The sequence below is a fragment of the Nyctibius grandis genome, chromosome 2 (assembly GCF_013368605.1).
Source record: "Nyctibius grandis isolate bNycGra1 chromosome 2, bNycGra1.pri, whole genome shotgun sequence".
NCBI lineage: Eukaryota > Metazoa > Chordata > Aves > Nyctibiiformes > Nyctibiidae > Nyctibius > Nyctibius grandis.
In genome coordinates this window covers 38,876,916-39,021,094 of record NC_090659.1, presented here as the reverse complement: position 1 = coordinate 39,021,094, position 144,179 = coordinate 38,876,916, and the positions used below count along the sequence as shown (strand labels likewise).

The following is a 144,179-nucleotide window of genomic DNA, read 5'->3' as shown; positions in this document are numbered from 1 at the left end:
TCATTTTATATTAGAAGATCCTGTTCTGTTCAAGTCCTTCTGGATCCCCAGAATCCTCTACTGTAAATAATACTGTGTTTAACTGGGAATATTTATATAAAAGGAATTGTGCTGGTTTGAAGGGGAACTGTAGCAAAACTACTACATTCTTAGAAACTCCATTAATGGAGAGACATAGAAAACCAACCCAGCTATATTGCTGTTAGTGCAGTAATATTTAAGGAAAACTACATGACTATGCAGCCTCCAACAATATTATTGAAAACCACAGGTGCTGATGAGTGTGGGCAACTCTGCTGTTGGAAAGGCACTGTGCTCCCAGCAGGCCACACCATCCACCTTGCAGCAGGGTGGGCAGAAGCCTGGCCACGCCGTGGCTCCCTGCGGCCACAGCTGCCTTGGTTAAACTGCTGATGATGGGGAAATTGCACTACGCTGCCAAAGCTGCTGTGCGCTGAAAGGCAGGGAGCTGAACCTTTAGCTATCACTGTTGATGGGAGGGGGATAATAAGCTTTAATTCCTTAACTTGCTTCAGTTAGATTTGGAAGCCTATTTGTAAGCACCCTGATGATTCAATCATCGGGACGTCTCCCAGTGGTCTTGATCACAGTATCAAAAATATTACTCACTTTTTGCGATCTTTCTGCCCAGTGATGATCAAGACAATAACTCCAATGACAACCAGGCTAATGACCACCCCAAATATAATTAACCAGATGGTGACTGGTGGTTCGTAAGGTGTGGCCAGGGTTGGAAGTATGCCCACAAACTCCAGCGTGTTATCATCCAGTCTGAAAGCTTCATTGATTCGTCCCCGAGACAACCTGCCATCAAGAGCAAATTCAAAGAGTTTCACATGTTTATTGGAAGGAAATAAACAGGTTTTTTCTCCCGTGTGCCAAGCTTCACCTGAACTGCTCAGCTGAAAAGGCTGCACAGGAAGTACTGCTAAACCCATATTCCTTCTGGCATGGGGGGGGTGAGTGACAACCACAGTAACTTAAGCCCTTAACCTAAGCCTTTAACCTCTTGCAGCTTAACTGATATGTTCAGACACTATATGAACTCTTAAACTCCATCTTAATGTTTATCAAAATGAGGCAAACAGCATTCTGATCTCCCTCTCCATTTGCATTTTGCCCCTTATTATTTTTACCCTAAGTTTCTTGGCTATCCATAAGTTTCTTGGCTATGTGACAGAAAACCACAGCATTGACATCTTACCTAATTCCCTTCTACAGTCTTCCATAGTTTTGATTCTTGTGCTTTTCACTGCCCTGAAAACCCTTTCCCTGGTGTATTTTCTGTGCCTCATTTTTCCCTGAACTTCTGCTTCTGCTGTTGAATGCTAACCAGACAATGACTTTCATAGCCATATTCTTCTCCCTTGGTTCACTAACTTATCTCACTGCTTTTTCAACTCCATTTCATGTTGCTGCTGCTTATAGATTTGTGCCCTCTTCATTTCCCACTATACATTACCCATGACCATCTGCAGGGTTGCAGTTTTACTTATCATTTTTACAGCAATGACTTACATTGGTGTCATCCTGTGCTATAAAAGAGCTCTTCATTGACCCGTAAGTGGGAACTAGCTCCTGCTCTGACCTCTTATTTTCTGTATAATCAAATACATCTGGCTGTCTTTCTAATACATCATTATTCTGGAGTCCTTGCTAACAATAACTCTTGCACTGAATTTTCATTAATGAGAGGAAGAAAACACGTGGGCATGCACACACCATTACCGTGCTCTGTATTTCAGAATATAAGATAGTTCCCATTAAAGTTTGAGCAATGATATTTTCTGGCAAGGTATGATGCAATTAGGTGTGTTATGGCAGTTTTGCAAGCCCCCTGAAGCATTTTACATTGGCTGTTGTCCAAGACACCATCAGATAGATGGACTGTTTTCTTTCTGTCATAACAGTTTCTGTCATCCCACTATTTCCATGCTAACTTCAGAACTGACTTTCTTATCACCCCTTCTGCCTCAGCTGACTTAAGCACTGCTTTCCCTTCCCCCCTTTCACCTGGTTTGTTGGGTTTTTTTTTCCCAGAGAGCAAAATCTCACCTGATGGCATCTTCCACCTCTGCTTTGGGCACAATATCACTGATATTACCTGGCATGCTGACAGTAAGGTAGAAGGAGATCCTTTGTGTTTGTTCCCCAACATGAATGTCTGTAATCCTGAATGAGAAACAGAAGAGAAAGGGGTTTTTAATTGTTGAGATGACATTAGCTTTAAATTCAGGCAAGTGAACAGTTGTGTTTGATCGGCAATGCCAGGGGGTTAGTTTATGCTGGGTGAATGCTTCCTAGTGACCTCAACTAGGAAGTGAAATCAATTTTCCTGACAGAATTTTTTTTTCTATGTGCTAATTCTTAACTTTAGATGGAGACAGTCTACCCCGACCCTAGGCCAATCCTTGGCGTAATTTTCCAAAGCACATAATCAGCTGCAGAACAGTGTTTGGGGCAGGTCTCATGAACGAGGTGATGCATGAAGTACCAAGTGAAAAAAAAAATAATCCTCTTCCTTATATTCTGCTGGGAGTAGATCCTAGGTGTTACATGACTGATGTTCTATAAAGTAATATCAAATAGCTTAAGTAGATAGCTTCTGAAAATTTTTGAAAATAAAAAAGGTTGTTTTTCTACCAAAATCAGTTTCAGATGATTGATAGATTTTATGTTTGTAAGTGAACCTAGATAAGATTAGTAAGTCTGCACAGAATTCTAGTGCTTTATAATCAACAAGTTTATCTTTCCTTGGCCCAAAACCTGGTGGATATTCAGTATCACACACATACTTTGTTAGAAATTTTTACTTCTAATCAATGTATCTTCCCTGATATTCCTATATAGGCATCGGGCACAAATTCTCAAGGCTCACTTCCACCACTGATAAGCTGTGGGAGACAAAGCCTTTTGCATCCACTGAAGTTACCTAACTTTAGCACGTTACTGCTAAACTTCAGACTCCTGCGTGAAAAGACAGCATGTAACCAAGCTGGCATCTTGCCTTTTACAAACAGCTGATGTTTGACATGGTTTGCTATCACCTTACATTTGACAGAAGGCACAATTAATTCCACCAATTCATGCCACTAGCGAACCAGAAGCAATATAACCATAGCTGGCACAATTAAGCAAGCCACTCACTGGAAGTTAACTTCCTGGTGCTTCACCTCTGCAAAGTATTTTCTCATGGCATAGGCGACAGATGACTTGAACAAGAAGAGCTCACTTTCATCCCATTCATACTGCAGAAACAGCACACGAGAAATTAATCAGAGATGGGAAGTTATCTGACACTAAGAAATCATTCTAAAAAGAAATAGCAATTGTAATGCTCGGCATGCACTTCAGTATTATTTATTTGTGCCATGATAGCACTTCAGGAACCTACTCAAACCTTTTAGCTCTGTTAATCTCGGCACTCTGCAGGAGAATAATCAAGCAGGCATCCCCGCTGCCAGACACTGCATCATGCTGTCCCTCTGCAATTTCTGGTACCTTTACATGGGGCTGTTGAAGATGCTGCAGTCCCAGCCCATCTCCCTGCCTTATGGGGAGCAAAGGCAGCAAGAGCAACATTATTCCTACTAAATATTGTGCATTCTGCCCGAAGTCTAAAGATTTCATAATTTAGGTCTTGTTTTAATCACATAATTTTATTTGCAGACCTGTTATTTTAAGGAGGAGAAACTTTGGGGTGGGATTGTTGTGTGAAGGTGGCTCATTCATTTGCTTGATGAGCTGGGATTTTTGTTTGGGGTTTCTTTTGTTTCAGTAAAAACTCTTTGCATCAGTATGTCTGCAGCAGGCATATATTTGTTGTTTTTCCCTGAGGAACAGATAGATGATATAAAAAGCGCACTTCCTGTGTGCAGGCTCCTCCTGGCCTGCCTTATGAGTCCAAAGTTATTTGCAGTGGAAGTCAAAACCAGCTTCTCTGGGGCAGGAACTGAGAGCTGTACAGGGGGCAAAAACTACCGCAGGAGCTGATAATGCAGCCTGGTCTGTTGTGCAACACAGGGAAAATTCCCGTTTGAACTCTGTGGCAATGGTTTTTTATGCCCCGGAGGCCTAGATTTGATGGCATTTATGGGACCTGAGCAGGAACGCCTATAAATGCTGTCAGTGATAGTTTTACACAGCTCCTGACTTTCTCGAGTATCATTCGGGAAGGTGTGGTAGAAGATGGCTCTGTTGTAACAGGCTTTATAAAACCCAGCTACGTTTTTCAACCCTGTCCTCCTCTTGACGTTGATGTAAAAGGAAGAGAGAGAAATACACGGGAGGAAAGAGCAGAAACTGGTGTCAGTCCGTGCAGGATTAGAGCCCAGGACAGGTGCAGGTGACCCAAAGCCCTGCTAGTGGAGCAGCCCCCAGCACAATGCCGGCGGCGTGCGGAGGGCAGGGGCTGTGTCAGCTCTGGCTGTTCCCGTTGGCGAGGGTTGAAGCTATGAGCCACCTTTGCCTTGGCAAATGCCCCCCGCTTTCTCCTGCTTGCTGGGCGGCAGGCAAAGCCCCACACTGAAACACTCTCACTGTCGCCACTGCTGTCTCCAGCAGCTGGCAGTGTTCACCGTCACAGCCTATGATGCTCTTGTGGGGGGGTTCTCAATTTTTCATTTATCCCCAACATCCTTAGGCTCTGCAGTGCTGCTTTTTTTTTTTTTTTTCCCCAACCAGGAGCTAATTGAGCTTGATTCCTCTACTGCTGTTTTCTGTACCTAGCATCTTGACTTTTTAATCATTTATTTGTTTCCACGGTGTCTATTTTGTCTTTTTAAGTCTAATGTATTTTAATTGCCACAGTGCCTCTAAGTGCCTTTATAAATACCATTATACCATCCACTGTGTGGATCAGAAGCACCTGGCTGGCTTCTGATCTGTTTTTGAGTAATGACTACCCACACGCCTTCCCTAGGCATCTTAGAAACCTACCTCAGTGCTTGCTGTTCATTACAGAGGCTGCTTTGCTTTCAGAGCGAAATGAACTTTGCCTAGCGCCTCTGCTCTATTATAGCGTGTTCCCTCCAAGATCCCATGTGTGACTTGAAAGACAGTATAAGTCTGGCCTCTGATTCAAAAAAAAGATTTTCCACTGTAAAATACATCACAATGCCTGCAGGCTGGCAGCTCTCCATTTCCTAACACGGTCTTGTGTGCCAGCCTTTTACAATGTAATCACACATATGACATCGACCCAGTGGGGAATTTTGAATTAATGTTTGAAGAGGGGCCCCATTTTCAAGTGGTGGTCAAGGGATTGACATTCCTGGAACCCTTTATTTTAAATAAGACAGACCCCGAGTGATTTGGCAGGGGATTTGTAGCAGTTTCCCTTGGGAAAAACTTTCATAAAGCCCCAGCTGAAGCAAAGCTGTGGGTGTTTCAGCCTCATCAGCTACACTGGTGATCCTGGAGAAGAGGAGGCTCAGAGGTGACCTTATTGCAGTCTACAACTACCTGAAGGGAGGTTGTAGTGGAGTGGGAGTCGGCCTCTTCTCCCAGGCAACTAGTGATAGGACAAGAGGACACAGCCTCAAGCTTCGCCAGGGGAGGTTCAGGTTGGACATTAGGAAGAATTTCTTTTCAGAAAGGGTTATTAGACATTGGAATGGGCTGCCCAGGGAGGTGGTGGAGTCACAGTCTCTGGATGTGTTTAAGAAAAGACTGGACATGGCACTTAGTGCCATGGTCTAGTTGACATGGTCGTGTCAGGGCAACGGTTGGACTCGATGATCCCAGAGGTCTCTTCCAACCTGGTTGATTCTGTTCTGATCCAGGGATGCTATGGCTACAGCTTTAATCTCGTCAGCCTGAAAACAATTAGCAGGGTAATTGCAGCACACACTCTGGCACAGCTGGCATAAGCCTATCGGTGAGTCTGGGTGCTTAATTTGCCAGAGCTTTGGGCTACTGAAACTTCCCTGCTGGTAACAGGGTATGTAGCTGAGAGGGGCAGGGCTGCCTGTGTGTGCTGCAGCTGCCCCCCAGCCCTGGCCCAGGGAAGCTCTCCCTCTCTTTCTCTTTCTGGTCTATCCAATGCTGAGGAGCAGAAATAAAAAAAAAAAAAATTGCTGGCACACTGAGAATGCTTTCTGCTGTCCTAATGGTGCAAAGCAGCTCAAAATACATCTTAAACAAACAGTTGCACTGGGTTCCCTGCTTCTGTCCGCTGTGAGACGCATAAAGCAGCCCAAACATATTGCTCTGTGTCACTGGGATGAGATTCTTGCCTGAGGTTTCCCCTGCCTTTTCTCTATGCCTGTTCATGCATGTACCGTTACCTGCTGATGGCATACCAGCATTCAGAGTCACATCCCCGGGAGCTCAGTGTGGGGAAGTGGAAAGCTACTGAATGGAAAAGGTTTCTTGCAAGTTGGTGATGTGGACTAGTTTTGAGAGGAAAATGCATGGCTTGCTCGTCAGAGCTTAGGAACCTACCGTCCATACAATAATTCAAATTAAGTAATCTGTATGAGATTGTTTTACAGCTGCTCAATTGCACAACAAAAGACCTTGATGGCAAAAGGCAGGCATAAAAATGGTATTAAGCTAAACATTAACCATAATGACTAATAAATGTGTTGTAATATGGAACCTTTACATGCTGTTGATATCAGTTTTGAATTGTATCTAACTCAACTCAGCGGTCTAGGAAGCAATAAAACTTCAGTGGGGCTTGCATGTGAGAGAGCGACAGAAGCAAGAGCATCAATTCATATGAAAAATGAGCCCACACTATTGTGTCCTTGCTAGTCCTCCTCCGAGGAGCAGGACTAAATGACCTGCCTGATGACATGCTCATTCTTGGAAAATTGCTAATGTTCTGCAAGGTGAAAATTGCTATTAACAGGAATGAAGTGTCTGCACTTAAGCCTTCTACACTGCCTCTGTGAGATTAGCATAAAGAGGCACAGCTAGGACAAGGAGCAAATTTTCAGCCAGGTGTCTGGGTTACACAGATGGGCTAAGCCAATGCTCTGTTTAAAATCTTAAAGGCCGTCTTCAGCTTTGATGAGTTTTTTCGGTTGCAGTAATACATTTTATTGGACCAGCTGGTATAATTGGGGAAAGTAGACAAGCTCTTGGGAATGAAAGCCCTTCTCATCTGAAACAGAAGCAGCTGCACGGCCCCCCACAATCTTAACAACAAAGCTGTCTCTGCATAAGGGTTGGAGGGCAGGGAAGCAGCTGAATATATCAGAGCCTGGAAAGATTACAGCAAGCAAGCAAACAAAAATCTAGAAAGGAATGCTGTCAGCAGCGTTTCGTGTGAAACAAAGAGAATTTGAGAAGGTGGGATTCAACCCCTCTGCTTTAGCCCCACATTTAAATGTGAAGTAGCTACTCTAATAACAACTTCTGAAGGCAACCACCATAGCCATGATGATGGAAATTAGGAGAAATGTGTGGGTAGAGGCTTTATTTAGACACAACAGCATAGCTGGGAAAAATATAGCCGTTTTCAGGTACACAGGTGCCCCTATGCTAGCCCTCCAGGCCTGTCCTGTAGCAGGTAAAACAAGATCAGTAGCTCCACAGAATAACTCAACTCAGCTAGCTGAGATGTCTGTCTTAAAACGAGTGGGATCACTTCCTGGAGAGATCCCTCCTGTAATTGTAGAGGGAGTCTTGAACACAAACTCAGATGAGATGCCTTTTATGTGATAACCCTTCACCTGAGCTGATGGCACTCTTCAGACACAAAAATCAGCTACACCCTGCCTTACTTTCTGAGAGCCATTAGCACAACATCTCTGTTGCCCGGACAATACAAAGAGTGTCACAGCGCAAACATACTTACTGCCTGGTCCCCCAGGGCTGATTTCAGGCTGATGCGCACTTTGATGGCGTTGTCAGAATCTGGTTTAAAAAGAAACAAGGGTCATGTCAGAGCTGCAGTGACAGAAAGTTAGTCCCTGGGAAATGCTGGGGTGGCTAGATTTTCCTTACAGGTTCCCCTGCTCTCCCTGGCCAGCTTGGTGGGATTGATCTTGTTTCCCTTCAGCCACCTCTACTGCAAACATCTGCACCTGAGCTGTCAGTCACCCACATCTGGCTTTGTAGTAGGTAGAAAGAGAGAGCACATCTATAGTCCTCTGGTCTTCTTTAGACATCTCTCAAAGGAAATGCCTCTTTTCCTCCATGGAGAATGAGCAGCTCAGACGCAGATGTTGGTGTCTGGCTAGTTGAATCCCATCATTAGAGACTGGCACAGCACTATAAGAGTTACAGTGCTTTCCAGTACTGAGAGTGATTTCCATTTCTGAAAACTGAGTGAGGCTGTGACAAACCCCACGTGTGCTGACTTCTCCTGCTTTGGTCATGAGGAAGCCAGTCTGCCTTCCTATGAGTAAAACTTAGTGCTTGGTGTATATTTCCTATAACCCCACTTCTATAGGGAGAAGAGCCTTCACCAGCTACAAGAGAGAGGGACTTTGCTAGTCAAGGGTTATGAGGACTGATGAGTGTCCTTAATTCACCCACAAGCCATACGTACATGGAGCCCAGTCTGTTTTCCAACCAATGTATCTGCCAGAATTGTTTTTCTGCAGCCACTTATATAGAGGTTCGAAGTAGTGGAGCAAGGGTGCTGCATTCATGTATTTCTCCCCTGTTATGCTTTCCAGTGCTTGGGTCCAGGGCTTGGATCTGCCTAATTCAAGCAGTTGTCTGTGTACATGGAAGGAGAGGTAATATATGTTATTGCCATGTTCCATCTAGACATCTAGCAAAACAATCTGCGATCAGTATAAAAGTTTTCTTTTCTGCTTCTGAATTCCCTCCTTCCTCTCATCACTCCTATTAATAAAAAGAAATTATTTTCTCATGAACAGTCAATTAAACCTTTGATGTTTAGATCCTCAGCTGATATAAATTTAGTCAGCTTGTCAAAATACACTGAGTAGACATATGCTAAATTTTCAGGCTAAGTTCATTCTTGGTGCAATGTCATTGACTCCAGAAGCTCTCAAGGATGAATTACGCTTTGTTATTTATTACTTGTGAGATATTTGCTTTATTACCTCAAATTCTGACCAGCTGCTCTGGAGTTGGTAATGTCACACGTGTGAAGAGGGCCGGTATGGTTAGCTGCCTTGCAAAGTGCCTCCTGAAACTGGAACTGATAGATGGTCCGAGTATAATACCTGAAGGAAGAGCAAGAAGGAAGGCACAGGTTTTGTTAGTGGTCTGGCAAGGAAACCCCTGAGCCCTTGGCCTTTGGAAATCTCTGCCCTGTCAGCCGGTGCTCCTGCTTGGGAGGCTGCATGGCAGGGAGGGAGGCTACCTGATATTTATAGGCTGCACTAATGCAGATTTACAAAATGCCAAGATCAAATGCAGCAGAAGACCCCCAAGACTGTTTGCTGGCACATAAACCAGGAGTGAGCAAGGTTTTTAACGTCCAACTCTCCACTCTAGCTGAGCTCTCTAATATGAGGCAGCTGGGACATGGAGTAACGTCCAACGTTAGTTGCTTCAGGTTGCATGTGCATAGCCCAAGTGACAGCGCTGCAGGGCACGCTGTCTCCCCAAGAGACAAGAACCTCATACTGATGTACTCTCGCTGGTTTGATGGCAGCACAAAGCTGTTCTGGTCAGCAAGGAGCTCAGCAGCCTCCTGGCTGCTCAGAGATTGCTACAGAGCAGCCCCTGATGTCCACAGAAAAACTTCCACTGAAATCAGCAGCCTTCAGTCAGAACTTCAAACAAAGTAAGACTGTGTCCTGAGACTCTCTGGCAGACGTTTTAGGCAGTTGGGGCTTGCTCTGTACCCAAAATGTAAGTCATGAATTAAACACTGAGCAAGGATGGAGCTACCTTATGAAGGAGTAATCATTGGCCACATGAAACAGTGCTGCAGGGTCACAATAGGTTTCATCATGAGGGATGGGTTCGACAACGCCAACTATTTCTCTCCTGCGGATGAAGGAAAAACACAGGATTTCCATTAACAGATAACAAGGAAAAATAATCTGACCCTGCTCTTCCTCTGTATTGTCTGATACGTATGGGCACCTCTCTCACTTCCAAACACAAGAGGTATATACAGCTCCCAGTAACCCCAAATGACTACCGCTCCACAGCTGGAGACCACAGAGAAGAAGCTGCTTTGAAACTGATGGTGCAAGGAAGGGATTTGTGTGATAGCAGGGTGTGCAGGGAGTAATCAGTGGTATGAAATAATCTACCAGACATGAGCTTCACACACACCTCATACCCTGGCCCATCCCTGGGTAAGGGCATGAAGAGATTGGGTGACCCAAAAGGTGTATGGCCTGCTGTGCCACTGGGCTGAAGATGAGGTTTCTCTTTATTTTCCTCTCCTGAGAGCATGTTTCCTGAGCAGTACTCAGGTAACATGGAAACAAACCCATGCCCTAATTTCTGAAAAATGTAATTTACATGGAAATATTTTCCATAAACCTGTATTTCAAGGTCTTGTTCCAGCAGAGAGCTTTGCAGTGCCACTACAACAGATGTGATAAGCTTCCCTGAACAATTTGTCATTCTCCATTTCTCCGACATCTCTCTTACTTTGGAATAAATCGAAGCTGACTGATTTTTACAGTGGGTCAGGAGGCTTGCTTATATCAATTTTTATTATAGATTTTGTTTGCTGATGGAGGCTCACTGTTTGTGTTTGTGTTAGAGTGCAGACTCCATTTTCAGTGTGGGGCTTGTTTGGTTTCTTTGTATTTTTCTGCCCCCATGTCAACCACCCCAGGAAATGACAGACTCCAGTCTGAACCAAACCACTTTTAATCTTGAGCTCCAGGGAGCTTAAAATAGATTGGCTGGTGGGGGTAATCTGAAAAGGCACCTCTGAATGTTACTTGCCAAGGGAACTGTATTTTCTTGACTGAGAAATGTGGTATCTTACTTAATACATAAGAGAAGGAAGACTCAGTCTGGAGTCTTTCAGACAGTTTGCCTCCAAAACCACTCTAGAATGGGGAGGAAACGCAAAGCAGAGAAGTGTGCATGGTTATTTGGTAGTGTCCAGGTTTGGCCTAAACCGTGACAGGTAGACTGAGATCTGTATGCTTCTCAGGCTGGCACATATGATGAAGTTCGCTTTCCACTTGTCCTAAAGGAGGTAAGGAGCAATCCAGAGCATATGCCTGATGAGACCTAGGGAAGGGCTGTACTTAAGCTATGAAGATGTCTTGGGGCATGTGTTGGGGGACAACAGTGTTGATCCTGGGATCTGGAACATCTTGTGCAAAGGCCATGGGCTGTCTTTATCAGAGAAGCTGACATTAGAAATCAGGAGATTTACCAAGAGGCAGGGTAAACTACCCAGGGCTGAACACAGTGCTAATGGGGATACATGGCTTGCGAGATCTTGTCTGCACCACGTTGGGTGTTTCTACCTGGCACTCTACTGGTCTTTGTAGAGAGACCGATCCTGCACTATGGGGGGGCACAGACACCTCAGTACGTTAACTAGGAAGGGATGGTTTTGCAGGATCATTTGCAAAAAATCCTCCTTGTTTCTCAAACTTACTTCATCTCCCACCACCGCTTCATCCATTCCTTCTTTGTAATCTCACCCCTAAACACCATCCACCTCCACTTCTCCAGCATGTAAGTAAAAGGCATTGTTCCAACAATCGTTAGCGCTTGTTTGAGCAGAAAGTTGATTTCAGTTTCTGAAGAGAGAAGTAGTTAAGGCAATGGTTATGGTAGCAATTAGTATGTGATTAGACAGCTAAAGTTGCTTCCCTTTACAGCTAATGCTTACAACTGGCTTGAATTACAGATTTTCATAAGGAAAAAGTGGAAGGAAGAATACTACTTAAAAAAACATGAGAAAAGATCACTTAAGTATTGTATACAGTTTGATCTATCTTTCTTTTCCCTCGACTGCTTAAATACGTGTCATTTACATGTCATGATCCTCCACTGAAAACCTTCCCAGGCTCTGGGGAATTTTGAACTGAGGACTTTGGTACATCTCCATCCTTATACGGTAATACTCAGAGAAGCCAGACAAACCACATTATAATGAGGGCCTGTGTACGAAGTCCACTTAATATTCACTTAAATGAGAGATGCAAATCTCAAGGCTTCAGTTTCATTTGAACTGCTGAATACATAACTTGGTAGAGATATGTACAGATTCATGCAACAGAAATTGAAAAGACTATTAGAGGCTTATCCAAATGAACTATGAAGATTTTGGGATGAGTTGTTCAGTGCTGAAGGTAATGAGGTGCTAGCTATTTGTTTCTAAATTGTGTAGCAACATTATGAAGTAGTGTTCCTTGCTTCGTGATGTGATTTGGGAAAAAAATAGTATTTCTGGTAAGTTCGTGGGGCAGGATTTTCAGAAGTCTCTCAGTTGCTCACTTGGCTTGCAGACACAATCTTCTGCCACAAAGTAAGGCCTGCAAGTGTTTTCACTTAAATATATAATATTTATGCATTTATTTACCTTCATCCTCTTGGAAAGCTGGCTCAAGGAGGTCAAGAGATTTCAAGTGCTGAGGAGTGGCTGCAGAAAGTGACATAATTTCACCTACTGCTTCATGGAAGCCCTCATTGGCGCCGCCTCTTAGCAGGTAGGGCTGCACAGAGTACGCCATGTCATACTCGATGTGGCCCATCTCGTGGTGCGCGGTCAGGAAGTCGTCCATGGTCACTTTGGTGCACATCTTGATCCTGCGCGCCAGAGCAAAGTGTTTGTGGTTAGAGAGATGGTGGCCCAGCCAGCTGCTGCCCAAGCCCTGCCTGCTGCAACCACAGGGCAAAGCAGCCTCCAGAGCTTGCGAATGCCCCTCGCAAAACCCATGCAGCCACATCCTAGCATGGGCACATGCCACATCCATAGCAGTTCCTCCTGCAAGAGCAAGGCCTGGAGGAGAACTTGGCAAAACACTTTCAGCCACCTTGAAATCGTGCTGGGAGTAAGAGAAAATTGCTGTTTGTGAGAAGCAGCTGCTCTCTGAAACTTGGCAATAAACTCACTGTGTATGTTGGAATGGGTACACACCATCAAACTCAGGCAGATAGTAGTGTAAAAAAAAACCTGTGTGTCAGTGAATCCTGCTACTTCATCCTCATGTAGGTACTACTTAATAAAGAAATTTCTTCCAAATAATAGGGTTTCCTTTCACCTTCCCCAGACTGCTGAGGTGTGAGGCTGGCAGCTTTCACTAAGGCTCTGCTGGGGACTAGCCTCTTTCCCTGGGTAACTGTAGGGACAGCAAGAGGGGACAGAATTTGTCCCAGGAGACGTCATTGTGTGAGAACTTGCTGTTCCTCTCCTTTCCCAAATATGGAAGAGATTGATGGATTTTTGTGAAATTTTGGAATCCTGCCTACCAAATCTGATATATCCACTAAAGATAGCCAATGGGTTCTCGGGAGGTTTTCACTTGCTACCCAGGGACCTGTGCCATTGCTACAGAATGTGCAGGTGTCCACAAATCCCACTGGTATCCACAAGCACCCACATTTGTGCTTATTCCTTAAGCCCTAGAACATAGTCATTATTTCTCTAATTCATATAAATAACATTTACTTCTCTGCTTAAATTTGAGAGTAGTCCTTAGGTCTTCACAGAAAAAGTTGCAAAGGAATGTTTACAGTCCCACAGGATCCCTGCTCTCTTGTCTTCCTGTCACTTCTTATCAGCCAGAAAAAAATAATAACAAATAAGGAAAAATTATAACTTAGACCAGCAGGGTGCACCTTTGGTGAAAATATGAATGTTCTAGGAGATGGTATAAAAAGGGGTCATAGTAATTGCAGTACCTGTAGTCATTTTTCCCCAGATCCCACGCTGTAGGATGGCAGACAACCTTCCTGTTGTCAGTCGGCTCTGTGAGCATGGAGTTATTCCAGAAGCCCTCAGTCATTTCGTTGAGGCCAATGGAGGTAAAGAAGGCCTCAGCGGCTTTGAATATTTTTATTGCATCCCATTTCTGAAAGAGGCAACGGCACCATTAACCGCTGGTTCTGCACGGAGCCTGTTCCCGACGGCCAGCTTAACACAGGACAGCTGACTTCCTATTTATCTCCCAGTGACTCAGATCAGCGCCTGACTTACTGAGAGTAAGACGGTAGTGTCTGCTTTCAGCACTTCTGTAAATTCTGCTGGGAACTAGAATTAAGTGTTTTCCCCACAAACAAAATAGGTTTCTGCACTCAGAGGTTCAGCAGATAGCACCTGACCCGGAGCAGAGAAGCCCTCAATAAAAGATAAGGTGGAGAAGATAAAGAAGGTGTTCCTGTCAGTAGCACGTCAGATCTGGGATCAGACCCTTCAGCCATTTCAGTCGGGGACAACTTGTTTGAGGGAGTGGAGCTGCACTTCTAGCATATAAACACAAGGGGAGACCTCAGCCAGAACCATAAAACCTGGCAAATGTATCTAGAGGAGTTGCTTATGAGATTGTAACTGCATGTTAACGTCCAGCATATTTTCAAATGTCATTCAGAAGTTTTATTATTCTACATAGAAGGAGCTCTGCATTTAGTTGTCCGAGTTTTCCGAGGGATTTAGCTGGCAGACAGCTCAGTTGGATGGGAATCCTAAATTGGGCACGTCCACCAACAAGGATGAGTCCAGCCTTTGCCCCGAGGCTCTGTAAGTAATGATTCCCTCCTCACGGCGGTGCTTCAATATACGCAAACTTGTCTACAAGGGGGTCAGTACTGTAAAATAGGGGTGAGATTAATGCAGGCTTGTGCAAACTGCTTTATGAATCAAATTTAGCTATTCATTCTCTTGCCAACATAACACTTGCATGGAGTGCTCCCTATGAGAGAAGGGCAGATTTCAGGTGAATAATCACATTTCAAAAACCAAATTCCACTGATCACCTTTTATTTTATAAAAGGAGTGAAGTTCAGGCAAGAGTACAGAGAGTTATCTTCACCCATGTTCTCGGTCTGGTAAAGCTGCTGTCACGGCTCTTAGCACTACAGATCTCAAACACAGACCTTATGGTGCTATGCACTTATCAAAAGATAACAGGCAGCATTGCAGTTTCTAGCTGTATCCAAATAAACAAGACTGGCAAAAAAAACCCTGCGATATACAAACTATTTGATTATGGTAATTGCTGGCAAAGGTCATATTTGATACCAGCCGACTTCCATGAGTACAGAAATATTTATATGCAGAAAATATATCTCTTAATGGATAGGTGTCTCTGAGGAAAATAGACTTGGAGCCAAGAGTAAGCCAGTCAAAGAGGGTGGAGAAGAAAGAGAGGAGAACAGCTAAGGGAAGCCAGTGCTTTCCTGGCAGTGTGACTGACTTAGGGCATCTGCAGTTTTCTGGAGAGCAGCTGACATGTGGTGTGTATTTTTTATACCATCTAGATTTGTAACATAATGCATATTGCATAAAGGCATGTCTTACTTTTTGAACCATTGTAGAAGTTACATCAATGTTTGGTTTGGCTGGATAGGGAACAGTCATGGTGTACAGATTTGTCCAAAATCTACCCCACATATCACCTTCAAAAAAGAGAGAAACACAGAAATATTTTAAATGATTGACTATGTATTGTTCCAAATTGCCAGACAATTTTATAAATTGTGCAGTGTCATAAATAGGCACCTCTATATGCCCAAACAAGTCTGATCCAGATGTGAAGTGGAGGGGAGCAGTTCTGGGAAGTCATGCATAGGACAAACTCAGATCAAAGATCCTTTTATTTCCCCAAGATCAGCTATTCTTGTACAATACAATTTCAGGACTGATCGCCTTCCTAAAGGTCTACTCAAAACTGGACGTCCATGTTGTTAGTCCACACGATTGCCGCTGCCATGTTCATATACTTTACTGTTCTGGCAGATCGATGTTGAAAGCAAAGTCATGAAATGCAGGAGCTTAGGACAAGGTTTAAAAGGCAGGAAAAAAAAGTCTCTCTGAAACTCTCATTTCTAAGGAAGACTATTGCCGCAGTGTGCAGGGCAACGTCCCAGCCCAGTGCTGGAGTTTTGAGCTGGATGCCACCAGCTCCAGTGAGGATGAGGACACCTGCCTTCCCCACCTGCCTCTGCTGCTAAGCACCTGCGTAATCTCTGCCAGGGACTTTTCTCCATTTGTCCTCTCCCCTTCTCTTATCTGTAACTTCTTTGTTAATATCCTGATTAAACAGGCAGATTACTCTGTTCCCATGTGCCTTGAAGGCAACTGTCCTGTGTACCAAGTCAGGCTTGCGTGACACGGCTGTGTTGACATACCCAGCAAGTGAGCAGGGAGGCATCCTGTGGAGCTGATGAGTTCAGGGCCGTAGACCTGCTCCAGCCGGTGCCTCACGTAGGCATGCAGCTGCTGGTACAGAGGTTTTATCTGTAAACAGAGGAGAAGAAGGAAACAAATTATTTTCTCTTTACCCCACTTGTCCCTCCTAAACTGAGAGTCTTGAAGGTGCCTCTGATGAAATTCTCCCAGCAGGTAAGTGCACCCCAAACCCGCAGCTGAGCTTTGCCCCTCACCTCCAAGCTCAAATGCCAAGTACAGATCCTAACCCAGAAGTCCTGCTCAGGTACAAGGGAGGGAGTATTGCTAACTTGAGATGTGGAGTATCAAGGATGCCATCTACCCCACAGGAAACACACCTCCCCCCATGGGCCCTACCTGGAGGAGAGACATGGATCTGCAGAGCTCCCTCTTTCCCAGCATTTAGCATGGTGCACCCTGAGGGGACCAAGCTGGTCCTTGAATGGCTGCAGAGGTAAAAATGTCATATATGTCATCCAGTGTCTGTTAACCCCACATAGACTGAGATTAGCCAGTTTAGAGCAGGTCTTGTCTTCCTTCAGAACATCGACACCTGAGTCCACCATCACAAAGCACAACTCTGTGGCCCAGGTGAGAGCTTTTTCCTGCCTCTACCTGCTCAAATGTCTCCTCCACATCTTCAACCAGCTGATCACGGCTGTATTTGTATTCTTCTGGCTCATATGCTTGATAATTTGCTCTCCAGTAATCTCCGTAGTCAGAATAACCTGTAAGCACAGACACATTACATCAGGACACCGCACATAGCACTGCTCAGGACTGCAGGAGCAGTGCAGCTCCCTGTTGCCCCCATTCAGACCCACAGCCTTTCCCCCAAAGCAAAGCGGTGAAGTGTGAGATGCTCTGGGTCTAGGGGGGAGGACAGCGCTCCCTCCAGGCTCTGTCCCACAGACGTGCAGGTACGGGAGATTTCCAATGAATGTGGAAATTGCAGTCACGGTTATCTGCTAATTAGGGTCATTACAGCTGCAGATGGAGGTCAAAGGAAAACATCACTCCTGACTGGAGCTCCTGTGGGTGTGAGGGAGGGCAGCCTGGGCTCCGGCTGGATGCTAAGGGGTTCTCACAGAAGCTATGCGCTGGTGGACATTGAATATGGGCCCCCTCCTCCAGCTACCAAACCACCAGGGCAGGTGTAGATACCAAGACTGAAATTCAGCTCCCACTTCCACTGTCTTCCAGTCCAGTGAGCTCCATCAAGCCTGGGTAGAAATGGCTCATAGCTGAGGTCTCTTCCTTATTGGTATGGAGGAAGGTCATAATGACCATTTCTAAATGTTTGGGTTTTTCCTGTCTAACTATTTGGACTATAATTTCTTATTCTTGGTGTCTAGCTCCAGCTTGACAATTTTGACAAAACAAGGAGTATAGGAAAGCAGGTGATACAGCTGCAGTTTCACCAAGAGACAGATGATGTGGCTACTTCAGAAGCTATTTTAGAAGACCCCCCAAAAAAATTAGAAGCCACCTGCCGTTGTCCCTTGAAAAGACAGTTCCCTATGATTTGTGTGGAGATCTCTGACTGGAAGCACACTTGCCTTAGTGCAACATCCTTTTCAAGCACCTGGCTGCATCTGCTGGCCCAGGCCTACCAAATCTAATCATTCTGGTTAGGGCATAATGCTTATAAATGTACCACTCTTTGTGGCTGGTGCAAGAAGGTCAAGGCTGACAGAAAAGAGGAGACATCACCAAGACCCAGCAGCACTCAGAAGTTATTTAAATTGAGCGTGCTTGCCCATAAGTCACAAGCAGTGCAGTTCTGGGTAAGGCAGTATGTAATGAAGGGCACTCATATATTATGGCGTTTGGGAAAGGTGCCAACAAAGACATCCTCCTTTTGTTCCAGGATGGTGATGTACCTCTCATCTGGTCAATGGCATCTGTCTGCACTGCCTCTCACTTTGCAACATGCACACCAAGAGTAAATTATGTGCAAAGCGCTGCTCATCAATGAGTAAAAAAGGTTCTGAACTCCTGTGCAAATTGTGCAAGACTGCGGTATGTTTGTTAATTTCTGGAAGCCAGAAAAAAGGAAAAAAATGTGACTTACTATTAATCTTTGCAACCTCATTTTTAAGTTCAACATACTCTTCATATAATGGTCTCATCATCCTGCCAACATCAGCTCTCCAGCCTTCCCAGGCCCACAGTCTCTCATGATAATCAGTGCTGTCAGCCATAATAGCATCCAGACCTGTCAGAACAAAAAAAAATAAGTACTAGGCCTTGAAAAAGCAGAATCTCTTTGTTTTTCTTTCACAGCAGGCAAATGAGCCAAAGCAAAAGAAATTTCATAAACTAAGAAGAAAACACTTTGTGTTTGATATACTGAAATATCCCATTATTTTATTGCATCCTTTTCTGATTTAAGGTTTTCCCTTTTCTCTCTTTAAGAGACATGGAACAGATGCTGGGTCCCTTAAACGCTTTCTCTGCATTAGCTTCCCTTAAGTTGGTAGTATTCTTGGGACTGACCTCAACGTAACATTGAGTCCAACGAGACTTTGATGACAGGGGAAAAAATTAGACTTTCTGTGAATTAGGCAAACCCCAGGTGACAGAAAGGCTGTCGCACAAGCTGAGCAGCCCTCTCCAAATTTTATCTACTACAAGTAGAAGACAGTATGTCTCATGGGCAGCAGGCCCGCTGGAGGTCCGTGAACTGCAAGGTGCAATTAAATTATGACTAAGCTTTAGATAGCAGGATATATCTATTGAAACTACAGCCTGTTCTCTTGCAGTCAGGAGCCACCCTTGGGCTTTTTCTTTTCAAACTCTCCGTAGAAAGGACACAGTAGGGGCAGTGGTCAGTACCATACCTGGCTCGAGCACCAAACACTCAGATGGTTTGCCGATTTTACAGACGGTCCCGGTGCTGTAGATGGTACTCATTGTATTTAACACAGTGCTCAGCTGCAAGTTAGATGTGAGATAGCCCATTAGAAACCCACTCTGTGCAAAATAACAGCCAGTTATGCTAATTCCTTAAGAGCTCGATTCAACACTTCACCCATCAGCTTAACATTCAAGCATATGTTTAAGCTCAGTAGAGATTAATGAAAGAATTTGCCTAAATGCATTACTAAACCAGGACCTAGCTGGAAAAGACAGATAATCTCTCAAATATATGACGTAATCCACAGATCCTTAATATCCAGTCAGACAGAGCTCTGGATCTAATGAGCACAGACTGTCACGAGAGAGCTATGAATATACAGCAGCAGTAAAACAATAAAGTTTAGCAATGCGCTTTAGCATGGACCCACCTAAACTTTCCAAGTAGGTCGTGGTTTTGAATGGCAGCAAAAAGAGCCCCTTCTGCAGATGCTGCCAGGCTGACTGTTGCGTTTGGTTTTTAACATCACTTCACACTGATTGCATAGATCTTCTTATACACCATTACAGAGACCTCACGGCTCATGTCTGGGGTCAGCTGAAGGCCAAATGCATCTGAAATCGTACAGCTCTATCTCAGAAGCTATGCTACATAGCTCTGTTTTTATTTTTTTTATCTTTTCAGTTTTTCATACCTCAAGAAAAACATGCCCCACTTTTACCTTTTCCTTTAGGACTATGTTATTTTTCCTTCAAAGCTTTAAATCAGAACTATGTAGAGCTATCAGTGGGAGGGGTAGTTAATGAATATCTCTAACTTTATCTCTGTCAGCATTAAAATAAATGGGCACCCAGGGAAATTTTTGTATCAGTGAAGAATATTTAAATATTCCTGTGGAATCCCATCAGACTGTACAAGAAGTCACTTTTCAAGCACGAACCAACAATTTCAGCCCCAAAGGCCATATATCTAGGAAACTGCAAGTGTCTAAACAGGGAGGATACTGAAGAAAATACCTCCTCAACAGAGACAGCATTACCATCAGTGCACTGCTGTGCTCCAAAATAAATATAAGTTTATGTGAACTGTCAGCATTCCCGCCGAGGTGATCTGTCTTTCCAGAAACACATCTCATTTGGATCAGACAGGAGGTCCAGCCAGTTCACTGCTTTTGTTGCATGGTGGTTAACACTGGTGATCTGAGCAGAAAAATCTCAGGATCCTTCTATAATCAGGACTGTAGGATCCTCTAACTCAATGCTATATTTCAATTTGATCTCCAGCAAAAGGAAACTAATTTAACCCTCCAGGTGTCTGGTTTTGAATCTGCATAGCTGCTTACTCCAATTCCACATATAGTCGTTATCCATATACATGCCTTTTACGTGAACTTGTCAGTGGAAATGTCAAATCTTGCTATGAATCTTGCTAAATCTTGCTGGCCTTCAGCAGCTTTCTGTGGAAGGGTGCCTGCTGCATAGAAACAACCCCTATTTTCCACAGTTTGATAATGCAACATGTGCAGAGAAAGAAAGACTTCCTCCACCTCCACCTTTTTGACTCATTGAATGTCATTTCATCCATCTCTTTCTGCTCATTGCCCTAGCTCTGGACTTAGCCAAGCACTTACCACAGGTCCTCTTTTCCTCTTATGACTAATCCAGCCATTAGTGCAAGGACAACTCTGAGGCGTGTGTGTGTTTGAAATCGATTGCATGGATTACCTGGCAAAACTGCTGACTTGAATGGGAACCAGCTTCCTAAGCCAGACACCCCCTCCAGTCCCGAACTGCTGTGATCACCTTGTACAGGTACCTTCTCCATACTGATGCTGCGAGACAGCATCACTCCGAGACAAGCAGGGTGGTGACAGCACCCTGCCCTTGCTCAGGGGTGTTGTGGGAGGCAGCTCAACTCACCCAACAAAAATGAGCTACATTCAGCAACTTACTCTGCTATATTTTTCCGGTGACAGCACAGATGATCCTCTGTCCTGGAGCGCCTGGATCTGGAGCCTGGTGAGAGCATCCTGGATGCTGCCTAACGGGAAGCTGCTGGCGTTCCCGCAGGCCCGGTCATAAAACGCGGACCATCTGGCGTCCAACTGGTTCTGAAAGGGGTTCACACAAACCCTGAATTACTCCGCCAAAAGAGTGCAGCAACCTGATGTACTCAGTGGGCAAAAATATTTCTTCTGGGGAGAACTTCATTTGTGAAGAGCACCTGTGGATTGTGGGTTGAGCACTTGCACTGCGCAGTGAAACTGCTGGAGAACTTTTTGGCTTTGTTTTATTCACACATCCAGATAACCATTTTTCTTTGGAAATAGCAAAAAGCAGGGCTGTCTCCTCACACTATGCTTGCTATAATTGATCCAGCACTGCCTAGCTGTGTTCCCTGCTAGTCTAAATCACCACGTATTCTTCCCTTAGTGATTTCCTTCATCCACCTGTGCCTAACAAACAGAAACCAGATACAAGCCAAGGCACAAGAGGTCTGTGACCCAGGTGTCATTCCCCATTTCTACTTCAGTAGCAGTGACAGACAGCATCCAGTATATTGATATTGAGTCTTTTCATTATGCAAATATCACTTTCTCCTGAAGTTTTGGTAGATAAAAGATTATGCTTGGGCATAGCAGGCTCTAAATAGGTGCCTAAATTGGGCATGCAAAACCTGAATGTTTTGTATGAGATTGCATTTACCCCTGCTGCAATTACATACCATGACAGGTGAAACTCCCAAATTTCAGTGCACAAAGTGGCACCATAAGAACGTTATTTGGATTTGGGACTGTCTTATTATTATTCACCTTTTTTAATGTGTTTATACATAGTTTAGCACATCAGCACTTGTGCAAAATGGCAACAAGAACCGTACTAGTTAACCTGGGTCCTTGGGATAGTTTAATTAATTGTGTTCATGCCAGAGCTTCCTGGGTTGTGGAGAAGGCGCTTGTAACACCCGTCCCTCCCTGCTGAGGCATCAGGAAACAAAAATATCATATTGTGCCTGAAGAGCTATTTCAGGCACTCTTCACCCCTGTGCAAACACATAGCGAAGCCAACGCTTTTGCCAGGGACACACCATACCTGTTTTAGGCAGTGGCAGATGTAAGCCCTTGGCAGTCCCATCCCCGTGTCTCCCCCTGCCCGTGCAGCCCCCCTGCGGGAGAGCAGCCGTCCCCCGGAGACTTTCCAAACTCTCCCCCTTCACAGGAACAGAGCAAACAGTCCTGCCGCTGCTCAGCAGCTTGCAAAGCTCCGTGGGCTCAATAAGCACCCAGAGGAAGAGCATCACTGTGTAAATCGGTTTCTGAACTCCTTGTCCTGAGCAGGGACAGAGAGGTGTCCTAGGAGAGACGGAGCAGAAGAGGGGGCTCTTTGGCTACAAAAGCCAGGGGAAAGAAGTTATCTTGCTGTCTGATTTTTTCCCCAATTAGAGGAACTGGTTGATGAGTCAAAGGAATAGTTATGGGGTTTGTGGCCCAATTTAGAAGGAAAATGGATGGGAAGGAGCCAGAAGGGACAGTATTCATTAAATGTGCTCCTCCAGCAGAAAGGGAGGAAGGGAACAGTGGGTTTATTACCAGCGCTACTGAAGAGATCAAGCGAGAGAAAATATCCTCTCTGAGAACTGGACTAATTGGTTCTTATTGCTGGTATCTCCTCAGGTATTTTATTATCATCTCATTAATGCTGAAAGTGCTATATGGGGCTTTCATTTTACGTGTTCGGAAACGTTAGTTTAAGTACCTGGTGCCTTGGAAAACATTCCAGATTGACAAAGATTAGTCATTAGGATTTCTTCCAGCAACTGGTCTCCTTGCTTTAATTAAGAAATACAATAATTAAACCATGTTTTAATTAAGCTATAAGACCACAAAGTGGAAGACTTAACCATTACGCAAAAGTAGATGTAGTATATTCAGCTTCATTTTATGCTCTGAATTGTTTTTCTCTAGAACTTGAGTTAACCTTAAAATACACACAGATACAAAATCCCAGGTGTTTTTGTTCATTTTGAAAGGCTCCAAGGTTATAAGATGCTAGGCTGAGGCATGGCAGTATCGGTAACCAGCCAGATCATGGCTCACTGCTCGTGATAAACACGGTACTTGCCTAGAGACCTTGATGGCTGGGACAGCCAGAGGTTGGTGTTGAGAAGCAGGGAGACCTGTGTTGCAAGACAGCATAAGTACAAATGCTGTGGTTCTTCCTGCAGGTAGAAATTGACTTTCAAACCAATGTACTAGACCACTGTACTACAAACTCCACTGCTGGCATTTGGAAGTCCATGATCTCACTTCATTTTTTGCAGTTTAATACCTCCAGGCAGTCTACCAACAGCCCTGACTATGAGAAGAGTGATGGGGGGGGTGGGAGGGAAGGTTCCCCACTGGGTAAAGGGTGTGGACCACTATATAAAACCATCAGAAAACATTTAATAGAATGCCTACATTCAGAAAATGTTTTCATATTCAGTGAGAAGTAAAACAATTTCAGCAACAGAGAAGAGAGAGCATTGTCCATGTCTGTAAAAAGCCCAATGTTAGTTCAGTCTTACGAAAAGTGGGAGACCTGAGCTCACGCGGGCGCAAGATTTGAATCCTATTCCCTTGCGCCACAGGGCAGCACCTAACCCAGGCCCTGGGAGAAGACCAACCCCTTCGGGCTATGCCTTCTCCAAGAGGAAAGGGCCTCACACAGAAATACCACGTCTGGAGGCACTGGTGGAGGTGGACGCCAAGCGGAGGAAGGTGTCTCTCTCCATCCAGCTCAGATTTTGGGGCCAAACATGCAGTCACCAGGGTGACTCAAGGTGATGGCTAGGGACAAGCCCAGCCTCCGGCTGTCCCCATGCAGTGCAAGGGCATCCCAGGCACCAACCCTAGGCTGTAGAGAGTGGTAGTGGCCCAGGCACCTCCAATGAGGCATTGCTATGCTAAAGCAAGCCCCTCTACCCTCCTGAAATGAAACCATAGCTACCAAAGAAGTAGCACCCAAATTTCAGCCAACCTCAGTGGAACCAAAATAAACTACAAAGTAGATGTCGCATTCCTAAAACAACAGCAAAACCCGCAGGACGGAGTACTCACCATTTTGCTGGCATTCTCCTCGGTGATGTTGGTGTTGTAGTTCCATGAGGCAAGGGCACTCTCATAGCTGATATCTTCTGCCCTCTTGTTAAACTCTTCCAGAAACCTTTGGGCTTGTAGTGTGACATCCTGAGGGGTCACGACAACGCTCAGACCACAGAGAAGCCAGAGGTGGACCAACATATTTGTGTCCAGGCTGAGAACCTCCCAACAAAGTAGGTTTCCTCAGGTAAGCTTCTCTGTCAGGCTCTATCTCATCAGCCTTCAAGCGTGGCTAGCGTGAAGAAAAAAGGCTGAATCCAATTTGCTGGGCCTTTTATAGGTTTTATCCATTGTAGGAGAGAAAGGAAAAAGTTTCTTATAAAAAGTCAAATAAACAAAAGTCAATGATTAACTTTGGAAAAACATAATTACTCCTGCCATTTTATGGCCTTCTTATAAAAAGCTTTTACTTTTGGTTAATGTTTCCCGAATGTGCTGTCAATGATACAGCTGCTCACTTTATCTATGGCCTGCCCATATCTTTGGTAGCTCAGAATCTGTGAATCCTTTAACAGGTTAGTGATAAGCTGTAAAAATATTTAGAAACTTCACTGAGACACCAAGCCGTGAACCACCTTAACTCCCAGGCAGAAAGAAACCCCATTTAGCCTGACATAGGGTACCTGGTTGAGCGTTTAGGCCCATGTTTTAAAAGGCTTTGCAAAGCCCGAGTGATTTGGAGAATATACCTCACTTTCAAAGCAACTGGGGGCATACAAAACCAGATTTTTAAAGGTGTTCACTGAACTATAAAAAAGTAACAAGAGACTTCGTGGGATCACAGCACCTCGTGTAGGGACCTAATCTTAACTATAAATCAACTAGATTTAAGTACTAAGATGACTAAGATTACTAAGATGACTCCAGTTTTATATCTAAATACCTTTGCTAATCTAGTTAGGAACCTAGCACTTACTGCAAATCAATAGGAAAATCAATGCATGAATTATTTCTGGAAATGCAGCTTGGGTTGAGTGTTATCGATCAGACAATACCTTAGTCCTTTTTAAATTAGCCTATTTCTGCTCAGGATCACTTGGTTGGTTTTGTTTTGGGTTTGTTTCTTTCTTTCTTGTGGGGGGGCTTTCTGAGATGCAACTCTGCAGCCACATCCATGGGGTTGGTTTCCAGTTCCCGACAGATCTTCAAAACCACTATGAGTCTGTCTATATGGGAGCAGTAGCAATCAGCCCCTTCATTGCCAAACCCCAAGAAAGGGGTCTGTCTGCAACGGGCTGAACACAGCATAGCCTCAGCAGGGCCACCAGTGACAGGCATCCCCAGTAGAGACAGAAACCAGGGACCCTGAGGAAGCACCTTGCTTCAAAATCTTCTGATAGCCATGTCCTGTGGACCAGGAAGCAGTATCTGCCATCCATAAGCAATCCTCTAAAAATCTTTTTTTTTCAAGGGAAAGCCAATAACATTCACTCAACCCTTCCCCAGAGGTCACGTTCCCTAAATTGCATGTTACTTTTCTTGGTGCCATCCAGACTCTCCACAATTTGTGCTTCCTCAGTGATGGCGTCCATATCTGATCATAACTGAAACCTTATCAATGATCAGTCGCACAACCACCGTCTGCATCTTACACGCTGCACCTTACTGATATCCACCTTCTTTCTGGTGAACACTGGTGAACATTTAGCCAACATTGACTCATATTCCAGTCATGACCCACTGTGGTCCTTTCTCGTAGCACTGCTACCTGCTCAGCCGTCCACTTTTTTGTCTCTATACATCTGGTTCTAGGGTGGTACTTATTAGTGCATTTTGAATTTGTCTGGGCTGAAGTCCATTGCACTGATTTCAGACCATTTTTCCATTTTTTTTAATGATCCTTTGGAATTGTAATCCTTCAGAGGACTTCCAGCTGGCAATGCCCACAAACCTGTTAATAGGTTTTATCTTCCCACATCCAGATCATAAGGGATACAGAAAGGCCCAGGAGAGCTATCACTTAAAATGTCCCCTCTCTTTGACTGAGAACCTTGCAGCATGATTTTTAAGTAATTATGTGCCTTTTGTGATTCTTGTCTAGCTCATTGTTCTTTAATTTGCCAGTGAGACTGTCACGTGGTGAAATGTTGAAATGTTTTTGTGTTGTTTCATCTGTTGTCTGTCAGAGCAGAGAATTGTGTCTATTATTACCTTGATATGATTTCTTCTCCTCCAGCAGAGAACGGGCACTATGTTGACTATTTGCTTTAACTCTCATTTTCTCTTCTATGTTGATAAGTTAACTGCACAATCACTGGACCTAGTACTTTTTAGGGTACTAGAACAGCACTGGCTGATCCCAAATTCCCTTTTTTACATGCAGGGGTTATTTTTTCCCCCTTTACAGTGCTCTGGTCCCTTCTTCAGAGGCAGCCCTCTTCGCTCTTGCCTCCTTGCCGTGATGCGGGAGTCACCTGTGCTCCTCGCTCCAGCCTGTGGCTGCCACGTGCCCAGGCACAGCACTTCAACCCCGAGGGGTGCCTGCACACCCCAGGGGCCCCCAAGCAGTGGGATACTTGGGGGATACCTGGAGGGGAGAGAAGGGCATCACGTCATTTTGTATAGGGAGTGCATCTGCACCTGCATTCAAGCGTGCGCGCAGGCATTTTGACGAGATGAAAATGCAGCAGGGAGTCACACTGAATTATGCTGCAAATTTTCAGCCTTATTTCTCTTTCCTATTGCATACGTAAATGCGATACTTGGTGTCATATCTGAGGAATGATACAAGAATTACACTGCTTCTTTCTTGCCCTTGCCTTAACACAAGAGAAAAAACTTTAAGCTGTGAGATGAATTAGCACAAACTTATGTTTTGAAAACCAGCGTTACAACAGTGGGGAGCCACTGGGCTCCATGCACATCATACTTTCATGGATGGATTTGCCCCCATGGAAGACCACTGGATACAGACTTGTTTGCATCAGCCTTACTACCATAGCAGGCTTTCTGCAGGATGGCCGGGCTCCAAGCTGAGAGTTGTTTGTGTAGCCTGAGACAGTGATGGCAGGTCTGTGGGGAGAGGATGCCATCTGTTCTCGGATGAGCTGGGAGCATTTCTTGGGGTGAACCTTCAGGCTGGTTTGGAAAGCTGGTGAGAGCATGGAGACAGTTTGTGCCACAGCAAAAAGGAAACAGCAAACAACGGAGAAAGGGAAGTACCTCGAACCTCTTCAAGAAATCCAGACCTCCAGCAAGAGCATCGAGGCAGCAGCCGTTAGGTTTGGGTGATAGGAGAAGACCAACTGGGAGTTAAAATCTGGTCTTGATCAAATATGTTGTTGTACGTGATGGCGGCCAGCCTGCTTGGCTTGGAGCAAGGACGACTATGCCAGTTTGCCACTGTTACAGTGCAAAGGCTGTGGGTACCCTGACATGATCGCACAGGCTCACTGTCCTCCAGTGTGCCAGTCTCCCCTCCACCCCTCGGGTCTGCAGCATGAGCTGTGGCTCCCAGCTCCTACCTGATACTCCCAGTACGGTAGTCCACGGGGTCCGAGTTGTCTGACATCTGCTTAAACAGCTGCCCACCAATGTTCAGCTGTACCCTGGCTCTGTTACAGCAGTTTTCTGCCTCATCACATCTGAGCTGTGCTATGAAACTAGGACTGCAATAACAGAGAATTGCATTTAGGGCATGCCTCAATAAGAAACTGCTATGTTGCGTATTGGGCAGCACACACCCTCAAAATCACTTAAAATACCATTATCAGGCCATTTTTCCAGGCAGGAGCACTGCTTAAGCTCTCTGCTATGCTTTTTCATTCTGCCTAGTGCATAAAAGACGAACATAAGCATTATTTGGTGACCAATTTGCAGAGAGGGGCTCTGAAGGGCTGTGGCCGCACAGCGCTGGGGCTGCCTGGCCTGGAGCATCCCCAGGGAGGACGAGGTGCCACGGGACAGCTGCCCCTCCACCTGCGCAGGGCTGCAGCCACAGCTCTTCTGCCATTAAAAGCAGCTCACAACAGTTAAATACCTGGCAAATCCTGTCTCTGAGGACTCCCTGTAAAGTGGCTTTGTGGAGGCAGCGGATGGCCCGGGGGTGGCTTCAGCCCCTCCGCACATCACCGTGAAACAGCAGTAGTTCTTGGAGACGGGCCATGCTGCTGCAGTTGCACCGGGGCATTGCTGGGGGGCAATCCCAGATCCTCTCCCTCTTCCTCGTGCTTCAAACTGGGGGCTGGGCAAATAGTCCTTTTAATCCCCTGAGCAGCCTTTTTGCCATGTGACTAACTCTTCTGCATGCGTGACATCTGCCTTTTCTTGGACAAAAGCCCTCCCGCCAGCGCTGGGACCAGGGTGCTGGCTCCCTGGCTTACCAGCTGCCCTCAGCCTGTGTGACAGGGGCTTTCCCCACGTTGGGAGCCCTCCTACAAGACATGGTTTTCCTGAGATCCTTGTGTCCACTCTCTAGGTGGGGAGCAGAGCTGTGTGGCAGTGAGGAGGATGGACATCTCTGCTCCTCTGCAGGCAGGCACAGCCCATCCTGCTTGACCTCTGAGCCACCAGGGACCAGCTCCTGTGCAAAAGGCACGTACCAGCAGCCAGCTTCAGCTCAAGCATCAGCAGTTTGGGCTTAGCTGGCTCTTCCTCTGCAGGAACAAGACAGGGTAGATCAGCAGCTGATCAGATTAATTCTCCATTGCCCAGCAGGAATGGAGGTCAAGGCAGAGAGTGCAGAGCATAGAGACTCCCCACCCACTGCCCCATGCTCGGGACCTCCATCTCAGAGGGGAAGAAGTGAGGGGGGGCTGCTGCCTGGTTTGCACCCACCTCCTGCAGCTGGCTCGGCTGCGTGGCCATATCCTGGTGACCTCCCGGAGCAGGGAGGGGTTTGCACCCCGCTGGCTCGAGGCTGGGGCTAGTGCCTTGGACGACTAATCCGTATCCCTCCATAACCTCCTGTGCCAAGACAGGCTGCTTCACTCTCTGGATTTCAGACCTAAAGAGCAGCTTTCACCTCTGCAAGGTTTAGGAGAAAGCTTTGAAGCTGAATGATTTTCAGGAAGGCAGATGAGTGTACAAACTGTCAGGTTCAATTAGGATATCATAAAGTGTCATTGCTGAAGGCCACAGTCAAAATCAAGACCACATGTTAACAAGGCAGAGGACAGGGAACCACTCAGGGCACAATATTCTGTATTCCTTACACCTTGTCCATTATGAAAAGCCACCTTGCCCTACCAATGAAGGGAAAGGTATTGATCCTGTGAAATACAGCTTTTCATCTAGGCAACTTGTGTTTCCCATTTCAGTTTTACTAAGGCGGGAGTGAGTGGTCCCTGTTCATTTTACAGTGACCATGTGTCTGCACATCAGCATCTACCATGTCGTTTAGATACAATATCAGAGAGAACATTAGTCCAAAGTCTGAAATTCCTGTTGGTCTAAAACTGATTAAAGCTGCACACTGTAATTTGTAGCAATTAGAATCTAAACGATAGGAGAGAGGCAGAAGCTGATAGAAAGATAATGCCAGAACCCTCTCACCGTTCCTCCAAAATTAAATGCTTTCTATTTAGCCATTGCTGTAGCTAATTAGATGCTTTGATAGCTTCAGACTGCCACCTCTAAGGGAAAGGGAAACACAGTAGGAAGGAAGAGGACAGACTAGCAAAATCAAACTTTTCTTTTTGATCTTAAGTCAAATTCAGTTCCTACTGAACCTGCTGACTTTACTGAGAAAAAGTTGAATCCCTGCTATAAAGGTGGAATTCCTCTGGATTGATGCAAACATCAGTCCAGCCACAAAATATCCAGTTAAAATGCAAATGCATTGTGCTAAGTGCATCCACAGTGCTTAATGTATTCATAAAGCTGAAGCTACTGACACATTTGTACTGGCAAGTGTGTATCATTCATCACTGTCAATGTACTTTAGCTTTATGTGATTTGAAAACTAGCAAGTTCAGTCTGTCAAATTAGGCATATCTAACAGTGCAAATTTTTCATTAGCAATTGTTCGGTAGCGTAGGAAGCTGCGGTGTCACTCCATTGCACACATCCCTTCTTGAATGCCACATTAAAAGGAAACAAAAACCATGAGAGGCCAAAAGAAACTGCTCATAGAAAACCAAGCACAGATTGCTCATTGCTAATGGATTGTGGACAGTTGGTCAATGCATTTTCTATAAAAACTTGGTGCATTTAAAACAGCTCATTTCATGAGCCACAGGTTACTGCACAGATGAACTGACCAAATTTCTGAGGGCATCTGAGACACGTTTTTAAGAGTATCTAGAAACAGACTCCCGCTTTTCACTGGGAGTTAAGTCTTTGTTGCACTTCTGCCCGAAGCTTTAAAGTAATTTCTTTTGTTTTCCCACATGTGGGAGGTTACACATGAAAAACTCGTTCTGTCAAGGTATGTTAACACTCCTTGCTTGGTCAACTGACACCCAGTTCTTGGAACCACATTATCAAACCAGAAGCTCTTGTGCTAATACCATGATTTGTATTAATTTGGGAATTATTTCATTCTCACAGTGACAAAGGAACAAGACTTGAATCCTCCTTGAGCCTCCTTGAGGCTCCTTGTGCCCACTTCACCCTTCTCTTTTGTGAATGGCAGAAACAGTGAACTGGCTACAGTTATATCTTCCCTCAAAATACAGAACAAAGGTGTCCCTTTACAAAGGCATAGCCAGGAAAGGGTTCTCCATGAAGGTCAGCATGACAGAAGCAAATGTCATACCTGGACAGACAAACAGGAGCATGTAGTCTGAAAGAGGCCCATAAGATCAACCCTCCAAGCTCTTCAGCACCGGCAGAGCCCCAGGGCAATACTGGGTCCAGTTTTGAGTACGAGACTTCAAGATGGGCTAACAGGGAGATGTTTAGGGGTCAGTGTCACAGACAGACTTTGTACACTGTTCTGGAAGAGAAGAGGCAAACGCTGATGTGACAGAACAATCTTCAGTCTAGTTTTCTCCAACACAGAGCAAGCACGAGCTTGCAGGACCGAGTGGTTAGGTTTCCTTAAAGCAAGTGGCAGAATGGCTCGAGTAAGGACTTCAGCATCTGCCCACAGATTGCAATCTTCCATAAATAAATATTGATAAACAAGGACTACTAATTTCATTTACAAAAGCAGTCTGTGATCGATACAATGCTGAAAGTTGCGCACAGGAAACCGTTGTGTCACGCCCGATGCGGTCCCTAATTTAAGGAGGGCACTGCAAAGTTCCTGACGTTCTCCAGCACTGCAAATGTGTAGCTAATGACCAACAGCATAACCAACTTACTCACTCGTGCATGATTTGTGCTCACTCCAGCCTAGACATCAATACTCTCTCTCAAGTAAGCTGAACAGAACTGTAACGTCCTTCCTGAAATGACAACTTGCTGGGGATGTGGAGCCAGTGATAAATGTTGCAGATTTTCTTCAAACAGAACTTCTCTGGCTTTATTGCTTCATTTAATTGATTTTTTTTTCTCCTCTCTGTTCTCAAATGCAGCTCTTGAAAATGAAACAGTTCAGTTTCAGGAACACCACGTTCCTTTGTTGAAATTCATTGGCACGGCACAAATGTAACTGAAAGCAGAACTGACTCATTGTTTTAGGAAGTAGTTTACAGTATAGCCTATATTGCTTGCTACTCACTTTCCTGTTTATTATCAGGTCGTTCGATGGCAGGTGTTTTAGAGAAAAAAAACAGTTAAAGTTACATAAAACATCTGGGCCAGATCCTCAAGGGATATAAATTGTTGTCGTACCATATGCAGGCTCTGGAGGACAGGCTTTACCAAATCAAAGCGCTCTTTGTTTTCTAATACGATCCTGCTGCACAAAGAGACTGGAAAAGAGATTTATTTCTTCTGTAGCACTGTGCCCTTGATTAACCTAGTTTGTGGTACCTATTTCAGTGAAAGAGCTAATACCAACACTGACTTCAAAGAGTTGCTAAGCGTAATACTTGCTTGTTCATGTATCATTTGCTTCTCTCAAGCCATTTTCTGTCAGCAGAGAGGCAAGCAAGATGTATGCTCTGGGTAAATCCCGTATCACCATTAGCAGAAAATTACGCCAAACTGCTGTAAAGTAATTATGCAGCTAAAAGGTGAGCTGGAGGAAGTCAGTGATTAAATACTTACCACCAGAGTCAGCCCACATCACATAATGTTTTGTTGAGAGGCTTTCAATCTATTTACAAATCGCTGGCCAATGCCATGGGCTTAACTGAACCTTCACTCAGGCCTTGAGAAGTATGCTCAGATATGCTTGGCCCTTTTTCATATCAAGTGAATTTTATTTTGGTATCTTATAATACAATACAGGCTAACAGTAATTCTTAATCAGTAGCTCAAGGTTGCTCTTGCACCACCAAGCTATTCTCACTGAAATCTTTCATGGGTTCTTGCAGAGGTGCTGCAGTTACAGCAATCCGTTGCGGCCACACCACAGTGTAGCTATCTGTCATACAAAGAATGTAAAAAGTGTGAAGGTTTAGAAATTATGGGATCTGAATTACCGCAATAAAACTCTGCCTGAGTGAAAGGCCTTGGAGCAATGACTGAGGAAGCAATAATAACACTGTACTCTATATCTCCCCTCCAAATGATCTTAAACACTGGTAAGCTTAATCTTTGACATTCCTGTGAGAAATACATCTCCATGTTGTGGATGGTAATTTTGAAGCACTGAGGTATTATCACTAATAACTGCCTTTATAAATCCTGTTCCAGAATTGAGCAGCACACCCTGTGGGACACAAAGAAGACACAGTCCTTGTCCACAGGGACCCACCAGCAGGACATCAAAGACAACCGTGACAGATGAGACCAATGAGGCAAATGATCAGTAGGTTCCATAGTTTTATTTCGCATTTAGCCCTCCTCTCCCCGCCTCCCCTAGCCTCAGGCTTCCCCCGCTCAGCTTCCTCCCTTCGCCCCACTGCTTACCCTTCTCCTCTCCATTCCTCCCCTTCTGCTCACCCTGTTCCTGAGAGCCAATGCTGAGTCAAATGGACAGCCAAAGGTGCTCAATACAGCCAAAGTGCTGAAGGACTTGTACCATGGGAGACAAGAAACCTTTGTACCCTTCAGGATGTTGGATGGTCCTTTACAAGCAGCTTTTATGCTGTTCCTGTTGGTGAGGAGCCTGATGGAATAACCCTAATAAGTAAATGGGTTTTCTAATATTGCCTCCAAACATGACATTGAAACAGGATGGCTAATGGGCAAATCCTGCCTCCAGTGATGTAGGCAGATGTTTGGTGGCTGCAGATATTGTATTTTGCTTCAACACACTTCCATTCTCTCTGCATAGTTACCCACATATACAACTCCCCTTTACTGGGGCCCAGTTCTTCTGAAATCAGTCAGAATTTTATCACTGATTTAAGTGGGAATGGGATTAGGACACAGATAGCACAGTCTGTATGTATGGCTGACTTCAAAGTAAGCCAACAATGCAGTTTAGGGTCTGGCACCATTTGATGCCCTCAACTCTCAGCCACACAAATAAGAAACACAGGTCTGAATGGTCTCTGCCAACTTATCCCTGCCTACGTGTATTCATCTGCATCGGGTGCACCAAGCCAAGCACTGGGTCTTTTCAAAAGCTATCCAGCTGTCACATGAAGGCTCATCTGACCCTGGGTTGGCTGGGTCTTGGAAATCTACTCTAGTTTTATTATTAAAAAATGTAAGGAAGATTTTTTCAAAGAGCTGTGAAATGCCCTCATAGATTTAATTAGAGCTGGGCCACTAACCACAGACTGCACCTTTGGAAAATCTGCCCTTTGTTGCAACTTTTAATTTCAACAAATTTCAAACTTTTGCAACTCTTAATTTCCAGGTCATGTAATCTGTGACTTTGACTGTTAAGTGAAAAATGCTTTTAGTACCAGATCTTTGCTAGCCCTAAAGCTATGGATGACCCAGCCACTTTTTAACCTGCTCTTACAGAGGCTGTGAAAGCTTGCTTTTTTTTTCCCTCGATAAATGAAAACTTTCATGCACTGATGATCATTATTCCATACAAAGGCATACTGCATAACAGCAAACAGAAGTCATTTTACAGAGAAACTTTTGCATATGTCTTGAAAGAAAGCCCAGCAAGTATTGACAATGATAGATGATTTCCCCAGTGATATTGAGGAATAACGCAGTTTCACATTTCTATCAGGAAAAAACAAGCAATGGACATATTTAAATAATCATTAAAAATTAAATGCCTGACACAAGGCAGGTTTCAACCCTGTTCTGCAGCACATCTTCTGGAAATCTTTAATGGATATCATTTGAGGTCTTCTCATTTGCTTTGCTCATGAACAAAAGCTTTGTAATGGAGGTTCGAGTGTATGTGTTACCAGCACAAGGTTCTCTTGAGGGAAATTAAGTGAAAGGATGTTTTTCTTGTCTTCATGTTTGACATTCAGGAGCAGTGACAAGATAAGGTAGGCACAGGAGTCTTTCAAAAAACCGCCACATAGCAATGGCAGCATTTCATAAGGACGTGAACCGCTCATCATCTGCTGCAAAGACTCCATTAATGTGGCCTGCTTTTAAATCCAGCGCTTCACAAGGAATCCCATTTTCTACTGTTACTGTCACTTCGTCTTTCTCTTCTAAATTTTCTCTCTCTGATGACTTTTTATTCTTTCTAAAAACAAGAAAGAGAAACTCATCTTATTTTGTTGACCTGCAGCACTCTGCCACTATTCCACAGACAGAAAACTGCACATTTAGTCAGAAGTTTACTGTAGGTTATGTTCTGAAAGGCATAATCTGGTGCACCCACAGACTGCGCCCACAGATTGGATCCCTGGTTTAGTGGTTTGAAGTCAGGATTCCGAATCAAAAGAACCAAGCGTAAACATGTTGTAAGTATGTTATAAATATTACTTCACCTCCTTATTCTGCAAAATGACTGGAGGGTGCAGAAGAAAAAGCTGGTGCAAAACAAAAATGGAAAAAAGTCTCTAAATATGTTTCTGTTTTATGTCAGGAAGGACTGCACTAAACATCTAGTCTGACCCTGTTATCTATGTCATAGATTTCACCCCATGATGTGGACAAATTAAAACATACTTTTTAGAAACAGATCAGCTTTAGACTACAGCCTCCAAATGTGGAGACTTGAGTGACCTCACACTCCTTGATGATCTCCAGAAGTCAGGTACTCTTAATGCTGCAAAGCTGCATTTTTAGTTCAAACTTCATTAACAGCCACCTTCCTACCCAGTATTTTATACTTCTGGTTTTTAGATCAAACAATTGCAAATTCACTTTTCTAGGCTCCAGTTCTTGACAAAAGCATATTAAAATAGTTGTTGAATGAAATTATCTAAAAATACAACCACAAGAAGATGCCATACAGAAATATCAGTCCACATGTCATGATGTTCCTTTAATTCTAGATTCATCCTGACCTTGAGATCTACTAGTCCATAGTTTAAAAACCTGCTGTACTTTACAGCCTGCAGCATCAGCGGTTTCAGAGGATAAGAAACTCAAAGGTCAACTCCACTGCTTCTTCCTATCCCACAACATATACTGTAACAATCTGACTCAGGACAATCATAACAACCTGACTCAGTGTAACTAACTGCTAATAGCAGCGATATTAACAATAATAAAATTTTATTGGCTTTTGGGACATTCTTGGCATTACAGACTTGCTAAAAAGAAACGTAGTGGAAACCTCTGGCCTCTGGCTGCTGTATCTGCTCTTACAGTGATAAAGTGAGTGTTCTTTAATTCAAAAACTGTAGGGGCAGGACATAAAAGAAGATACTAAGAAGCAGGTTCAAAAGAAATGAGAGGAGTAGAAGATGTGTGGAACTCATTGCCATAAGAATTCAGAGAGGCTAAAAATTTATATGAGTCCAAGGGGAGACTCAACAAGTTAAGGGAAGAGAAAACATTGTGAGTTACCCAATACATGAAGACCAAACCCAGCTCAGGAAGGCCCCCAGCTGCAAATTAGATATTGGGAGATTAATAGAGGCAAACACTGTATGTGCTTACTCTGTTTTCACTCTTCACAAGGTAAATGTTAATGGCCTCTGCTGCAGATGGGATTTTGAGGGGATAGGGGTAGATTTTAGTCTAGTTCAGCATAGCCAGTAGAGGATGCTCCAGCCCTGAGTATGTGCCAAATCTGTTATCGGAGAGGGAGGTGTGTCCTATTGCTGCAATGAACAGGAGAACTAACATAAGGCTGGGAGACAGTGTGTCTGATCCAGCTTACTGTAGAGCCAAGGGCTACAATCACATGGAGCTCTTCAAGCTGCAGGCAGCTGCGGATTGGAATTTTACATGTTGGCAGTGATGCACAGGGAAGATTTAACTAAGAAAATCTTTCAGTTCAAGAAATGATGCATGAGTGTAACTCATTACTGAAACTCCTTTACAGGCCAATCAGGTGCTTCCCTGCCACCCTGAGTATGAATGGCCTGAAGCACATGCTTTTGGGCTTATCTGAACTGACGTATTTAACTGGTACTTTAAAGGCCTGTAAAGACAAAATGACAGATTTATGAGAAGTCAACACTGTCCTTGGGGCCTGATTTCCAACACAGCTTCCTAGGCAACAGAGCTGCCATTATGTCAGCTCTGGACAGGTTTCCAAGAAAACTCATTACTGGACACGCTGAAGTCTTTGACAACCTGGTCATATACTCAGTTCCTGAAAAAAGAGATGAGCACTTTCGAAATTCTCTTCTCTGATGTCTGGCTCTTCTTTTGAGAAGCCAAATAGCCCAGACCATCCCTTTTACCTCTCCAGTCTTTGCAACAGTAGATGGGAGAAATATATGCTTGGTTTACCCTCTCTCTCACTCTCCCGCCCCTGCCTGCAGATGCCATTATTGTGAAAGGAGGGTTAGAGTTCAATCACGGACAAATCTGCTCTGAGGAAAGGTTATACGTAAAGGCAGAGTAGGGAAACATCGGGAAAAGTGAAAAGGAGCATAACAACTAAAAGGACAACAAGAGCATGAGACAGAGAGGATGCCAAGTGACCACAGGCAGGCAGCAACAAGCCATATTACTGGTAGTATGATGATAAGAGCATGTAGTTCACACCATATTGAGGGGAACTGCTCAAGCTCAGCTGAGTTATTTTGAAAATAGAGGGGGGGAAATGCTGTCTTTCAGCCTGATATGAAGCACAAATTATTATTTTAGTTAGAAAAATCATAGCTATTTATCATGATTTACTTATATTACACTTATTTGAAATGTTCAAAGACCCCTTTTAAGTTAGGCACTATATAGATACACAGAGCCATGACACTACACAGAGGGCAGGTATGGGCTTCAGGTAGCAACATTATTCTCCACTTTTACAGAAGAGGTTTTCTACGTTCAGGGGATGAAATAACTCAGCCCATACTACATGGAAGTTTGTGACAGGGCTTAAACTATCCACAGATCCCAAGTACCTGCCCAGACTCTTTCCCCAACAGCACCTCTCATCTATTGTTTGTTGAATTTTGTTTTTTGAAAACAGGGAGGAGTTTTGCAAATTCATGAAATTCTTTTGAATGCAAAATATAACTGAAGGGATTCTGACTACACTACTAAGGGTTCTCTATGAGAAGCACTTATCCTTCGCAATAAGCATTTTTCTGAGGTCTTTTAATATTGTTCTTCAAGGCGATGATGCAGAAAGGAAAAGTCTCTGCAACACATCACTTTTCATATATAAATCCCTTGTTCTGATATATTTGCGGATGTCGTCCACCATATAGTCAATGATGTTAACATTATCTAGTTGTCAGCAGAAATTTACCCTTTTCCAGTTCTTCTGCTGTTCCTGTATGACTCTGTGCTGAAGTCGTAATTTTGTGTTAACCTAACCTCCGCAGCAGCCTAAAGCATGCCAGAAGCTGAACTTCTACAGCAGAATCTCCGCTCAGCTGAGAAATTTCTATTCCTTATGCCCAATTCTGACCCAACAGAGATGGCAGGACCAAAACTCCATCTACTCTCTGTCTTGCTCCAACATGCTCACACTAGGGAAGCATGAATAGCCTTCTCTTTTTCACCAGTTCCACCACAGGGCAGAAACTGAGAGGAAAAGGGAGTATCTCTCTCCTACCCTACTGTCAAACAGCAAACACCTAGGCTCATGGGGACATCTGGTCACGAACCCATGGAGGGCTGGGTACTTTGGACTCATCAGGTCATGAATGGTAGGTGAGACTATGCACCATTCCATTGAGCAGGCCCTCTTCAGCCATACATTAATCATTACTGTGTCCTCTACTGAGCCTTCTCAAACTGCAGCAGCAAATTTTTTTTTAGCCCTGCCAGCTTTTGACACTACTGCCCTGGAGGGGCACTGTCACTGCCAGCCTTCTCCCTCTTGGTAGCTATTTGAGTAGCCTGTGAGAGGAGGCTTACCTGTGGCACACTAAACTTTGAGAAGAATGACAGCAAGTGTCTTTGTAAAGCTATCACTTCTAGTTAGGTGGTCTCCAGGATCATATTCTTATACTCCCCATTTCCTCATTACACCCCAGCGTTACTAAGGCATCTATACTTCACAGTTAAAAATTTTAACCCCCTTCCTCAGAAGAGGATACATGGGTTATCTTTACCTATGGGACACACACACACACACCCCACACAGAGCTGCAATTACTCTGAGGCTGATCTGAAAAGCAAAACCAGCCCAGCTGACTTAACTTGCCAGTATTCAGTTAAAACAGAAGAAAAGCTAAGCTGCTTACTTCTTGCGTTGCTGAATCCCTGCAACAATGAGGAATACAATTCCAGCCACAATGAGACAAAGAACAACACCAAATACAATAAGCCAGACAGGTGTGGAGGGTTCAACAGGAGGTGATAAGGTTGAGGTTATCTTCAGGAACTGTAGTGTTTTGTCACTCAGTAGGAAGGCACTGTTGATTCTGTTCCGGTTCATCCTTCACAAAAACACAAAGAACATCACAACTCTTTATAAAGGTATTTTTATGTTTAAAAGATTGAAGAAAAAAAAAGGAATTTTCATGTATGTGCTCCAAGTCTGGCAGGGCTGAATTTGATCCAGTATGATGTTGGCACGATTACACAGACCTCCACTTTAACATAGACCTTGTCAGTAATCCATAGACACCCACACACTTACAGGGTTTTGAACACCAGAATTTCATTTGTATTTATCCAAAAAATTGGGAAATACGGGTGAGACCTGAAGTACAGTATTATTATTTATTTCTGGTTTGGACCATGTGCTGAAGACATAGCAGGCTGTAATCTGTAAGGGTGGCTCTGTTGTCTTGCTCATGCAGCATTCAAGATTAGCATGGGAGTGGCAGATCTACCCTGCAATGCTCAGATTTACCTATCAGTGCCCCTTGGTTCACCAAACTGAACCATCCTGCATGTTATGGGCCAGTACATCTGCTCTTGTTGCTCTAGATTTTCTTAGGTCCACGAGGCACAGAATACTATTTGGTCCAGAAGAATCCACCATTGCCAACATGCCCTTCTTCCCTGCAGGATGCAGCTACAGGGATTTGTACTTTGCACATTTTTTCCATTATGAGAAACCATAAGCCAGAGAAATACAGTTTTTCATATGACTAGTACAACTGTTACCCTTTAATGGATATCTTCACCCACATTCACTACTTCTAAGCACTTGCAGGTATTTCTGGATCTGAATCTAAGCAGCCTTAAGAGGCTTTAGCTGTATCTTCCATTAGCTTTTTCAAAATGTTAAAGTTCTTGAGAAAATGTATTACATGTATTAGTCTTGAGATATTCTTTTTGATTGCAGTTGTATGATTCACAGCAGCCCTTTCTTGTATACAATTCAATTTATTTACCATAAAGCAAGTATTTCCTAAAAGCAGATATATGGGAAATACAGGTAAGACTTTGCAAATTTCTTTTCTTGGAAATCATAATGTTTGACTGTCCCTTACACAGGAAGTTCTTAGCCTTAATGGAAAGCTAGCATTCCTGGAGAGGACTGAAAGCCATGGCATATTATAAGACTCATTATACGGTAAGCTGTCTTTGATTTAGAAAAGATTTTCATCCTTATTGATATGAAAGGATCATTGTGAACAGCTGAAATAAGCATTGTTCACCCTCATCTAACAGCTAAGGTTACAGAGTTATGTGCTGAAACACATGCAGGCAACTGCAGGTGCATTTCATGTTTGTATACACATAAAGATGTCTTGTGTATATTTATGCAAGATCTTTGGTCTCATACAGAGCTCTGAGAAGGTTTGCCTTCCTCTTTATTCTTACTTTATAGAGAATCTCATACAATAAAATTCTGGTCCATGGGTAGTGTTCTTATGTGCTGCTGTATTATGAAGAATCAGAATAATGGTTCAGGATGGAAGCCTGCAGTCAGAAGCAATTGGATAAGAAGTATTGTAGTTTCATAGACTGTTTTATTTCTTGTTTCTAAGTTAGGTAGAAATTAAAACTTTTCATAAATAGTGTATTCTTTATTGGGCGATGGACAACAGTTAAAAACCATACTATAATAGCATCCAATTTCTGTGGCAAACAGGGCACATAAAAGACTTAAATAAATCAGCTTATGCTACTGAATGTATCAAAGAATAACAGAAATGCAAAAACCCTGCATTCCAGCACTCTTACAGAGAGCTTCAGTGAATAAATAATCTGCTTCCTCCACTACTGCTATGAAGCTATTGTTTGGTGTCTCTGTAGGAAATAGTTTAATCTGCTCACAAGCTTAAAAGTTAATCTTTCCAAAAGAACACACACACATTCATCAGGAATTAGGCATTACACCTCCATAGAGATAACATGAATTTTCAGGACAAAGCACAGAATGTCTAAAAACAAAGAGGCCTGTTTTCCACTCCGTGCTTGAGAAATGTACGTGAGTTATGCTGCTTGTGGGAGTCATCCCTATAAACCCCTTACATAGGTTTGGTGGACCACTGAAGTCAGATTACCCGTTTTTTCCTTTTCCCTCTTCAGCTCCACACTCTTGCTTTTATCGGCTACAGAATGCAATATTTAGTAGAAAGCAAACTGATTTGTACCACAAGGTACTTTGCACAAGCAATGCTCGGCTACAATATTCACTGGCATTCTAGAAAGAGCTGGTATGAAAAGAATGTGAGTATAAGACTGTTTAAGCCAAGCTGGGACACAGCGAGCTCTGATCACGAAGAGTTCACACGAGCTCTACTCATGTGAAAGCTGACTTCTAAATTAAGTCAGATGAACTGTGCTTGAGAAGCACTAAAAGGGTGCTTCTATGGTCCAGGTGTAGATGCGCATGTGGCATGCAATGAAAGTTAAATTATACATATCCCACCCAGAAAGTGTGCAATTCTGTCATCTCAGGGACAAGGTGCTCTCGCTGGGAAATGTAGCAGCTGGATGAGAGCAGTGTATGTGCCCCACACTGGACAGCAAATTACAGGTAGAGCTCTGGAAAGGGTCTAGATTTCTTCTGAGGCTCCAGCATTGAGAGACTCCTTCCAAAGTCATAATCCCAAGGCTCACATGCTTTGCATTCTGTGGGACTGCTAAAAATCCTTCTAATCTCACATTCGTGAAAGAGTACTGACTCCTTGGTACTTGGATTAGTTCATCCTTAAAGAGGCAGAGTGCTCATTCATACAAGGCCCAAAGAGAGAAAGCATCCTCAGTCAGCAAGGAAGAAAAGGTTGCAGAAGTGACTGTACCTGATGGCTGCCTCTACCTCACTCCCAGGAACAGTTGTCACATTTTTGGAAGAATCTGTGACCACAAACCAAAATGACACCCGATCCGTCACATTGCAGAGCAGCACATTGGAAATTCTGCAGATAGTTAAAACAAAAGTCATCATTAAAGAAGCATGGAAGGAATTATTGAAATAATTTAGATTTTTTTTAAATATTGCTTTCAACTAAAGGGGGAAAAATTCTTACTTTTAAAAGTTAACAGTTAATGCTCAAGGAGAAATATCACTCACAGCATTTCCCATTTCCCAACATGCCAAAAAAAAATTGAGCTTATTGAGACCAAACTTGAGTCTTAAAACAAATTTCTGAATCTATTACAAACTTGCATGGTCTTGGACATACACTTAGCGTAATCAAATGGAAAAATGCATATTTGCATCTTAATCATCAGGGCTGTGACAAGGGCCATATGATGGGGCAAATGCATTGGTGAACAAAGAATTTTGGTTTTTACAGTTAATACCACAGGAACCAGGCATGGGGGATTCCCCACATGATTTTCAAGTGAGTGCAGTCCTTCTACAGGATATATTTGTTGGAGGGAAGAGCAAGAAATTGATGTTATTCTTTTTGACATCTTTGTTCACAGAGTCAGGCACAGAGTGGAGGCAACAGGCTAAATTTAGACATTCTACTGGCACTGGCCTATACCCTTTAGCTTATGCTATGACAAATATTTATCTTATCTGATCTGTTTTAAAAGAAGATTGCTCAGCTTTGAAGTTAATAGTGGAAGGGCACAGGCACACAGCTTCTCATGGCATACTACGTAAAAAGTGTGCAAAATGTCTTTTAAATGCCTTTTTTCAGATTTTTACAAATTTGTTTTCTACCACTAATACTAGTAAATGGTGGAACTATTGCTAGAAAAACCTCATGGGATGACATCATCATGAGCACTTAAACTAAAGAAGTGAAGGCTAATACATTAGTATCATAATAGTGACAGAGGATAGATGGTGCCCCTATGTTCTTCTATCTGTTCCTAGTTTATTCACACAACTAAGATACGATCCAGCCAAACTTGTGCAATATACAGGAATTGTATAAGGTGGCATTTATTACAGCATGGCAAGGAACATAGTATGTATCATAAAAGAATAGCCAAAGCCTTTATGAATTCAATGACAGGTAGCTAGAGAGATAAAAATGGAAAAAAATATTTAGTTCTATATCATTAATAAATAACCCAAAGAATTTGGCTCAGGATTCAGATTTACTGGCCATGTCCAAGCAGCAAGCAGATATTCTGAAAGTCCAGGACCAATAATTAGGATCATTTTTATCTCCAGAGAGCAGCCTGGACTTGCTTGACCTTTGCATGAGGTCTACTTGGCCAGAAGCACAACACAGCTGCCCTGTCGTCACAGATGCCGCTTGGGATGATCAGTCTTCAGATACTACCTGCTGTTCTGGAGAAGGAAACCCTGCAGTGAGCCAGCGAAGAAGAATGCAGCTCCTCTTTTAATTAACTACAGTGGTGTCTGTAATGCTCATTACTAACTAGTATAATTGGTTTTAAAGTTTGGCCTGCCCATCATCAACATGCAAGTTTTAACATTTCCTTTCCATCCTGTGCTCTTTCTCAGAGTGACAAGACCCCGGCTGCAATCTCCCCTGCCACAGAGCTCTGTTTTGTAGGGCCATCTGCTGACTAATTACAAACATAATTAAATGACCTCCACAGTGGCCTGAGGAGTGGGAAGCATGAGGTGGGAATGAATGTAAGGGAGCCAAAATTGCAGATGAATGTGTAGTCTCCATCCGGAAAAGGAGGAGTTCACTTTTAAGGCAGGACAGGCACTGCCTTGATCACAGTAGTTCATTATGGATATTTTGCAGAAATATTTTACTTATTGCTGAAAGCTTTTTTGGGTGGTGCTTTGGGTGCCTTGGGTAGTGCAATCTTTTGTTTTACTGAGAAGGTATATATTCCATAGAGATATGCAATAAAATGGAAAGCAATTATTTTGCAGAGCTGAAATACCCACTTTTACCTCTCTGGAACAATGTCAATTTTGCAAATACAGATAATTTTTATGGATAAAAGAGGAAAGCCATCCTCTGGAATTTGAAAAGATGTTCACATCAGTTTGCTGGCAACAGTCAGAAGATGAAAGCAGAATTATTCATCCAAAAAAAAAGCAAAGCACAAAATTTACAGGAGGGGTGGAAAAAAAAGTCTGCTTTTGGCTGGTGGCTGACAAATGCTTGCTGACTTAACAGAATATCTAAAATTGTACCTGCAGAGGAAGTTTTCCATCAGGAGAATTTATAACAGTAGGACCTAAATATTCATAAAGCTGGACTTTCTGTGGCATAATTAAAAAATGGTCCAGGTAGAAAATTTGAGTTCGTGTTGCCCTAGCCATGTTCTCGAAATGGGGTGAGTGAGGGAAGTTTGATCCCCAAAGACAAAGATAAATTTGATAGACAAAGACTGGCAGAACACCCCAACTTTCTAATTCTCGTTCAGAGACTCAGACTCTTCAACCTGGGGTCTTCCTTGCAGTGTCAAGGGCTTTCAGCTTGAGTTAGGGCAGTCAGTCATCATTTTGGGCAGCATTTCTTTTTTTCTAGAAGAAACAGTATTGAATCAGTTGGGCAGCAAGGCTCACACTAGAATATGTAAATTTTGCCTCCTTTCTGCTCACTGTTGTGTCTAAATTCCTTACTCGATTATAAGCATCCAAAACCTGGCTTCACTACCACGTTTTCATCAGTGGAATCTGAATGCTGTAAATCCTTCCAGGCTCCAAAGAGAGTAACACTGTTCACGAGAAGTTCAAAGGGGATCGAGTAAACACCAAAACAGACTGGTTCAACAAGCACCAATGCAATTACTTCGCAGCAGGAACGCCTTTTTTTCCTGTGCTATTTGTACGTAGGTTTGATTCACAGCATGCAGAAGCACTAAAAACCTGGACCTTTACACTGTTTAGATTTCAGAAACCTGACTTCTTCATGCACTATGCTAATTAAGTGTGTTTGTAAATAAATATATGGACATCTTTTTATTTTGTTAGAAAGTGATAGGCTTCTGTCATGGGGATTAGAAGGCTGTTATTGTCAGAACAAGAACCTGGTCCTGGCCTTATGGCACCATGGCAAAAGTCCAAAATTGCATTTCCTTTAATATATGCAAGTGAACACCAGTGAGTAGACAGCAGGAAACCCTGATGGTTCCTTGACCTGAAACGTTGTTCCATCATTGTTCGTTATGGAGATTTAAAGGGTTGTTTAGGGGTAAGAAAGAGCTGCCAGAGACTCAAAGGGAGCTGGGTGCCTACAGTGGCCATTAGCTGGTGGGAGAACCATAGCCCCAAGTCCCAAGCACTTGTCTCCAGCTCTCCTGAAAGCATCAGGCCTCTTCCAACCCAGTGCTGTGCAGCTGCTCCTGCAAAGGAACATTATTTTCTTCCTTTTTGTGAGCAGCAGCCATGGGATCACCTTGACGTAACAGCTTTAACTGTAGAAGCTTATTTTGTTGTTCTAAATGGTCACAATATTTTTAGTATCAAAATAGCCTGCCTTAGGAAGATGGATAATGTTGATGAATTTTTTTCTGGTCACTTCACGAGAAAAACTGCAGCTTTCTTTTATCTACGAATGGGGGGAAGATGTACCAAAAGTAGATTCTGATACTTGAATGAAGGTAAATGTGATGACATTCTTTCTGCTCTAAAGTTTAACTAGTCTCAGGCCCAAAAGATATGCATATTATTTCAAATGAGTCACAGATTAGAAAAACGAGGGTTACTAACACAGACCACAGACAATCATTTTTTACCACTAAGAGATCAAAGGTTGGTTTACGTAGTTCATGAATGTATGTATCGAAAATGAATTGAAAGGCCATATATAGAGCAGGAAATAAAGGATTTTTATTTCTTCACTGAAAAAGAAGTATTTCTTTTATCTGTATTAATAATTACTGAGTAATTTGATGGATTATGTCTGTCTTCTGTTTCACACAGACTTGAAAATTTGACAAGCCTTTCAAACATTAAACACAGCTCCATGATTTATTAAATTTTAGTTTAGAAATTAACTTTAGAGAACTTGAGATGTAATGTGCAGTCCTGTTCATTCTGCGTTGGGTCACTCACTCACTGGTTACACAACTGCAACAACAGCATCAACTGCTGTTTCCAGCAGCACATTCAAATGCTTGTCATTACAGGCTGGCTTTTATCCAGCTTCAGAAGACTAAAAAAAGGTGACTTTGAATCTCAAAAATGATGGGACAGACTGCAACAACAGTTATGCTGATCCACCAGACAAATTATTTTGGGGCCTGATCCAGCTTGCTGAAGTTAATGGCATCTGGTCTCATGTGGGAGTTTGTTGTGGCTGTGAGTTACTGCAGGGCTATGGGTGTGTTTAAAATTAATGGGATGTTAAAGGAGAGGTTTGTCACGTTCCGGTTATGGCCCTGTGCAGAACTTATACCCTGGCAGAACCAGTATTTGGTTATGTAAAATCCTGTTGAATTTTTCATAAGTCGTTATTTTGACAAAAATCTTTAATTAACCAGATGCAAAATTTGGGTCAATTTAGATGCTACCAGAATGCAGTCACAAGCAATTTGTTTGTTCTTTTATGACAGAAAAATTGATCATTGATCTTTTACAGCTCCTGAAGAAAATCTGTTGGCATTTATCTGTAGGAGCCCCTGTAGTGTAATGTAATTTATTTGCCACAAGCTCCTTCTTCTGCCTCCCTCTTCACCACACTGCAAGCCCCCGTCACTATCCTTACCAGCTATGTGAGAGTGCCATTCCTGCGTGCATAGCATGCTGCTGTACCCTCTGGGATGCTGAGTGCTCCCACATCTCCATACCCATTGCAGAGGAGATGGAGATGAACCACATTCCTTCCTCTGTACGCAGTTCCTTCCAGTTGCCAGCCACAAGGATGGGGAAAGGCGTGTATTATTTCCAGGACTTCTAACAGGATGGAGGCTTTCATAGCTTTCCTGCTCCCATGTAACAGGCAGGTTATTTTGGGTGTATTGGGAGGTTCATCTAGCTCTCCATCACTGAACGGGGACCCTGAAGTCCCTTGGGATTTGGGAGAGATCTATGGATAGGAAACTCCTCAGCCTGTTGCCTAGTAAATCGTACCAGATCTCAGAGCTGCAGAGCTGTACGTCAGCTGACATGCTGTTTACACACGACCCCAAAGGTATCTAGAAGTCCTAGAAAAGTTATCAGTTATATCTCCAAGGTACACCCCAATGAGTTATATCCTATAAGGAAGTCCTATACCATCTTAAAAAGAGGTAAAGCTTCCCACATCTAGCTGTTTCCAAATATTATACTGACTTCTTTGACAAACATAGCAGCAGGAAATTAGTGATGTGTGCAACCCCACCTCCAAAGTGAAGTAACACTGACATTATCATATTTGTCCATAGCAAAAATTGTCTTGGTAGGAAACTGAATTAAGTGAGCATAAATTCTGTGATTTCCCAGAGTGGATAGAGATAACTGCCATTAAAAATTTAACTCTTTTCATACTGGCTTAATTTTTTTCCCATTCCTGCACCAAGCTTTCTAATATTAGTTGAGTCTCCAGAGAGCCATGGTGCTTGAAGAGGAAAAAGATCCCTGGCTTCTGACACAGGTTTTTTGGTGTGTGAAAGCACCCTGACTTTGAATGAAGAGAACAATTTAAAAAGAGGACCTGGCACTAAAATAAGTACACAAAAGCAAATCTTTGTGGATCAGATACTGGATGAAAACTCTGCTAATGTGAAAATCTTAGAAAAAGCCCTGAATAATCACCTCTAATTATGTTGTATCTTGAATTCATTTTTTTAAGTGTCATTTTAATTGGGTGCAGAAGCATACTTGGCTGTTTTTCTTAAGCTTGGTGTAATGGCTCTCTTGCTCAAAGCAGACAACTTCTGAGGAATAAAAATGAAACAGCAAAGAACCAAACACTCCTGTTACATGGAGGGGGAAATCACCTTCTATTAAGAGAAAGCGTGGCAGCCACAATAATCATCATGTGATTAAAGTTAACTAATATCTTTGCAAATGTGGAATATGCTTCATCTGATGCAATGACAGCCTGAAGCAGTTTTTTTTAAAGTAAATGGAGAACCTTATCCTCATTAGCTTACCAAAACCATAAATCTTTCCTTTAAGATGGAAAAACAATGAAAAAATAATAGGCCTACAGAAATACAGTTACAACATTTCTCATTTAAGAAAGATAAGAACATACTGAAAATACAGCTTGCTAAATGGTCTGTCTAATCTGGTATCTAATTTCATAAGTAGCAAGGATCAGAAGCCTTAGTAGAATATTCAATACCTCAGGGTAGATTTAGTCCCAAAACCAATTAAAGGCTGATTTATGTCTGAACTGCAACATCTGAAACTTCTTGATGTTAGGTAACTCAACCACTGCAGTATTAGGGATAAATATCCCCCTCAGCAGAACACAGAACTAGCATAGCTATCCACCTTCCAGTTCTGAGTCAGCTCATCTTCAGCATACTGCTGAAGCTGTGCTCTAAGAAAATGTGCACCAAAGCTGCTTATTCAAGTATCTCTACTGCATTTCTTGACGTTGCCAGTGTGTCCCTTTGCCTCCTCCCAGTATGGTCTCCAGAAGGTATCATGTCTTACTGCCAGATTCTGCTAGAGGGAATTGGCACAATCCCACTGAGATCCACAGCTGTGTCCCTTCATATCAACAGGGATACTGGTCCAACGATTGAACATTGTTTGAGACAGAGAGAGTGTGATGTTTAACATACATCTGTGTGTCAAATGGAATGGTCTGGTTTTAGAAGCTGTGTATAACGATTTCTACAGTTCAGTACAGCAGAGACTGGGCCACTACATGTAGCATTGTTAATATGTATAAGGCAAATCAGAGTAGATGCTTACTGAGTTGTGCTCTTGCTGGAATATCTTCTCATTGCAAAAGCCACCATTGCTTTGAAGAGGTACTCTTCATTAGCATCCCAGGCATACTGTAAAGGAAGACGGAAAATAATCAGTTCAGCACCAGTGCTGGCAGTACAGAGAGAAAAAAGAGTCACTGAACTTGAAATGCTATATTGATCAAGAAAATGAATAAATTATCTGGTTGTGCTACAAAAATAAATTCCTGCCCGTTATTTAGTGTGCACAAAGGACTTTTTCTAATGGTGTTACAAAGCACAAAGAATGTTTCCAAAAACTGAATGAACTGAATGTTTCTGAAAGCTGACCAAACTGGAGATGTAAAGTTTCTTGTACCAAAGACTAGGCATATTACTAGAATTCTCCCCACATAGCTGCAGCCGTGTCCTTGCCTCTCTTGCTGGATAAACTTTGCTAAAGGAGAACATTTAAATCCACTCTCAAAGACCATTTGGCTCTGCCCAAAAATAAAAAAAAAGCTAAGGTTGAAGGTAGTCTCTGGGAGTTGGATGTCAGGACACCAGGAAATAAAATGAGATCATGGCCTTATTGCTGCACACCATCCTTGAAACAAGAAGAAAGACTCAACTATAGTACAAATTACTACATTGCACATGAGAGAAAAGAAAGAAAATAGCATCCTTACTGCTTCAATAAGAAGTAAAATACAGGCCCCAAAAACTGTTCTCTGTTGTCTTGATGAAAAATCATGCTTTTATATTTTCAGTTTTCTGAGACAGCTTCACTAGGTTCCCCCCAGCTTTCATTCACATATGCAATTCTAATAACCTGTAAGAACTGCACCAATTACATTTTTCTAACAAGAGCCATGACTGAGGCATACTGATTGAATTTCCCCTTTCAGCAGATTACAAAGATTAATAGTTTCTTGGAATGATATTAATGGAGGTTAGACACAGCTTTCTTCAGTCAGTCAGAACACAAATCTAATCTTTAACTTTCAGCATTAAAAAAAATTGGCACTGTAATAATCCAAACAAGAAACCCAACGGTGTGGATACTTAACCCTATTGACAACTTGGACCTACTTTTTCATGGGCCTTTATAACACATTCAAAAACCAGCAATGTACATCAAAAAGCAGTAAACAGCACTGAAAATGCCAAATCTTAATTCTGGTTTTCAAATTTTGATTTTGGATGCATGGAGCTGCAACCTCTCTGCGGAAAGAAGGAATCCAACTTCCAGGCAGCAGCCCTCATTTTGCTCTGACATCCTGTGGACTGGGAACCTAAGCAAGGAAGAAGGCAGTCATTTAAAGGGCAGAAAGTCATGCTGATCATATTTGTCATCCCTAGACAAATGATGAGTTACGAAATGGGCTCTCTGAGATGCAATAGGACGGGGACAACAAAGTTGAGCAACAGACTACTCAAGTAGCATTAAAATCCAGATGCAGTGTTGAGAGTCTAGGCTCTGACTCACCTCTCTTGCCTTGGGAATGAAGGGAGGTGTGAGTGTACTGTGATAATGCATGCCAGTCTGGGAACTTAAACTGGGGCAGGGGGGAAGAGAGACTCTGAAAAGAAATTATAAAAGCTGTATTTTGATCCCACTGCACTAATGAAAATGTGACAGTAATGACAGCAACTAGTACTAAAAGAAAAAGAGATAATGTAGTAGAAGAATTAATATAGATGAGAGCCATAAGACTATTTATCATAATTTTAAAGACATCTGTATTTAAACCACAAAGCACAATTTGCAGCACTAAAAGGGAAGATCTTCCTTTTTCTGTGTGTGGTACTATTGACTGAATCCCTACACACCATCTGCAGTCTTTGAGAACAGGTCCAAAAGGACAGAAAAAAATAATTTGTTATCCAGTGGATTAAACCAGCTGTAGAGATAATTTAATCAGTTGTCCTGAAAATGGATAATGATAAAGCACACTCCATTTCATGCTTACATGGACACAAATGCAATGCAGCACTACCAAGTATATGTACTTGGTATGTTTATGTTTAGTGCAGTACATGTATATATGCACAGTGTGTCACTATCAGGTATTCAGTTTTCATAAATAATGCAGTAGCCTAGAGCTTCTCTAAGTCAGAGCAACAAAAAGCGTATCTCAAAACAGGGAAAATAATTTGTAGTGAGGAATTCCAGCCCCAGCCGAAAGAGTAAGCACTTTAAAAAAGACAGAATAAACAGAAAGCTGCAAGAAATGAGGGAGGAGACTGGCAGACAAAGCTCAGCCGAAATCAGGGGTCTGCTTGAGTGAGGAGAAGGAGCTGCCGACAACCTTCTGAGCAGAAGTGCAAGAAGCCCCAAGAAAATAGTGATCAGCCAGGAGGCAGCGGAGATGGAGAAGGCTGTGGGCTCCATATGAACAAGAACCTCTGTACATGACTGCATGCAGGAATATGCAGGGGGGGAGGCAACATAACGAGGAGGAAAAGTATGGCAAGAATACCCTTAAGCTAATAAACTGTATCAGGTCAGGACAAGTGGGCATGAATTGCCAGATTTCTAATCATCAGCTTTCTCTAGTGAGAGGCATAGGTGCAATGAAACCTGAATTGTTCTGCTACGGAGCTTTATCAGTTTCATATTTATCCTCTAATTGCAAAGGACTGGACTGCAGCTGATGACTGAGGATGTTGCTTCTGTTTTTATGTTCCTATGAAGTGCAGCTATTGGTGTACATTTTGTGCTGCTATAGAGGAAATGTATTAAATATCATTTGCAACAACACACTATAAACATAAGATAACTCTGTTATCAATGAAACCTTACATGATGGTGTCAGAACTATTGATGTTTAACATCTTCTTTGCTCTACAAAGGAACAAACACAAAGACCTTGGCTCAGTTGTACTTGCCATCCTTTCTATGTTAAGGAGGAGGAGAATTAGACACAGCTGACTGTGAAAGCCAATCTTAAGTGCCTGTTAGTGAAAGAGGAGGTTGATTAGATAATGGGTAAAAGATGATGAGCATTGACTGTTGATGGGATGAAATACTATAGTAGTGCTCTAAGATATATAAAATTTAAGCTAGTAGAATGAAAATATAATATTACAAGATTGACCTGAGCAACCTGATCTGATTTCAGTGTTTTGAGCAGCAGGGGACAAGGGATGTTCCAAGGTCCCTTCCCTCCTGAATGGTCCTGTGTTTTAACTGGACAGCCATTCAGACTGCAGTGTGGCTACTGACACTCGAACACACTTCTGGGTCTCATTTGGTGGCTAGACACCAGGTGCACATCAGTCTTTCTCCCTTTCATCCTCTACCCTGGAAACAGCCTGAATACATGAGCCAGAAGGGAAGTGCACCTTCTACTTCACCTGGCTGCAGCCCCTGACATGCCAGCTCTTTGACTCTTACGGTTAAACTGAGTGGTGACACAGTTACATAGACTTCTCAGTGCACATCACTTCTGCTCACTCCCTAGTTGTCTTTGGCCCTTTTGAATTAACTCTCTACCACTCTGCTAACTCCATGAGTAGGAAGCAACTATAGAACTAGCAGCTATTCCAGAAGCCACTCATAAAGTTAACACCATCCTGAGAGACTCATAAATCACCTTCCTTCCATTTAGGCTTACAGACACCATGTTTCCTCCCACCTGTTAGCAAACAATGTCTCTGTCAAGTACACCCATTATTTGCAAATAAAATGATAACTGCTGAATACTTACTGTATCTTAGCTGTTCTTTCCAGCGCCATTGTGATAAGAACTATATAAATACACTAAACAGCACTCCCTGCCTCAAAGCACAGCCTACCTTGTGAACAAATTAAAAACTGGTGTCCTGTCTTTATCCACCTCACACAAAGTGGAGGGCATGCATTAAATCATGTAGAAAACTATACTAACCTACTCCATATGCCCCTGAATGTACACTGGAGTTATCCTGCCAGTCCTAGAGCAAAACGCCCCCAGTATCAGGGTCTTCTGTTATCATCTAGCTTGAAGTGACTTGGAAATGAATGAAACGGAATTCAGTAGCAGAGCATCATACCAAGATAATCTAAGTTGGCTGTGTCCTACTGTGATACAATGACAGTATTATGCTTTTCTTTGCTAAAATAAATAAAATAAAATAAAATAAAATAAAATAAAATAAAATAAAATAAAATAAAATAAAATAGTGTCCCAGTTCTTCAACCAAAATGAATTTCAGTTTGATAGTAGTTTCAGTTTTCAGTTTCAGTCATTTGCAGAGAAGACTGCAATGGCTATGAAAAGCAACTACTACCTGCGCGCTTAATAAATTGTTCATTATTTGTGGGTAATTTTGTACAGCATCATATCACTTTCAGCATGTTGTTGTTCTAAAATGCTGTTCTAGATTGTCCCATTCTTAGGGCTTTCACACACTTGCTATATGAAATAGTCTACTATCCACCTACAAAAAAACAACAGACTCCTCAGTTATTGTTTTTTTCTTATAATATAAAGTGCCTTTAAGATTAATGATTTGTAGCATACCCTTTTTGGATGAAAAATAAAAAAAATCAGAAATGATCAAACAAAACCCCTTTATTTTACTATAGTGGGAGAGGTAAAAAGCACTAAGAAAGACCATTACTGGGAACTGCAGTTTTCATTCTTTGCTACTATTTTGAACAAAGATTAAATCAAAATATTAGCAGTTATCATCAAGAGGAGCTTCAGTAATGATTTTGACATATTTTCAGCCATAGGATTACACTATTTTTAATAATTTTTTAAACAAACCAGGCTCGCACTACTGTTTAATTGAAGTCTCTCACCCAAGAGAATTGACTTCAATACGAATTTCCACAAATACTTTAGCATGTATCTTGAGTATTTCTTCCCAGTTTGTCTGGTTTATGAAGTTACCAGCAGAATTAGGTCCCTGCTAATATTAGTTTAAATTACCTGATATTTCAGAGAAATTTTAGAACAGCTTCTATGGTCATACAGAGATTCTCGTATCTCCAATCTCTTATAACATGTAACATACTGCATTTTGTTTCACAGGGCTCCTAACATAATCAGACACCAGACTTCCTGTGGAGACAACTGCCCAAGACATTTCATATCTAATTTTATGCTGCGCCCTGTAACATGCTGCAGATTTGCCCTAAGCATTCAAAACTGCAAACAAAGCAGTGGGCTCTGCCGTATTTCATAGTGCTTTAGATCAGGAAGGACCATTCGGTCATCTAACTTCCCAATCTCTTGCGTATCACAGACCCTTATTGCTCACACCGGTACTTCTATATTAAGCCCAAGGGCCTGAATTAAGCCAAAGCATTTCAGTCCTCATGAGACTAGCCTGCGCACCACAGGCACAGAAGAAAGGCTGCTATCCGAAGCTCTACATCAGTAAGGAATTGATGAGATATGCTTCAATGATCTCTACAGATCATGCTTGTCTGAGAGCCTGACATAAAGTCCCATTTAACAGAGACCTAACTATCTTTTCCTGCTCTCTTCCCAGACATGTTTGACTTTACAATTAGCACTCTCAAGCAGAAGTGCTTTTCCCAAAATACAGACTTAGATTTATGTAGCACCTCTCATGCATAAAGTGCAACATCTCTAAGTTTTTCTGGGAAAAAAAAATATCTTTGACAGAAAATTATCTTTATGAAAAGGCAAGCTTTACACTTCTCTTAAAGGATGTCATTTTAAGGAACGGGCCAGTCAAATGTCAAGAAATGGATGCTTGGATCATGACTTGAGCAAGCTATTACAATTAACACTTCAGAACAAACTGCTTGTGCTGTCTTCAGAAATTTTACAGTATATATTAGTTCTATTTTGGCAGATATTCAGTTAGGAAGAATATGTGAAGATATTTTACTTACTGCATTATCTCCCAAAGCTGTTTTGATACTAAGCCGTACTTTGAAAGCATTCTGTGCATCTGACACAAAGAGAAAAAAAAAAGCAGACATATATTGATAGTCAGCCAAAATAGGATTTCAAATAATTTACTTCTCTAATTATTTCACAAACCACAGCTTCTAAATGTGTCTTAACAGATCACCTGGTTAGGAGAACAGAAGTTACTAGCATGAAAATTGCCGCAGCCCTAAAGTTGAGTTTTACCATGACTTCTTTAAAATAGGTGAGATCAACTTCTGTACTTGCTCAGAGTTTCAATCTTCAAACTGGAGACAACCATTTAAAATAAAAATTTGAGAAGCTGACAGCTTTGTAGGCTTAAACTCATAGCTACATTTACCTGGGGAAGGATGGGAATCAGCTCCAAAACTTACCTGGCTCACAGAGTTCAGCATGAGCAATGGCAACTACAGAGAGAGTAAGCAGCAAAACCCGTAACATCCCGTCAGTGTGGAAAGGTTGAGGCAAAAAGAAGCAAGTCTCGCCTGTAAAGCACTCTTAAACTTTCTGTGACCCAGGATTAAAGCAGCAGCAGCACAAGTGAGCAACCAAGTAAAAGGTTTAATAATTAACCCCCCGTTATTTTAGCTAAAACAGGCACTAGAAACAACTGTCTTCTGTTAGTTATTTAATACCTTTCTCTGTAGTAAAAAAAAAAAAGCCATAACAAGACTTTAATTTTCCTTCTTCCTTTTAGAATAAAACAAAACTTCACACAGGCCAACCTTTTTTCCCCCCAGATGTTATGTCAGACAGGCACACAAGATGTCTGAGGGACATCGCACCACAGCAGCCAGTGACTGTGGTGGCGGGATGCCGTGTTGTTACCCACAGCAGGTGAATTTGAAGCTCAGCTGCCACCAGATCCCAAAGGAAGCTGCCACCCAGCTTCCTTGGGAAGCTGGCTGGTCCCACAGAGGGCCCTTGAGGATAAAGGAAGACTGGGCACCCTTTTCATCCCTCCAAAAGAAATGTGTGATGAACACAGAAGCCCCGGCCCCAAAAAACAGGGCTCCGGATTTGCCTCTCATTTGCCTTTGAACTTGCAGCACTTCTGAAGGGCAGACCTGGGGGCCCCAGTACCGTGTCCCCCCATCCCTGCCCCAGTCCCACTCCTGCATCCTGGCTCAGGAGCTTGCCTGAGCCCAGCAGAGCAAACGCCTCACTCCACACAAAAAAAAACACATCTGAGGCATTGCTTTGCACGAAAACAACAGTTATAAATGTGGAGAACTACTTTCTTGCTGTTGGAGGATCTTTACAGTAGCAACTGGAATAAGAAGAAGCGCAATGAAAGGGCTTCATAGGAAGCATGTTGAATGAGGACATATTCTTGTTTTGTAGACATGACACACTGTGTATACACGTACACACACATGTATGTTAATACTTTAATGATGCACTCTACACTATTAGCCAAATGTTTACCAAGACAAAGAAATAAATGCAGAGGAGAAAGAATTCAGAAACTGAAATGTATCACAAGTACTTGAAGAATCTTTGCAATCTGGGCAGCAAGACAGGATTATTTTATTCCACTCTTCTGCTGTACTCTCCCTGTAGCCACTCTGGTTAACGGTTAGTTCCTAAATTGGAGATTCCTTCAAAATCACTTTCAGTTGGTCCTTTAGCACTGAGAAGTGTTTCTTGAGACTGCAAACCTGAAGACCTTCACAAGAATGACCACCAGTGAGAAAATGCTACTTAACTGTGGGACTGAATTTATGGAAAACAATAACCAGTATTTACTATGTAAGAATACTTGGACTTTCAGGTAACAGAGAACTTACTGTTTCACTAATTTAATCTTATTTTTAGAAGCCACTGTCAATGCACTTGATATCCCGTCTTTAAAAGTCATTAAATCAAGCTGATTCCTGGGCATGTTTACTCTCGCTAGGCAACCAGCTCTGAGTACAAAACTATTGGATACATTATCTGCTTAGATGTTCAATCTATGCCTATGAAAACAAAAAAGTGATGTATTCATTTCTAATGACAGCTTAAATTAGCACGCTGTATGTACGTGCATCAAAAGAAGAGCACTAAAATATGTACAGATTTATGAAAGACTATCAGATTTCTGTAAAATTTATAATTTAAAAAAATCTTAAAAGAATGTGTGGAAGTTACCATTTTCATGCTAAATTCATGTGCGCTGCTTCAGTAACGAGCATTTGAACTTTGTTGTACCTTTGGGGAAAATACTGGAGAACATAGGAACAGAGCGGAAAAGCCAAGTGTTATTTCCCTGCTGACAGAAGGCAAATGGAACTGAGCGTCAATACACGGCATCACCACTTCTCCCCACTGTAAACCACTGTAAATCAGTTCTTTCCCTCAGAATCACATGGAGCTGGAGTCAAAGTACGTCGAAGGTGCACAACGCCCAGCAGGAACAACCTCAGAGGACATGACTGCGTTCCCTGGTCAGGGCTGCTGACTTCCAGCCAGGACGGTTGATTTTCCCCTATTTATCTTGCTGGCAAGCAAGCAAGACAAATTATTTTTTCCAGCGGAGAGGGAAGGAGGCCAGGAGAAGAAGCAGTGTGATAAACACCCCAGCTCAGAGCTCACAGGGAGAGCATCATGCAGTTGATATATATGTGCCCAGCAACCTGGATGCACGCCAAATGCATCCAGCTGACTGCCCATGCGCTTATCCGGTTGTATATGCACAAAGCACTGCACATAAGAAACTGATTGCTTCACATCTATAAATCTTTTTCCAAAGCCAACATGTTTTTGAAACAAGCCAGGTGGGCAAGCAAGCCTAGACCAGGTGTTAGTAGAAAGATAACTTTTCTTCAAATCAACGACATTTTAAAATACTGTCTTAAAAAGCACTGTAACTTTTCAGGTTACAAATGAAGCATATCAGCATAATCTAAAAACACATTTTGACACTTCATATCTGTAATAAATCTACGTGCATGGATAACTTTCTGCTCAGCCTCTTTTCTCCCATTTTGGTGAGATATGTAGCACTGTTTAAGTACGTCTCCATTTGTTTGTCACTGATTAATCATTCAGACATCAGGTTGCTTGAACAAATAACAATCTACATGCATATATTGAAGGTTTGCTTTTAATTCAGTACTTTGTGAGGTATTAAATTTTTAAATAGTTCCTCTTTTATAATAACTTTGTTTTTCCTAACTACTGTTGAGCTACAGGTCATAGCCATGCAGAATCTCATACACAAACTGCATCCTAGAAATATCATTGAACTAGTGCAAAGAACTATTTCTCTTCTTGTACTAAATTAATTTGTCTGCCTGGTTGAAAATAACACTATAATTTTTTTCAGTGCTTGTGACCTCCAGAAGCTCATGTATTATCTGTATGTATATACTTAACCATAAACCATAATTTGGACTTCCAAGCAAATCAAGAGAGGATTGAAATTTCAAGAAAGCACATGACTTGGTGAAACAAACAAAACCCTTCCATCTTCTCGATGTGATTAGCAATGTGCTTTTCTGCTTCTTTCAATGTCTTTGAAATGGAAAATCCCAGGAAAGTAAAAAATTGATAGCTATCATATAAGTTAATTAATAGCTATGGCCAAACTTAACCTCAGTTTTCAAATTTGACAAATTAACAGTTTTAAACTCCTAGGAAGTTAATCTTTAGTCTTAAATAGTTCTGTTCAACTCTTATGAGGAAAGAGTCAATGTGCTACTGTCAGCATTAGTCACTCATGGAAATGTACCTGGAGAACTGCAGGTCTAATTGTACACAGTGCCTTGCAGCACCCCGGGTGCAATGGAAACGACGAATGCTGCACGTCTGCTGTAGACTTCAGAAGTCGATGAGATTAGGATCTAAGTGAATGTCAGTATCATCCAACAGACCAGGCTGGCTTACATAGGTCCAGCCTAAGTCTCATTAAATGGGAATTTTTCCAGTAACTTTTTGGGAAACAGGGTGTTGAACAAGGCCCATAACCACTGTCATCGTTGTAACGATGCAAAAGCGACTTACATTGTCACAGAGTGTTTTATCAGTGCTCACAGAAGTAGACAGTATGTGAGAAACTGCTTACCGCTTGAGACAGTACGTAGCCATTAGGCAGCAGGTGGAGGAAGGATGTGCTCTCTAGAGTTCACATATATTGCCTTGAAACCTCTACTTTGCAGTGGAAAGCACCAAGGATCGCCCACAACGCGGCTGGCACTGAGAACAAACAAACAGCAACTCCTGGCGCAGAGGGGAAGGATGATGCTGCCATCGCCACTTCACTAGTAAGTTTATAGTACAATCTACAGCCCTGAAGCATCAATGGAAGCTGACCACTTCCCATCTCAAACCAGCTCTTCCTGAATGTCTCCTAACCAGGTAAATAAAAGCTGCACGATTCCATGAGGAAAGGCACTGCTCTTCTACTGGAGCATATGGCAGAAATTATGATGAGGACAACTGTTAAATAATCTGTATGCCTATAAAACGTATCTTTCTTTTTTCCCCATGGGGCTGGTGCATACAACAAAGAAAGGGAACACTTCTTCTTTGCTTATGTCAGTCCACAATGGTAGGAAATACAAGAGAAATGGAAACTAGAAGAACAACATGGAAATAAAGTGCAAATGTGTGTTAAACGGAGTACCTGTACTCTTGCTCAGAGCTGGTCTACCGCACATGCATAGTTCTACGGATAGATCTTACAAGATATGCAGAGATTTATAACGCAATATGGTATGTAACTTCAAGATGGATGAGAAGTTTCTCTGTTCTGTGCTATTCTGTGAAGTAGAATCAGTGCACCTGGTATTGACCTTCGCTTGATGGGGTTCACATAGTACCATACCGTGCAGTTATATTTTTCTCTAGGAAACATGGAAGAAAGAGCGAGTTCCACAACCTTCTTGAAGGTTTCCACAAAAAATATACTATGCTTGAAAAGGCCTGTGGTCTATGATCCCAGTGTAAGGTTTGACAACTACTGACCAGAACGCTACATTACTTTGGATACATGAACAGCTCTTGCCTCTTGCTTGCAATGGCCACATTTGTTTCTTTCTGACACTGTATCAATTAAACTGCATGGAATTCTGCACTTGTACTTGAATATCAAGCTGCTGGTATGTGTATAAATTAATGAGAATAAACAAAATGGAGACAAATGCAATTATTGTATCCCTGTTTCAGAGGCATGACAGCTTTTTCCAGAACCGTTATGAGTATCTGTAGCTGATTATCTTTTGTGTTTTCTTATAGAGATCCTCCTTTTCACTACTCAAATATATAAGCTTCAAATGGTTCTTTCCCCAAGTATATTGGTAAAAAGCCATAATGAAATGTAGCATACTAATGAAAGAAATTATTGAATTTCTCAGTTTTGACCTACAAATCGTTTAAAGGAAGGTTGCTGTTACGGCACTTACTCTGTTAAAAGGAGGATGAAAAGTTATAGTTGTAATTCCTTCATGAAATAAGATTTATGAAACACATTTGGTTTTTTCAAAACTTTAATGGGTGTCAATGGTTCATCAGCTGTAAAATGCACAATACTGCCATCTTCTGTACCTAAGGAGCAGCAAATGATGTGTTATTTTACATGTATGTTCTGCACAAGCGAACACTAAAAGTGATGTCTACTCCTTCATTTTAAAAGACGATCTAGAATCAGAAACATGGTTAAGTAATAGCAAAGAGGTCATGGTCTGAACCTTCACTGGTCAAATAGCAAATATAACTGCTGACTATAGCAGTCACATGATTGCTTTGAATAACTTCACTGAGCCTCAGAATAAACAGGAGGATACTCATCATGCTGTTAATGAACAGCACAGTCAATTAGCCTGATTTTGACAAAGCCTGCTCTGGTATGCTTCACTGCCAGAAGCTCAGACTACTTATGCAATATGCTACCTCTAGGAGATACAAAGTAAACTCCTGCACTGTGGTTTATGACAATAATTTAGATCTTAATAAACAATGTACATTATTAATGGCTATGCAAAACGCCCAAATAAAACCTACAAATTCATTGCCTCTGAAGGCTGCAATCTATAATGCATGCCACCAAGGAACTGATTACTGACAAATTCCATATTTTGACCCATCACATGCATGACGGTCTGTGCATTGTGACTCATTTCCTGCCATGAAATATGTTTACAATCAAGACAGGTAGTATGCCTCAAAAGTGATGATGAGAATATATCGGTAGCATCCATTAAATTCACCAATATACCTGTCTGGTGTGCCTCTGCTACACTTGGGCTGGGACTTCCCTCAACTCCTTGAGAGGCTGTAGGCCAGGGCACCCATCCATCACCTGTGTTCACAGCAGCCAAGAGACACACTAGAAGCTCGCCTTGTGGCAGGCATACTACACCTCACATTTCCACACATATTTTGCAAAGTAACCGATGCAACTTACAGAGCACAAGCTGTCAGCAGCCAGTTACAACTGGGGAGCATCCACCTAGCCCAGTCACTGCAACATGCAGAAAAACCCCAGGGTAGCTGTGACACTGCGTACCACGTGTGCTGCTTTACTCAGTAGGGCTGGGAAAACTATAGATATCGCAATGAAAGATTCAGTGGACTGAATCTTTTCTGCTCTTTAGTTTAGTGAATTGAAATTTAGTAAATTGAAAAGCTGGAGTCCAGAGGAGGGCCATGAAGATCATGAGAGGGCTGGAGCACCTCTCCTATGAAGACAGGCTGAGAGAGTTGGGGTTGTTCAGCCTGGAGAAGAGAAGGCTCCGGGGAGACCTTATGGCAGCCTTCCAGTACCTGAAGGGGGCCTACAGGAAAGCTGGAGAGGGACTTTTTACAAGGGCAAGTAGTGACAGGATGAGGGGGAATGGTTTTAAAGTGAAAGAGGGTAGATTTAGATTAGATACTAGGAAGAAATTCTTCCCTGTGAGGGTGGTGAGACACTGGAACAGGTTACCCAGAGAAGCTGTGGATACCCCCTCCCTGGCAGTGTTCAAGGCCAGGTTGGATGGGGCTTTGAGCAACCAGGTCTAGTGGAAGGTGTCCCTGGCCGTGGCAGGGGGGTGGAACTAGATGATCTTTAAGGTCCCTTCCAACCCAAACCATTCTATGATTCCATGAAGTTTAAAATGCTACTTTTCTGTGCGTTCACTGAATCCTAAATGCTTTTGACAGGAGGAATAACACAAACTCCTTCTAAGGTGTGAACACTTCTGGTCTTGTTTACCGAATTTTGCAAAGGTGGCTCTAACGATGTACAAGCACGCTGAAAGCAGCCGTACTACTCGGTGACACGCAATCACCCAAAGCGGGTTCTCCTCCCCCCCGCACTCACTACCCAGCCGGTCACAGCTGTAGCTTCACACGGTCACTGCGACCGGCTGAAGAGCGGCTGCAAAACCACGGCCGCACGCCACCAGCCCCTGCGCCTCCCGGCGCTCTCAGCGACCCGGTCCTGGCCGCCTGGCGACAGCAGGTGCCCGCGCTGCCCGCCCCGCTCCGCCCCCCGGGGCCGCCACCGCCCTTCCCGAGGCGCCTCGGGAGCGCCACTCCCCAACGGCCGCCCACTGCGCGCGCCTCGATGCGCCCCCTCGCCCCGCCCACCCGTCGCCGCTCGCGCTCCGCTGCCGGAAGGGATTTTGCGCCCTTCCGCCGTGGGGTCACGTGACATCCAGTTGGTAACGCAAGATGGCGGCGCCCATGTTGCTGCCCGAGTCCCCTCTGGGGAAGTTGAGGTGAGGCCGAGGCCGGTGGCAGTGCCGGGCCTCCCCGCCGCCTCCCGGGGGAAGGAAAAGGGCCCGGGGATCCCCGAGGAGGGTCACGGCCCAGCCCCGGCTAAGCCCGCCCGGCCGCGCGGCGGCCGAAGCTCTGGCGGCCTCGCGGCCGGGCCTGTGAGTGGCGCAGCTACGTGCGGCAGCGGCCATGACCCACCGTCGCCGCCGCGCGCGGGGGCGCGGGGCAGCCGGCGCCCGTGGGGGGCGGAGGCCGAAAGCGCGGCCTGGCACCGGGGGCGGCGATAGGGGGGCGCCCGGGGGGCGGGGCCGAAAGCGCGCGGGGCCGCGGGGGATGGGGGCGCGCGGCGGCGGTGGGCGCTCGGCACGGCACGGCCCGGTGGCGGAGGGAGCCGGTGCTGCTGGGACCCGGTGCTGCTGGGACCCGGCTGGGCTGGGCCGGGCCTCCGCTGCGGCCCGCTTGCCCGCGCTGCTGGCGGGCCGGGGATCAACGCCCCACGCCCGGGGGAAGCAGCGGCGGCGGCCGTGGGGCGGTGTGAGGCTCGGTGAAGGCCGCGTGCCTGAGCTGAGCCCTGTCCGCTCCGCCCCGCAGATGGTGGGAGCCCTGGTCCAGGCCTCCAGGTCTTTGCCCGAGTGGTCTTGCTCGCTAGTGCCGTGTGGCTGGAGAGGGAGTCGAGCCCCAGCCCTGAAGTGGCCGGGGCGTCGCTGCTCCTTGCGCTGCAGCTGTTTGCCCACCTCCTCGTGTGCTGCTGTGGCCAGAGAGTGAGAAAAGCTGCTCTCTTGTCCTTCCTTGGGCTTCAGAGCACCTTAGGAAGCCTGGGAACTGGGAAGGAGGTATCCTGGCTTTTCAGCCCTAAGCACCTGCTGGGCAGATGAGATTTGTTTCAGGCAGGTGACACTACAGGAGGAGTCACTAGGCTTGCTTGACCAAAGGTAGAAGGCTCAGATGTGGGCAGAGTATGCAGTCAGGCAGTGGGCTTTGAGGGCAAGCCCTCTGCTGCCGGGATAACCATGACGGTGTTATTGATGGAGTGCACAGGTGTGCACATGGTGATGTGAGTAACCCAGAACGGAAGCGGGTGGGTGAGGTTTTGGCTATCTGAATTACACCTATGGGATCTCTTAAAATTACATACTCCAAAATGGGAAGATATTGATCTCCCATCAATGTTTGGCATGGCAGAATGACAAGAGTTGAAGATCATCTCTTCCTCCTATTTTTCTATCATGAACTGGCTAGAAAGAAGAGAGCTGCAATGAAAAATGACAGAAGAGGAGTTAATAATGAAAAGGCTTTCAGATTCTTAAGGGGTTTTTAACCATAATAAAAGCATGGTGCTCTTTCTAGCCAGCCTTGCAGAACTGTCAGACAAGCAAGGATGAGTCTGGCCAAGCTTCAGTAGCAGAAGAGTAGACCTGAGCATTATCTATGGTGGTTGTTAAGAGTGTTTTTGTTATCTATACATTAAGACAGCCGCCTGTAGAGAATATCAAGGGAAAAGTGACTTAAAATTTCATAACCTGTAAGAGAGAGAAAGACTACAATGCTGAAGGGTGTGCCAAAATTATAGGTAGGAGATCCCCAAATTTTTCTCTCTAACCTTATCTAGTGACCAGGTTTCAGGAACTAAGGGAGATTTCTTGGAGTTGGTGATAATGCCAAGTACTACAGAGCTCAAGAAGGATGAGACCCTCTCTGTTGTGTCCGAAAGTGATTGTTGCTGCTGTCCACGTGTGGCTCTAACAACATAGCTACAGATTTCATTGTCATGCCAGATGTCCCTGTAGAGTTACTGTTTCATACAAATAGCTGCTAATTTTGCAGTTTGTGGGGTTTTGTACTGCTGACGTAAATTGAGTGCATGTATGACAGTAAAAATCCTTTGTTTGGCTGTTTTAATGTAAATAATATTCTCTCATTTTCAGCCATCAAAAATACAGAGCTATTCTGAAGAAAGAAAAGCGAAAAAAAAAGCGGCAGGCGCTTGCCAAACTAAGAGACTCTGGTAACTGTGAAGTGTTTTATATTGTCAGTGGAACTAGTAGTGATTCTTCTTTCTTTTTTCTTTTCATTTTTTAAAAGGATATAATTTTGTGTATCTTTGCTGACTATAATATCCAGTTATTTAGATGCATGGTTTTGTTTTTTTTCTCAGAAGCTACAGAAAAAGATGAATCAGTGTCTGAGGAGGAAGAGGAGGAATTAGAAGAAGAGGAGGAAGAAGAAGAAGAGGAAAAAAAACTTGAGGCAGAAAGGTGAAAAATCTAGAAGATGGCATATATGCAGTAGATATTTTGGTAGTCAGTTCTATTTTGATACTTTGAAAAGTTTCAATACATTCTGTAAAATAGAATCCTTTTTATATATTTCAGGCTACACAGTTTTTCTCTAAAGCCTGAATGATTCCTATGGAATTTTCTCTTGCTGAACTAAGAAATTTGAACTGTATGGATGACAATTGCATCAGTTGTAGGTAATCAGTAAATTTTGTCTAAGTAGTATCTGGTTTCCTTGGTAGACAAAAACTACATGAGCAGTGGTTGCTGAGAGAAGAAAAGGCCCAAGAAGAGTTCAAGCTTAAGAAAGAAAAAGAAGAGGCTGCAAGAAAACGTCAAGAAGAAGAAGAGGTGATGTATAAACTGAGTGTTAGAGTTGTGTCTGGCAATAAGGTAGACTTAGTGTAATTTCTGTTAGTGTTCTGTAGTGGACCCAGTTTTCTTGATGTTGGTATGTTTTAAAGTATAAGCTCTTGTTTCTTCCATTCGAGAAGAGCAAAATTAAAAAGGAAAAAAAAGACTTCTAAAAAGGGTTCTCATCCAGAGATGTAGTTGCTTATGAGTGGATGAAAACTTAATGGTCAAGAAGCTGTAATACAACATGTTAGTTTTGAATTTGACTGATTATATTGTTTCCTTAAATAATTTTTTAAAATATTTTTTTATCCTAAAGAGGAAGATCAAAGAAGAATGGGAAGAGCAGCAAAGAAAAGAGAGAGAAGTGGCACAACAGAAGCAACAGGAGAAGAGAGAGAGAGAGGTGATTCCTGGCAGTGGGAGGATAAACATGTTACATATCCTCTTACATTATCAGATGCAACAGTCTATGCATGTTGAAGAGGGATTTTATTTTAATTAGCAAACATATAAAAGTTAGTTACTACTTCTCTCCATTCTGTGTAAATTCCTGAAACTATTATTCACTGTTAAAGAGGATCTAGCAAATCCACATACCTGGAAGGGTAACTAGTTTTAATGCATCTGGTTGTTCCCTGTATGTAATTTTTTACATCAGGTAAATACAAAGGCATGTTGCGAATGCAGGTTCTGATATGTCCACTTTTTGCATCATGCATTAAAGATAATCCTTACTTAACGTCCCAGTTGAACACAGTGTTGAAGAAAGTGCCCAGTGAGGATACGGAACATGGAATTACATTGCTGCTGTTCCTTAACACAGTTCTTAATCAAAAGATGCATTACAGCTCTTCTTTACCTGACTCATCCAACAGGACGTATCTTTTTTTCAGAGCTCCTTGCGTGGAGAAAACAATGATACTGAAGCTACTAGTCACTGATAACATTTCTGTTAATGATACATTCTTCTTAAGTTTCAGAAGTTGAATGACCTGGATGTAAGATGTCCTGTACAGAAATCCAACATGAGGACTGGCCTATCGCCAGTAAAGGGTGATTGCAGCTTTCTAGGATCCGGTCATTTTAGCTTCTCCACAATCGCAAAAGATTCCAGTCATTTCACTGGGAGGTGTCTTGCTACTGTGTCTGGTAGCCACAGCAGGAGAAGAGACAGGAGCAAACAGTATTGTCTCCTGCATTTAATAGTTGGTTTTGTCACTGATTGCGTAGTGCTTGCATGAGGAAAGAAAAAGAACAGCAGTCGTTGTATTTCCTGTCTTACTTCCTCTTGTGTTAAGTGTCCGTTTTTCTCTTTGCAGGGTAGGGAGAGAAAATGATGGTCGCGTCCTTTATTTAAGGTTGAGATAGATATAGTTCCAAGGGAGTTGAACCATGGTAACAGCAGGATTTTGTTCCTTCCCTCTCCTTTGTCTGGGTTTGTCCAAGACCTCAGTGGCTAATTTGGTTCCCTGTACTAGGTGGAAGCCACTTTCTCTTTTATTGGTTGTTGGTTGGTTTGTGTTGTTTTTTTCTGGGTTACTGTTTTACTGGTTTAGTGAGCTAAGTTGGCTCATAGAGGGCATTGACAAGCACCCAGAGGGAAACTTGAGTACCCAGCTGGAAGTGGAGCCACCCATTTTGGCAGCGGAAAGTTGTTCAGTTGATTTGGCCTGTCTCTTGAAACAGCAGTTTATTCAAATTCTGACTTACTGATTAAAAAAAAAAAAAATTTTCTCTCCTCCCTAAGATCAGAAAATAGGTTTTCTGGTTTGGTGGTTTTTGGTTTTGGTTTATTTATTTATTTATTAATTTACTGACATACTTGATGATTAGTACCAGATGCTGTCTGGGTATTCATTTTGGATTGTATTTTTTAATTTTTATTTGCTTTTCCTCTTTTTAAATTTAATTAATTATCTTCCAAATTAGAAAAATGGTAGCATGTTTTCTTGCATTGTTTATGTTTAAATGTCTTTTTTTCTTGGAACTTCCTAGAATAATTTGTTGTAACTAATTTCCAGCCAGTTTTGGAGAGTGACTTTATTGTTTTGCTCAGCCCCCTTAGAAGAAGGAAGGGAAAGAATATCCTCATTGTTTTCCTGTATTTGTAAGGGTAGATAACTGAACTTACGATATTAAAGTTTCTTAACAGTTATATGTTTTGCTTTAACAGAGGCTCACTAAGCAATGTGTTTTTCTATGCGTTACATAGAATGTTTTAAGTTAAGAAGTTTAGTGCAACTAAATGATTATGAATTTAACTATAACCAGACTGAGTACTAGAGCAGGAGATATATTTAAGTATTCAATAGTTCAATGATAGTTTTAAAAAAAGAAAAAAAATGAAACAAAATTTTTAAGTTTTCTAGCATTTAGATTAGAAAATCATCTACATGAGGGTCTTGTCTGATGTATCCTTTAACAGCTTTGTAGGACATTAATTGCTACAGAGCAAAAGTAAAACTTCGTTTTTTAAAGCACACCCCATCAAACTTCTGTTACGCATAATCATTGAGTATTGTAAATTAGGTTCTTAACTAAAGAAACCAGATGTTTTGCGTGTCCTCTGGGTTTTCACTAGTCCTGTGTTTGCACCATTTATAGGCAGCTGTGCAGAGGATGCTGGATCAAGCTGAAAGCCAGGTATGCTCAGAGACTTTCTGAAAAAGAACTGGAAAGTAATTTAATTGCATCCGGTGTTTGCTTCTAGTGTATTGTCCATCTGCTCTCAAGAACCTAATGGCCTGAATAAATTTAATGTGTAGTGGCTTGCATGAGCTGTAAACAATTATTTACTGGGTGGAACATAATTAAGTGCATTTCTGGCTGGTTGGTGGCAGTGCAGTTGTGCATGCTCATTCCTGTTCAGGAGATCTGAGTCAAAATGAATCTGGAAATACTGCTGTGTGCTGTTGGAAAACACTATGCATGATGGTTTATTTGTGAATTAGAATTCTAAATAAATCTGTCAGTCCTTCTGGGTGGCAAGACAAACTTGTCTTTTTAAGCAGATGGCAGGCTTTAAATAAAAGGATTCAGCAGTAGAAGAGGGCACAGATCCTTAAGGAAAAAAAATAAAAGGTGGGGGAGGGAGAAGCTGACTGCTGCGGTGCCTGGAAGAGCATGGATCTCAAGCTGGCAGTGTGTAGTAAAGAAAACTGCAGCCTTCATTTGAATCTTAGAGAGGATGAAATCAGTCTTTCCTATTGCCTAACAGAATAACTTGGCTTTTTATCCCTGTCATACGGTTAAACTTGTGAAGATTCTTGCTCTGCTTAAACCACTGCATGAATGTGAAAATTTAAGTTTTAACCTAATTAACCCATTGTATGTTGATTGCCATAGCTACATTGGACTTGCATTCAGTTCCAAATTATGTTTAAGCAGATTTTTAGGCACAGGGAATCTAACTCACTTATTTTGTAATATGGGTAGAAAAATGCTCTGAACTATTACCTGCCCAGAGCTCCAGATGTATTAGCAGCCATTTCTGCAGGGGAATAGGCAGAAATGTGGTATGTGAGAGACTTCATTATAGTATCAGTTCAGGGTTCAGTTACTGTTGACACTGTTGAAGTGACAGTGCTGTTTTGTTGAAAGAAAATGATGGCTCAGAGTCGTGAACTGAACTGGTAGCAGGGTCAAATGCTGCTTGTAAATAAACACAGTTTTCAGTTGATTTAAAACAAGAACTTAGGCTAGTGAGCTTTACAGATCTTTTGGCTAACAAAATTAAAATTCCATTTTTAAGCTGTGTGTTTTGTTTGTAGTCAGTCAGCGCTTGCAACTTGATAATTCCATTTTGAATTATAGAAATCTTAATGGCCTGAGGTGTGCAGTATGGAGGCTTTTCATTCCAATACTATGAATGTAATTTTTTTTTAATGCTGGCCTTTGGCAGGTTACTTTTATTTTAGTCTTTTCTAGCTGCATAAAAAGTGATAGTGATAACCTTACTGAGCTTTGAGCTGTTGCAAAGACATGTAAGTAAATAGTCCTAGCTTTCTGTCTGCCAGGTGTATAAAATGCTCCTCAGTGGGTCCTAGAGTGAAGTAGGTAATGGACTTACCTGAGTGGAAAGAACCTGTCCCAATATTTGTAGTTCTCATAGATGACAAATGAAATTGTTGTTTGAGGAGCAAATATTATTGCAACTCTTTTGGTTCTAAAATCTTAAGCTTTTCCTTTAGCAAAAGAAAACATCCAGTTTGGTGATTTTTTTGTTGTTGTTGTTATTAAAAACAAATCATGACTATAGACTTGTTCTTAAAACTGAACAATTATCAAGAAAAGAGGTTTCTATCACCAGAGACCTCAGGCACTGGGTAGCTTTATAAAACAATGCTTAAAATAGGTTCAGCTTGCCTTGTAGTAACACAGTGCTCATAGTTGCATGTGGATTTAATTGGTAGTTTTATTTTGACATTACATCTCTCTCTTCTTCTCTAACTTCTGTGTATTTTAATGTTTTTTCCACAGCTGGAGAATGGTGTGACCTGGCATAACCCAGAGCCCCCGGAGAATATAGGAACAGAGAAGGACAGAGCGAATTGCCCGTTCTATATTAAAACAGGTTCCTGCCGATTTGGAGACAGGTAATCAATTGAATATTTACCAGCATAGAAGTGTTTTGGTGAGATGAAAGGGAAGCAACTTCATTAGGTTATATGCAAACTGAAGAAAAATTGCTATATAAATTACTTTCATGTGTTTGGATGTGGTTCTGTTATTCATGATGGAACTAGACTTTGAGAGCAAAAGCATTGCCTGGCTGGAATTGAACTGTTTAGTGTTATGGCATATTATTTGTGGTGCATTCTGGATACATTGGTCAAACTGACTTTTCCTTAGCTCCGACAGATGCACAGATACATTCAGACAGAATATATTTGATTTCTGCTATTAGTACAGGCCTGATATGTCAGATGTTGGTTTTTTATCTTGTCTAATTTGCATATGCCGCATCATCTAAAAGATGAAATCGAATCTCAAATGAACTAAAGCAAGTTAAGGTACATCTGCACATTTGGGAAAGCTGTTGTGTAGCTTCCAGAATCCTCCTTTTTGCAGACTGTTTAAATGCATGATACATTCATTCTTGATTCTTGTGTACTGTTACGGGTGCGCTGTTTCGGAAGGGAAGTATAGTAAAAGGCAAGAGAGAGAGAAGGACAAGATGATCAGAGATGAGGAACAGCTGCTGCTGGAGGAGTGGCTAACTAGTCTAGACTCTACTTTCAAAGAGATGGTGGAAGAGGGCTGTGGTAGATGAACATTGAACTCATGAGTAGGATGGGAAGGATAACATAGTAAGAGCTATGCAATTGCTAGGGTAAAACCCATGGGACAGGGTACTAGAAGTTAAGGGGGCCCAAGATAGTTGGTTAGCATTCAAGGACTGCTTCTTCCGAGCTCAAGATCAGAGCATCCCAGCAGGTAGGAAGTCAAGGAAGGGTACCAGGAGACCTGCATGGTTAAACAGGGAACTGCTGGGCAAACTGAAGTGGAAGAAGAGGGTGTACAGATCATGGAAGGAGGGGCTGGCCACTTGGGAGGAATATAAGTCTGTTGTCAGAGGATGTAGGGAGGCAACTAGGAAAGCTAAGGCCTCCTTGGAATTAAACCTTGCAAGAGAGGTCAAGGACAACAGAAAGGGCTTCTTCAAATACATTGCAGGTAAAGCCAACACTAGAGGCAATGTAGGCCCACTGATGAATGAGGTGGGGGTCCTGGAGACAGAGGATAACACGAAGGCGGAGTTACTGAATGCCTTCTTTGCCTCTGTCTATACTGTTGGAGGCTGTCCTGAGGAGCCCCGGACCCCTGAGGCCCCAGAAGAAGTCAGGATAGAGGAGGAATCTGTCTTGGTTGATGAGGGCTGGGTCAGGGACCAATTAAGCAACCTGGACGTCCATAAATCCATGGGCCCTGATGGGATGCACCCGCGGGTGCTGAGGGAGCTGGCAGAAGTCATTGCTAGGCCACTCTCCATCATCTTTGCTAAGTCGTGGGCAACGGGAGAGGTGCCTGAGGACTGGAGGAAAGCGAATGTCACTCCAGTCTTCAAAAAGGGCAAGAAGGAGGACCCGGGTAACTATAGACCGGTCAGCCTCACCTCCATCCCCGGAAAGGTGATGGAACAACTTGTTCTTGGTGCTGTCTCTAGGCACATCAAGGATAGGGGGATCATTAGGGGCACTCAGCATGGCTTCACCAAGGGGAAGTCATGCTTAACCAACTTGATAGCCTTTTATGAGGACGTAACCCAGTGGATAGATGATGGTAAAGCTGTGGATGTGGTCTGTCTCGATTTCAGTAAAGCGTTTGACACGGTCTCCCACAGCATCCTCGCAGCTAAACTGAGGAAGTGTGGTCTGGATGATCGGGTAGTGAGGTGGATCGTGAACTGGCTGAAGGAAAGAAGCCAGAGAGTGGTGGTCAATGGGACAGAGTCCAGTTGGAGGCCTGTGTCTAGCGGAGTCCCTCAAGGGTCGGTACTGGGACCAGTTCTATTCAATATATTCATTAATGACTTGGATGAGGGAATAGAGTGTGCTGTCAGCAAGTTCGCTGATGACACAAAACTGGGAGGAGTGGCTGACACACCGGAAGGCTGCGCAGCCATTCAGAGAGACCTGGACAGGCTGGAGAGTTGGGCGGGGAGAAATTTAATGAAATATAACAAGGGCAAGTGTAGAGTCCTGCATCTGGGCAAGAACAACCCCATGTACCAGTATAAGTTGGGGCAGACCTGTTGGAGACCAGCGTAGGGGAAAGGGACTTGGGGGTCCTAGTGGACAACAGGATGACCATGAGCCAGCAGTGTGCCCTTGTGGCCAAGAAGGCCAATGGCATCCTGGGGTGTATTAGAAGGGGTGTGGTTAGCAGGTTGAGAGAGGTTCTCCTCCCCCTCTACTCTGCCCTGGTGAGGCCGCATCTGGAGTTCTGGGCCCCTCAAGAGTCCCCCCCTCAAGTCCCTGTTCAAGAAGGACAGGGAACTGCTAGAGAGAGTCCAGCGCAGAGCCACGAAGATGATTAAGGGAGTGGAACATCTCCCTTATGAGGAGAGGCTGAGGGAGCTGGGTCTCTTTAGCTTAGAGAAGAGGAGACTGAGGGGTGACCTCATTAATGTTTATAAATATGTAAAGGGCAAGTGTCATGAGGATGGAGCCAGGCTCTTCCAGTGACATCCATTGACAGGACAAGGGACAACGGGTGCAAGCTGGAACACAGGAGGTTCCACTTAAATATGAGGAAAAACTTCTTTACAGTGAGGGTGACCGAACACCGGAACAGGCTGCCCAGAGAGGTTGTGGAGTCTCCTTCTCTGGAGACATTCAAAACCCGCCTGGACGCGTTCCTGTGTGATATGGTCTAGGCAATCCTGCTCCGGCAGGGGGATTGGACTAGATGATCTTTCGAGGTCCGTTCCAATCCCTAATGTTCTGTGATTCTGTGATGTTACTGGTTTCTATAGCTTTTGCAGACATGCTTTTTTCAGCAACAATGTATTTATGCATGGCAGAAAGCATTAAGGTTATACGCAAACGCACTTCCAAAAGATCCGTTTTAATAAGTGAAATATGTTCATCTTCCACTAATGGATTTTCTTTTGTAATAGCTCTTACTCAAAATGGCAAGTGTTTGAAGTTTCAACAAGTGCATCTTCTGCTGAAAGTGCTGATCTTTTCACGGTTCCTTTTTCACTACAAATGTCCAGGTGTTCTCGCAAGCATAACTATCCAACATCTAGTAAGACACTACTCGTTCGAGGGATGTTCATTACGTTTGGCATGGAGCAGTGCCGGAGAGATGACTATGACACGGACGCGAGTCTCGAGTACAGTGACGAGGAGACTTACCAGCAGTTCCTGGAGTTCTACGAGGACGTGCTCCCCGAGTTTCAGAACGTGGGGAAGGTTGTTCAATTCAAGGTATGCATCTGAGTGTAACAGCTTCTTAAATATATAACATATACTACGTAAGTTTTGTTTTACTAGCCTTAAGAGGAATTCTGTCCAGCATGCCCTAGCTAAATCCCACATACATTAGAGAACTATACAGTATCCTTAGAGCAAACTGTGCATCTGTTATGGCACCTGTAAACTTGTCAGTGCTGTTAGAGCATTGTCTTACTCTGTGTGAATCTTCTTTCCTGTTCCCCTGAACTGTTACAAAAGCTTGTGCTTTTATATTGCAAGTTACTCATACTGCTGAACAGTCCACTTACCTCACAGTCCCTTCTTTACTTAGCCTGTGGTAAGCCCCAGAGGGTCCACTAAGACTGTTAGACAATATAAATCTATCTGGGCTATTGTATTTGTGCGTAAAGAATGAAATAGTGGGGGTATAAAATGTATTTGGAGTGTATACCCAAACAATGTCAATTTAGGACTGGTTGGAAAATAAAATCAAATGACAATGAACTAAAAAGGTAGTAGATATTTCAGTACGAGGAATTATAAAAAGGTAAGTTACACAAATGATGTTGAGATTTGTCATCTATCCTTAGTTTCTGCGTTTGATTTCCTGAATGTTCTTTCCTGAATTTTTCCCATTTATATTATGATTTCTTATGGGGGAAGAAGAGGGACCTGTAAACAGAGACCTTGGAGATGAATGATGTGTGTTAACAGTCCCATGTCGTCCCAAAATCCTCAGCTTGGATAGTGAAATCTCCTTGTAGCAGAACCTACTGCAGCATCCCTTTCTGCTTGTCATTCCTGAGCGTCTTCCTGCAGTCACCAGGAGGCACGCAGTACCTTTTCTCCTTTTGTTTCCATCTACTGACAGCTGCCTCAGAACTGAGACTGTATTAGCATTTCAAGCAAGAGGAAAGTAGCAAAAGTGAATTTTCAGTATTTGTATAATGAACTTTGTAGGTAAGAAACGTTCACTTGTTTGGAAGAGTGTCCCCTCCATATTTTGACTCATGGGATACTAGCAAGCTGTGCTCTATCACAGAAGACAGGATGTAGATTCCCAATGGAGCATGGGTTGAAATGCTGTCTTACCATCAAACTCAGATCCTCAACTTTGTATCGTTGTTTGTATTGTTGTATGCTAAGCTGCACATACTTGGGTCCCTATGACTAATAACAGGGTAAGAGCTTTTGGTGTGGTATTTCTTAGCTTCTGAAGCAATTGTGCACTGTAATAGGATTCTTGTGGGCATTTTCATTATATTAGAGATGCTTAGAAATTATGTGTTGGCTGCAGGGATCTTAGGTGTGATTGAGTTTACCATTTAGAATCAGATTATACACACCTCTCTTCCAGCTGACTTCCCTTTCCAGTGTAGCGCAAGGTTTTATTCTTGCTATTCTTTCTGGGAAGCTACTCCAGAATCTGGCAGACCCTTACAAAACACACTTCTTTTCCCACCCAAAAGTGTCCATGGCGAAATCATTTTTGCTTGTTCTTGTGTTGATGTCGTTTATCTCAAATTGCTTGACTGCTTATCCTGTAATATTTAATTATACAACTGCTTGTTGTTGTGTCTGAAGCCCTTGCCTAATCCAGTGCACGGAGAGGTATTCTCTGAGAGTCAGTCAGGGTTCAGTGATGAATGGAGCCACTTGCCTCATTTGGAACGGATATCAGAAGAGGCCTGGGGGCAAAAGAGGCTGGGCTCACAGTTCTGCCCTGGAGAACTGGGTTCTAGCCTGCTTGGGCCTGCCCATCTCAGAATCTTTTGTAACTAGCAACAAGCTTTTTGGAAGTTAAATTGTGTATTTTTGAGAGCTTTAGATATATTTTGAATGCTAAATCATTATGAAAAAAGGTGTTTCAGAATTGTACAGTGAAAGCTAGTGACTTCAGCTTTTCTAACTCATCTCACAGGGGTGCTGTGAAGGTAAATTGTCCTAAAGAGTCTCTTACCATAATGAATCCCACATTTCCACATGAGGATACTACTAATTGTTTTCAGAGCAGGATTTGGCTGTTGCAGAGTAGGGTTGGCCCAGAGAAGTGGAAGACAATTGAGTACAAGCTGCCTTGTGGACTAAGTGAAGCAGAGGTCCCAGAGTTAATCAAAGCATAATGCTGGAAACAGTCAAACATAAGCCAGAAGGGCTTTTTTTTTTTTTATAAAAAAAAAAAGTAAGTGCTCAGAAGAAAATCATATATAAGTTCATATTGATGAGCTATCATAAATCAGAATGGCTGCCATCTCAGCATGCGTGGGCTGCTGTATAGCATAAACCTTCCATTGTGTTAACTTAATGTTTCCATCTGCTTAGGTCAGTTGCAACTATGAGCCTCACCTGCGAGGAAATGTGTATGTCCAGTATCAGTCGTAAGTAACTTGCAATCTTACTAAGTTTTAGAACTGAACTCCAAAGTCCAGTAATGAACACTGTTTGTATAATCCAAGTGATTCATTCTCATACTGTAATGGGAGCCTAAAATTGGTAGGTAACATCTTACATGATTGTATGGTGATAATGCTATGTGTCATTTTTATTTTTTTAAAGGGAGAAGGACTGTCAGGCAGCTCTTGCTCTGTTCAGTGGACGATGGTATGCAGGCCGACAGCTTCATTGTGAATTTTGTCCTGTGACAAGGTGGAAAACTGCTATATGTGGTGAGTCACATAAACACTTGGAAAAGAGAATGTGTGTTATTGAAAGCGTACTTACGGAAGTGAAAAAGAGGGAATTAGCCTGTAGCTTTCAGATCTGCTTAATGTTGCAGTTCATTTCTGTTTGGAAGACAAATATACTAACTTGGTTGTGTAGATCTGGGAAAGAAAGGGCATATTCATACCATGTCACGTAAGTGTCTGAATCATTCTGGTGGATTTACCTTGGACTGGAAAGGAAAGTTTGGATCCTAGCTTTGGAAATAATTACCTTAAGGTGGAACTACAGGAAGTGCTAAATTATCTCTTTAAAAAGCAGCAGCAGTTTCTGAACCATCAGTGGTTCTTAGCAGTAACTACGGCATTTGACTTATCTAAATTTACATTCTTAGATTAAGGTAGTAAGATTCTTTATGAAAATTGGTTTAAGGTTAAACCTTCATAGCTGTTAAAAAGTTAATTCCAAGAGAAGTACATATTGAAAAATAATCTTGCATGAATTAAATTGATAGGTGGTCAGATGCATGTTTTTCTGTCTGAAGAAGCAAAATTCAGTTTAATAAGTTTCTTTCCAGTAGGTACATAATGAAGAAAGAGATTGAACAGCTCTGGTTCATAAAAAAGCAAACCCTAATGTGTTGCAGGCTTATTTGAAAGGCAGAAGTGTCCAAGAGGGAAACACTGCAATTTTCTTCATGTATTCAAAAATCCAAACAATGATTTTTGGGAGGCCAATAGAGACATACGTATTTCTCCTGAACGGACTAATCAGTTGTCTAAAAACTCTGAAAGGAGAAACAGAACGAGCCATCGTGATGACTATTACAGCCGGTCAAGGAGAAGGGGCAGCCCAAGCCCAGATCACTCATACCGGAGAAATGGAGAATCCGAGAGAAAAAAGAATCGCCGCAAAAACAAGAGAAGGCGCCGGTCTGGCAGGTCAAGAAGTCGAGAAAGGAGGAGGTCTCGCAGCAGGGGGAGAAAGAGGAGAGGCCGCAGTCGCAGCAGAAGTCATAGTCGAACACGGAGTAGGAGCAGAAGTCGGAGTTCCTCTCGATCCAGGAGCAGGGGTAAAAAGAGATCAAGCAGCAGAGGAAAAAATAGTGAAACTCCCAAAACAAAGTGAGAATTACTTTTAGAAGTTGCTAATTGATCAAACATAGAGCTGACAAAGAAAACTTTCCAGTAGGGCACCAGATATATTTGAGTTTCAAATAAAAGTGTTCTTGCACATTAAAATGTTTCTTCCTAATAAAGGAACCTAGTTTATTGTGTGTTAAGCTTCAGAAAATTAAAAGTTCTATATAAGGTGTGAATGTCAAGTACTCTAGCTACTCTGTCCCTCTGAACTGCTGCAACATCTGGATGCATACTGAGTACAAATAGAAAGAGAAGTAAAGCTTATTTGGTATATGCTTATTTCTGTGTTATGTGTGTGTTAAGTGTTTACTGTCCCTGTAAGGAGTTAGTACAGAAGAGCCAGTGTGGTGTAGATTCACACCACAGCATACTGCAAACTGAAGTCTGTGTAGAAGACTGCCATTTATATTTTCCATTTGTTTATGGGAAATCTCTTCCTAGACAAAGTAAATATAATCATGTTATGAGTTGGGGAAAAGGGATCTAAAAGACATCATTGTTTGATTGTACAATACTTGCCCAGTAGCAGCTTTGTGGTCATAAGTGTTGGATTTTTCTCTCTCCCCTGACTGAGCTGCTGAGCTAATTGCCTGTAGGGATTGCAGTAGACTAAAACCAAGTAGGAAGTACACAGAAAAACAATCAATTTATTCAGTACCTTAATCCTCAAGTAAGAGTGGAGACCATGCACTTGTAATCCTTGAGTGAGGATAGAAAATACTTTGCATACTTCTTGGTTGCATACCATTTGTAGTTGAAAACAACCTGCCTAACCTGTGATGGAGTGGTGGAAAAGTGTACATCTGGTAACTGAAGATGCATGTATGTAGTTGTGAAGGCTCCAGATGGTTGCAGAGTGGCTAAAGAAACTGAAGGTTTTATACCTGAAACAATGCTTGCGGTTTTTTGGAGAGAAGGACTTGACTTAAAGCCTTTTTAGGCTTATTTTACAAACAGTTTAAGGCACCCTACTGCCTGGCTTCCCTACAGTCAAGGTGAAGAGCAGGGTACATAAAAATGAAGTTATATCAGGACAAAACTGTTTTGAAATGACAGCTGTATTAGCAAAGTACTTGCAATTAGATAAATCCTTTCATTTAAAAATGAAGAAATTTTTGTAAGATTTGTGCTGTTAGTTGGACTGTACTTCACACTGCTTAACTTCAGGTATTTAACTTGGGCACCCTGGTGTCCTTAGATGCTTGGAGAAAGCGGGTAGTGGCACTGAAGGTGCAAGTGCCCTGAACGGTCTGCAGAGATACCTCCCTCTCTTTAGCCTCTCCAAAGAACTTGGGCTCCTGCCTTTAGAGTACAGTTCAGACCACCTCAGTTAGAAGAAGCCTAAAGTAGACGTGAAGTGCTCCCAAATTGTCGTTACGACTCCAACAATGTAACATGAAGTCCCGTAGAAAATCTGGATATCCAAACTTTACGAAAGCATTCCTCACAGCAACAGCATTTTTCACCCAGGAGAGTTAAGAGTGAATGAACATTGCTTCTGGATATAATATATATATTTTTGCTTTTCTAAATGCATACTGCACCTAGCATGCTGATTATACGTTTTCCTTCTTTCATGTGTAACTGTTGTCCAATATGGAGTAATACAACAAAAGTGCTATATATTGATGTTCAGTTCAAACCCGACTTTCACTATATATTGTCATAACTGTAGAAAAAATTGTAGCTTAGTTAATTTGATTAAATGTTTTAGTTATTAACAGAAGTAGGAACTGTAATTTAATAGCATAACTTTTGAAATGATAACTTGGTTTGAAAGGTATATTTCCAAGGATAGACAGCACTAAGTTTTAAATTGTTTTTGAGAAATCTGTGACCAACAGTTTCTCGTAATGTATCTTTTTCTGACTAGACCTTACAGAAGGGTTTTCCCCAAGGTTTCTATTTTTTCATAGATGCTCACTTGTCTAGTTGGGTCACTTGTGCAGAATGTGGCAAACTCTGGTTCAGTTCCCTGGAGCAGAACTGAACTGGCGTTTCCTACTTGCCGAGAGGCACCACCAGCAGGCCCGTGACATCTTCCTTTCACTGGTGCTGCCTGGTGTCCCACAGCTCACGCTGCTGAACTAGCCTAGGTGGAGGAGTTGACTTCTGCCATCTGTAGTACGTTGTACGTCCCATGTCGTGTGGCAGGCTATTGCTGAGCGTTACCTGAGCGAAATCAATTACTGAGCTCAAACAGAAGTGGTAGAATGGGTGGTGGGAACCTGTGACCAGTCGGGTGAAATAACCAAAGCAGGCCTCTGTGGGATTAGAAACCAAGTGCCAACTGAGACCTATGTGAGAATTCCACAGGTAATTAGGCTCCTTGTCCCCACAGTTTTGTAATGGTATCTGGGAAGCTGAGCTGCTGTATTTTTTTTAAAAAAGGTTCTTATAAAAAAAAAGACTTGCTCAGAGATGCATGTAAAAATTTAAATATACTTTATTTCTGCTACTGTAATGCTGAAGCTTCAGCTTTTTTTCTTGAGGTCTGGACCCAAACTTACTGGTTGTACCTGTGCAGTGTAGGACTGGTAGCTGTAATTATAGTTCACTTTCACATGCAGTCTGTTTATGACACAGAAATTGAGTGCTGTAGATCTGACATGTAGTTTGCATTTGTTAGCATGAAACCTGGAATTCAACCACTTTTCTAACTTCAGAGTTCATATATTTCGGTATTGTTTCCCTACTTCATAATCATAAGTAGTGTTATATGCATGGTTTTGTGTTTCCTTATTAGCGGAGTGAGCTATTTATTCTGAAGAGACAAAGAGACTAGAACTTCTTAAATGTTAAGCTTAATTCTTTTTTTTTCCAAAGGGGAGAAGCCCCAGAAGAACACAGAAAGGATTTAAATTTGCAAGGAATAGCTTGTTCACACGGCGTGTTTTTCTGCGTATTCCACATAAAAGGACCTTATAAAGTGAATTAATATTGGCCAAGTTTTGTTTTGTTTTGTTTTTAATGACTGCTTAAAAGCAGTGGCTTTCAAAATTCTTTTTTTTTCTGTTGTGAATTCTGCAAGGATCACTGAGGTGCTTTAGAGTGACTATGAAAGTGGGCATTTACAGAGAGCTGTGAGAAGGGGGTTAGGGCAGCAGTGGGGCCCCTTCCCCCGGGGCCTGCCAGACAAGCTCCTTCAGCAGCTAGGATGGAGAGCGGGCGCTGCTCCTGCCCTTCTCCCATGGAAGAAGGAACGCAGCCGAGCCGGGCAGTAAGATCACATTTTTCCAGTGGCAGACGGGGAATAATGACAGTGTGGTGGGGACTTGTGCAAGCACAGGCAGTATTACTGCCCAGCAGGGTCTAGGCATCAGGGAACTGGGCTTGCCCCCTCACAGCAGCAAGCCCTCGATCGAGTTCTGGCTGGCAGCTACTTCCGTGCCCTTTCCCTTTCTGTCCAGGGCAGCTAACCACCATCACAGAGGGTGAGAAGAGGCAGCACACGTCCAGATGCTGAATGCAAGGCTTTCCTTCGTTTTGGGGGGGGGAACAAGCACACAGGAGAAGGCCTTCCCTCTCCAGCCCTTCCTTTGCCTACAGGGCAGATGCTCTGAAATGCATCCTAAGAAACTTCTCAGCTCTGTGTCCTTTGATGATAGGATGTCTTTCTCTGATTCAGTTTTGCATTACCACATTCAGTGTATCAGAAATTACCCTGAAGTTCATCAGTGACATTCCTGTGTGCTAAGTAATATTTTTTTCAAAACAAATGCAAGAGCCTGTTTAAAGATGCTACTGCTTCCTGTCCTGGATCAGCACTTCTTACAAAACATGGAAGTCTATTCTAGTTAATATAATAAAAGCTTAATTTACTTTCTTACATGATCTAAAGCGTGCAGCTGATTTTGCTTTCACTGGAAGTTCTCTGTAATTAAAATAAACCCCTATTAGTTCACATATCCTTCTGTTCAACACTGATGTATCAGCTGAATTCACTACCAATGATTTTCAAAAAAAAAGAGATAACATTGACAAGTTACACTTCAGTAAACGCCAAGCTTGATTACAAAGCAAGCCATACAAGCATAACCCACCGCACCTGGTGACTCAACGAAGGCAGCCACAGGGTGACCATAATCATGGCGTAACTCAAAAGGAACAGCAGGTGTTCAGGAAAGCCTCCACAAGTTAAAAGATTGAGATTCAGTGACGAAACTGAAGACACTCAAGCCAACAATCGCTTGCCTAAACAATCAAGAAATTCTGATTCTTTAGCTCCCTCCCACCTCTTCCTAGTAAGGTAGAAATTTAAGAAAATTTTACTTTTGTATCAGATTTAAGAAATGCCCCAAGATGGTAAAGTTTTCCCCATGCTCTTGCTGATAACATCAACCAGTTCCGTTCTTTTAGAAAGCTGGAAAACAGATTAATCTGAGAAGTTCTTGGTTGAGATTAGGATTGTGAACATCACATTGACTTGCTCATAATTCTATGTAAGGAACTGAATATTGAGTTTGTATTATCCAGAACTGAATATTGAGTTTGCATTATCCAGAACCCTCTCTCAATCAACATGTGGTTTGTTTTAATTTTCAAATGAAGTGGCACTACCACATCAATTTAACATCCACTTTCATGTTTAATGTGGTAAGCCTTCCAAAAACTTGCTAATTTATTGCTTTCTGTACAATTTCAATGGATGTAAATAACTGATCTTGGACACAGTATACTCACACGTTTTTTAATAAAGTGCTCAAGAACAGGTTAAGCACTGTAATAAAATTTCCCTTTTTTTTTAAGCTAGCACGGAGTAGCCTCTTCTTTCCTCTGCAAAAAACAATTACATATAAACACACAGCGATGGTGTAAAAGTGGACATTTATTACACCTAAACCAATATGACAGACAGAGGTCAAACCGTTTATTTGTCACAATCACAAGAAAGCTTAATCCAGCCAAGCACGTACAAGTGACAGTGTAAACTTTAAAAACATCTTTAATACATATAAAATTGCTTCGAGTTTGACTTAAGGTAATTTTACCACTTCGGTCTCACACACAGGGTCATTCTGCTACCACTTTAACCTCATCTATCCCTGCACTTTGTGCTCTGGGGACATGTCCACTACTGCTTTTGCACGCCCTGGGTTAAAAATGGTCTCTAGCAATCGGGTGTGTTTAAATCCCAGAAAGGGCGTAAGTAGGCAAATTCTGACACTGTGAGTTCACAGGCTGTACCCTGGCACTGACACAGATGCGTGCAGACCCACCCCTGGCCCGCATGGCCCTTCAGCTGCCACAAGCATTTATGCTGGAATCTGGATCGGGGGACTTGCAAGTGGCAATGCTGAGCCTTTCCTGGTGGGTGAAATGGAACCTGGATGGCATCAAACCCCCAGCCTAGCTCTGCAGATGGCTGTGTAAATGCATATGCTAGCAGTGTGTGACTGCTTCCAGCAACATTGCCAAAGCTAAGCTTGGTGAAAACATGGCACTACTTCCTCAAGTGAACAAGCCAAAGCATGGACTCCTAGAGTGGAGTGACTGGGGAGTCAGAGGGGAACAGCCTCGCCTTCCCAGGGACCCTGCAGACACACAGTAGGACGTGGCTCCTCCAACGTGTGGCACTGACTCCTCAAAACTCAAAAACATACATGAATCAAATTTCCTCAAGTGAAACAGGTTTAGTTCATAATTACTGAAAGTCTGCTACAAGTGTCTAAATATTACTTGAGATAACTGTACACGATTTGCAGTGCCTCTAGTGTACAAATCTAATATTTAAAAGCTCTCACTGCAAATTAGGTGGTTCAACTATACATCACGCAGGAGTTGTTGCAGAGGGGACATGTCACATGTAAGTCCAGAAAAGCAGTTAAAATGACATTGACGCTTACTGTGGTTTTTTTTTTTTCCAAAGGTCATACATCAATTAACACATAACTATAAAACACCAATAAATACAAATTAATTTGTAGAGTTTGAAAGAAAATAATAAAAAAATCCCTTTTGTAAAGCTCCTTCTTTCCGCTCTTCAAAAGTATCCAACTGTCATTATGCGTGTCTCTACACAGTCAGAAAGCCTACCTCCTTTCTTGAGTTTATGTTCAGAGCAAGCTAATATTAGATCTAAAAATAGTTTCCTTATTTGGGTTTTTTTTTTTAACCTACATGCATTCCCTTTTAGTATAGTAACTTGCACAGTTTTGCTCCATGTAGCTATACTTAAATACACCTTAATTTATAGTGAGTTGATCGGTTTACAGTTTTCTTGCAAAAAGCAGTATCACCTTAACAGTTTTTACCAGTTTGATATGCAGATCCTAACAGGATTCTTTGGTATAATGACAAATTCAGTAGTAAACAGCTATTTCCAATCTTTATGCATCAACTAAAATAAGCAGAGTTATCACAAGTGGTGACTAAAATGTAGATGAACAAGAGTCTTTGGTTGCATAAACACAATTTCTACACCATAACATTTTGTATTTGGAGTTGTCCATGTAGTTTCTTTTCAGTTAGATATGCTATGTCATAATGATACATTTCCTGAAGTCAAGTTTGCTTATAAAAACCAGTACACTTACTGAAGTCAAATGTAATTTTCCTATAAATGCAGTGAAGGGAGACACTCAGTCAATTTAAATCTAATTCCCTTTCATTTATCATTTTTGGACTTTAGTTTCTTGTTCCCTTTTCAAAGGAGTATTTTTCTTGTAGGCCTGAATGAAGCAGCTTAGCAAAACAGTAATACTGACAAACAGCATCCTACACCATTAGCTAAACATTACAATGAAGGCAGTGAACATTTACAGTATGAAACACTGAGATGTCATCAGCTGAAGTGAAGATTTATGTCAATCCAATTTCTTCAAGTACACTACGTGGAGTCTCTGCTTCCTATGGAGGGAAAATTTAAGACAGTGGTAAATGGACCCTGTGCTTCTATGGAACAATACCATACATGAGTTAGTATGAAAGATGCTTAATTAAAAAAGAAAAGCTGAAAGACATGAAAATATAAAAGTACTGCAGTTTGCAAACATGGTATTAGCTGCACTTCTCAAAGAGCTGTTAATTAGATTGTCATGGTTCACAGGAATAGCTGGTAGATTTTATTGCCCTTAAGCGCAATAAAAATAAAGCAATTCAGATGTACCAGCAGGGAACAAATCACAACCCAGTAACAGAGATATGAATTGGGGAGGGATGTGGAAGCATCTTGCAATGGAGTCAGTGATTTTTGTGGTGAATTGTTTCATAGGTCTCACAAATCTCTTAGGGAAGAATGAATAAAAGGATGAATGAAATGACTGATGACACTTAAGATACAGTATCCCTTAAGCTCTTTACAAAGAGCCTTGATTTTTTACACAGGTCCCATGCTTAGGTTCATAAAACCAGGTCAAGGTACTTTGGTATGCCTGGGGTTAATAAATAGACCCCTACAGAAGTGGAGAAACTGCCAGGATTAGAATTATACTATTCCAAACCTGGCATAAAGTTTTAGGTTAATTCTAATCTTAAAAAGCTTTGTTTAGATCCAGAGCAAGTTGTTTAATACAAAATGCCAAAGGGTTATCATCAGTTTTGTATTCATTATTCCTATAGCATCTGAAAAAAAACAGTAGTTTAATTAGAAACATTAGGCTGTCCTTTTCCATAATTATTAACAATACCATAGTAAATAAAAAGGGATACTGTGTCCTTATGGAAACATAAACTGTTTTAGCATCCAGAGTATGAATAAACTTACTTTAGCATCCTAAAACAAGATAGGTCATGAAGCAGGAAAAAAAAGCAGATAATAGTTAAGGCAACAAACAAATTATTTTTCAACTGCTTTCTAAATATTTATTTTAAAAAATGTCAGCAAAATACATAATTAAACACCTTAAATCTTGCAAATAACACCAGAACATTGTCTCTATCAACTTGACTGTGTAACACAAAGTTATAAGAATTTGCAGTCCTCATTCAGTTCATGTATAAGGTGATTTAGTTTTGAAGGAACAAGCTATGATATTTTAACGGCAACTTCATTTTAAAGTAAGTCAGTGCTTGGAACAGGCCACCTCTGAGCACTTCAAGATGACTTCCAAAATCCAGCAGCAAATAAGAAATTGAAAGCAAAAGGCAAGTTAAAACTGGAAACAAGATACTCCGTGTATTAAAGATATAGTGAGGTTTTTTCCTCACTGATGCAATATTTAAATATTCTTGGAACTGCAGTGACCTTGATAAGGCCAGACAGGATAGCAAGATTAAAGATTTATGTGTGTATTTTAACACAAATCCCCCAAAAGGAGGCACTGATTTAAGAAAAAGCTATGTAGCATTTTTAATATAACCTGTCATATTATATTCCCAGATTACTTTGTTGCATTCATTTTAGAAGACATGCGTCTCCCCTATCCAACTTAAAGCATTTTACTCAAAAAAATCCTACATTCTTAACTATAGCAACGGAACTCAAACAGAGTATTCTAACAGAACATAACTTCTCAAGGATTTCAGGGACTTGAAAATATTTGTAATAAAACAACTTTTCACAATTTTAAATTGATTAGACAGCAGTGGACACGTACAGTTACTCAGTGGTGAAACAGGATATTTACTAAATTACCTGGAAAAAAAGTTGCTCAATAGCTATGAAGAAACACAGTGCACTGCTGCTCCTCCTGTCTTTAGAGCAGTTTAGTATTACTGTCTCCACTGCCAATTCAAACTTGTAAGTAATTTTACCAGGCATATACTTAAATAAAGATTAAATTTCTTCAAGTAAATCACGGACATTGGCTACTTGTCCACAGATACCTCACCAGTTAAGAGTTTAACTTTTTAATACTACAGCAGTAACCTTGAGGCAGACATGCCACTTTATGTGCACACCAACAACATAAACTCAAAAAGGAATACCTAAAGGCTAATGTGTTTTGCTAGAGGAATAATTTAATCAATTATGACTTTTAAGAAACAAACAGAATAAATTATATTACATTTTGTTCACACTGTTTTAGGAGTGTCAAACATTTATCCAACTGTTATGGAAAACATTCTGCAGTATTATACACTACCTGCAGCTCAGAATCGCCCAAGGCAAACAATGCAAATTTGAAATATATCAGAACACAGATGAGGAAAAAAAGTCATTCACATGAGACAAAAGTGCATGCAATACTTTATTTCAAACATGCCAGGAAAGCTGATTCATTACCTAGTCATTTAGAAGCAAGCAGCTGTATACAGATAACAAGAAAAACAGCATCTCATTACAGCTCAATGCACAGCATTTTAAGCCAACAGGCATGAAATAATGCAGGCTAAAGCAGCATTAACCAGACATTCAAACACATTGTTAATGTCTTACAGAAAAAAGGCAAACTTGGAAATGGAAAACCACTCCTATGATCTTGTTTTGTAAGATTTTAGAATGCTGCAAGTCCAATCCAAATCTTTTGTCTAATCCCCTAAATCTCCCACTTTTATGTTAGTTTTAACAAGGTAGTGAGTGCATTACCACATACAGTACGTGGAACTAGCTGTTTCTGGTTAATCTCCATAACCACCTCCTTGCTAATTACATTTAAATAATTTTCAAAAACAGCATTGGTTTTAGGTTACAAATTACTCTCTTCTACTAGGCAAACAGAGGATGCAATAAATGCCGTCTCACTCTGCCCACACTTTTAATTGAAAAGAACTTATCATATTAGTCCTCATGACAGTTCTCTGAAATACAAGGTAGTCTGCACTTAAAACTGGAAATGCCAGTTGAAGGAGACATATTTCAAATATGCTGTTAATGGACTTGAAAAAAAAAATCTTTCCAACCTTAACCATTTGTAAAGCAATGAACCTATTCTCTCCTTCAGTAGCAGCAATTGTTCAACTACTCACAAGAGTGTTTTGAACATTTAAATACAAGTGTTGTATCTTCAGATTTACGTAAGTCATTCTCTTTGCCCTAATCAATTCTGCCTTCCTCCTCCTTAAAAGGTAAGTCACACTATCGTGCCAGTCTTAGAAGAGGATATTGGTATGTGCATCTTTAATTAAGATGCAAGGTCTGTGTAGAATTGTGTGTAACATCATTTAATACTTTTGTGTGCACACATTTCAGATACTACTACTCCTTCACTAGTTTCTCTGTAAATATTAACTTCATCTACAGGTTTTAAGTGTATGTTTAAATACCACCACAACTTATTTGAAAGATAAACACAGGTCAAGTAATGTTACAGTATAGGCGTTGCAGTATATAGATGTTTAGCTCACAAAATTCTACAGAACTTTTTAAGCACAAGACTTCAAGCTTACACACAATAAAAAAGTTAAACCATATGCCAACAAGCACAAGTTTTGTTGAAATGAGACGTGAAGAGACAACACTGTAAAACAGAGGGGGAAGAGGAAAGTACAACAGCAGAGAATGGTTGTGGTTTTCTATTAGATTCAAGATGACTGGATTCACCAAGCTGATGATAATGTTCTGTCATGAGTAAGTCACAGGTCTATCTCCTCTGAAATTCTGCATGCATGATGAATGAAGCCATTTAGTACACTGGGACATTAAAGTATTCGTGACGTGGCTACAAAAGAAATGTACATATTCTTATACATAATAGAAAGGTGGACGGATATGCAAGAAAACAAAAATATTATCTCACTATTGTATCTCTGACATGAAAAGGACATTCGATACAGAAATAAAATATTGTATTTTTGACTACTCCAGACCTCTGGGGGGAAGGGCAGAGAGAACCATCGTTTTACCCTCCCTATACTTGCATGCTGGGTCCAACAACATACAGCAGAACTTCACATCACAATTACTGTATTATGTAAGCTCAGAGTTTCTTCTCAGACAAAAATTGTTTGAAGTTGAGATACTGTTCCAGAGCTGGACCGCCCTATATATTTCCTCCATTCTAGCCTCTTTGGCAGACATCGACTATTGGCTACTGTCACAGACAGGCACTGGCCTAACTGAACTTCTGACATCACCTACCATAACTGCTCTGATGATAAACACACCTTGGTAACAGGCCTCTAGGACAGAGTTGTGAGAAGAGCCATGCCAGAGTAGTATAGCAGTGGCACTACTTCCAACAGAAGTTACCTTTCTATCAAAGAGTGCCTGTTTAAAAAAATGGTAGGTATCTGAGACACCTCTCACAGCAGGGAAAGTTTGCTTTGCTTTTGAATTACACCGCTGAACTTCATGCTAATAATGTAAGAGAGTATTAAGATTAGTATATAACCTGTTGAAAGATGAGCTAGAAAGCAAGCAGTACTCAATGTTTTGTATTAAAATCAGTGCCCTGAAGACAGATGAGGACATTTTTAATGGAGTAATAGCAATTTAGGAGTTATCAGCCCCATGTATGCCCATTACACATCTTCCGGGAGGAAAACAAAACAAAAAAAGCATAAACCACAACTCTCTGCATATCAGTTACCATCTTTCATGATTAACTCTTAAGACCTCTCTTACTGCTTAAGTCAAGTGTCAGCCTACATTAAAAACAAAATGCTGAGGCATATTCCTAACTGGAAAAGAAACCATATGCTAGTATACAGTACTAGCTCCAAGGAGTAGGAGCTTTAACTAAAAAGAAAATATTAACTCTAGAACTGCTGGAGCCTCCACAGACAAAAAATTCCCAGAGGGATACTTACGGAAAACAACTGCTTTACTTACACTGCTGGCATGATACAGATTCATGAAGACAACTGAAAAACCGGCATATTGTAACAATCTCAAATGCCTAATTTTTAGTTTCCTATTTTCAGTTTTTACCTGAACATATATGCATACATGTGACACTGATTCTCCTTCTCCTAGAAAAAAAAAAACAACACCCTAATGTCTTCCAGTGTTTCACCCTTGGAAACCTGGAGCCATCAAAGTTGATGTTTTCACTGAAATGTTTGTCACATCTCATAACAGATTTCTCCTTAATTTTACAATAGCTCTCTGGACAGAAAGAAGAACGAGAGCAGCTCATTTTCTAGAACTCTTACAAGGTTGATTACCATTCACTGTTGTTGTGTTCAAAGATTATCCCAGGCTCCACATATTTTTTAGCACACTCCCTGACCTCAAAGTGCTGACCGTGTTCCCTTTTACACAACTGGTATGAACAAATAAAGACATGGAAGCGTTCATTTCACGTTTATCCACTTGTTACCTTTCAGTACTTTCCAAACTTCTACTCTCCTCCACAACCCTGGGGTATTCCCTGCCCTGTTCATATTTTCAATAGTTTATAACTTGAGGAATTAACTGTCTTTGATGCAAAAATCCTAGTACACAAAATTAGATGATTGACTCAAATTACTGTTACGGGATTAGTGTCTCATCTAGACAGAAATCTGATAAAGCAAGACAAATTGTCAGATAACAATAGGAAGAAACTGGTTATTTTGGTCCTGGTGCCTTTTTAGCTTACAGAACATGTAAACATCACCTGCAACTAGACTAGTAATAAACTGACATTGTAGAGGTGAATCTAAAAGATTAAATGGAAGACAACAGTAACTGAGATATGAAGCGACAACACAGCAATATTGTGAGATGGAAAACACTGCAGTTTCAGTGAGACCTCTGTACCCCACTGAGGATGTCTGAGACCATCACGCACAGAGGGTCTGGCACTGTGGGCAGCCTGACAAACAGAAAGGAAAATAAAGTTTTGACAAATTATTTGCCGTCACAGAACTACAGTATCTCACAAGCTCCAACTATGATTTGTTAATTTTTTTTTACTGTGTTCCTTGCCACATTGTCTCCAGAGCAGTTAGCCTGCTGGTCTGAATACCAGAAAAGACAATCTGGGGGAAAGGACAGATGTCAACTTCTACAATCAGTATCTAGACTACCTTGCCTTCCTTCTGTGGGACTCTGCAGACCTCAGACAACATCTGAGCCTGTGAAGCACGTCCTTGAGATAGCTAGCCAGCCATCTGGATCTAATGAGTTCATAAATGAGTTGATCTAGCAGCTAGGGAAGAGGCAATGGTATCCTTACAGCACAATACAATGGCAAACTAACATGAAATACTACCTCTTTGTAAATTATATTACTTTAACACATAGGTCTTAGACACTAGTTTTGCCAAAGCAGTAACAGCTCTACAATACAAGCTGCACATGGCAATTCCACAATGTTTTAAAGTTACTAGAATCCATCTTTTTCAAACTGACATCTGTGTTTACAACTCATTTTAAAAAGCTAATAATACTCTCCGAAATTTTCAGCCTCAGTCATTAGAGATTTTTCAATTACAAAAATGGTAGAGTTGATTTGAGTCAACAGAACTATTTAGCTAGCCCAACCCAACTGACATTTTTCTCAGCCAACTTTGTCATGACCCAACCTAATTAAAAATCATAATCAAACTAAAATTAGAAAGGACTTCATTTAATCCCGTCCCCCAAACAGCATACCTGTAACATTCCTGAGATATATTTAATCTGTTAAAGGCATCCAGTGATGGAAACTTTTTCTTGCCCCTCAGGCATGGAATGTTTCATTATCATCACCACTGGAAAATTTGCCTGACATCTACTTTGAAATTATTTTCTTGCTGCAATTTAAGCTGTTTCACGTCTGTACTGGACAAGAAAACAGTCTATTTCCTCAGGCAAGAAAGAGACAAGAAATTATTTATGCCTACACCAAACTGGCTCAAGTTCAGTGTTTTGCAGTGCTGCCATTTTACTGACAACATCACACAGCAGTGACTGACATAGACTTCATGAATACTTGGCACACTTTCTTTTTCAGAGAAAGTTTGCTTAGGTTTTTGTTTTAACTTCTTTCCCATCAAAACCAGCACAAAGCCGATGAAGGCAAGCCATGTTAAACTACATGCAAAAATTACAACTGCTACCTTTTGATAAAGGCTTGTCTTCTTTTCCCCCAGCATCCAAACAAACCCCAAGGTAGAATAACTGACAAGATGTGGGACCATAGAGTGCACAGCAGTTTGGGAACAATTCTACAGAAACAGGCTATAGGGAAAAGAGAGAGGAGGGATGAGGGTTTCTGTTTAGAAACATGAAGTTCTTACAGTAGGAAGAGATTAACGTTTAACAAGCACTTCAGAAGCAATTACTTTTACACTCTACTTCTGAATCTTTATTAGGAAATATTTCTAATGAAAGGCTGCTTTAGGAAATTGCTGCTGTTGACTTACATTTTCAGGGATTTCAAAATAGTAGAGTATCTGTTTCCCCATCTTTGGTTAGCTAACTATCCAGAAACTCCAATTACATGGTTATTGGGAAAATGCTACTCTACTTTCAAAGGAGAACAAAGTGTTTTCTCAGAGAACCTAGAAACACCCATGAGCTCTTGAACATGTTCAAAGACAAATATAAACTTATGATGCTGTTCAAAAACAAAGAACAATCCTACATCAATGCCAACTCCAAGTCAAGATCTTGTCTGCAGCTTCCTATACAGAGAGGACAAAAAAAAAGGAATCTTCAAGACTGGTGCAAATTAGTCAATATGGTACTTGACTAGAGCCTGAAACAGCAACAGTTGGCATGCAAATGTTATTCAGCAAAACATATGCAAATGCACACACTTCAGCTCTAAAACATCACCTCAACAGACCAGAGCAGAAGGATATGACATAATTTCAGCAGTGGCCTGCCTGCCTCCCTCTGAAAAGCAGAAGTAAAAATATCGGTGGAAACTTCATGTACTGTAACTGGATAATAGTGGGTGCTTCCTGCTTCTTAGTTGCTATTCTGATCTGCTGGATCAGAGGTGATAATCACTTCAGGAGGCAGTGCTTTATACCTGCCAATCAGTTGCTATGCAGTGAGCTATGAAGAACTGACAGTCTAAGGGCAAGGATGATTCTAAGCATCCACTGGAGGCTCCACTTCCTCACCACAAAAAAACAAATGCTTTAAGCAAATACTACTGCTGAATATTTTGTATTGTGAAGCTAGAGCCAAAACTATTACAAATCACTGAGTTCTCTATCAGATAATCCCACTGTGTCTCTATGTTTGGCAGTTTGCCAGATTACGCACATAAGGATTCATTAATGTTTTCTTCCATTTTCTTCCAGCACTGCACTGCAGCTACAGGTTTGCATTACTTACTCCCCTTTGCTTAAGGAACCATTTCTTAAACTGCAAGGCTGTATCTTTGAAGGGATGACCAGAATATACTGCTGTAACAAGCCATGTCACGTCCAATATCATTCGCTTCCATGGCAATGGCATTTAAGCACTCCCCTTCCTTCCTGTTCCTGCAGCACTTTGCCTTCTTATAATTGTTTGGACAAATGTTTGCATGGCCAAGTTGTAAACACAGAAAAGAAAAGCTGCTGACTGTATGTTTTTAGAAATGAGCAATTTAAATTCGATGAGTTTAAATGGATCTGAAATCCAGTTCTAGAATGGTCATATAAATGGTTTCTCTGGCACAAAGGAAAGAGGGAGGGAAAGGACATCTGAAAACTCTGTAAGTCAATACTGCTGCTGAAGCTCCTTGCCACACTCCTATGACCCAAGCGAACAGCAGGGGTGCAGCAGGTAAGTTAGAACTTACCTAACTATGCCAGCTGACTTTGAGGTTCACAGCAGACATGAGTCAAGACAAGATACATGTGGAACACAGGCTTTTTAAAACACTTAGATACACTGGGAATTGTTACAAATAAAATGCAATTTAAGTTACACTGTTAGCTTTAGCAAAAGTCCTGGCTGCCACCAAAGCAGCTGTCTTTTACTTCTCTTTTCAATACAACTGCTTTCTTCCTCCTGGCACTTCCCTCATGCTTCCCTGCATATATTCTCAGGCTTTAGCTAACCAGCTAGGAGCCACATAATCACGGGGCAAGTGGATCAACACAAGTGCTACCACAAAGGTGGCAGCAGGAATGGATCTGGCCTTCGCAACAAGAGTCATTGTCAGCATGGTTTTAGGTGATGAGGAGACTGCACCCTGACTCGAGACCATGACTTTACCACCTGTAAACTGCTCCTGATAGAAAGCATAAGTTCTGTTCAGTAGAACTTGAGTGTTCAATACAAAGATTTCACCCTGTCTAGTTGTATACTACTTAGGTTTTTCAACATTATACAAGGCTTACCTTAAATTTAACCAAATTCTGTATGGAATAGACTACTTCTAAATATGTGGCTTATTACACTTGCCATACAGCACACGTAGAACTCAACACCCTAGTTTACAAGCAAATCTCTCTGAAACAGCCCTCAAAAAAACAAATTCTATTCATTTAGTGCTTGTTTATGCTTGAGAGAGTAACACAGATTAAGTAATTTGAAGCTGTATAACCTATTAGTTAACTATCAGGTTAATCCAAACACAGAAGCTATATGAGTCAAACTCCTCCCCTTGCTCAAAGACAACCTTCTTTACCTCAGGTGACCTTTCTTTACCACAGATGATCTTCATTCCACAGAAGCTGCAGCTCCTTCCAGCAGGCAAACTATCCCCATCTCTTACTAGGTGCAACCATCATATCTGTCCCTCTCCACTCACCCCAGCAGACGCCATCCCTGTTTCTCCATATTCTGCGGAGTCATGACAACCGTGTAAACTAAGCTCTGTACACAGTGACTACTCCTTCACTCCTTCCAGGGAACAGTACCAGACAGGAAGAAGCATCCCATGGGCATCTGATAATGCCACTCTTTAAATTAATGAGGACAAAGCACATTTCTTCAACTACAACTGTGGCCATACACAGAATTCATCAGGGACATATTGTAGACAAGTAAACTGGAGTCACACAGAATTCTCTAAGTCTGAGCTTGAATGTTCCAGAATTGGTCTTTTGTAGCCACCTGAGATACCAAAAAGATTAAGACTCCTAAGTAAAAGCTCTATGCTTAGCCTAGGTCCCAAACAATATTTTTTAGTCACAATTTATTTAATCACAAGGAAACTTTTACAGTCACAGTATTAATACTAACCTCACCATGAGAATCGCACTCTTCATACATGAACTTGTTATCATGAAGAAGAGAGAAAAAGCAACAAACATGGGGAAAAAACTGTGGAAAAAATCAAGCTTGGGTATTTAGGTTTTGTTATCATTGTTTTAGAATATGTCCAAACTCATATAAGAAATTCTATTTTGAACAAATGACTTGTTGGCTGCCCTAATTCTACAGCTCTAATATGCAAGCAGGTTATTAGCTACTCCCCACTTCCCAACAAAGATCAACAGATGTATCATATACTAGGTAACTTTTAAATGGTAAAAATACCCATACACCAACAGTGAATTTGATTTTGAACATGCTACAACATATTTTGTCTATTATAATAATTTTCTTTTGTCTGGAAACTAAGTCCTGATTATCTATAAAGCTGCATATGAAATTAGGTCTATCACTGCAGTTCCACTTTACAAAAGCCAATTTGTTTACTGAACTACTTGTTTATCACAATATCAAATAAGCAGCAGACTAATTAAGTTTTCTCCAGCAAATCATTTTCATGTGTGTTTTAAACTTGCCTTATGTAAAATAACATCTTACCTTTATTAGTAGGACTGCCACAATGTATTCCACTTATGCTTTGGACAAAAATATGTTGCAATGCACTATATATGCAAATAAGCTTTGTTCTGTCATGCAGCATCCGGCACTTGATATACAGTCAATTGCAGCAGCACCCAGTCTTTTTAGGGCCCATTTTCTTTGCACAGCAGATGTAAACAGCTCATTTTCCAGTAAATACACGTTTACATGGGTTGATTTTAAGTAAACAAAGCCAAACATCTGTTTAGTTATTAGTTTTGGTATCCATTTCTCTAACTTGCATTATCCCACTTAATTATCAACACCAAAGAAAGCTAGTAGAAGTCAGACACTTCAAGTCAATGCGGTTAGTACAAAAAAGGAAAATAACAGGGAACACTCAAAGCACTCTTCAAAGACCATCATGCAAGTGTTGCAGAAAGTTAAGCCCATCACCCATTTTTTGTTTACCCTTGCAAGAACTTAATTACGCGTGCAGCAGTCTTTGCATAGCACCCATTTAATCCATGCCACCAAAATGGTAAACTTGGTAGTTACCAATCATTTAGATGGGGGTCAAAAGGGCTAATGCCTTAGATTGCTCTTAATCATAAGATATCCTCAGACAAACCTCCCCAGTCTTCATTCTGGCTCTACAAACACAAAATCAAGCAGCAGTGAAAATGTAATACCAACTACTTAATTAAAAGAAAAAAACAAACAAACAAAAAAAAAACAAAAACCAAAACAAAACCAAAAAACCCAACACCCACCCAATTATTTACAGCTTATTTTCATTTAAAACAAAAGTTAGAAAATATTCTAAACTATATACAAAGTAAATTCAGTTATTTCATTCAAATGTGTTTCAGCTATTGTTATTCTTTAAGTTAATACAATTTTATTAGGTCCTACTAAAAGTCGACTGTTAGGAAAGCAAACAACAGAAATGCATCAGTAAAAAAAAACAGCTGTTCAAAGACTAAGCAGATGCATCAAAAAACCTCTTAAATTTATTTTTCATTTCTTAGCAAGATAAAGGATATTAGTACCTTAAAAGAGTAAGTTCTAGAGAGTTGTTTAGAAAGCTTCACCTGTGCTTGAAGGAATATTAATTCATTTTTTTTTTTTAAAGAGAACTTAAGATCAGTTGTTCATTATTATAACAGATTGAGAGCATAATAGAATAGGATGCTATCAAATTTACATATATTTAATTCAGTGACTAAGTTTCATACAGCATTATTACCAACACTGATATTAAAGTAAGATTTGTTCCATGAAGGGAAATAAGAATTTCATTCAACTTATCTACCTACCATCCCTGAAGTAATTTAAACCACTTAATTCAAGACTTACGTAACTGTATTTACTATTAAGTCATCATTGTTACTTGCCAAGCTGACTGTGATAAGCCAGTCATTTTCATGTAGTAATGCTTGGTGCAAAAACTTGAACATTTTCACTTTAATCCATCTATTAATCAAACACACTTAGATTTCTCAAAGAATTGTGAACAATAGGTCGTCTCCGACTTTTTTTTGCCTTTTTAAAATCAAATTTTCAGCCTAAGGTTTAAAATATATACACTTTTAATGCATCTTGGTATCCATCACCAGAACTACTACTGTTGCTAGACAGCTTGGCAACAAAAAAACATAGCTTCTCCCTTAAAAGTAATACATAAAAGCCCCAAAACACAGACCAGCAGCGTGCCTGACATCTGCACAACACACAGATAAGACCACAAAGAAATGAGAATCTAAAAACCAAACACAATGGGATGCCTCCTGGGGACATTCATATTCTTTTCACCTACTATTTTGTTGTGCTCTAGAACCATCTTCACACGTAGTGAGAATTTTAGGAAAGGGTAGTAGCACTGCAACATGACACATCATCTCAGACAATTCTCAGATACCACAGTAAAAATGGAATTTTCTCCTCACTAGCTCAAGGTTCAGACATTAACATTGCTCTTTTCAGCATTCTGCCAGATTCAGGGAACATGTTCTATTAAAATGCAGATTAATGTGCTCATTCAGAAAGAGCATCTAATTTTGAAGATAAGATACTCCTTACTGTCAAGTAGTCTTCTGCAATTGTTCATTGAATTTACTGTGTTTATTGATCAAAAGCACGTGCCTAAGCTCCTGAAGACAGCTACGGCATATGCAGCAGTGCTAAAATTTTCATTGTATCACCCTGACACTGTGCTTCTCTAGACTACAACAGAAGAACATCTCTGGAGAAATATCTATCAGTTCAGTTGTCCTGGTTTGGCCTAAACCAGGCCAATTTTCCTTTCAGTGATTTTTACTTTCAGCTAAGTCTCCTCTAAGTAACTGCACTTTCTGAAACTAACTGCATGTTTGCAGACAGTGTCTGCCTCCAGGACTGATAACGCCCGAAGTTTGTAGTTATCGCTGAGGCACCGGTAGGGATGTTGTGCAGTAAGGCTCTTGCTGTACTTAGTCTTAGAGAAACCAAGGTCACTGCTGAATTCCTCACTGCTTACAAGTGAAGAGCCGAAGGGGGGTCGCAGCTGCAGGGGGGAGCAGACAGGGCAGGTGACCCAAAATTGACCAACGAGGGTATTCCATCCCATACACGTCATTCTTGGTATAAAGCGGGGGGATCACGAGGGTCTCGCTCTCTTTCTGCTATGGCCGGTGTCCAAGGAGGACTCCGTCTGTTTTCCTGCTGCCCCCGATCCCGATCCGTGCATCCCTGAATCCAGCTCTCGACCATCGCTAGGCCCAGGCTGGGCCTTCCCGGAGCCTGCCCTGCAGTGCCGGTGGTGACGTGGCTGACTTCAGGGGAGCTCAATCTTGGTTTTGTACATATATTTGTATATATTTGATTATTTCTATTATTATTATTATACTCTTTTCCATTATTATAGTTTATTAAAACTGTTTTAACTTTCCAACCCGGAAGTCTCTCTCCCTTTTCCCTTTCCCTTTCCCTTTGGGGGGGGGCGGTGGGGGGGGCGGGGGGGTGGAAATAACAGAGAGCATCTGCCACAGGTTTAATAGCCGGCCCAGCTTTAAACCGTGACATCAGTGTACAGATAATGAACATACCCTTAATAGAATTATAATCTATGAGGAGTTCAGTGTACTGTTAATATACCCTCAACAGTTCTACAAGGATTGCTTATATCAATGAATGGTCAACTTCATAGGTAGTTTTGCAAAGTGGATGTTGTTGGTTAGTATTGGCATTCACACCAGACAGGGTACTGAATAGTTACCAGACAGCCAGGACTTCACTTATTCTGATTTGCCTTACTTAATAATTGAAACTTCCTAATGTTTCAATTTGCAAAACTGACTAAATGCATATTTAATACTTATATGGAAGACTCCTTCCTCACAACTTGTTGGTTCTTAAGAACTTTTAATCAGCATTTTGATTTCTTTAATAGAGTAAGATTACTCACATCTTACACGAGTACACACTAAACGGTCAGGAAAAAAGGAGAATATTATGGAGACAAATTTACTAAAATGGTATTTTAAAGGTCTGCACAAAAGCTGCTCAGGTGAAAAGCAGCCTGCTTTCTATAATTTTCAATTCATAAAGCCAAGGATAGATTAAGATCTGAAATATGTTTCTGGAAAGACAACTGGATTTCTAAAGCATTCAACTTTTTATTCCCAAGACTGGGGGAAAAAAACGACTTCTCACACTCGCAATATCTTACAAAAAGCCATTTCCACACACATGCCTTTCCTCACCTACTACTTAAAAAGCATCTACATTTTGAAGAGCACAATTAAGAAACATGTAATACCGCAAAAAAAGTAATCGTGTTGAATGCACATTCCTAAATTGGACTTATTTATTCTGCTTATGTATAGACTTTATCTATCACATAAAACTAGAACTAGTTTCATTCCAGATTCTTAAATGTCTAGCATCAACACCATAAACAAGCTCACTTTATTTTTGATCAATATATCAGAGTCAATACCTTCAATATAAATGGACAAGGCATACATTTCATACTTAAACCAAAAGATCAAACAATCTAACTGCATGATAACCTCCTTCCTGCTACACATCCAACATACTTCAGGCACTAAAGTCTGAAATGCATTTTATAAAAATGTCAGCTACCAAAACACCACCACAACTTACTGTATCTTCTACAAGTTGGGAGAGATTCCCAATCTGCAAAGATCATAGCTATTTCCTAATCCTTAATTAATGAACTAACAATATATCCCTTTCTCATTCATGGTAACTCTCATGGCTCCCCACACATTTTCCAAACTGTAATTACAGATCATTATCTGTGCCTAAAATCAAGCACATACATGTCTTAAGAACTGCAGTCTTAAAATGACCAACCAAGCTGACTACTTGAAACCGAGCCAGAAGTTACACACAAAGAACAGACTGCAATCAAGGCAGTCATATATCCATTATAATAAAAGATTTCATTATTTGTTCTTATTTTTCATTGAGAGGAATACAGGTATAGCCGAGGCAAATAGTCACTGCCAACTTAGGCAGGCAGGCAGTCTATTTCAGTAGTCTATATTAAAGAGCTAACATTAAGTGAAGACTGAATTAATTATATTAATTATGGTAAGTTTCTCAGGAGACTAGTAAGAAACAGGTGCTTACAAAGGCTGCTTCCTAAACCAGACCAAACCCTTATACTCCCACCCACTCCAGGCTTAAATATCAGGGATTTTCTTTTGTCATTGCTGATGCTAACATTCCTTTATTTTGTCATATCTCAAGGACAACCTAATACCATCTCTCCACTATTATGCATACCTTCAAACCTACAGTTTCCAATTAGCATACTTCATCTCCAAGAAAAAAATTTTCATGGCTTATGCAGGAAATTCACCAAATTTTCGTTCCCAAAGATGCTCACTCTCAAGTGAAAAGCTTAAGTCTACATAGCAAGCCTATGCATCTAGCACAAGTCAGCTGACACTAACAATTTAAGCACCTTTCTGGATACAGGACAAGGTGAGGGCTTGAAAAAGGAAATAAGGTTAATTGATAGTGTATCTATTATTCTTCGTGTGGAAGGACCAGTAGATACTACCTGAGGCCACACTGCAAAAGCCTAAGAAAAAACATTGACACACCTTTTAGATTTTTGATCATTACTAAAATAGTGATGGAAACAAGTACGATTTGTCAATAGATCTGCTGACCTTTTTATTGAGATACCTCTTCCAAAAGAATACATTTTTAAATATTTTAGATGTTCTGCAATCAACTACTAAAAGAATACATGCACACCCTACAAAAGAATAGTGGTGGACAAAATGGGGATAATTTCCAAAATACTTTTATAAAAATTAGATAGGATGAATAACAAATAATTTTCATTCAAAGCCAAAATTTAGGAACTTTTTTCTACTACAAATGAAGATAAGTGAGTCTGTATAGGGTTTTTTTAAACTATATACATAACTGCCTGTTTTAGATATGAGAATTATTAACTCCTTGATTTTAGTGTTTTAGCACAGTGAACGACCATGAGCTTCCAATCACCATACTGAATTACTTGGACTATCAAATAAAAACACAGCAACTAAACTTTTAAGTGAAAAAAATCAGATCCTCTCTTTTCCATAGAACATATTTTGTTGCTAGTTTCATGCATTAAAAGATTAATTATCATGAAATCATGTACAAGATTATCTTTTAGCTGTTGCACACACATGTATATAACTCATGCAACAACACAGTGCATCTGCCAATTTAATTCAGTATAATTAAGTTGTTCATACAAGCAAAAAACCCCACACCTTTTCAGAAATGCATGCCTTTGTAATCACTACTTTAGGTATTTAAAATTTCTATAGCAAACGATATAGAATTATCAAACAAGACACATGACAACATTCTTTTGAACAGAAGTATTTCTAACAATAGATTTACAACAAAGCATGGAAGCACTGGCATAATTAGTTTTTACTACCATTCATATGGATAACACAGTATTGACAACTGACTACTGGTAAGTTATCAGGTGGTAATAAATGGAGGGGGGAAAATATTTGAACTCAGCACATTATTGAAGAGCTAACAAGAAAGGGAAAGCGAAAAAGGCTTAAAAAGTTAGTGCCTTTCAGTTACATGAACTCTCGCAGTTAGTAAGTGGACTGAACAGCACCAAGAACTTAATGACAAACAGAAGTAGGTGCTCAGAAACAGAAGCACATCCTGGAAAAATGCCACAGAAAATATAAGTAGGTAAGGCTCTTAAGAACTAACTCACTATTCAGCAATTTATGCCTCTGTGTATTTTCTTTTAACATCACACAAATAGCCACTTAATATATTTCTAATGATTTTCCTTTGTGTAAGTATTCTGTACAGCTTTTAATCTTTAAGGTGTTTCATACATTAATATATATAGCATTACTAATTAATAATGTATATTCAACACTGATTAATAATTTTTTAATTAGTCAATATGAGTATTCAGGGCCAAATAAAAGTTGTTTTGTTGCACATTATTAGAATCTGACAAGGCCAAAAACAAATACACAATAACCCTGCTAGAAATGGTTTGCATTTGGAATCAAACCACATTTCATTCTGGTAGCTTTGAAGTATTTCGAGAAGCAAAAATTAACTGAAAGTACCAAAAATTCTCCAGTTGTGACAAACTATTATTTTAACAGTGCTCTTCATCAAACTCAGCATGCAGGTAGCAGTAGTGGATACAAAAAGAAACCTCTGCAGAAAGAGTCCAACTTTATTGGAAGCTCAATTTAAATATGAACTCAAGACTTTTATGCGTTTAACTAAGAATGAAAAACATAAAAATTAAACCTAAGACTACAGTGGTGCTGTGATAAACTGTTACATTCCAATTTAATCAGAAAATATTTAATAAACCTTGACAGAACAGAAAATCTCATAGAGATGAAGAAAGTAAGGGTGATCAGAGTAAAGCTATCAGGGCAAGAGAAAAGTCTCCCATTGAAAAAGTGATACTTCCTTTTGCATAACATTTTTAACTTGTATTAAGTGTAAAAAGGGAATGCTAATTGTTTGGACAAAAAAATCAGTAATTAATTCCTAGAGGTACAATGCATTTTTGCTTTAGAAGAGCCCTAAGAAAATGGTGAAAACAAAATCAAAACCAATGAGAATGAGAAAAAATACAGTAATTCTATTTTATATATAATTAACTGTGTATTTGCAACAGACAGACTGGAACAGATAACTACTCTGTTACATCTGTTTTCATGTAAAGAAGAGCAAAAGTTTTCAAGAGAATGAACAGATTATTCCTCCCCATCCCCCTTTGTAAACTGCAATAGGACTTCTGGTTAAGATAATTCCTTCTAAGAGTAAAGAAGGGCTCAACAAAAACTGCATCAGAACACAAGTAAAGAAGTGCACGTACATCCTTCCTAGAAAGACAGGGTAACAATCTGTATGTAATGGCTGACCTTGTTCATGACACTAACTAGCTGTTGACAGACAAGAACTTTAATGTGCTGTGGAATTGCCTGTACTCTGAAAGGATTACAAACACAATACAAGGGTAAAGAACATTATGTGTTTCCCCACCCTATTAATACCACCTTCAACAAAAAAGAGAGTAGCAAGTGGAACACAGAATGCTTATATGAGAATTAAGCAATTAACTCACAAGACAAAATAACAAATTGAAGGTTCACAGGAGGGGAAAAAAATAGAGGACCTTACATTTATATAGAAACTTACCAGGGAACCTCAGTACATTTAAAAAAATTAAGGTTCATCATCCCTGCTAAACCATATGTTCCACTGACTTGCACACAAGACTGATGATTCCCCCAGCGTACCAGAATTTTGTGACTTCCATTTAGATGTTCAAGGACCTTATACTGACCTCAAGACTACAGCAATTAAGTGGAAAAAAAAACAAAAACCAAACAAAAAAAACCCAAACCAACAAAAAAAACCCAAACCAACAAAAAAAAACCCAAACCAACAAAAAAAAACCCAAACCAACAAAAAAAAACCCAAACCAACAAAAAAAAAACCAAACCAACAAAAACAAACAAAAAAACAAAAACAACCCCCCCCCCAAAAAAAACCAAAAACAAACAAACAAAAAAAACCACCAAAAAAACCCCACAAAAACCAACAGCATAGGATGGACAAACATGGGGAAATGACACTAAGTTTTTCTATACCACTGAACCTTTTCCCATCCAACGTTTTCCAAAGAAAAATGGTAGAGATGCAATCTGTCTTCGAAGTTAGCAATGAACAACAAAAGCATTCAAAGTGAAAAAACAAATGTTCTTATACTTCATTCTATATGTTTCTATGGCACTACTATTACTGCTACGTCAACTTAAAAGACAGAAATGTGCCGGAGTAAGCAACCTATAGCAGAAAGGCAGGTCTTTAGAATAAGAAGTATACCTGAATGAGTCTCAAAGAAGACAGTCTAGCTTCTGGATTTCAGCAATGAAACAGTAAAGAAGTGAACATGCATCAGGTATGACAAAAAACTAATGGTTGATTAATAGAAAGAAGAAATGAAAGACACATGAACAAAAGTAAGTTAAAGCAGCAAGAACTATAATTATCTAGGCAGACACACAAAACAGACACTTGCATTTCTAGTAAAACGCAAAATCACAGATTACAATATACACATGCCAAACAAAATGAAAAGAGCAGATAACATCACCATATTGCACAACTAGGACAACTAGAAACTACATGCTAAGCATGCTAAAAAGTACCTTCTACAAGCTTAGAGAAACAGAGGCTTTTTCTAGTCATAGCCTACCATGCTGGTACTCTGGCCAGAGAAGCTGGATTTGCTTACCTCCTGTAAAAGATCTGCCTGTTCAATGGCTTTGAGAACATTTTTCTTGGAAGTCTCCTGAACTTCCCCTCCTAAAAGGAACTCATCCAGAATGAAATAGGCTTTTTCAAAATTGAAGATGATATCAAGTTCACATACCTAAAAAGAACATTAAGCATTATCGCAAAATGAGAGGATACTATCAATTGAGGTATATCTTCTCACAAAACTTAACTTGTTCACAGCTTCACCAAATTAAGATGTTAGACTCAGGCTATAACCTTGTAAGAAGCGGGGCAACCGAAAAAAAAACAGTCCTTTGAAAAAAGAAATGAATGAAAAATCTTTTTTTTTTGCTTGAGTTCAAAACAGTTACAACCACCACTCTGAAAAGCATTTTCATTGTTAAAAAGGGTTCAATTCACAACTGTCAGTCTGACGTGGCTCTTCATGAGGCAAGAGAGTATCCCTAATAAAAGTTCCCTTCTTGCCTGCAGAATCCAAAGTCAGACCATGCAATCTTACAAAAAAATTTGAAAGCACTATAATCTCAAATTTCTTATTCATCCTGTGCATTTCCTAGTCAGAAGGACTAGGAAGGCAGAAGGATGAGCAGCAGTTTTTCTAAAAGTGCTAATATACTTTACTACAGTTGTTTGTGTTTGCTATCTGGGTAAGCAGATGTCTGTCTTGTCTTTGCTTACCCCTCCTGCTAGTTCACAACCAACTGCCTCCTTTGGAAGCAGATGTAAGCAGTGCTCATACACTAGAGCAGTGCCAGGGAGAAGAAAGTAGGGTGCCTAGACAGAAAGCTAAGGGTAAGATTTTATCTGATCTCAAGTAAGACTACTACAAAATGAAATAAATATAGGCAATTAACACCAGATTAATAACAGTTTTCCCAAATTAATAACTTAATTTTGTATTTTAACAGTTATATAGGCAACTATCAGTTTAGTTTGGCCAAGCAAGCAACATAAAATGTGTTAGATACACCTTTTCAACAGCTAGTTAATCATGGTTTTTTGAAGTGCTGTGGGCATAAAACAAAATGACATAATATAAAGAGACTGGGAATCTATAAAAATTAAAAAGAAATTACTAACTCACACTGCCAAAATACTTGTCAAGAAGTTCTACATAGCGATGAATTATTTCCAGAGTTATTAGTTCATTGTCCTGATCTTCAATAGCACAGCAAAAATAGAGGCTTGCGTATCTGTAATAACAAAACAATCCTGATGTTAGCGTAAGAACATGAGCAAAATGAATGCACTTGAGGTATATTACATTCTCAGTAGTCCTTCATACTCAAGTTTATCACAGTGTTACTCTAAGTCAACAGCCATGCAAGTTCTACCAAAGAATGGCTGAAAGACCAGCAGACATACGCATGTACAAAAGGGATCTGCCTCCTTGAGTCAAGCAAGACTCCACTCTTTACCATCCTTTAGCTGACGGAATTAAATTAGCCTAAGAAATGGCTGGAAAAGGAAATGTATTTGTTTTTTTGGCCTCCTGGCAGAGTTCTGAGGCAAGGTATTTTCTCTACTATCTGCAACATCCAAACACTGGTACACAAATTAACAGATCCAATCTTAAATTTGTATCTCACAAGCTACACACAGAGATATTAAAAACTATATGAAAATGCCTTGAGAAAGATTGAATTAGCAATTATGATTTGGTGTTTATGGAGAATTTAACAAATGCCCAAAAAACTCCAAAACTAACACTAATGTCATATACTCCGATTGCTATTAAGTCAACAACTCAATCACTACCCAGCTGTTCTGGTATCAGACTAACGAGAGGCCATCAGCCCGTTTCTAGCAATCCACTTCCACCTTGGTAGACAGGGAATTCTTTACTTCAGATATGATCTTGAGTTCCACTTTAACAAAGTGAACGTCCAATTCTACTGTGCACTAACATACACTTGTTCAAGTTATGTTTATGATGAAAAACCAAAACAGGAATGAAAGCAGAAAAACCCATTTAGTCTTTTCTAAAGTGCCAAAACCATATGCCATACAGACACACATGCCACAAATGAGATTTCAAATAACACCTGTTGTAACTGATAATTTACATGAACCAGAAACAGTTTTTGTTTGCCTGTTTAGAGAGGACAACTGGACACCCTAAGCACTCTGAGTAGCCAGCCCTGTTGAAAAAGAGGACATTCAGATGTGAACGCCAAGTTTAAGATGCATACTTGTTTCCCATACAGAAACACATACCCCTTTTACAGGTTACACATATTGTATCAGCTGGGACTTTATAAGCCCCCAAAGAAACAGCCAGGGTTTTTGGCTAGAAGTCCTGCAAAAAAATGTTTTGGAGTATGTTCCAATTTTTCTCCCAGCCACTTAGCTAGCATCATTTATGACCTGAAATTCCCATCCCGTCCCCCAACACCCCACTCTAGCTGCGTCAAATTGCTATGGCTTCATCATGAACAACTAAGTAGAATAATCAAATTCTTAAACTATTATAAAAAAATTACTGCCTACGACTTCTTTCCATCCTACCACAAAACACAATGGGGAAGAAGAGAGGAAGACATCTCCATTGAGGCACTTAACACTTTAATTCCCTTGCTCTTTCGTCTCTTCACCATGGTGACTTGACAGCTCATCAGAAGCCCTATTTGAGCACAGTTCTTTTGATTTTACACTGCTCTGTTTGTGCCTCACTTAATTCTTCAAGGACATTTACAGTCGTAGTAGCTTGCAAGATTCAATCTGTATAAGGCATCTTTTAGACAAAGCTATTTAAAAAAAAAGTATTGGAAAGTGATACTATAAAGAAAAAACATGTTTTCAAACCTATTGAGGAATTTATAAGTCAAACTCCATGTTATCATATTTCATCGTAGAAAAAAGAGCTTTGGCACATTAGTTGACGTTTACGCTAATTACCAGCACTCAGGCCAAATCCATCTAAACAAAGCTTTCTTCATATTCAGATGAGCAGCACTGATTACGATGAAGCACAGTTAAAACGTTCCCTTTCCAGTGATTAAACAGAAGTTGAATGACATACCAGCAGACCTTATCAAATCAAATTTGACTCAAATACTTGGAAGTTTATCTACATGGGACAGTCCTTTTGTGCTTCCCTATTACTTAAGAGTCTTTTGATGCACAGAAGTATTTTATGCAAATACTCAAAAAAAAAAAAGAGGAGGGCAGGGGAAGGGAGAGAGAGGGAGACTACCTAACATAAAATACTTTCTGGAAAGTGGTCTGCTCTCAGTGTCCTCATTTAAAAGAAAACATAACATACTTTTGAAAGACTTTAATTGGCAGCCAGCGAGTAGCCTACACATTCAAGCTCTGCCAACTGCAGTTTTGGAGAAAGAATATTGAGAAAAAAAAAAACCACTCAGTGGGCATCTTAAAACAAAATGGTGGCCTGGGTACCTATCATTATATGCAGAGAATATTTTTCAAAGTATTTTTTAAGTAGCAACCATGACTAATGGATCACTACTCAACAGAGGAAAACAAATGCAGATTCAATAACCCTACAAAGCAAATAACAGAAGAGTATACACAAGTCAGCCATCATTGCAAAGGTTATAAGCATACTACAAAGGTATACCTTTCTTCAGATCCAAATTCTCAAAGGCAATAGTTTATTGTAATTTTTTTTCTCTGCAGGCCAGGGCTTCAGAAAAAAAGTGTCCACATATAGTCTACAGCAGATAAACTACAGGTTTTACCAACTGTAGAAGCTTACATGGAGAGTGTTCATACAAAGACAAGTAGATCACTGTACTCAGGCTGAAAAGATTCCTGCTCTGCAGAAGCATTGTTTCTTCCTAATGAGCCTGACAGAAACCTGTCTTTCATATGCACCCAATGAAAAGGCAAATCCTGATAGTAAAGTATGCCACATCACACAAAAGCAAATGTAGTGCAGTCTGGAAGAAACATTCTGCTCTTTTTATTCCTATTGCAATTGTGTGGGGCTTTTTTTTCTCAGTAGGTATTAGTAGCAGAATCTTCAGCCCCAAATCAGCTGCTTACATTCATTTAGGGAAATAATTTCTGATAAACTTCTTCCACTTGTCAGAAAGGGGACCAAAAACACAGACACCAAAAACAGTTTGGAAAAATCACCTAAGAATGTAATATGAAACAAAAGAACAAAAAGGAAACACAGGAGGTATAAATACTCGTACAAATTCCTGCCTTCACGTAGATGACCTTAAGTGGGTTTTTTTTGTGGAAGGAAACAGAAATTCATGAACCTCCCCCCCCAACAGCTGCACTAGTTCAGTAGTGGAAAGCCTCACATTTGGCAGGCAATGCTTCAGCAGAGTTCTCTCCTATTACTCTGCTCGCAGCCAGGTTCAGTAATTCTACTGGGGGATCAAGTTGCTGTGGGCAGAGCATAACTTGCAAATCCTACCAGTTCAGTGTTATTCTCCAACTAGATGAGAAAACACCTGCTTGAGGGTCATCCCTGGAAGTTTGTCACCAGATAAAGCTGCAAGTCATAAGACTGTCAGCTTCTAAGTCACATTGCATGTAAATTATAACTGCAGAAATTTAAAGCCTACAGAGTTTGGCAGGAGCAGAGCTGAACTGCAAATGACAACCAAGATGTCTTTAAGAGGCAGACAGGTGCTTAAGGGAGCCCTGAATCTGGGGACTGGTGATAGTTTACCATAGTTGACCCACTGAAAACTGGGACCACTGAAGTTGTGCTTGGCAAAAGGGTTTTTTTTCCTCCTCCAGAAAACTTACACATTTCTTTAATAAAACAAGAAGTTCTGAGACTCTAGGACAGGCAGATCAGCCACTATTTAAAGATACAGAAATCAACAACAGTAACACTAAACAAGACAAGCATTTCTTCTACAGTTTCATTTCAGCAAGGCCATACTCCCCAGTAGTTTCAGAAATGAACATAAGCTTGGAACTGGTAATCCTCTAAGAAAAAGCTGCTGCTTTTTGAGGCTGAGGTCCTCCTAGTGCCACATGAACTAGAATCCTGTACAAAGAGGACCTGATCAAGTTAAAATAACCAAACTTAAGTACCTAATTCACTATAATAATTGCTTTCAGTCAGTTTTACTGCCATCTAATCGACATCATAGTAACATTTTAACAGATACAACTGGCAGTTAAGATGTACATAAAGAAACATAGGGATCAGGTCAACTGCTGGGCACACACCACTATCCACATGACTAAACCTTAGCTCCAAGTATTTTGAACCCAAGAGGCACACTACTTGCAGAATGTGCTCTTTTGTTGTTTCTTTCAGTGGGGGGAGGGTAAAAATAAAGTTTTAAAACTTATTTTTCCATAAGTGTTTAACAGAACCTATGATTATGGTTATTTTATGTTAAGCTATAAGATGACTGCCACAACATTAAGGGCAGCACAAGCTATGACAGTTTTATAACTTTATACTGCAAATACAGTTCCAAACTGACACATAAAAGCAAAGCCACAATCCTTAATCAAATTACCAATCAACAATAATCAAGTCCCATGATCTCAGTTAACCAAATGCTAACAAAGTTAAATTTACATAAAAATCAGTTACTCTGCAATTTCTGATTTTGATTGCAATATACTACACAAGCAAAATAACTAATACTGCCAGAAGCTAAAATAGTGAACAGCTGAGATCTTCAAAGAAAAAAAGGGACCAAAAAAAAAATCACATCCTAAGTTCCTTTTTTTAGTAAAATCAGAAATCTTAACATTTAACACATTTCTGTCACAAGGGGAAAGCTGCGTGAACTTCTACCCTATATGCTCCAATACTACTACAGTTAGTTTTTAAAATGACAAAATGCAAAGAGCTATCATAATTGTGTTTGCTAAGTTTCTAATCAGCCGTCTGCAGATGACTCCCTCTCTATTTTCATAAAGTGCCATTGTTGTTGGCTTCCCATATCTGAATTTCTTTTTTTTTTTCCAGCAAGTGACTTCAAATGTCTGTTTCCTGAAGTTAGAAGGCTCACATTCTTTTCCATCTTCCAGTGTCTACCAGCCTGAAAAACTCCCTTCCAAACCACCTACAAAATACACACATCCCAATTCATAAACCATGTCAAAACCAGGGCACCTTTCCATCTGTGTTTTGTAGCTCTAAAGAATTAAGGCAACAACGACGGACCCTATTTTGCAACTATTATCAATGCTACGACTAAAAATAAGTTATTCACACACATTCAGATAGATTTTAAAGACACGTAGTTCTATTTTGTTGAAGTTTCATTCAGAATGCATCATATAAGGATGAAATGCTATAGAGCTAAGGAGGCTAATCAAAATAGTCCAGCATTCTTGATAAATGTTAAGTATCAGAAGGCAGCAAAAGCTACTGGCTTGCCAATTGTGCATTTGAGTTCATTCCGTTCTTGCAAAAAGGTACATCAATGAGACCCTTGAGTATACTTCTAATAATGCCAGCCGTTCTTTGAGTTGCAATATCTAGGTCAGTTCTCTCTTACACCTGAAATGTTGACAGTAAACACACTCTAAAACCAAGAATAGCACATCAATTTCAGCAATTTAAGACTCATAATAGCAACACCCACGTGCAACATGTGCAACAGCACTATGTACATACTTTTATAGCTTATATTGAAAAACATTTGCACCAGGAGGTTCAGATCCTTCCCAATAATAGATCAGACAAGAAGAGATACTCAAGAGCCTTTTGTCTGCTAGCAACTGGGAGCACCTTTTGCAATTTCACAAGCCACACAATGTTGCTGCAGGTGTATTGCTCTTTTAGCCACTCACCTTTCAGAAAATATTAGACTTCGACTATTACAGTTGTCTTCTTGGGATTATCTACTTTTGACCTAACATGTCCCTTTCCAAAGAAATCATTCTAGTTGGTACTCATCAACTTTCATTTCGGTGTGATGACTGGAAAAAAAGTCTGTCCCACAAACCTAAAAGCTGTTACTGTCACCAGATACAGGAATTTAAACTATCACCTCTTACACCCCGTCCTTCTGGTGATGTTTTTAGTCTTATGAAACTTGCCAAAAAAGCAAAAGTAAAACAAGATTTGAGATGTTCGTTAGCTTGATACAAGCTTATCTTCAGCAAGATTTCATAGGTCAACTGTGCCAGACTGGTTTGCAGACAGTGAAATAAACTACTGCAGTCAGCTGTGCGCACCAGCAGCCTAGCAGATGGACTGCAGTCTACATCCAGATGAATGTGGCCTAGATACATCTCCTGGCAAATTTCTTCATTCTCCACGGGACACTACTGAGATACATGAACACCACAACTTTCAGCAACCCCAACAGTCATATCCAAATTTCCACCAGTTCTCTATACACAAAAGGACATGACAAGTAGTTGTTAACAGCAATAAACAGGCAGGGAAAGAAAGCAGCTGTGTGGAATCAACTCACCACCAGAACAGCTACTGCTGTTCAAGACTAGGCAAGAAAGGGAACAGAACATGCCTGATTTTTCTGATCTAGTCCCATAAAAGCCCACCTGAAAGAGCACTTGCAGGCATTATTGCTGAAGGGACCACACAAAGCATTTGAGCAAGCTTGTCTACGTGTATGTACAAGAAGTTTTGTGAGGAAATCAAGAGGCAGAAGAAAAAACTGCATATGCTTTCTTTAAGCACAGCCTTACACATTGTTCCTCCTCTTTCCTCCTCGTGTTAAAGAACTTCGTTAGACAGACTGGTGACTTTAATGTGCATGATGTGACATGCACGGATGTATATATGAAACCAGGACTTAAAACATCTAAACCTTTTTGATTCTACCCATTTCATACACCGGAAAAAGAGCTACAAACTCTTCATTTCAGCTCCAGTTCTCTCTTTCCTCCCTACAGAGAGAATACAACAATATTTATTGTAGGGCACAAATTATTTACCATCTCAAGGAGAAAATAAGAATGCATAAACCTTTTGAAGTTTATAACTAACCAGGGAAGGGAGATAACTCAAGGCTTCACAGCACCAGCTTTAGTCAGAAGAGATGCAGCCTACCATATCAGGATCAGGATTACCGTTATTTGTGGAGAAAATTATTTTCACACCTCTACATTGTAACATATTCTAAAGATCAGCACAAAGCTAAAAAATGCTTGCTAAATACTCCTAGAAAAATTAGGGAACAACTGAGAAATGAAACTATTGCAAAGAAAATTATACAGTGCTTCCACCAAAAGAAAGCTATCCATGATTTCTTCAATTAGGAGAAATGCCTTTTTGTAGTCATAACAAAAAAATAATTTAAAAAAACAACAACAAAAAAACAAACTAGGTACTCTGAAAGAATGATTTCCTTATTTCTATAAGCCTTTAAAAGCAAGTTATATTTGCAGGTGATTTATGAAGTCACTGCCTAAGGTAAATGTTTAGAAAATTTAGCTTTTCTTTATCACCTATGAATTCTTACATGCTTCATATTTGTACGCATTTACGTACTGTGTGAATTTAAACACAGAACTAAGAACCACCACTCCTTATGAAAGTAGAAGGACTCCTCATTTCTTTTCTTTAGCACATTTCTAAACGCATGAGTGATTTTCCACACATGAATGATTCCTACTTGGTTATCAAATTAGATTCAAGGGAAAAGTCAGTCTGCTCCATAACCAGCAGAGAGAAGGAAAAAACCCAACAAAAACAAAAAAAAAGGAAAAAAAAAAAAAACAGCCTTCATTATTTTCTTGCTACTTATTACTCTGTTTGTGATGTATGGCAATTAGGAGGTTAGTGAGACAGAACAACCTTTTGTAGACAATCTTCAGGTCTCTCCATTCCAGGAAGCTGCACATTTTCGGTTTGCGGGCTAATACTGTTTGAACAAGTTCCCTTGTGATCTTCTTCTTTTCTTTGTCAGATAACGGGACATACCACTTCTGGAGTCTCAGTTTCCCCTGGCGACTAAAAAGCAACATAAACTGCATCTGTTGAATTAGAGGGAAAAAAAAGGATTAATCTCAGTCTCTTTAGTTCTACAAAGATTTCTGTGAGGAAAACCAAACAGGAAGCAAGATAGCCATCCAAAACCCTAACTACATGATGTATTTCTACAGTGGTGGCAGATGTTACACAAGATTTGGAAGTATCAATAATACAGAGGATTCTGATGAACAAGGTCAGTCAAAGCAAAGATAGTAGGATACACAAGTTTCAGAAACGGGTGTCAGAACCACCAGGTAGCGAGTGAATATGCACAAATTTCAGACAAACCATGTCCAGCACTAGTATGGTTGCATTTGCATTCACTACAGAAAACGACAAAAAAAAACAGCACAGATGCCTCCTCAAATATTCAAACTCATTTTCAATTCACCGAATTAGAGCTTTACACTTTGCACTTAAGATCTTTCTGAAAAGCCTCAGAATACTTTAAAAGGCATTAAATCTCCCAATGGAGAGTCCTAGGGCATAGAAAAGCCTAGTCTTTTCTCACACTACACAAAAGGAGCAGAGATTAAGTGCTTTCCCTGCGGTCCTATGTTCCAGGTCTCGCTTCCTCTGAAGGTGTGATGTTGCAATTATATTTTAAGAGGAACTTGTCGGCTGTTTTCCAGCAGCTGCAACATTGAAGCAAACGGGCTGTTTTTTGGTTTGTTGTTTTTTGTTTTTTGTTTTTTTTCCTTTCTGCTCAAAGTTGTATTGGGCTGAGGAAGTTTCCCAGGGAATACGACAGACGTGAAACACGATGAGAAAGCCCAGCCCAGTCCCGGCTGACAAGCCCGACCAGCGCCAGCACTGACAAGAGGCGGCAGCAGCAGCGGCTCCGAAGCCCGGCGGTGCCGGGGCGCTCCCTCCGTGAGGGCAGCCGCTCTCCCCTCCGGCCGCCGCCACAACACCCCCGTCGCGCTCCCCGGCCTCCAGGCGACCCTCCCGGCTGCCCGCCGCCCCCGAGCAGCCGCCGCGGCTCCTCCCCACGCGGGAGCGGTCGCGGGCGACCCGAGATGCGCCGCCGGCCGCGCTGACGAGGGGCGGCCGCAGAGGTGCGGGCCCGCCCCGACCCATGAGGAGAGCAGCGACCGCTCCCCCGGCCCACGGGCAGCCGCCGCCCGTCCCAGCCCAGAGTATGGAGCGGGGGGAAGCGCTGCCGCCAGGGCTGCGCCCCGCTCGCCACGGTGTGTCTGTATGGGGAGCGGGGGGGGGCAAGCGGGAGAGCCGCCAGCCGGCAGCTCCCCGGGGCGGGCTGGAGAGCAGCGGGTCCCGCAATCCGGAGCGGAGAGAACACCCCCCGCGTCCCGCCGCACCCCACGGCAGGCTCCGCGCCCCGACGCGGTGAGGGAGGCGAGCCCGTCTCCACGCGGCTGTGCTCACCGTGCCCCGGGGGGGAGGAGAACGAGGAGGAGGAGGAGGAGGCGGCGGCGGCAGCAGCACCGCTACCTAGGCGGCGGCTGCTGCTGGTGCTCCTGCTACCGCGGCTGCTGAGTGGGACTGAGGGGAGGGGAGACGCCGCCAGCTCGAGCCTGGCGCGAGCGCGCGCGCGCACGCCTCAACGGCCACCCCCCTCCCTCCCCCCGGCTCGGGCAGGTCGGGGCGGGGCCGGGCTCGCGGACGCCGCTCGCGGGCGGGAGGCGGGGCAGGGAGGGGGCGGGGCCCTTCCTCCCCGAACAAAACTTTATTAGGTCGCCGGCTCGCGGCGGGGGTGTGGGTGGGTTTGTGGTGGGGAGCGAGATGAGAGCATGCGCAGTGCGGCGAGGCGGGGGGGGACCTGAGGGAGCTCGCTGCCACCCAATCGGAGAGCTCAGCGCCGCGGTGGGTGGGAGGAGTGAAGGGCGATATTGACCAATGAGAGGGAGGAAAAGGCGAAGAAGGAGGAGCTGGCGGCGGCGGTAGGCGGGGCTAGGGCAGGAGGCGGGGTTAAAGACCCTAATCCGCGTGGCCCGAATTAGGACAGGGCAACAACCGGCGCGCCAACAGCCAACCATGCAGCGCAATGCAGATAGCGGTCCGCAAACAGCCAATGGGCCGGCGAGGCACGGGGTTGGGGAAATGACATCAGTCAATCAGGTGCCCGGAGACTGAGGCTCCTCCTTCGACCTCCCTATCCCCTAGGCGGAGGGGGGACGCGGCTGGACCGCGCCTGCGCCGGGCCATGTTTCCATGTGGCACGTGCGTGCCGCGCGTGGGGGAGGTAGGGGCAGAGGCGCGCGTGGGGGGGGGTGCCGCGGGGAGCTGTTGGGCTCCGTGAGGAGGCTGTCCCCGCGAGGAGGCGCGGCCCCGCCCGCGGCGGGGGACGGCGTGGGGCGGGGAGCCGTCAGGCTCCGTGAGGAGGCTTCTCCCCGCCGGCGCGGAGCCGAGCTGGGGCAGGTGGCGCCGCGTTTCCCCGGAAAGTTTTTTCTCCCCAAAGTCATCTCGATTGCGAGCGGTGATTAGATCCGCGGGATGAGCCGTCGTCATCTGTTCAGCGGTGTTGTGTTTCGCAAACGCATTTTTTTATTAAAAAGCTTTTCTGTGTCAAAACGGCTTGGTTGGTGTTTTGTTTGGTCGGCTGGGTTTGGTTATTTGTGGGTTTGTTGGGGGGTTTTGTTTTTTTTTAGTTCTAATGGAGATACGCTGAAAATACGTGGTGAAATTTTAGTTGAAAGAAAATGTAGAGATACGACCCTTCCAGCTGAAGCTGGAGCACCTTATAACAAAACCCTTCAGGGACCTAAAGCTCTCTACATTGGTGCTCTTCCCCCCCGCCAGCATTAAAGGTGGCAATAATGAGAAAAGATGACACTTACTAGCTGACCCTGTAATGGTGTAACGCAGTGATTGACAGGACTAGGAAAAGAGATTGTGCTCCCCTCCGCACCTCTCCGTTAGCAGTAGCTCCAAGCGCTTTGGGATGTGTCACCCTTTTATTACTTTTTCTTACTGACGCTTAAAAAAAAAGCCTATTCTTCTGGCTACAAAACAGCTGTGGCAGCAGAAAACCAGCGCTGGAAATGCTTTTGTGTAAAAATGTGGATGGTCTGAAAGGAAAGCCAATTTTCTGTCATTTCAAGGAATGCTATAATCAATTCTACTTGAGGAAAACGGCAAATGTATTTCCCATTTTATAGTAGAGGTTATAGTTGTAAGAGAACAGTGACATGAGGACAAAGAGGCGTGCATGAAACCAAACTGAACGGATAAGACAATTACAATATTAGAGGTCACATAGAAAGTGAGAGCTGCTCTTGTTACGGCTTGTTCCTGTCTTATTTAATTCTCAATAGCAGCCATCCTATTCTCATTTGAACTTGCCTCTCATCAAGCACAGAAACAGGTGTATATGGATCTGTTGTCTCACAGAGTCTTCCCTTATACCAGTGTATTATTTTGTCCTCAGTAGTTGCCACGCATTGCAGCCCCGCTTGTTTCTTGTGAGGCTGTTCCATGGACTAAAATATCCTGTTATTCAGAAGAAAGCTTTCATAAATCATCTCTTTCCTAATCTGCACTTCGTTACTCTTGAGTTTAGCATCCTGTGTCCCATGAGTTCTCTGAGTGCGTGCACACTTTATGTGCTTCTAGATCTTCTAAATCAGCAACCAACTTTTATTTCTCTTCATCTGAGCTACTTCCAGTATATGCATTATGGTAACGGGAGCTCAGAAATTAATTTCTGAAGGAGTCATACCAGACCTGTATTATTTGTCACTTCCCAGCTCAGTGAAATACTTCTGCATATGGATCAAACCACACATTCTACAAACCCTTAGTAGATTGAAATCAGATGAACTACCCAGATGATTCAAGAAATGCATGCATTTTGATGGCATAAAGACAAAGTCTCAAAGCTCCACTGATTCTTTTTTTTTGATCCTATATCTTTGTTTTAATTTTTTGTCAGGTTTCATGCTCAGTTTCAGTTTATGGTTTCATCCGGTGATACAAGGGCATTGTTCAACTGTTTGTCTCCCTCCTCTCTGTTACTTGGCTGTATTTCTTCAGACTTTACCCTGGAGTTTCTTCATTAAATCTCCTCCTGGTCAGAATCACTCTGCTGTATGCAGTTTCAGGTGCTATGATAAGGCATGTGAGACCCGTGGTATATTGAACATGGTGGGAACTGTGTCTAGACAGGTCTAGCTCAGCTGAAGCTTTTTGTCTTCATCAGCCTATCCTGCCTTCTCATCACTGTTCCAAACGGAGGATGCAATTTTCTCAAGCCTGCCCAGATTGGCACTCATATGGTCATTCTTTAACCCAATTCTCTGAAAATGAGCCTGCTTGTTTTAAGCAATTTAAGCTGTGATTCCATGGCAGTTTCAGGTGTTTGAAATCCCGACTTCACCCACCCCCTCCTCCCATTCCCAGCTCCGTGTTCCCATCTCTTTTCCTGTTCTGGCACTTTGCTGCATCTCACACAGGGCATTGCCAATGAGGCAGCTTTAGGCTGTAAAGGTGAGGATACAATAAATAACTGAGTCACTTTCAGGATTGAGTACCTCCATCGGGAGGGCAGTGACAAACAGAGGTAATGCTGTCCTTTCTGTTTGGGCTGTTTTTTTCAGGAAATTCAGACGACTTGCTGTTTGCATATTTTTTCAGTGCTACAATTTGTACTAATCACCCTTCTTTATACAGACTCCATCATTTGTTCCTGTAAGAAATTATCCTGTCACTTACCCATTGAACTAGCAATATACTGAACTAGCTGTAATTATCAAATTGATAAAGATACATATGATGCTTAAAACAATAATACACTAGCCTTTGGGTATTACACAAACCCATGACAACGCAAATGTCATGCAGTCTAATTTTAGGCATGACACAGTGAGTCTTCTGTTCTTTAGCCTTTGTTTATTGTCTTATAACCAGCTTTAACAAGGTCGATTTTAAACAATGAGCTCAGTATTTTGGTTTCTCAGCCATGAATGATAACCCCCTGGTTTATTATGGATGGATTTTTCAACTGCTGTAGTTGTAAAATCCTTTGGTATTCCTTTTTAGATGTAAGGCAAGTCTTCAGGGGGATATATCCATTGACCATAAGACATTTGGGGTCCACAGCCAAGAGTTTGCTCTCTATGTTATTTCCAGCATGACTTGAGAAACACAAGATAACTGCCTGGAGCTGGGGAGAGAAGCAGGGTGGGAGGGCGGAAGCTTACATCAAATAAGATTAAATTTGCTTGTGCTTGCCTGGTATGGTTTATGTCAGTTCTTAAGGGTTTTTGTTTGTTTGATTGGTCGCTAGGGTTTGTTTGTTTGTTTGTTTTTAATTAAGTAGAATATAGTAGGTTTGTCTGGAATATTGGTTCTTATACAAAAATTAATAAGGCCAACATCCTGGCATTTCGCACTTCATGCATGGTGTTAGTGCCAAATCTGAAGCTCCTAAAAGAATTTTATTGTTTTCATTGTTAGCGAAAATGATGGGTAAACCAAAAGGCCTTTATAACATGAACTATTTATTAATTCCAATGGAAAATTTGTTTATTAAATTTTAACAGCATTTTTTTTTCTTCAGGAAAGCAACCTAGTATATAGTAAAGAAGGTCTTTGCTTCTGCCTCCCTTCCAGCCATCTCAGCACCTTAAAGAGGGCAACATACTTTAAAAGTGCATACTGTACCTTTGCAGGTTTCCACTAAAGTAGGCAGTGGATGTATGGATGAGACTCTCTTTATTGTTAATTTATCTTCTTGATGCTCAATATCAGACTCCATTTTCATTGACTGAATAACTGTGGAGTCATTATGAAGGCAGTAAGAACTGAGTTACTAGCCTTGGAAGTGATTACTGCTAGATTTTTGCCTCTTAAGCCTCCAAACAGGATGTTTTGTTATTATATGCAATTCTCTTCCCTGATGTACTGTCTGAGCGTTGGCCAAGCTATCAGTGTACCACTATGATTCATGCAGAACACGTAATCTCAGTGGAGCCAAAGTAAGCATACATGAGACCGTAAATGACAGTTTTCATTGCTGTGCTCCTTTTTTTACGTGGAGTGCTCTCTCTTGATGAAATACTATTTAGTGCAATTTAGTAGCCTGATTGTTAGATGCTAGTAAATCATCAGATCATGCCTGGAATCCTTACGTGCTTGTCTTTTCTGTGTAGAGGTTACAGTTTGCCTGTGAGAGACTTCTGGACATTGAAATTCTTTTAAACATGATTGGTTTCTAACAGTCATGTATGGCTGTCCCTCAGGAATATGGATGTCAGGCCACATGTGCAATAGGCACAGCTACCAAACGGGCATTGCAGGTGTTAATCCTTGAAGTTGAATTTTCAGAGCTGAAGGAATAGTTTTGAAGCTGAAGTGTGGTCTTTCGGCCTGGTTATGAGAATTACAGAACCTAAACCATGGCTTACACATGTCATTTGCTTTGGAAAAGAAAAACCTGCTTTTGGAAGTATCTGAATATGCAGAAATGAGGGGAGGAAATGTGATAGTTGCCAGTCAGCGAGGGCTTCCTCTTATTTACCCTGTTCATTAGCCTGAGCCTGGTGCAAGGCACAGCAGCCGTCTGAATAAGACACGCACAAGCCAGCTGGTAGCATTGTGTATGTTGGGCTAGTAAGCAGCAGATTTCTCTCTTTTTACTTAGGTGATGTTCTCATCTTTCGTTTTTCAATGTTTATGTTGAAGTAGTGCTCAGTGGCCCCAGAAGTGAAGAAATTAACTGCTCTGCAGACATTTGTGAAGAAATTGTCATGACTCTTAATGCTCCTTTTGTGCTGCACTGCTACAAACTGTGCCACAGTGCAGCAAAGAATTGAATGGTTTCTGAAGGAAGTGTATGAGGAGACCTGGCTTTTCAGCCTCACAAGGTAGTTGCTGTGAGGAAGGGAGAGAGGAAAGGGAAGAGAGGAGGCTGTGATTTCTGAAACTGCATCAGTACTTTGCTTTAAGGAGTTGTTGAATACAGCATCTCACATACATCTTGCTCATCATTTGGCACTCCTAACAAAGCAGTAGCTGCCACTGCGGTTTGTGAAGCGGCTGATGCTGCAGGTTAAGCAGTATTGTACTTAATGGATCCGTCCCCTCAGATGAAGAAGTACTTGCACAGGCATGTGCAGAACTGCTTGGTTTTGCCCAGGATGAGGAATTTTTTTTAATATACCAGAGCACCACTCTGGATAGGATGCCTATGAAGTCAGACATGTTCAGAGCAGGGCAGTGCGTAGGTTTTCTGAAACACAGTTTGATCACCGTAAATCCACTGAAGTCCTCATTTAAGCATATATGTCCTCTTCTGTCCTTGGTATCAGACATGCCCAGCTGATGATCCTGGAAGGCCTCTTGATCCAACTGTGTGTGGAGCCTGGTCTGACATAGCTCAGAAGGTACTGCCTTTTGCACCAAGGAAATAATCTAGTTTCCAACTTCCAGCTTTCCCAGATTGGCACGTTGCTTTGTGTAACCAGGATGGAATATACAGACTTGCATAGCATGTGTCCGAATTTTCAGCAGATAGAAACTTTTCATGGAAACTTGGAAACTGATCTGAATGTGAAATGGTAACCCAAAACTAAAATGTTGTATGTTATAATCAGACTCCTAAGTCTTCCAAGCTTCCACACTGATCCTACAGCATTACACTAAGCTTTCATTTCAGAACCTTCTGGAAAACTCAGTACAACTTCCTCTGTTGTTTTAAAGAAAATATATCACATGATATGCCTAGTTCTTGCCACTACCGTAAAGGGACAGCACTGTATGCGATACCTTCATTTGTTGCCATTTTCTTTTTCGCTGAAGTGTTTGAAGAGGATGAAACTGAGGCAGCCAAAGGCCTGTAAACCACTTACTCCCTAATTTTAACAGCTCAAGAAGGATTTAAAATATGTGTAAATTTTGTGATGGCTGTGTCTGCAGGTGAGAAAATTTTACCCATATGGATTCTCATTCAAGCTGTCTAGACCTCCTCTGCTGCCATTAGTTCGTAAAGCCTGTCTTTGCAGTGCCACCCTCATCCTGCCTTAAGGCTGCTAAACAGCAACTATAGCAAACATCTTTGCCAGAGGGATATGTGCATCAATTGAAAGAGTGTGCACTTAGGATCTCTAGGTTTTGAAGGGTTTTGAAGAACCAAAGAGCATAGAAAATGAGTGTGATAAAGCTCACCGTGAGATCTTATGGAAGGGGAATGTGATTTTATAAACAAAATTTCTGTAAACAGTTGACTGTCTCCATTTACGCTTTCACACCCACATACTCAGAAGCACCAAAATGTGTGTGTTTAAATGGTCTGGCCAAGATCAGGCAGGTGACCACAGAAACGATAAGGATGCTGTCTGTTAAGTCCTCATTGTGCCTCTGGGTTTCTTGATTGGCAAATGAACTGATTTTGAACTTGCTTTTTCTACTGCCTAGGAGGGGATAGTGTTTGGGATCCTTTGCCTCACTATTTTGTTTCACCCTTCACAAACTGACGAATGTCTTTAATGTCTTGTTGTCTTTGGGCATTTTATGGCTCTGGACTTGTTCTTCATCTTGTTTGATACCTTATCTTTAGGTCAGTTTGTTCCTTCTCTTCATTCATGTGTTCTGCTGCTTCTTCTGGTGCTTTCACACGCATACATACACACACTTCCACTCACACTCCATTAATACTAATCTTAATATTTGTTACAATTCACTGGAAAAGAATCAAGTAGCTCTTTCTTTTTCCCTGGACGCTTTGTTCCGCAAGTGCAAGCTTCACTTTTTATTTCCATCTATACAGTAGCATATCGAATACAGTTAGAAGCCTGTCCCAGTAAGAAGACCCCATTTACTCTCTAACTTCATGATTCTGCCCTATTCCAATGCGTCATTAGCGGAACAAAGCCAAAAGAGAGATTCAATGACTTGCTCACGTCTGAAAGGCCAGCGTTTCAAAACTGCAGAGTGTGCTATTAACAAGGATGAATCCTTTGGCGATGCAAAATACTTGCTGCGTGGAACCTGAGACCCTGATTACAAATTCATGAATGATTTTAATCCATCCTGGCATCTTTCATAAGCATCGCAGTAATCTGGAAGCAAAAAAGATCATTGGTTTGTGCAAAGTAATACAGCTGTGCTCATATTTGATCTAGCTCTCTAGTGGGAAAGGAATACTTAAACTTTTTTTAAAAAAATTAATCAAGGTATGTTTCTACTATATTACATCTCACTAATCTATTTAGAAGTCATGTTCAATAAGCGATCATAACGCAATGCAGAGCATCAACAAAAGATAAAAAGATTTCCAAAATGTGCACAGCACTTGATGTGATTGAGAAGTTGTAAAATCATGTTGTAAAACTTAACGACCAGTTGTCAGAAAGTAACACTCTTAATAGGAAAATCTGGCTATCAAGAAGTCCTTTCATTTCGTCATAATATTTTAAATGCTTTCCCCAAAATGTGAGTTTCCCTTTGAGCACTCTTAAAGGCACTGTTTGTTGTGGAGACAAAGCCGTCAGAAAGGAAATCAGATCTGAGACTGAGCAGCTTTTATTTCCCTGGGGCACTATGGTGCAAAATTATAGCAACAGTCAACAAGTAATGTTTATTGTGGTAGGTGCTTGAAGAAGTACCCCACCGCTGATTTCTAGTACAATTTCCATAATATTATTTTTCCCAGTAAGCAACTTGTTACGGAAACAAGAGAGATACTGTATGATCACGACTCAGAGGAGAAACATGCATGGGAGAGGATGCACTGAAATGAGTAGTGTTCCAGAGCTGCTGTGTATAGTACAGTTGACCCTGATGTGAGGCCAAAACTAAAGATTCAAACTTTCAAAATTCTGGCTCTTATTTCTATCGAACCAAACACAGCTGAGCTTTGGGTAGGGCTCCTGAATGCTATGACATCTTTTCCTTCTGTAAGTAGAACAGGTTTGTCCCACTTGCTCGGATTTGCAAAAGGAACTCATGTAAAGAAAGGTTATAATTAATCTCTCTTCCCAGGCTGCCATGTAGAAATTACAGTTTTACAGCTTGCTTTGCCATTGAACAATCAGAATTAGGCATCCTTAGTCTCTGTTCAGTCATGAATAATACGCGTTGAGGGGCACCAAAGAGCAGTGTAGTGAAATCACCCCCAGGCAGCTAAACAGTCTGAAGAAATAAAGTCTCTGCAGAAGCTACGTGGAGATTTAAAAAAAAATTAAAAAAAAAACCAAACAAATGAGAGACCTGTGCCTGAAACAGAGCAACAAGCTGGGGAATATTTAGGTTGGTTTATATTTATTTACAAGTGTTGGTAGCAGATGGTTACCAACATTTCATCAGTATGGCTGTTTAAGCAACTTAAAAGCTGTTACAAACAGCACAATTTGTGTAGCAGCTCGCCTTCTTTAGCCCCCTCTTCCTTGCATTACCCAGAACAACTCCCAGTGCAATTCATTACACAGCGAAGTAGCTAAAAAAAGGAAATAGGTGCAAGTGCAAAACCAGGGAAGCCGTATGGTTGTCCAAAACTCGAGATCAGTGGTTTCTCCATCATGGATGCCTGCTTTGAGTGACAGTTCTGTGCACGAAAGATCATTTTCAGAAGATTTCTTCTCCTAAGTACGCAGTATACCTTGGCTGTTAAAGCTTGTAGAGGCTATAGATGCAGACACTACCTGAGCTACTAGATAGGCATAATTTATCTTACCACTTTCTTTTTAAGAGAGAATACTTAGCAGACAAACTAAACTAGTCTGCTTTTTTCCCACATTGCCCTTTTATTTTCATACAACACCCAAGCTGGCTAAGATGAGGTTATGACTGACAGATGAAGGTGGCCAGTGAAATGGATGCCTGTGATACATACTGGTTAAAAAATACTACTAAAGGGAATAAATAAACACAAATGGGGATCTCAGCTGAATTTCCCCAAAAGAAGGCCTCACACCTAAGAATATCGCATCTGGAGTCGTTGTACAGGATATGCAGTTTTTGTATACCTCCCACTGAAACAGTTTAATTCAGCTGGGCTCCTTTCTCTTGGATACCAAATTCACTCGCAAATTCAAGAAGAAAGATTATGTCTTCATAGGCAACTAGATGGAACTACTTGTGATACCAAAGTGGAGACAGAAAACATCAATTATATCACCATAAAAGGGATGGGCAATATAATGAGCAAACAGTGATTTAAAAATAGAAACACAAATCCTTGGTCTGTGAACATTTACCATGAAGCTGACTTTCCTGTTCCTGTTGGAGCAAGTGGTAAGGAACAAGGTAGTCACTTGTGAAGGAGAACGTTGCTGTAGATGGCCCAGAGGAGAGGGTGCCACCACCGTGTCGCTGCCTGACTTGGCCTCACAGCCTGCGTGGTGTCAGAAACCTCCGTTCAGCAGGAGCTCGAAGTGTACATGTCTGTGTGTGTGCGCGTTTGTGTCTGAGAAAGGATTACTGACTGTACACTTGCAAATGGAAAGACGTCCTGACTACGCTCTTTTGTTCCTTCCTGGGAAAATTCTGTGTACGGTGGCAATGTAACAATATAAAAATCAGATAGAGTCTTAACTGGATAATGGGAGTAGTTTATGCTGATTTAATTGGTTACTTTAAAAATATTAAGAAGCTGAGAAAAAAAAAGTTTTTCCTTTCCTGTCTTTCATTTATATGTAGTACATGCTCAAAACAACTTTTATGAGAGTGTCTTCTTAATTAGGAGTGGTGTGCTTTTAAAAGATTCTTTTTGTGTAACTCAGCATGTTGCACAGCAAGTTTTATTTAAGACCAGGATGTGCATGCTCAGATCCGATGCTTGCAAGGTACATGCCCGCTATACATTTTGCGGAGGTCCTCCCTCAGAGGTGAGCAGCTCTGAGCTTACACATTAGCCCAACGTGTGAGCATTTCCATGCCACAGCGTGACTGATGCTCCCATCGCCTCATTGTTTCCATACCCGCTCATGTGTAGTGGAGCACGGAGCCAGTGGCTGGCTGTGTGCCGGGACCTGTCCCTGTGCCACCCATGGGAGCCCTGGTGCGGCTGGGGGTGGCAGGGGTGGGGGACACAGATGCAGGGCTGCCGGCGCTCCGGCTTACCTCCACCCTCACTGCAGATCTGCCCAGTCCTAGAAACTGGTGGGCACTGAGTCCATTTTGGGCCTTAAAGCAGGACCAGACTGAAATCACCAGACTTGAGGAGTGGATGATGGATGTGTGCAGGCTAAAAACTGGCTGAGAGCCCTGAATAACTCTCCAGTTCAGACATCGCCACACTGGAGGAGACTTTGGCAGCATCTACGCTTACCTTCCACCGAGTGCTGAATCATCCTGCTCCGCTGGGATGAGCAGCACCTGGACAGGGAAGGGACGCCCGGGAAGGATGCTGCCATGCCAAGGGACCGTGCCTGGCTGGCGCTCAGGGCGAGCTTTGGGTCTCATGGTGCTCCTGGTTCCTGGGCACAGGCACAGCTGCCCTCCCACCCGTGCAGGGCAGCCGCCTCCAGAGCCAGACAGAGCCAGACGTGCGGGCTCTGTCTCTGAGAACAAGGCAGATTCACCAGACACCAGGCGGGCAGATTTATGTGGTTGCTCTTTCCCCCCCGTGCTGCGGCGTGGAGCCAGTGCCTCGCTATCTCTCTGCAAGCGGAAGCTGTGGGCCTTGCCGGCGGTGCGTGCAACCGGTGCTGTTAGAGTTGTCTTAGAAGTCACTGGTAATGACATTTTTAGGTTACAGCAGATCACATTTTCATTAGTGATGCTGCTTCTGGAGAGGAGCACTGAGTAGTAATCATTATTATTGCCTTAAGAAACTGTATCTGTGCGCTCCTGCCACCTGCCACTCTCAATACCGTGCTGTAGAGACACCTGGTTTTAAATCCTCATGGGTGACCTTAATATCAGTTCCATGTTTTCAAAGCCCATAGAAGCCTGGCCCCAAATTACGCAATTTAGAAATAAATACATTGGAGGGTCCCTTTTCCTTGCTGTTTGGCTTCTGGGTCTGTAGCATCCAGAGAGGTAATTTTTCATTTTTCTCTCTACAGAGGGCTAAGATTTTAGGTTTGGGAAGGAGCGAAGGAAGATGGGAAGAGGGGAAGGAAGGGCAGAAGAAAGGAAGGAAAGGAGGGAAGGAAGGGAAGAAGAAGGGGGAGAAGGGAAGGGGAAAAGGGAAGAATAGCAAGAAGAAGATGACGACAAAAAGAAAAATAATTTCTACAAAACAACAGCAGGAACTGGGCCTTTAAGAAAAGTAACAGGTAAAATAAGTTTCACATAAAAACAGAGACAATAGCTCTGGGAAGACTTGGCTTGCTGGATGAAAGTGAAAAGCATAGTAAATGAATATATTTTATCCAGCAATAGTTTGTCAGCTCAAAATTATCCATGCCAGCACAGGCATTAACAGGGTTGTAAAGCCACTCCATTCCCTTCTCATAAATTCCCCAGCTTGAATTAGTGAACTTGAGGTTTCTTGTCCCCTCAGTAATGGTAATTCTTGGGACTCTAACCCACAGCAGTCTAGGTAATGGACTACCTTGGTGCTGAATTTTCTTTCGGTTTCTGAAGTGAGAGGACTGAGATTTCAGGCTTTTACACCTGAATGCTACCTTTACTTTCTGGGCTATTGAATATGCAGGTGCAGAAGGACAGAGTAATTTGGGGTCTCTGGTTTTTCTAGCTGGCTGAGGGTCACAGAGGTGATATTTCAGAAGAGGAGTTAAGGCAGGGGGGAATCCAGGAATAATTATTTGGATGGTGCTGCAAAAGTACAAAATTTTTGGGAAAACACAGTGCTCTGAGCTTTTTCTGGAGGGCCAACCTGGGTCATCATGAAATATGGCATAGATTGTTTAGAAAGTGTGACTTTGGATCCTTGTGCTGTGTAAATCCCTACATCTACCAATTTAATAAGAGTTATACAAGTTTACACCACTGGCAAGTTTGGCCAGGTCTTTAATTTATAATCCAAAGCCTTTGTCACAAATCTGAAGAAAATTACTCCAAAATGTGATCCTCGACACTGGGAACAGTGTCGTTTAAATGCAAACTGTGGTTTGGCTGTAGTCAAAGGTTTGTGGTATGCATTGCTTCCATTTTAAACCTGTGTAGAAAGAATAGATTTTGTAGTTGAAAGCCTGATAATGCTGTTATCCTTGTTCAATTTTTTAGCACCATCTGTTCTTCCCAAGTAGAAATTCCTGACAAATCATATGAGCAAAAACTTACTTTATTTCTCTGTACAGCAGAAGAACCATTAGAATTACAGAAATCTGGTTGGGCAAAGAAATATGTTTATAAAATGATTGGTTTAAGTCTTTGTTGTCTGAGAAAATGACTTTTTAATGTACTGACAGCTGTCTCCCTCTGGCATATCTTCAGTTTAACAGTGTATGTTGGAGCCAGATCGTTTGTTTTGTAACTGGCTGTAGCATAACAAAGAGTACTTTTAAATCTCCAGTCGGCCCACGTATCACATAAATGTTATCTGTCCCAATTGGGATACTTTTCCAATCACTATGTTTTCTTAATCATGCCTGAAAAATACGTAAATAATATGGCCACATGATAATTCTCTTTTAAGTCCCATAGATAAAAACATGAGTTGCCTGAAACATTTGGATATTTTTATTGGGTCATTTTAATTTAGAGTCAAGGAAGCTACCCAGCACATTAATGCATATTTATTTATTTGCTAAAATAGTTCCATAGTGCTTATTTAAATCCTATCTAGAAAACAAATATTATGATTTTCTGATCCCTAGAGCTTCCAAAGCCGTGTGCTGGGCACTGTGCAAATACAGTCGAGAAGCTTACAGGCTAAATCAGGGGTTCATTTAAATGTCTTCATACCTCGCTTTCAGATGTGAGAGCGCTGGACTTCATGGTCCAATCCCTCCATCTGTATCCACCAGCTGTACCCAGGCTGGTTTTGCATGGATGAGTGCAGAAGTTAGCATGGAGTTTGCAGTCACTGCTCCCATCCCTTGAGCATCATACAGGGCATTCTCACCAGCACTTTGGAGCAGCACCTGCACCTTGGGTTGAAAACTGCAGTCTGAACAGAGAAATCGTGTTGTAGTAAGGGCAGCTGGAAGTGAAACAGAGGGAAGTTCCCTTCATTTCCATCTAAAGTGGTCTTTTGACATCACTATATCTCCTTAACAGTATGTGGGGGACATGACATAGAAATGGCAACATCGGAGTATTATATTTTTTTTTTGGCACTGCCATGCTACCTTCCCCTGTTTCATAGGGAAAAGAAAAGATTATAGGCCAGTTGATCTTGCAGATGTACTGTGTGTATTCTGTGTACCGTGATGCCACCAATACTCTTTTTATAAGGATTCCCTAACATCATTTTGAAGAGATATTACTGATTTTACTAACTGATTGGATCCACTCATCATGGAACCAGAGGAATGTTCAAGGCTTAAATTTGTTCTTTGCTCCTGAACTATAGCATTTGTACCCTCTCCTAAATCCCATCCTTCAAATAAAATTTGCAACCAAGGTGGGAAGGATCTACTGTAAGTAGAAAATTTTCTGGCTAACCAAACAGTGAATGTCACCAATCTCTGTCCTGTTTCTGAGGCACATCTGTGTCTGTGATCTGTCCCTAGGCTATGTACTTTCTGAACGGAAACATTTATTTTGTGTCACAATAATGTCCTTATGGACTGTGTAAAAACAGAACAAATACTAAAACCTTTGCAAGCCTTATACCACAAATGAATAGATGCATAAGGAGGGAAAAATACAAGCTCTCTGTAGAAATAAGTGTGTAGATAAAACATGTGCAAGGGAAAATGTGCCTGGAGGATGGCTTTTTAGATGAAAAAAATAAGCCCCATTGAATAAGTATTTGTTGGCAGGCTGTTGGAGGTTGCAGCTGTAGGTAAGTAGGAAAGATGATCTTCTGACCTGTGACTTCATACCAGTAAAACCTGGAGCTACAAAGGCAGCATTACCAAGGTTATACTGACTGTGCATTGTCTGGCTTCTTTTCCCTTCCTTTCCCTATGAGGACTAGCAAATCTGAGTTAACTGATTCATGATGAGGCTTGGTTATCATGACTGCATTGGACTCTGGGAGATCTCATTGAACATATTATTCACTGTGTGCTGGTCACAACTCTAGCGCAGATTTACTTACCATATAGAGCCATGTGAGGAGTTTTGGGGTGAAAGGAGAAAGAGTCAGGAGGGCTCTTTTAGTAGGAGGTATGATGAATGGGAACATCTTTTAACCACAGGAATTGCCATGTCAGGTAGGCTGACCTTCAATGGCAAAAGAAGGGTAATGGTCAGAAAGGGAGCTGTGGGGCTTGTGTGAATATGTTAGATGATCCATTTCCAACTGGAAGGAACACTAAGTGAGGGAAGTACTTGTTGCATTTATTATTTAATCTATATCTTTGTACTATTTGCATAACCTTAGTGAAGATCCACTCATTTTGGAATCTGAGAAGCCTGCATGTATTACATGCTACGTATGTCACGTGTCTTTTAGGACATGGACTCATATTATTGCAACTCTGGGAAAACCTTCAGTTTAAGCTATTCAAGCTGAAGCTGCGCCTGTACTTACCTGCGTATACATTGCAGCTCTCATCTGATCATTCCACCTGTGGGAACCAGAGTGGAGGAGAGAGGCCAGTTCATAGTTCAGGCATCAGAACTCAAGTGTGCTCCCAGATTTGGTCAGAGGGAGAAGCGGGGTAATCTTCAGGGCTAAACAGTTTTATTGTGAAATCCCAGCTGTCAGGTGTTAGTAAATGAAGGAGCTGGTCCCAAGACTATGTGGAAAGATCTCACATCTGGGTCAGTCTTGCTCCCTCTCTGACTTGGGAAGCTCAGACGCATGGTATGTAGGCAAAGCAGTCATGTCTACCTGAGTAGTATTCAGTTCTGGGAAGCTCTGCCGGCACAATGACATTCAAAAGCTATCCTCCAGACACATTTTTCCTTGCACATGTTTTATCTAGACACTTATTTCTACAGAGAGCTTGTATTTTTCCTTCCTTATGCATCTATTCATTTGTGGTATAAGGCTTGCAAAGGTTTTAATATTTATTCTGTGGGCTTTTCTCCGAGTGTCAGGGGTATGGTACAGCACAGGATGGAGCAATAGCTCTCCTGGGTGAAAACAGTGCAGAGGAGAAAAGCTGTGATTAAGCCACAGTAGCAGAAACAAAACATGAATAAGTCTGAGTACAAATTTCTTAACAAATTTTATCAAACACCCCCAGCCTTGATTCTGTGTTTTAAATTGTGGAAGCTCTTGCAAGATGCTCTCAGCTCTGAAGTGTGACCTAAAGTATATTTTTTTGCAGCCATTCAGATGACAATGGAGTGTCAGGAATGTCACATTAGGTGTGTGCGGATATGTAATAGCATTCATGAGCTTCTGTGATGACACAGGCTTTGTTGAAGCTCTCTGACTATAACAGATCTCAAATAAGTGATTGTTCTGAATAAATTGTCTACGCTATTGTTTTCTCACTGCAAACAGAACAGAGCCATTTTTAAACAGGCTGGATAAAAATGACATGGAATTCAACTTGTGAAAGAAAAGGACAATTTAAATTATATTTCCCCTAATATTTTCTGAAGACTTCTTGTAATGTTTTGGTTTTTTTTTTTATTGCACGGTTCTTTCGGTTCAAGAACAGACAAGGCTTTGGAAAGTGTTGCCTCCCACTAATAAACATGGGAGTAGCACACAATCATTCACTTAATGTTTTGAAACAAGGAGTCTCTTATGCTGCTACAAAAGGGGCAGAGCTTGGGAAAACTTTGATATGGCATTTCTCCAAGCCACAGCTGAAGAGAGCTGTGCTTTTGTTCCTTAGATTTCAGATGCTAATTGCAGCAGGATACTTGTCCAATGCATTAGTGAAAGCCTTGGGTAAGACAAAGGTGTTGCAGCAGTCAATATTCATGGTTCAGTAGATGAGCTGAAGCCGCAGTATTTTACTGGGAAAAGTGGTGCTGTCTTCCTGATGAGCCATTGTGGTGGGTTCATGACCTCTCATGGTCATTAGAGATCCCACTTCGAATTTTGTGAAGAGGTGCTGTCAATCCACTACAGATGATAGCAGCCTGACTCCCAAAACTCTCCCTGCAGCTTCAGCTGGATGCAGCATTTTTGCTGTCCTAGGTTGTGATTTACAGAACATTTACAAGATATTTCACTTCAGAGCAAGCAGAACAGTGACAGCAAGTAGGGCAGCATGCCTAAGCAAGGACTGAAGACAGGCACACCCTTAGAGGAAGAGCCTTCGGAAGGATCATGATTTACAAGACACTCTCTTGTCCAAGTAGACTGATGTTTTTGGGGATTTCACAGGCCGCTCTGCAGTACATCTGTTTTCTGCCTGCTTGCCCCCACACCCCTGCTCTCAGGGCTGCCTGTAACCCCAGCCACCTCCAGGGTGGAGAGACGTGACTCAGGCCAAGACGGAGATTTCAGGCAGCTTCTACCTAGCAGGCAACTGGTTCTTCCATACCACGTCCCTCATTACATGGATCCTGTTTAAACCCTAGCCGAAACCGGATGGTGCTGAAGGTGCTGATGCTGATGATGCCACGAAGCAGAGGGCAGTCCAGAGCCCCAGAGCCCTGCTGCCTCTCATCTGCCTCTGCTCTGGGGGCTCGTCCCCCATGGCACTGGGGTTCCCGGGGCACTGCTGCTGGTGCGGAGGGACATAGCGTTACTCGGGGAAAGGATATGTCTGAGGCTGGAAAGGATCCACCCTCATGTATTGGGTCCTTAATTAATACAGTGCTTTGAGACTGGGAAGGTACTACTTAATAGGGCACATAAGAAATAAAAGATATTTAGTTTCTAAAGCCTTCTGTTTTAAACAGCAGTGTCAGCTAAAATGTGTGTATTTTTAAATTTAGCTTTCATACTATATCAATTCCAGAGCCAGTCACATTTTCCCCGTGGTAATATTACTAAAGTAATTCTCAGCTGAGCCCATAGCCTTGTTTTGTGTCTCATCCCTCTTTGATAACTGGAAACGTACCATAGATATTAGGCATGTTCTGGATCTGAGGAATTATAGAAAATGGTTGTCTCATCCTTGAGAATGACAAAGTATTTTGCTGTCAAGAAAATTAGCCACAGATTGTCTTGTGGAGTAATTCATGATCAAAAGGTTCTCAAATATGTTTTAATGATCAGCCTTCCCTTTAAAAGCCTCAAAGTGCCTGCATTATATCCATGGTGGATTCAGATTACTTTTTTTAATTACGGCAATTAAAAACATTAGGTCAATATTTTCAAATCAGGACCCATGAGTGGAGGAAACTGCAGTTTGGATGGGGTGAGAGGAATTGATGCTCGTTGCTCCGCGTTTTGCAGCTCCAGTCCTGTGCCACGCTGGGCAGCACTGTGAGCGAGTGCCCTGTCTAAAATGGTCTTGGTTTACTGAAATGCCCATCACCGCTTCATTTTCTGTTCAGAAATATTCCTGCCTGTTACTGAGCGTTCCTGTGAGAACGAGATGCCATCTTGTGGTCGGATCTTCATCTCACAAGCCTGAGCTTGCTTTTCTGAGAAACTAGTTCAATCATCCCTCCAGCTTGGAGATGCAAAATAACTAAACCAGCATTTTCAGATTTCATTATAAACCCAAGTCCTCCACTAAGACCTGCGGGCTTTTGCAGTAAAAGCTGGACAGTTTCGAAGTAAAATTGTCTGCTATTAATCATAACCTAGAAACTGGCATTTGGAGATAATCATCATTTTTGAAGTTATCAAAACAAAATGCTGATATGTGCAATTTATTTTTTCCAAAGTCAAGCAAACATATTAATTTTGCAAAGTGTAGTGATTTTGTGCAGCTGTTTGCAAAAAGGTGGTGCAACCATTATTCAAGGGAAAGCTTGTTTTCCATAATTTAGGTGATATAAATAGCTGTTAGGACTACCTCATATTTTCCACATTTCCTCGCTTTTCAACCTCAGATGCAAAGCTGAGTAATAAGAATACCAAAATGCAAAACCTGCCTGGAGTACAAAGCTTACAGACTTTGGGAGCGCTTAAATGTAGATTTTTGTCCTGTTGGTTATTCAGCAATTACCCATGAAGTTAAGATGTAATCTATTGCTTTTGATACGCTATTCCCAATGCTCTGGTATGTTTTGTCCAACATAAAGATCCACTTTCTTATTCCAGCCTCTTCAGTAAATGAAGGAAAAGCCAAGAAATATTTTAGCAATAGAGGATAACTGCCATCAAGGTTTCTTCACAAGGACTGTACCATGAGCTCTGGTACAGGGCACGTTATAGGCAGAGCAACAGAGCCCTAATTATGTCAGAGACAGCTCCAGTCTCTGGAACAGCTGGGGAATGAAAGCAATAAAATGGATATGAAGCCACTTTACCTCCCACTCCTTTTGGGCTATGAGTTCAGTCCAGCTTCGGTTTAAAAAACAGTCTTTGCATCTGTTGGACCCGCTCTCTAGATACAGCCATGCACTGTCTGCAGGCAGACACTGGCTGTGTTGGTGCTTGCTGACCGTGTCCATGTGTCTCTACTCATAAATGAAGCATGCCCAGAAGCTTTCCTGGGCATCAGGACCGACCGCTGGAGGACAGCCCGTGTCTGTGCCAGTTGACCATCTGGCTTGCAGATGGAGGCAGCTGTAGGCACACCGCCTGCTGGCTATGGCCACCCTGCTGCCTTCGCTGCCAGACTGTGCCTGGAAGCTGCTCTGAGGGAACACTAGCTCAGCCAAAATGGGGGTCAGGGAGCAGTTTAGGGTAGATGCTCATGGTCCTGTGCTCGGGAACCTGCTTGGATTGACTAGCATGGATGAGCATCAAGTAGCAGAGGTGCTGTGTATGCAGCCAGGGGAGGAACAGAGCAGCACGGACTGTTACAGGTTATTTATTTGTTATTTGATGTACTACTGTGCATTGCCCAGCAAAAGAAAAGAGCCCCAGACCTGAGGAGCTTGCAAGATGAGGAAGGGGAGGAAAGCAAAGGCTCAGTGATGGGAAATGCCTGGCCAAACCTTCCAAGCCAGCTCGTGGCAGTGCTGTGACCAAAACCCACCTGCGCGAAGGGGAATGTCCAGCCAGGTCCTGGTGGTGCCTCTGGCCCAGTCAGCACCCAGCCTCGCACCCCTGCTGAGCAGAGGGATGCGGGAGGTGTTGCTATCCCCGTGCCGTATCCGCCTGCGTACTGGAAGGCCAGTGATCAAGGCGAGTTGAGAAGAGAGGAGCAGGGAGCTCTCCCAGGCCAGCCGTGTAGTAGCTCCAGATGACATGTGCTGCCATGTCTTAACTGGTGTCAATTTGTGGAAGAACATCACGGAGTAAAGGTGCGAGTGTAAGCAGGGGATACAGTGAAAAGAGAGACTCTGTACTGCTGCCAATTGATTTTTTTTTTTTTTTGGCAGCAAAGAGGCTTTTATTCTTGCCACATCACAATGAGGGTTTCAAAGCCCATTTAAAGTGCCTGTTTGCCTTTCCCTTTACTCTGCATTGCAGCTGGCATGCCCGAGAAAGACAGCTTGCTCTGAATGCACATTAAGGCTTGGCCAGCGCATGTGAAAGCAGAAGTGATACACCACCATTTCGTAGCCAGCAGGCATCGGGATCAGAGAAGAAAGCAGAGGGCCCAAGGGTGTTCCCATTCCTCCCAGGTGTGTCCTCATCCGTGTCAGCCGAGGCACAGCCATCACTGCTTCAGGCTTCGCTCGGACATGCCGCACCGAAAGGGATGGAGCTGAATGAAATGCAAACTGCCAGAGCTGGTTATTGGGGTCTCGGTGACCTGTTTCTTTAGGGGTACTTCTGCCTGCAAAGGTAGAATTTCTCTACATCCACACATTTATTTTGAAAAATTTGACCAAACAGGTGCGAAATTTTGTACTGGATGTTGGTTCTTTTCTCTCTGTCCCCATTTTTTTTTTAATCAGCTGGTACACTGATTGACATTGGGAAAAAAAAGTGAGGAAAATGCATTTTTTTCTTTTTTGTAAGTGGTCCATTTGCCTCCTCCCTGTATCTGCCAAATTTGACAAGTAGCAAATAGAGCAGCACCGCATCTGCCTCGGGTCAGGTCAGGAACACACACTGCTGCAAAGTCAGCACGATCAGGAACCAACATATCTATAAATGTCAGGTGTATCTTTCATAGATTTTAAAGGTGAAAGGAACCCGTGTTCATGCGCTCTGGTCTTCTGTATAAACAGGACATAGAGCCATTCTCTGCAACTGGATGACAGCCAGTTTAGGAAGACACTTAATTTCATTTTAAGAGCCTTGTGCAATTCCCCTGGTAAATCATTCCAGCTGTTGATTTCCTTACTTCAAGGAAATTGTGTCCTATTTCAAGGCTGAGTTTATCTGTCAGAGTTCAGCTACTGAATCTTTGTAAGCTGCTGTCTGCAGGATGGAAGAGCCAGGGCTGGAGGAGCTGTGCAGCTTTCTTGGGGGGAGGAAGGTGGAATGTGTGGGTGTTGCTCTTGTATCACTAACAAAGCAAATGCACAGCCCTGGCCAGTGCTGATAGCAGATTGCAGCCCTATTGAAGTCTTCCTCCTCCCTCTTTCCCATGAATTCATGCCTGTAAAAGTAACCCCTGAGCCAGCATTTTTTCATGTGTAAATACCCATCTAAAATGATTGTAAGACCTCTCACCCTTTCTTGAACAAGGTGAATAACAATCCTTCTGCGTCCTAAGAATCCCCTCCCCCTTCTGCATCATCTTCTGTGTCCTTCCTTTGAATTCCCCCTCTCCGACATCCTCCCTGGCAGCACACTGTTCCAGCAGCAGTCTTACACTCCCTGCATTCGGAGGCAAGATCTCTTTCCAGCCCTAGCCTGATGATACTCCTTTTTATGTATTGATTTTTCTGTGTTATAGTGATCACCAAGCCCTTTCCCGACTCATTGCTCTCTGTGAGAAGCAGTCCGTTCCCTCAGCTGACACAGATACATGGCTTTACCTCCAACAGGGTGGCTGAAAAGTCTTTCCAAAGACAGACTTGCCTTCAGCAGTGTGATTGTCCCAAGGCCAGGCCTGGAGCTCGTCTCCTGCTCTGACATCCTCAGTCCTCCTTTGGCTGGTCACTCAGAGCGGTCAGCACAGGTCTTGGTCCCAGGTGGCCTATCTAACAGGTTAAGCTCCTCAGAATTTTCTGCTGAAGTTTAAGTTTCTACTTGTCTCTGGATCATCGTAATCCTTCACTGACTATGAGTTCAAACTTAGGTATTGACATTAGGAAGAAATTTTTTATGATGAGCACGGTGAGACACTGGAACAGGTTGCCCAGAGAAGCTGCGGATGCCCCACCGTTGGAGTGTTCAAGGTCAGGTTGAACAGGGCTTTGAGCAACCTGGTCTAGTGGAAGATGTCCCTGCTGATGGCAGTGGAGTTGGATTAGATGATCTTTAAAGGTCCCCTTCCAACACAAACCATTCTATGACTCTATGATTTATGAAAAGTTGTGTAACCCATATTTAGTCACCAAGGAAGCTTTTAGCAGTCCAAAAATGGAGAGACATACTTAAATCTGAGTGCCACCAGGACATAGCAGCCTGGAGAACTGGCAGCCTCTTGCACCCAGGCACCAACCACAGCTCCTAAGGGGGATTTCTGTGGCAAAATAACCCATCTGAGTATGGTCACTGACCTTCTACCAGATCCAGCCCTGGTTATAGTTTAGTTTGTAGAAGCTGGTCAGGATTATTTTGCAACTCTTAACAACATGGATGACACTAACAAAACCCTGCTACAGCATCTCAGTAACTGTCTGAAAGGACAGTCCTGGAAGGATCAAAACAGCAGACAGATTAATTGAAAGCTCAAGAGACCATCACCATCCTCCCACATGCTAGAATCTACTTCTTGTTCCTACTAGTTAGATTTCCTGGGTAGATAGCCACCACAAACTAGTTTTCAGATTTTTTAGCCAAGTAAATTTTAAAAAGTTTATTTAAAAAGAAATTGTATTCAATAACGTTTATCTACAATGTTTTATAACTGCCAAACAAGGAAACAGTGCTAAGAATGGGAAAAATTCCTCTGATTTCAACTTACTTTATGTTCTGACAAGAAAAATCTGTCTATTTAGAATATTAAGTAGGCATCCACTTTCCTGCCTTTACCTCAGAGACATCAAAAAATACTGCACTGTCAGTTCTACTCAGACCCAGCAAGAAGGGATTGCCTCTTGCCAAACCTGCTCACAGTCCAAACTCCTCCGTTTGTCGCATTTGTCTGTTAATATTTAACAGGCTCCAACATGCTCGGATTCAGTGGCCAAAAGCATCGCTTATAAAGAAATCCTGTAGTTGGATTCTTTTTTAGTTTCTGACACTTTATCATTGCCTTTGTGAAATACTTTTGATTACTTAGAAATTCTGACATGACCTTCCTTCATAAAGAATTACTGCAGAAGTGACAAGTTAATTTCGTAGTGCAAAAAATGAGGACAGCAGTAACATATTATTGGCTGAATTTAGTCACAAATAGGAGATAATTTTTCTACTAATAAAAACATAATTTTATCTCTTCAGTTATTATTTATTTCTTTAATTTGCAGTTATTCAGATATTTTCTGTATATTTAATTATTGCTGTCCCATAACTCCTGAATAAACTTAATGTATATTTACCTATAAATAAAATATTATCTATATTCAGCAATTAAAGGAAAGCAACACCATTAGGACTGTAAATAATTGAACAGTAGAATTTATTTCTTACAATAAGCCATGAACTAAAAATGAGGTAAAGAAAGTCTCAGGCTGCTTTTCTAATTTTAAATAGACTTAAGTAGTATATTCCTGTCAAGCATATAAATTAAATGCATCATCTTTATTAATTCTCTAGTCATCCATTGTTAAAATGGTAATCTCAGTAAATTCGCTTGGTGATGCTATCGAAGCTCCCACGTAGCTGTAGCATAGGAATTGCGCAGTGTCCAAAATGTGACAATGAAAGCAGAATTTTTCTGCTCTTCAATGCATTTTTACAAAAACAAAAGTCATTTTAGTTTATCTGTTTGTCATTTATGTGTCCTATGCAAAAAAAAAAAAAAAAGAAGGCTAATTAATTATGCCATGGACATCTCCTCAGGCTTTTTATAGAACCAGCAGCTGGAGAATCCAGTCCCCAAATCTGTACTGGGACCTTTCTCTTTCTCCAGCCTTGGAAGTGAGTGAACTGAATAGGTTACGTAGATACTTAAATTACCTAGAAGTAATAGGACAAACAAAGACTACAGTGCAAGGATGCATTCTCCCCGCCTGCTGTTAGCGGAGAGGGTGAGTTATCACTCTAGCTCTTAAGGTGGAGGACATACTGATGCATCGTGCTTTCTTCCACCCGAGGTGTTTCTGGACCCCACCCAATGCCTGGATGGGAGAGGTGGGGTTCCCATTGCAGGACAGTTGGGCAAGAGAACAAAGTGTGTTGTATTGCTTCATTTGTAAAGCCTTCCTGGCTCACCCTGCTGCCAGATGCTGCCATAGGCTGCATCGTCTCCCTTGGAGATCTGGTTCGAGAGCTGTGTAGATCAAGAAGGACTACTTTGGACCAAGGAAGATAAGTAAGGTGTGAAGAGTCCTCTGGAAGCTGTGTGATAAAATCAAGAGGAGGAAAACAGTAGCGAAAAGTTTAGATAATTACCTACCTGGTTCTTCAGCAAGTGCAGCTGAGAGGCTTCAAAAGCCACTGGTGGCCCTACATCCAAGCCCAGGAAGCCACTAGCATGGATGCAGCAGTGTTGCGACTGTGCTGAGACCCTCCATCTGTGATTCTGCCCACCCTGCTGGCAGTGGCTGAGGCTGAATTGGGCTATAGCAGCACTGCAGGGTGCACCCGCATTCGTGCATTAGTTCAGCTCTGGTGAGCTTTTGAAGCAAATGTCCTGACCCAGACACCCCCTCTGCACATAGGCTCAGTGATCACAGAGCACTCTTGGGTTGCAGGGACTGGGTTTCATTGGGAAAACTGAAGGGGTGGAGTTGCTTCAGGAGTTCAATGAATGTGTCACAGCCATAGATGGGTATTTGATTTACAAGGCTGGAATAGAGCTGAATATATGTCCCATGTAGGATGGGTATAACATATGCGTCAGGTCCTCAGCACAACTGTTTCCCTCTAGAGACCCACTCCTATTGACCCACGTTACCTGTTAATACAAAACCTCATTGAAAAGTGTCACCTCCTCACCTTCCTGTCTGCCCACCCCAGCCCTTGCTGTCCCCGTGTTTGTTCCCCTCAGCCCTGCCAACCAAGGTCTTTGTGGGGGCTGGATCACTGAAACGACCTGAATCAAGAATGAGAAGAAGGGTTATATTTTGCCTAGAGCTGAACTTCTTGTTTGGCACAACTGAGAGCACAGTGTGCTGCCATGTGGCATGGGAGAGAACAGCCCAGCGCTGGGGAAAGGCAATCATCATGTTAGTGTTGCTGAGAGTTTGCAGAAACAGCATTTTCCTGTCAGCCTGACAAGAAGCTACAACCTGCTTCCAGAACACCTTTCCCACATCAGCCTCCCATCCCTTATTTAGCCCAATTAGTGGGAGTTTTTGAGGTCAACTCAGTCAATTTGGGGAAAATACAAACACTGTTGACAGCTAACACTTGAAACTGAATAGCTGTGCAAAGGTTGCTCAGTAAGAGTAGATATTCTATTGCTTATTATTCTTTTATGTCCTGGCCCCATGATCCATTCATGAGGGCAAAAGTATTTTAATACATTAACTGGAACCTCTGCAAGCTTTTGGACTGATATAATTTGTGGCTGATGAACTCTTGTAGTCCATCATTAAGTTCCCTAATAGATTCTTTCACAGGCTGCTGTTGAGGAAAGCTTGCCAACTCTGAACGATTTTTGCTCAGGGCTTTTCTGTATGCTTCCAAACCCCTGGATGAAGCCTGAGAGGTTAACAGAGAGACCTCAGGAAATACTTATTATTTCTCAATGAACACCTTCTGCATGGCATCTTCCCGAGTTACTCGGTGAAACTATTGAAGCCATAAGGTCCAGTTTTAAAATATCTCCTAATAGAAGAGTCTATACACTATAATTATGAACTGAGGTAGAAAAAGCTGTCTGTTAGAGTGATGAACTTGCCTATTTGACTGAAGCTACTTATTTGCTTTTAAATTATTGTTTGATTATTAAATCTGTTTGATGTGGAAATCGAGATTGAAATATTTCTCCATCAGCTTTCTGAAAAACAGGCAAACTTGCATCTTGCCAGCATAGCTGGAGATGAAATAGGGATGATTTAAAAAATGACTTAAGGGTTTTCTAGAAAGGTTTTTTAGAAATAAAGGGCTATTCACCAAGTGATACTTGTCTAGAAGTCACACTAGAAATGGCAGCAATGATAATTAGAGGACACCAAGGTTTCTAAGAGCTCTACTTGTTTGTAGATATATTTGCAATCTTTCTGTCTGCCTCTTCCCCTAAGAAACAGAATGAAGATTTCTTTTTGTTCTTATAACACCCTTCATATCATGTGGGGTTCCTGAAGCTGTGGCTTACTGGTTAGTCACTGCCAAATGTCTGTCAGGAGGGACTTAGGCTTGATAACACATAAACATAAGAACAAAACAGCGAGTTTATTCTAGGAAAGAAAGTTATTGTGTCATTTGATTACAGAAATTGGAATTAGAAACACATAAAAGAAAGAAAAATAAATCTGTGAAGTGCAATTCTTCATGATGTTTTGCAATTAGAGCTGCTCCCACATCTCAGATAACACGATGGCCTGACAGTCTAGTCCCCCCACACAAAGAAGTATCCTTTGTGACTGTATTTTCTCTTTTTGTCCAACATACAGTCTTCTCCCTACCTGTCTTGTCATTCTGCAGGATGCCCTTCCCACCTTTTCTTCAATTCTTCTAGCACAGCTTTAGCATCACTGAGCTCTTCTGTCCCACCTGCCTGTGATCATTTATGGATCTTCCCTCCTGAGCAGAGGGACCCATCCTCCTCTCCCCTGGAACTGGGTTCTGATGTTCAAGCTACAAAGGCTTTAAATGGGACACGTCCCAGTCCTGGCAGCTCCTGTGCACATACAGTGATGTTGCAGTCATTACCAAGCAGATCTTTTCTAGCTTAAAGAGCCTTCTTGCTTTTCATATCATTTTCAGGTTTGCTATGGAGCTTTATAAAGCCTGCGCTATGAGAAAAGATTCACAGTGCTGATACCTGGTTATATCCACAATCTCTGGCTCAGTGGTAATGCATTGCCAAGACTACAGGTGACAAATTAATGACTGGGGTGACAGACTTGGAACTCAAGAGGAAGTATACGGCTTTTCCAGCATGTCTCTTTTCTCCCTTCACATTTTATTGGTTGTAAGGATTCTACTTATGTTTTATAATTGGACAAAGCAAGCTCAGCTTCAGTGGCTGTACAGAGTAGAACTAGGGCTCCAGGGCACTGGAGATCTGTTTAAGCACTGAAACTACTGCCTGCTGGCAAAACTGCTGCTGAGCAGCAGCTTCGTGGAGGTGCAAAGTCCTGTGTTATGAGAATGGGGGTTCTGGTGATGCCAAGCTGGGACTCTGCAAGAGCAGGGAGTCAGGAGTGCCAAATCCTGCAGCCAGGAAACCCTGCTGCTCCTGGGGGAAGGATGTGGGCACCTGCCCCTGCCAAATCCTGCCACCAGTCTTGGCCCCACGCGGGGAAGTTTTGTGCCCTGGAGAGCTCTGTGTGATGTGCGCTCGAAGAACAGGGAGAAGGCACCAGGGACTCTTGGGTTGGTGATATCCTGCTGCCGCGAGAAGAAGACACTTTTTGGTCAGTTTTGCTTCATGACACTTACAAGAAGTCGGGTTGACCAGCAGAGTTTCTGGAGGCTTCCTGAGAACTGGAGGTGTCATTATGGTAAACGTTAAAAAGGAAAAGCGTGGCTATAGATATTGTTCATTCAGGTTGCAGCTTACATCCAGCAAGTGCTGGGTGCCTTGAATCTTTCTGAGCCTGTGTCACTGGGTGTCCACCTTATTTGCTTTCAGTGCTAACTGATGCTCTGGGGAGAGGTTGAAATCTGCCTCCTGTTTGAATTTGTTTGGTTCACAAAGATTAATAAGCATGAATGATGCTGTATCTAGAAGTGGTCTGGGAAAAGCTGATGACACGTTGTGCAAATCTGGTGTCTTCTGGCAAATGGAGATCAGCCAAGAGAATAGCAGATGAAAAATCAGATGGCCTCATGCTGGCAAGATTGTCCTGGCAAGATTTACCTGGGAACGCAGCAGCTACAGAGCATCAATCCAACCTCACCCAGCATGGAGGAGAGTGCCGTGACTGAAGAATATACATCCTTGACGGGAGTTAGAAAATCACTTCTCAGGGGAGAAAAGAATTCGCTCTGCCCTCAGTGAATAATTCAACTAAGGAGTTTTGCTTTGGGCAACTTGAGAAAGTAGCAAAGCCTCATGCATAAAATGGTATTTCTGAAACCTTTACCCATTAATTTAACATGGCTTAGCTCAATTCCAGCCTTCCTCATACAGCACAGTCCATCTTCTGCTTTGCTAGTCAGGACTGATGTGTCCCTCTGTGGTGTGAAGTGAACCAGCTGCTTGCAGATCTCAGTAACTCTCTTCCACGGCAAAGCAAAAGGGAGCTTTAGAACAGGGAAGGAAGTCGTACAGAATTTCCAGTATACTCAGCAATTTCTTATTCATTCTGTGCTATACAGTATTCATTTATGGATAAAGATGTTATAAGAGCCATTTAAATATACGATTGCAATAAATATTCATAACTCCTTTTGCAAGATTTTTTACAAATGTACGGAAAAACAGCAAAGGTATTTCAGGGCTTCCTTTTTCTGTACAGTTCTAGAGATATTAACGCTTGTGAAAAGCAAGGGGCAAAGGGGACAGCGTAATCACGAGTGGCAGACGTGTAATATAGTATTAGTTCAAATTGGACTTTATAGCCAGTATACTAGAACGCAGAACATGTGCACAGGTATGTCAAGTAAACTGGGGCTTTTATTTAAAGAAATGCAAGCTGTTTTTTTAACTAAGTTCCAAATATCACTGGAAAATATACATTAAATACACCACCTTAACTCCGCTAATATTGAGATGTTCAGTACCAAAATAAAACAGACATACAGAAATCGAACAGAAGAATAATTCTAGGAAAAGGGTAATGGATAGTGCAAAATCCAGGGCCTGTTGCAGCTTTACGACTGGCATGGATGTTATGTTGTTACCCTGCTGCTCTTTACATATAACTTCAATGTACCTGCTGAATGTTTGTAAGCTGATTAGATGTTTAGGCTTGGTATTTTTTGGCGGGGAGTGGGATGGAGACCCTGGGGGGAAGAAAGTTTCAGTAAAAGTGGTCTGGCCATTTTCAGGACTGAAATTAGGAGAACAGATTGCTCTACTAAGTTGAAGCAGTTTTACAAGTGATTTCTATCAATCAGCAGTGTCAGCAGGCATCTTCCTGTTTTGGAGCAGGAACTTGGACTTTTTCAAGAACAGAGAACTCACCCTAGGTTTGGAGGCGTACCTTTTTCTTTCTCTGAAAAACCACCCACATTTGCCAAGTTGCAACATTTAAAGTCATATAAGTTTGCAAATGCTGAAGGCTTTTCAACTCTATCCTCTGAAAGCTGTCCAGCCCAAGTGTGTTCCAGCTGCTCAGAGCTCGAATGGGCCTGGGATCACTGGAGCAGTTGTCCTCAATTCATCCATTAGCAGAAACAGAATTTCCCTCTTATTTTTAATCCCAGCAAAGGGACTTCTGGGAGCAGAAAGATGTAGCAAGGGAGGCTGGAGGACAGAAGAGAAGGGAAAAGAGAGAAATTTTGAGGGTCTGGAGAAAATGTGGTATAAGGAGACGCTTAAATCTTTCAGCCTGTTTATCTTACCTAACAGCAAGTTCATGGGTCATGTGGTTTCTGTGAGTATTTTTACAAGAGGAAAATGGTAGGTACTAAAGCAGTCTTTGATCCTTGAAAGATCAATGGTGTACTGTAACAACGTCTGAGGAAGCTGGATTCAAATAAAAAATTAGGCAAAGGTGTTGAGAAAGGAAGTCAAAACACTGGAACAAATTCCTAAAGTAAGCAATCAGTTTACTGCTTTTGGTATCTTATCCAAGCTTGCTGTCTCTAAAGAGTGTGCTTTGACTACTGCAGCATTTCGTGCTTACTGGAATTTTTTTCAGGTGATGTCTATAGCGAGTTTTATGCTTTAAATAAGGTGAGGTGAAGAATTGGTGCCTTTTAGTCTTGAATTCTTTGAACGTACCAAGTGGAGAAGTGGCAGGGACAGGATGAAGATAGGAGCTGAGCGAGAGGCAAGGAGGAAGAGGAAAAGGAATGGATAAAGAAGACGATGAATGATGAAGGGGAGAAACAATATGGAAAAGAGGGACCAGGAGCTCATCTGTGCAGATGGATTATTAGATCATAAACCAGAGGGGACCCAGCTAGACTGCGCACCCTGAGACTTCCCAGAAACCATCACTATTTAAGATAATGTTTGTTTTAGGAGCAGAAATACCCCACAAATGAACTTTTTTTTTTTTTTACATTGCCAGCAATTGAGTAGGACCACATCTGTTGGCAGATATTACTATGGCTGAGTACATTTGTTGTTAAAAGCAAAGGATATAGTTTCTCACCAAAAGGGCTTAATCACTTGTTATATGATGTAAAAAAGAACAGAGACATTATCTGCACAAATGATAAATGAAATGTTACTTTTTTAGTCTATTTGCTAAGTTACTCTATTTTCTTATCTAAAACATTCTTTTTATGATGTACTGAAGCAATGAATATTTAAACAATAGCGAACCTTGACTTCAGTTTTACTGCTTCGACCTTTCTATTAAAAGAAAATCAGCAGGAGTTTCTTCAGTTTCCTCAAAGTGTGAGTCTCCTTCTCAAGGGTCTATTTCTGTGGGGACATTTTCATATTCTTTCTCATGTTTGAAGACCCTTTTAAAGAAGTAGGCTAAGAGATTCATCTTCTCAGCACTTCATTTGCGAACATCCTGATTTCTTGACAGTTAAGCACATGACATTTCATCCTACCAGTAACGATCTTCAAATCTGTCTTTCCTCTAGAATATCATTTGCACTGCCAGTAAAGTGCAAATAAATGATGAGACAAATGGTAGACAAGTCAGGTTTGAAACATCAAATTTAGGGATGATACCAGCAGAGGGCAATAAATAGACACCGTCCTTGACAGCCAGTTCTCCAGCAGCCTGGAGGCTGGAAGCTCAAGGCCTGCTGTCCATCATTTTT

The 144,179-nt window shown here is 41.8% G+C and overlaps 4 protein-coding genes across 4 annotated transcripts in view; 1 reads left to right on the top strand and 3 right to left on the bottom strand.

The window, feature by feature from the left end:
• ACE2 (angiotensin converting enzyme 2) overlaps positions 1-24,414 on the bottom strand; it is a 24,548-nt gene extending 134 nt beyond the window's left edge. Inside the window, exons 1-17 of the mRNA XM_068425330.1 lie at positions 24,232-24,414; positions 21,085-21,243; positions 19,117-19,210; positions 18,348-18,491; positions 16,889-17,001; positions 16,234-16,342; positions 15,404-15,501; positions 13,789-13,958; positions 12,467-12,693; positions 11,537-11,681; positions 9,847-9,945; positions 9,051-9,173; positions 8,525-8,697; positions 7,829-7,887; positions 3,169-3,269; positions 2,077-2,193; positions 631-825 (exon numbers count right to left, since the gene is read on the bottom strand). Coding sequence (XP_068281431.1) covers positions 631-825; positions 2,077-2,193; positions 3,169-3,269; positions 7,829-7,887; positions 8,525-8,697; positions 9,051-9,173; positions 9,847-9,945; positions 11,537-11,681; positions 12,467-12,693; positions 13,789-13,958; positions 15,404-15,501; positions 16,234-16,342; positions 16,889-17,001; positions 18,348-18,491; positions 19,117-19,210; positions 21,085-21,243; positions 24,232-24,414 — 2,309 coding nt within the window. The remainder of the gene's footprint in view (positions 1-630; positions 826-2,076; positions 2,194-3,168; positions 3,270-7,828; positions 7,888-8,524; positions 8,698-9,050; positions 9,174-9,846; positions 9,946-11,536; positions 11,682-12,466; positions 12,694-13,788; positions 13,959-15,403; positions 15,502-16,233; positions 16,343-16,888; positions 17,002-18,347; positions 18,492-19,116; positions 19,211-21,084; positions 21,244-24,231) is intronic.
• Positions 24,415-34,725: 10,311 nt separating this feature from the next.
• On the bottom strand, positions 34,726-55,181 carry CLTRN (collectrin, amino acid transport regulator). The gene is made up of 6 exons (XM_068395471.1): positions 55,115-55,181; positions 54,701-54,759; positions 48,869-48,954; positions 41,922-42,038; positions 38,961-39,155; positions 34,726-34,882 (listed from the first exon to the last, which is right to left on the bottom strand). Exons 1-6 carry the CDS (start codon positions 55,179-55,181, stop codon positions 34,726-34,728), a joined length of 681 nt encoding a protein of 226 aa, XP_068251572.1.
• Positions 55,182-62,348: 7,167 nt separating this feature from the next.
• ZRSR2 (zinc finger CCCH-type, RNA binding motif and serine/arginine rich 2) lies at positions 62,349-81,529 on the top strand. The gene is made up of 11 exons (XM_068417969.1): positions 62,349-62,425; positions 64,349-64,428; positions 64,579-64,678; positions 64,942-65,050; positions 65,373-65,459; positions 67,661-67,699; positions 69,536-69,651; positions 72,777-72,990; positions 75,301-75,356; positions 75,535-75,644; positions 76,286-81,529. Exons 1-11 carry the CDS (start codon positions 62,379-62,381, stop codon positions 76,765-76,767), a joined length of 1,440 nt encoding a protein of 479 aa, XP_068274070.1. The 5' UTR covers positions 62,349-62,378; the 3' UTR covers positions 76,768-81,529.
• Positions 81,530-81,589: 60 nt separating this feature from the next.
• Positions 81,590-113,588, bottom strand: AP1S2 (adaptor related protein complex 1 subunit sigma 2). The gene is made up of 6 exons (XM_068417982.1): positions 113,375-113,588; positions 111,812-111,990; positions 104,168-104,276; positions 103,079-103,216; positions 94,813-94,907; positions 81,590-83,630 (listed from the first exon to the last, which is right to left on the bottom strand). The coding sequence occupies exons 2-5, from the start codon at positions 111,988-111,990 to the stop codon at positions 94,863-94,865; spliced, it is 471 nt and encodes a 156-aa protein (XP_068274083.1). The 5' UTR covers positions 113,375-113,588; the 3' UTR covers positions 81,590-83,630; positions 94,813-94,862.
• Positions 113,589-144,179: the final 30,591 nt, after the last annotated feature.

Excerpts from the sequence above, each read along its gene's own strand:
- CLTRN (XM_068395471.1), bottom strand. The coding sequence starts at position 55,181 with ATGTTACGGGTTTTGCTGCTTACTCTCTCTGTAGTTGCCATTGCTCAT. Across the intron at positions 48,955-54,700 it reads CAGCTTTGGGAGATAATGCA|TATGCCTGGGATGCTAATGA; the intron begins GTAAGTAAAATA and ends CTTCCTTTACAG. Across the intron at positions 34,883-38,960 it reads GGGATTCAGCAACGCAAGAA|AAAGAATAAAAAGTCATCAG; the intron begins GTAAGCAGCTTA and ends TCTTGTTTTTAG.
- ZRSR2 (XM_068417969.1), top strand. The coding sequence starts at position 62,379 with ATGGCGGCGCCCATGTTGCTGCCCGAGTCCCCTCTGGGGAAGTTGAG. Across the intron at positions 64,429-64,578 it reads TGCCAAACTAAGAGACTCTG|AAGCTACAGAAAAAGATGAA; the intron begins GTAACTGTGAAG and ends TTTTTTTCTCAG. Across the intron at positions 65,460-67,660 it reads AGGAGAAGAGAGAGAGAGAG|GCAGCTGTGCAGAGGATGCT; the intron begins GTGATTCCTGGC and ends CACCATTTATAG.
- AP1S2 (XM_068417982.1), bottom strand. The coding sequence starts at position 111,990 with ATGCAGTTTATGTTGCTTTTTAGTCGCCAGGGGAAACTGAGACTCCAG. Across the intron at positions 104,277-111,811 it reads CTGAAGATTGTCTACAAAAG|ATACGCAAGCCTCTATTTTT; the intron begins GTTGTTCTGTCT and ends TTGTTATTACAG. Across the intron at positions 94,908-103,078 it reads AGGCAGATCTTTTACAGGAG|AGCCAGAATGAAGACTGGGG; the intron begins GTAAGCAAATCC and ends TTGTGTTTGTAG.